The 144,179-nt window shown below is 39.3% G+C and overlaps 2 protein-coding genes and 2 long non-coding RNA genes across 4 annotated transcripts; 3 read left to right on the top strand and 1 right to left on the bottom strand.

Moving 5' to 3' along the window:
• Positions 1 to 32,399: 32,399 nt before the first annotated feature.
• Positions 32,400 to 33,938, bottom strand: LOC119797419 (SCAN domain-containing protein 3-like). The gene has a single exon (XM_038306482.1). It carries the CDS (start codon positions 33,936 to 33,938, stop codon positions 32,400 to 32,402), a length of 1,539 nt encoding a protein of 512 aa, XP_038162410.1.
• Positions 33,939 to 60,566: 26,628 nt separating this feature from the next.
• LOC119797432 lies at positions 60,567 to 95,311 on the top strand. The gene is made up of 3 exons (XR_005282588.1): positions 60,567 to 60,650; positions 90,613 to 90,668; positions 95,246 to 95,311. It is a non-coding gene; the product is annotated as an uncharacterized LOC119797432 (long non-coding RNA).
• A 5,012-nt stretch (positions 95,312 to 100,323) lies between these two features.
• On the top strand, positions 100,324 to 108,962 carry LOC119797418 (uncharacterized protein DDB_G0271670-like). Its single transcript, XM_038306480.1, has 7 exons — positions 100,324 to 100,356; positions 100,452 to 100,554; positions 103,530 to 103,553; positions 103,687 to 103,734; positions 107,542 to 107,656; positions 107,837 to 108,414; positions 108,556 to 108,962. Exons 1-7 carry the CDS (start codon positions 100,324 to 100,326, stop codon positions 108,960 to 108,962), a joined length of 1,308 nt encoding a protein of 435 aa, XP_038162408.1.
• A 2,608-nt stretch (positions 108,963 to 111,570) lies between these two features.
• On the top strand, positions 111,571 to 126,012 carry LOC119797414. The gene is made up of 2 exons (XR_005282585.1): positions 111,571 to 111,719; positions 125,480 to 126,012. It is a non-coding gene; the product is annotated as an uncharacterized LOC119797414 (long non-coding RNA).
• Positions 126,013 to 144,179: the final 18,167 nt, after the last annotated feature.

Raw genomic sequence — 144,179 nt, 5'->3', positions numbered from 1 at the left:
TAGTATCACTACCAGTTTTAGTTTGTGAGGCAGACACCCTGTCTATTTCTAAGAATAGGCTTAAAACATTCCTTTTTGATAAAGCTTGTAGTGAGAGTGGCTAAGTTATTCGTTGGACATTCATGCATGAGCCTCTATTCTGCCTCTCCTGTCTGTGTCTACGAAACATGCACATGCACACTGCAGTGGAACTCAAAGAATGACACACACAGACACACGAACACACACAGGATGGAGGAGGAGACAGGAGCAGAGCGAGAAGAGCAGCCAACTGTCGCTACCACACTGTTGCCTTATTTTCAGAAATTTTGAAACTTGTTGAACTCTCTGATAAAAAGTACGTGTTCAGATTTTTTAAGGCTTATTTGCACAGATAAGATATTTTAGGTATGGAGTAACAGCTCTCCCATGTATAAAAATAAATACATAAATAAATACATGCTCAATAAATAAATAAGCATTCAATTAATTACCCCCCAAAATACAATGAATAAATATGTAGGTAGAAATTAAATTATACAGTGAGACATGAATGTATATATATATATCTCTTAATTAGCTTCTTTATTTTTTCACCTTTTTTGTAAACAGTTTCATTTGTTACTTGAATCGACTGTTTAATTGAGGTCTGAAGAAGTTTTCTCTAAGGTAGACCCTAAAGAAATAAGATGCATTTTGTAGGGTTTTGTTTTCCCTAGAGATGTCCATTGAATGCAAACTCATAGCCATGTCTCGATGTGTAGAACACTACACCCTGCCTTTAATTTGGCTCTAAAAACAGCAGATTGTTTATTTTTTTGTCTACTAGTAAATACTTTAGTTTTTTTTTTATTATGCTGATCATAAAGCAATTTTTACACTGTGTTATGTCATTGGCTGATCTTTAATAAATGTTTTAACCAGTGTATCAGACTCATTTTGAATTGACATTAGGTTAGTACAACGTTAAGTAGCTTCTGATGTAGTTAAGCTACTTTTAACACATTAGTGTAACTTAGCTTGCTATAATTCTTTAGGTGGTAGCTTTTGTGTAGAGAAGATTAATTTATTGTTGAGTAACTAATAGCTTAGCTCACTACACTGGACAAGTAGCTTGCCCAACACTGTCTATAGTTATGCTGTTATAGGCTTAGACTGCTGTAGGACATAGGGACCCCTTTTTCCTCATGCTGCTTCATTCTATCTCTATTCTCCCACTCTGCAGTATTTGTTAGTTCAATCTCTAACATTATTCTCTCTCATAGTAGCTTCATCTGGTCTGCTCCTGTTGGCTGTGATACCATCCTGAGGAGAAATATTAGCTGTGCTGCTGCCATCAACACCTTTGTTTATAGATGTTTGAGCTCGGTTTATTTTTCAATTTAATCCTTTTTCTCTGAATGTGACTGTCTGGATGTGCTCTAACATGGGAGCTGGCTGGTGTGTTTCCTGTAAGGGGCCACATTTTACAGTTGCCTTTTGTGTTTCTGCTTCTTTCTGTATCTCTGCTTTGGTCTCCTTGAACCCCAGTTGAGCCGGGTTCTGCTGGAGGTTTCTTGCTGTTTAAAAGGGGGTTTTCATCTCCACTGTCGCTACATGCATGCTCAGTGCTAAGGCTTGTATAGTCAACAAGTCAATGCAATCATCTGATTTTCCTTGGAAAGTTTTGGACCAATCTGTCCAAGTTACCTGTATAAATAAATGTAATTAAATTTAATAAATCTTTTATAATTGCAGCTTTTCTATGTGTTTCTCTCCAGGTTGAACTTTTTTTTGGGGTGGGGTGGGGGGGGGGGGGGGGGGGGGGGGGGTTGGGGTAAACATGGAGGTAGTGAGGGGTGGACAACAAAAAGAAGAACATTTATAAATTAAATGCAGTACACAAGACTTTTTGCTTTTTTAATATTTAACAGAAATTCACAGGTTTAAAATATACCTTTAAACATAAACTAATCAAGAGAAATCCTTGTTGACAAACAAAAGCACTTTATTTACACTTCAAAAATAGATATTGGCAATAACTGCTGGCCGGTAGAGCAAGCTAGGGCTCTACTCTAACAAAGATAACATAATTAACTTGGAATTAGCAGAATTTATTTAACATGATGATCTGAAGGGGCTTTGATTTTCTCAATTGTTCCAATGAATTTGATTCAAATATTTTGTTCTGGAAAATGTTGTTGTCGGAAATGTTTATCTCTCTTTTATTATATATTAATTTATCCTATTTACTCACTATAAAAGTTTTCACTCAGTCTGTTTCTCTCTCAAGGCCACACAATTCTCTGCAGGATGGTGTCTGTAGACCAGACATAGCTTCTTCCCATAATGAACTAGATTCTTTCTCAAGGTTTATTAATAGCATGTTACTGTTAACCAAAGTGTCTGTAATTTGTTTTGACTTTGATTACTTTTACAGTGTTCTAAGTAAGGGGGGACGAACCTTGCTCTAGCAGAACAGAGCAGAAAGCTGTGCCATAAGGGCTTCATGATGACTGTTCTCTCTTTGCATAGATATAAATAAATGTGCCGACTGAGTGAAATCCATCCATCTCCGTTTATTTAACTAGGATGAATTGTTGAATACTTTTTTCCCACGACAATTTGGCGTTGTCAAAGCAGGATTCTCCCTGACTGATTTTTTCTTAGGACAGCGATTGTCAGAAGTGTCAGGTTCCACCTGGAGGAAGCAGTCTTCCAGCCTCAATACCCCGTTAGAAGGTTAAGGGAGTGAGGACTTCTGGCATCGAGGTCCCTCGAGGTCACAAGTGGATCAAAACGAAACCATTTTTTGAGACGGTGAGATTAATCTTTTGTCGACACAGTTTAAATTAAATTTAAAAAACTAAATTACAAAACAACAGGTTGTTTACAGATTTAAAGACAATTAGAAATCAAATACTAGAAAATTTGTTCAAACAAAGTCCTCTTCCTCTCCATAAAATAATCAAATAAATAAATGTAATCTAACAAAAACTAAATAAAAATCTAACTAAACTAAAGATGAATCATTTCAAAAGCATTACCATTAGTATAATACTAAAGAATATACATACAAAATAAAAGCTAACTTTTCTTTTTGGGGAGCAGAAAGGCAATTCAGGTTTTGTTCCACATGTGAACCAAAAGACCTCGCATAGGAACGTGAGGCTCTCTCTAAGCACTGAGAGGAAGGTTGTAGGTGCCACCAAAAGGTACTTAATTTTACTGAGACGTCGGTAATTTAGAGTGGGATCCCCCCAGTTATCCAGGTCGGCACCAGAGGAATGGTGTGTATCGGGCAGAGCTAAATTGCATATCGGGCAGAGTTAAAGTACCTGTAGATAATGGGAAAGGTTTTGCAGTTCTAGGGCACTAGAACAAAGGCAAGGTTTCAGGGAATTGTCAACTGCCCAAGAAGAATTTTTTTTATTTAATGTTGCAATAGAAAAATGTTGAAGATAAAATAAACCAATATGATGAGAAGTTAGAGGCTAAAAAGAAGGTAAGGTAAGAAGATTTACAGATAAAAAAACAAACAAAAAAAAGCTAAAAAAAAAAAAAACTGTTTGAAATGATGGATGGATGAGAGGAGATTTCAAAGAAACTCTTAAATCCAGAGAGAAATGGGTTAAAATAAGAAGTCTAAAAGGCAGTGTTTAAACCTGATACTAAACATATTTACAATGTATTACATATTAAACATACACTATACTAAGTAATAATAATGAATTTTTATTTTAATGGTGCTTTTAAAGAAACAAAACTCTAGAATTTTTAGAGAAAATTAATAACTCATAGCTAAAAAAAAAAACTATTAAATTATTACAGAAAAAAGTAAGTAGGGCATTAAATTAAATTAAAAGTTTAAAACTGAAAAAAACTTGTAAAATGGAGGAATTCACCTAAAATTAAATTACAAAAAAACCCAAAAGTATGTTGAGAAAAAGTCAAAAGTATGTTGATGAGAAAAGTAAAGATATGGTGACGAGAAAAGTATGTGACGAGAGGGAAAGGTGACTTAAAGTGATTGAAGGATGAAGTGACGAGATGACATTCCTTTCCTGAAAAGGCTTCTTCTATTATATGGTAAAGATGAACAACTTTATATTATTATTTTTATTATTATTATTCATTTGACACATTGAAACTCTTCCTTAAACTAACCATTGTTTTTTGTTTACCCCCTGCCATTTAAACATGGACTCCCTGAACGGAGCCACTCGTTGTGGAATTCAGAAGACCTGGAGGAGTGTGTGTGTGTGTGTGCAAGAACCATGAGGACAGAGACACTGGGGAACTTTTTTTTTTTTTGCGGGAAAACAAGAAGAAGGTGCACCAAGAATAAGGCTTCCCTTTTCTAAGGTGCCAAAAATATTTTTAATTAATGAATTATCTGTTGCTGTTTTTTTTGGACTTAGGTGGGGGAGCTCCAGGACTGAAAGCTCCTGTTGGTAGCAATCAGTAAAGGGTAAAGTGATCGATTATATATTTTCTTTTCTTTTCTTTTAAAAGTATTTAGATTCTTTTCTGCATCTTGCAATGAAGAGAATGCTTGCTGACAGACTGACTTTCTTGACATGACTTTATCTATGGGAAAATGTCCAATGAGAGTGATAATATACGGCCTGGTTGGCTTTCACAAAAAGAAGATTGTTTTAGAGTCAGTATAATCATTTCTGATCAGATTAAAACCAACCTTAAATATCTAAACCAAAAATTATATTTTTAGAAGAAAAAACTCAGCAGCAACTACCTTTTCCTATGTCGGCTTCAGGACTGGAAAAAAAATTGTTTATTATCAGGCCTGTGGTTGTTTAAAAACAGGAAGGGTCTTGTTTTGTTCATTTCCTGCTGTCACCGTGTTCCATAATGTTATGGACGGACCTGGAGATGAAAACTTAGGCAAATCCAGAGAGAGAAAAGGGTCCAAACATGGTCTGACACAGTAGTAGTAAAATGTGCACAGGTCTTAGTCACAAACAAAATTTTCTATTTCCACAGCAAACACTCGGAGAGATTAGCTTCATCTCTTCATGATTTTGTGGTATGTTGCTTTGTCCCTGTGCCATGAATGTCTGAGGTTCTGACTAAGACAGAGAAAAGGTGATTGTTGCTCTGACTTATGAAAATATAAACAAAATAGCACCTTATAGAAGAAAAAGAATGAATAATATAATCCAATAGGATAATATCTAAAGTTATGTGTCATTTTAATCTGAATTAGATTTCACTAAATGAAAAACTAAGGGAAATTGATTTTCCTTTCCTCCAAAAAATTATATTAATACACATGTATATCACATAAAACATATTAACAATGAAATCAGCAATTTTCATCCCTTAAATGTTAAAAATAAATTTTGTCCAACAGATGTATGGGATCTAGTTTTGAAAATCCAACTAAAATATATAAAAGCTATGAGTTTATTAACTAAAATTATAAATAATTAATTTCTGAAATATTTGAATCAAAGTGGCATATTTTCCTGAGAGAGTGAAATAATATTAATAATAATTTTTTGGCACATTTAGAACAATTATGTTTAAAAGAGAATGAAACCTAAAACCTGCTTAATGGATTTAAATCTAGGATGATAAAAATAAAAAATAAAAACATCCTAAGTTTCAGAATTAGGACTGAAATAGCACCTGACATAAAGTTATCCCAGGTTTGTTGGGATCTGGAGTTGTTCCACCTTTCCCCAGCAGAGTGCGCCGTGAGTTCTCTGGACTGGAGCTCACCAGCACACCTGGAGCTCGTCAGCCCATTAGAGGACCCTCTACTTAAGCAGATGCCAGACCTTTCTTCGACGCCGCAGTGTTAGCTAAGTTTGGTTAGCGAACCTGAGCCTCCTTGACTTTGAATTTTGTCCCCTTGAGAAAACTTAATTCTAACCAGCCTTTGTCTTGTCGCTCCTAGGAAAACCTGTCTCTCGTGTGAAGCTCCGGGAGAGCTTAACCTGAATCTGCCTGCCTGCCCTAGAGAGCCAAACCTGAAGATCTCACTTTGGAATCCACCAGCTGCTCTCGGAAGGAGAGCTAACCCCTCAATCCAAGGTCTGATCCAACAGTCAGAAGTTAGACGCTGCACCTGCTGAGCACTCTGTCAAACCAACAGTCTCTGGACCCAACCGGTTCCCCCCCTCTGAGAAGAAAACCTGAAACTCTCCGAGGTATAGATCTGCAATAATCTGAAAACTAAACAACGCTTCCTATCCACCTGGTTAACCAAACTGTCATCTCTGCAGACGCCTTAGAATCCAGCCCGGACCTGTTTCCTGAATGCAGTCTTATTTTGTGCAAACATTTAATAAACTCTGTTAAACTTTTCATCTGTCTCCTGGTAGTGTTCTGCATGTGGGTTTGATTCAGAACCAATCATGACAAGGTTGGCTTACAGCAGAATAGTAACTGGTTTGCTGTTTATTGAATAGACTGATAAGCGTCCATTTTACCGTTGACCCAGTTACAGGAGGTTCAGTAAAGATGGGCAGGCTAAGGGTTCCTTTCCAGTGAGAGAAAAGGGCCTGACACACACACACTTGGAGGTTTGCATGCAATAAATACAATGTTCAATCATTTATGTTATGGCCATTTGTTTGTGTTTTGTTTGTCTTATCTGTTTGTCTTATATGTTGTCAGTAGTTGTGGATCCACTCTAACTATTGTATGCTGTCCATTTGTGAAATGATCATTTAGTTATTTTTGTCTTGGTAAAATAGAAAAATAGAAATGAGTGAATAATTAAGGTTAAACTGTAAAATAAGGACAGTTCTAGTTTCTGTGGCTCATTCTTCCCCCTAAACTGTTTTCAAAATAAAGCAGGAGTTAAATGTGTTAAAGTTAATGCACAGCTGTTTAAATTAGGAATATAGGGGATTGATATAAGGTTCAAGTATCACAACAAGTAAAGTTTAACGAAACAGATTAAAAAAAAAATTAAATCAAAGGAACAGATTTTGCTTGTTTAATAATAATTGGGCATTTCTTCAAATAATCAAGGACTTGTGTCATTATTTAAATGCTTAATGCTAAAGTTTAATTTGTTAACCTTAATTCTTTAAGATTTAGATTAAACTTTAAGGGTAAATAAATCTATATGTGTGTAGCACAAATAACTTGTATAAAAATAAATTAGGCTGATTAAATTTGCCTTAAATTATTTACAATTCATTAAGAAATAAATGTATCTTAAGCTGATCTGGAATAAATATGCAAATTTATTGAACATAAGTATTGGTTAATAATTATACGGTGTTCAAATTCCTCAATTGGAAATAATGATAATAATAATAATATTATTTAATAATAATAATGATTATAGTTACAGAGGATATAGATAACAGGATTTAATTCCTACATGAAGATGAATGGTGGAGGCTTTAAAATGATCTATCCTCAATGAATCCATAGCTCAGATATATCTGGAGGTTAAATGGACTTAAACATTATTGTTTTTCTTTAACAGAACATATTTTATTTGTTCTGTGGAAGAAAAGGGTGGAAAGAAGATAAAACAAGAGAAAAACAGCAAAGCTAAACTCATAAGGATCTATATAGATCCTGTTTATTTTTCCATCAATTATCAACCCAAATTTCATGTGGAATTTGGGTTGGTAATTGAGAGCAAAAAAAATAAAACAGCCTAAATAAAATACTAAAATATGACTAAACCAGTAAAGTAAATAAATAAGGGAATAAAATGGCCTTATAAAGGAAAATGATCTATTAAGGTAATTCTTAGCAGCAGAGGACAGAAACAACTGCCAGACTGCTGGATGAAGTTTGAACACCTCAGCCTGACTGTCTAATGTGCGTTTGGGAAAACCAGCTTTGTTGATGTTTGTTGATGGTTCAGCTTCTTGCACCCCTGGTTTGGTGTTTCTTCATCTCATGAAACTCTTGTTTCTGGTTCTTTGATTTTGCTTTGCCTTGGAAACATCGTTCTTGAAATCAGATAGAAATCCCATTTTCTTCTTCCACACACATCATGTCTGGTGGAAGCAACAGAAAAGGCTGTGCTGCAGCGTCTCCCCTTGTTTACATTGCTGCATTCCACTGACACACACACAGTCCTCTGCTGAGGAGAAGTTTGTTTGGACTTCTGGAGGTGCAGAAGTGATAAAGGGTACCGAACACTAAGGAAGTACAATTTACTGGGTAAGTTTGAAATTATGGAATAATTCAATGATTTGTGACAAAGTTCAAATTTTATTCTAAAGTTCTTTTCTATTGTTTGTGAAAGGGTAAGATAACATCTGATCTGTCCTTCTCTCAGCTCCTTTAATTCAGCATGTTGGTAACTTTGACACCCAGTTTTCCTCCACATGAGCTCATGAAGGGTCGACCCTTTCCTGGACCACAGAACGGAGCAGACCACTGAACTCTGGCCAGACTAGGACTGACAGGTGACACATTAAAATGACCTATAAGACATTTTTTTCCCCCTTAGTCAGAGACGGCTTTACAGACGGACCAAGGAGCCTGGAGACCCTGATGGAGGACCTTCTCAGCCATCCTTCCATCCTTCAGCACAAGGAGGATACGCTCAAAGTCATCAAAAGAAAGTGATCAGAGCTCATCTGAGCTCCTCAGGAGGGAGCAGAAAAAGCTTCAACAAAACAAATCAGAATAAAAGGACCAGAATAATCCCCTCTGATTGGTTAATTAACACCTCAGTAGTCCACCTGATGTGTTGAGAACCAGCTGCTCTGCAGACCACCCTTTGAACCACGTTCAAAATGTCGCCTGTATAAGGGACCAACATCAACAGAAAGATGAAGACGCCCACCTAAAGATGTCTGAGTTCAGCTTTGGCTTTTTGATTATTTAATTATACGACATGAATAAGAAGGGAAATGTGTTGTAATGTTTTGTATTTTAATCAAAGATTAACATTTTTAGTAAGTTTTTGATATTACTTTTCTTAAAGCTACAGTGTGTAATAATTACAGGGATATACAGTCAGAAATGTAATATATTATACATAACTATGTTATTTTATCATCATCTACAAGCTCAGCCTCTTAACCTTAATATTTGCGTTGCCTTAGAATTCGTTATTTATAATTACATAGGAGCGGGTCTCGCAGCCATGGAGGCAGACATCTTTGCGCTACGGCAGCGCAGAGCCAACAAACTAGTGATTGCGAGATCGCCAAAATGTCACAACGATGTAGAAAAAATAACGGGTATATTTATTATCTTAAGTCTACATGAAATCTGTACCCTACACAGACTAATGAAATACTTTCTGTAAAATTATCTATGTAAACAAACCACATCACTTGAGAAGGTAGGTGATGCGGACGTCGTGGAAGACATTTTGTCCCGTAACGCTCGCCGTACTGTTGGGGGGGAGAAGCGGTGGGGGGGAGATGTTCATGTTGCTGCAGTCTGCAGTCTGACCGCTAGATGTCGCTAAAAGTTACACACTGTAGCTTTAATAAAAAAAAAGTGTTAGATGACCACCTGATGGCTGATGGTCAGTATTGGCAGAGATTCCTGGATTAGAACTAACTCTGATGATCGGGTCATCTCAGCTACCATTGGGAAAGAGGAGCGCTGAGATTAAATCCTCCAACTTTTCAATGTGTGCTTTGACTGACCCTGATTCTGAAGAGCTGAACTCGTCATCTGCGTGAAAAATCTTTGTGTTATGATTTTAACATTTTGCATAGACCTTGATCCTTTTTTTACTTTTAATGAAGCTCAGATTAATAATTTGACTTGCACTTTGTAGAGATGAAGGAGTCGATTCAGAATCAGAATCAGAAATACTTTAATAATCCCAGAGGGAAATTACCTTTGTTACACGCTCCAGTTACAGTTTTACATATATATAAACATCCAACTACACAATATAATAAAGATAAAAAATAAGAATAAAAAGAGATAAAATATATACACATATATACACATATAGCTATACAATATTAGTTTTGTAGTTTTTTTTTTACTTTTTTTACATTTATTCACAATTTTAGTTTTTTAGTTTTTAGCTTTCTTTACATTTATTTACAATTACAATTACAATCACATTATTCACAAATTTTCAATTTTTTTATATATCGATTACACAAGGATAATATCCTTTTATAATCCAAAGGGTGGACCCCGGGACCTTGACGTTATCAGCACCATTTTTCCATTGTTGTAAGTAAGGGGGAAATTGTCATGGGAAAAAAGTATTCAACTATTCATCCTAGTTAAATAAACGGAGATTGATGGATTTCACTCAGTCGGCACATTTATTCATATCTTTGCAAAGAGAGAACAGTCATCATGAAGCCCTTATGGCACAGCATTCTGCTCTGTTCTGCTAGAGCAAGGTTCGTCCCCCCTTACTTAGAAAACTGCAAAAGTAATCAAAGTCAAAACAAATTACAGACACTTTGGTTAACAGTAACATGCTATGAATAAACCTTGAGAAAGAATCTAGTTCATTATGGGAAGAAGCTATGCCTGGTCTACAGACACCATCCTGCAGAGAATTGTGTGGCCTTGAGAGAGAAACAGACTGAGTCAAAACGTTTATAGTGAGTATGATCCTACTGCCACTAAAATCTGATTGTTTGCAGGTTCAAATTGGTTTTTCTGCATATAAAAAAGGGAAAAAGCCATCAACATTTAGGCAAAATCCCACAAAGACACTCAGTCTTGCAACTGTGAATTAAAGGCACCAGAAAGAGGTAAAACTTATGTCTGTCCCAATTTACTAAGAAAAAGAAAAACAATAAATCCAGACATGGTACCGAGGTGTTTAGACAATGACATTTTCTAGCTTTATTTACTAAATAAAGCCAAACCACACTTTAAATTTTATCTGTCATTGAACAAAATACCACCACAGCAAAGAGTGTAGCTCCTCTCAACATGCATCAAGCTGCTGCACTTTTCAGAGGCACGACTGGAGCAGCAGCTATGCATAACACCTTCAAACATGGACAAGCCAGGCTTGCTTTGGAGTCTCTTCTCTAAAAGGGAAAAGTGGTTTCCTCACTTCCAGGCCAGTGAAAATCAAACATTTGTGATCTTGAGGTACAAGAATTCACGCTCCCTCAAGCTCAATCTGACTAAGTTCACTGGTGATGTGAGCGTGTCATACACAGATCTTAAGAGGAAGCTAACACGGAAAGGTTCCAGCCTCCAGAGCTCAGTCCATGTGACCCTTCTGTTTGGGATGTGCCATCTGGTCCATGTTCCCTGAGTTGCCAGCTCCACAGCCTTAGCCCTCCGTTTCTCCTCCTCCTGGCGATGAACTTCCACTTGTACCATCTCCCGCTTCTGCTGGACGCTTGCCTTCCTCCACTGTGTGAAGTGAGATGTTCCCAGTCCTTGTCGACCCATGCAGACACCTACCAATGATGTCTCTCAACTCCAGGGAGCTCTCAGCTTGTCTGACTGCAGTGTCGGCTGCCCACTTATGGCCTGCTCGTGCTGTGACTCCTGCGTTGCTTACTTGCTCATCCTTTGAGTCTCTGATCATCATTGCCACCATGCACTTTGCCACTTTGAACTCCTCCACCACAGAGGAAAATGGAAGTTGGAGCTGTCCCGATCTAATGAAGAGCCCAACTGAAGTGAAGCTGGGAGGGATACCAAGCCATCGCCTCAGATGTTTATTCACTCTCCTCTCCATTCCCTCCACTGCAGTCACTGGGATTTGATAGACTGTCAACAGCCACATAAGTCTTGGAAGGAGCCCATGCTAGTATATCCAGGACTGGAACTTGCCAGGTAAGCCTGACTTGTCAATCCTTCTTAGCAACTCGTCCACCTGATTTGCAGTGTCAGAGATGTTGTTTCTGTCACTGAGGGTGTTTTCGTACTACTTCCCCAGGCATTTAATGGGGTTCTCCCTTAGGAATCTGCTCGCCTTGGACATGCAGTTTGAAAGCCTCTGTTAGTCTTCCCCGCCTTATCAACATGCTCCTTGACTTCCTGGGCTTAAAAGCCATTCTCGCCTATGATGCTATAGCCCCGAGAGTCTTCAGGATCCACCTTGCCTGCACATGCGTTGTGGTTGTTATGTTGAGGTCATCCATGAATCCTCTCAGTGGGGGTTGTCTGCTCCCTGCTGCTGTAACTGGTCCCTTGGCCTCTGCTGCTGTAATCAGAAGGTTAATCCCCATGATGAATAAAATGGGGGATACTTGTTACAATGCCCTTCTCCAATAGCTGCCATGCGGTGGTGAACTTGGCAGTCTGGAACCGCAGCTTGAATGACCCCAGGTAACTGTTAATCATCTGCCTGATCTTGTCGGGGATGTGGTACTGCTCCATAGCCTTGTTGATGAGGGAATGGGGCATGGACCCATATGCATTTGCAGGTTCCAGCCAAACAACTGTTAGGTTGTGGATCTGGACCTTCTGGATCGAGGTGTTGATGTATCAATTTGCTGTCATGTAGTTAGTTATTCTTCTCACCTAGACTGAGAAAAAGATCTTGGCTTATACACTCAGCAGAGAGATTGTGCGGAACTGACTGATCTCAGAAGAGTCCTTCTCCTTTGGCACAAAGCAGCTCTCTGACACTCTCAAGGTAGTTGGTATGTTGCCCTTTGCCCAGATTGTCTGGAGGAGCTTTCAAAGTCTGCGTAGCAGAAGTGGACACTTCTTGTACACTTTGTAAGGCACCCCACTTGGTCCAGGGGCTGATGCTTTCCTTGCCCTTTTCACCACCTCCTCCACTTCCTTCCAGTTTGGTTCTCTGGTCACCAAAGGTTCTGGGGGGGGTGGCAAAGCCGTTGCCTGGAGGTCTCAAGTACTGTGGGGTGACTCCTGACTGGGGTTCTCCTGCATCTGACGTGGTGTTGCCACCCTGCGCTGCAACAAAATTGCCTCATTTCAACACTTGGTCTTGGCTTGATGGGTCTTTAGCCCTCTGGTGTTCTTGTATATCCTGCCACATTGGCATCTCACTTTTGGTGCCGTCCCTGTCGGTGTGGTTTGGGTGAGCCTTCTCATTAGCCGTGTATCAGTCCTGGTCTGTACCGATGTGTCCACCCTTGCGAGTCTTTCATCCTCCCCCCCTCTCAGGAGACTCTGGGGGTATTGCTCATTGTGGTCATTCGTAGCTTGATTTGGTGCCCTCTTGTGAGTGCTGTACATAAAGTTGCTAGCCTCATGCACCCATGCCAGGCTTTCCTGAGGGTCAGCTGTCTATCCAGTGTCACTGATCTTCCTCCGTTGCCATCCAGCCTTTCCTGGATTGCACTGGTTGCCCAGAATTTACTTATTGAATACATCATGTGATGCTATACATACAGCCACTCCCTAATGTGACTGTGGGTGGCTTTTGGCCTGGAGTAATGTCATCAGACAAATACAGTGAATACAGTGCCTTGCAGGGGTATCTGACCCCCTTGAAATATTTGACCTTTGGTCACATTCCAGGCGTCAATGATAAATATATAAAATTGCAATTTGCTTTGAGAGCTTAATGACACAGTCATGAATTGACTTTTAAGCAAATATTTTAACTGAAGAGTGGGATGCTACATTAATTGGCCCCTTTACTTTCAGTGTGTCATACTCTCTCCAGAAGTTCAGTGAATATCTCTGAATGATCCAATGTTGATGTAGAAGTAGAAACCACTTTTGTGTAATCAAGTGTGCTGCTCTGTGATAGTCTTAGAGGTCTGTCTCTCTGTCTGTCTGTCTGTCTGTCTGTCTGTCTGTCTGTCTGTCTACTCATATCCCTGTTTTTTCTTTCTTTATTGATTTTCATGTTCTATATTTCTTGCATATTCAGCATTTTTGCCATTCAGGTTTAATCATAAGTTTTTCCAGGATGCTTACTATTGCCAGATGTTTTTTTAGCTTATGTTCTGGTCTATTAGCCATGCCATGGTATATAGGAATGGATCTGGGAGTTTTCCCCTGTTGTTCATCCCCTGTTAATTATTATTCCTCAGCAGGAGAGCGACACAGTTACAGTTTGATCTTTTTGCTTTCTGTCTCCATGTCTGGTTTTTGTTCTTCAACTTCATCATTATGTCTGGATGTCAAGAGGGAAATTTTAGACTATTGTTGTTTTTAGCTTTTAAAAGTGTGTTTTTTGGCAACAATTTCCTATCATCCTATGAGGTAGCATGATAGGAAACAGTTTCTGGTCGAGTGAACACTGGCACGACTTGCCAGATCTTTTTTTAGCTTATGTTCTGGTCTATTAGCTATGACACGGTGCACAGGAATGGATCTGGGATTTTCCCCCTGGTGTTCATCCCCTGTTAATTATTTGTCCTAAATAGGAGAACAACACAGTTACAGTTTGGTCTGCTTGCTTTCTGTCTCCATGTCTGGTTTTTGTTCTCCAACTTCATCATTATGTTTGAATGCCAAGAGGGAAATTGTAGGCTGTTGTTTTTAGCTTTTAAAAGTGTGTTTTATGGTAAGAATTTCCTACCATCCTATGAGGTAGGGTGATAGGAAAAAGCTTCTGGTCGAGTGAACACTGGCACGACTTGCTGCCAGGATAGGAGGTAGTCTGATGATAGGAGAAATACACATACAGATTACCTCCTTATATGCAGATTATTATGAGGGGATACGTTTCTCCCTTTTCTCTCTTTTCAGCAAACAAAACATGTTATTATCTTGTTGGCATCATAGTATGAAAAGTTTTACAGGAATTACTGTGTGAATTAACTATACTATACTATACTCTATCATACTATGCTATGCTCTATTATACTATACCATACTACAATCTATTATACTCTACTATACTATACTACACTACACTATACTACCCTATTTTCACGACTATAAGGCACATATTAACATCTTTTTTTTCCCTCAAAATGTGCGGCGCGCCCTTTGGTGCGGTGCGCCCTATGTGTGTTGTTACTGTGGACTTTTGAGACCACCATGCACCATGCAGAACTCCTCATCTCCTCATTGAGGAGATGATGAAAGTGTGGCTGAGGGAGGTGAATGTAAGGAGACCAGGTGGTTTTTTTCCACTCATCACCATCTCTGTTAATCTGTGATTCCATCTCACAGCTGATGTGAAAAACATGGTGAAACAAATGAACGCTGTGCTTATTGCGGGAGGTCTGACAAAGGAACTTCAACCGCTCGACATCGGTGTGAACCGGACGCAGCAGGGGCAGCAGGGGCAGCAGGCGCAGCGAGTTTACATGCAAAGTCAATAGTTGATGCGCGTATAGGCGCAGCAAAAGGTCCCGCAGCGAGTTTTGAGCAGCAGGCGCAGCACGTCGGGAGCTTTTAAGCATCTGACGCGCTTGACGCGCCGCCAACGCGCTGCTGCTGCTCGAGATGGAAAAATTGAATTTTTACTGCTGGACAGCAAATATAGCTGCAAGGCAAAGAAAGGATAGGATAGCTCCGCCCAACGCGCGTCAGACACACTTTTGCACCGCGTAGGCAGAGCAGCAAAGCTGCTTCAGCCGCGCGTCAGAACTAACTGGTACAAGCAGCAAAAATGAAGCAGTAGGATAATAAAAGCGAACATTTTCTGCCAGCAGAATAATTCCACGAAAAGTGGATGGCAGCTCTGCTAGCACTGTTGTTCGAGCTTTCGCAAAAGCCGTCATCCTTTCCGAGGAGCCGCCCGGCACGGACTCTGACAGCGAAGAAGGGGAGATTGGCATGTCTGATTTAGCGCAGCTGTTTAATTCAGAAACGGAGGATGATGACTTTGATGGGTTTGATTAATACTTTGTAATAAATACATGAATAAAACACAATCATACTCAGTTTTGCTCCCGCTCTATTTTTCTACCTGAAAACTTAATTCAACAGCAGCGTCTGGGCAGGGTCGCCTCCGGGTTCACCGCGGCGGCTGGTAGGTGTTTTTTATCTAAATAATCTAAAGGATTATAAAAGGATAATAGGATAATAAAAGCGAACATATTCTGTCGGCAGGTTTCAGGATTTTAAAGGAATAGTACACCCAAAACATGATTAGCCTTCATTTTCTACTCACCCCCATGCTGAACAACACTCTGGAGTACTTTTTTGATATCTCAAATGCATCTGGAGATCTGGGAGGCTTCTTGCTGTCTGCTGACATTCAAATAATGGAGGTCTATGGTGCCCGAGGCAGAAAGGTCCATAAAAGTCCACAAAAAACTTGTCAATATTCCTCCATACTGCTCGTCCAATGTATTCCAAGTGTCCTGAGTGGGTAGCGTCCATAATTTACTCGAAAAGAAGTCATTTAGAATGTTTTTAGAGCATAAGCGTGTTCACGAGTCTACGGAAACCGCGGCAGACCAAACCAGACGAAAGTGCGCATGCAGCATCTGCTCTGCCGATAATGCAAGCGTAGAAGAAGAAATGTGCTGTTTACCTGTGCAAAGAAAGAAACAATGAAAGAAAAATGTCTGAGGACTTCAGTGTTGAGGAAGAGCATGAGTTCTTTGCCGAGCTGAATGCGCACTTTCGTCTGGTTTGGTCTGCCGGCTTCCGTAGACTCGTGAACACGCTTTTAGGAAATCCTATACACTACTGTATAGGTGATAAAACAGTGATAAAACTATAAGGAAATTAAGGCATTAATTCTCTTTTAGGAAGTACATTATTAACATTTAACACAGGACTCAGAGTAGAGCAGCTGCTCCTCCTCATCGAGAGGAGCCAGTTGAGGTGGCTCATGCATCTGGTTAGGAGGCCTCCTTCGACGTCTCCTTGGTGCGGTGTTCCAACCTGGGAGGGAGACCCAGGACACGCTGGATGGATGGATGGATGGATGGATGGATGGATGGATGGATGGATGGATGGATGGATCTGGGCACTTAGGATCACAGATTCAACGGTGTTGAGGTGAGAGTTTGGTTATAAAGGAACGGTTAAATGTCTTCTAAAGGTAACTTGAATGTTTGATTTTGAGTTAACAAAAGCTGTTTTTTGGGACTACTTATCCTAGAAAATCTAAGCTTCCTCTTAATTGATACTTTAAGGCTGGACAATTGTAGGTCTTTACTATCAGGAAATCCACAAACAGTAGTTAAAAGTCTTCAACTGATCCAAAATGCTGCAGCTAGAGTTCTGATGAAAATTAAGAAGAGAGATAATATCTCTCCTATCGTGGCTTCTCTTCATTGGCTTCCTGTTAAATTCATAATAGAATGACATAATAGAATTGACTGTATGATCTGGTTGAACTGTAAAGTGCCTTGAGATGACATGTGTTTTGAATTTGGCGCTATATAAATAAACTGAATTGAAATAAACTGAATTGAATATAAAATCCTCCTTCACACATATAAAGCCTTAAATGGCCAAGCTCCGTCTTATATCAGAGATATGATTGTTCCTTATGTTATTAACAGAGAACTTCGCTTTCAATCTGCAAGTTTACTAGTGGTTCCTAGAATTTCTAAAAATAGAATGAGAGGCAGATCTTTTAGTTATCAGGCTCCTCTCCTGTGGAACCAACTACCAAAAGTTATTTTATTTTTAAACTGAAATAATGTAATCACTCATTCGTTCAAAAAAAAAAAAAAAAGCCAAAAAAAAAAAAACATCTTTAAAAATATGGGAAAAAGAAAAGGGGAACTCCACAGAAAATATTGGGCTTTCCAATGAAACTCCCATAACCAAAAGTGAAAACTTTTGTTTTAGAAAAAATCTAATCTTCTGTACTGAAAGGCCACTTGAAGTAAAGGAAAAAGTGATTGTAATATGAAACATAAGAGCAAAAATCAAAAAAGTTACAGATTGTTTGAACAGATTCTCTTTGATCTAACATGATGTCGAATGTCTGACTGTTAGTTAAATCTGACAGCCATAAGTATAAAATAAGTAATCAAAATGGAAAAAATAACTATTATTATACCATCAATTTACCTACAAAGAAGGACACCACAGTCAATATTTTGGAAGAGCCATCATAGAGCCTTGATTTTAGTAAGGGATGAATGGTAAATGCCAAATGGCCTGTAATTATATAGTGCCTTTTTAAAGTCAAGCGCTACCTTTGTTTTCCCGTTCACATTCCATCTCTCTGCCTGCTCAGACGCATCTCTCCCTTCCTCCTTGTTTGCTTACATTTTTCTTACATTTGACCTTCTTATCTCTTAGACAAATAGACAAGACTGTTTTCCATTAAAGGATTCTCTAGGTGGACGACTTTTAAATTTTTTTTAAACACACCGCAGAGAAGGACATGTCAGCGCAAAATTCATCCCTGCCCTTTTAGACAAACTTCTACAGAGGATGGCTGTCTTGAAAATAATTTTAATAACTTAACTTTATTGATCGCACATTTGAGAAATTTACCTGTGCATTCAACCCATCCCTTTGGGGAGCACTGGGTTACCATTGTACAGCGCCCGGGGAGCAATTGGGGGTTAATGGTTTTGCCCAGGAACCGACAGTGGAGGTAGTGGGACAGGGCACTTGCAACCTTGTCAGAGCACAAGCGCACTGCTCTAACCCACTAGGCCAACACCCCCCACTGAAAATGAAGATGAACTAACTGGAAGTCAATGTGGAAGTGAATGCTGATCATGGAAATGATATGACCCTGCCAGTGCCGACCCTGCAGATATCTATAAACACATAGATAACCTCACCAGTGGTTTTAAACAGTAACCTGCCAGATCAACTAATAACCAACGGAACCGAGAAACAAGATGGTGCTTATAATCCCAATAAACAGACTGGCAAGTCCCGCTGGAAAAAACTTGTAGCAAAGCCAAACAATAAATAATCCAATCGAGATCTCAAAAACCATCTGACAGGATGTACAACACAGTTCTTAAGTTCTTGGAATTGGAATAAAAACTGAATGAATGAAGAATAAAGACAGACCAAATGGCCGATGAGGTCGCTGAAGTAATGGGCAAATACAAGTCGGTGTCCATTCCTAAAATGCCAATAGACAGGCATGAAATCCCAACAGAAGTGTCTCTCCTCCAAATGGACCTCCACAAGCCCTCCATGGCAAAAACTCGTTTCCAGCCCAACACTACAGCTGAATCTTTGCATTCAACATGATAATTTTTTTTAAAATCATTATTATTATCATTAATTTTTTATTTTATTTATTTATAATTTTTTTATTTCTTTTTATTTTTATTTTGTGGATGGACAGGATGGGGGGAGGGTGGTGGTGTCGGCCCTGTGCCCGGCTGGTTGGTGGGTCCTGCTGCCGGTTCCTGGCCCCCAGGCTATGATGGTGAGACTGGTGGGGCCCCCCTCTCCAGAGGGGCTCTCGGGGAACGGGGGTGCCTATTGGAGTCAGCAGGGGAGCTGGCTCCCTGGGAGTGCAGTAAGCACCTCAGTCCTTTGCTCCCCATCCCCGTAATCCTCCCTCTGCCTGCTCCATCACACTGCCACACATGTAGGTTTTTGGGGAGGGGGTGGTTACTGGAGGGCCCCACCTTCTGATGATGTCCCCCACCCCAATTTTATTCTGCATTTTAGACACTTCCATCTACATCATTTTCACAACACACATCTATGTAGGGTATTTTCTCGGGGGTGGGGGTCAAGGCCACCTTGGGGGGGCTTATTTTATGGGCCTTACCACGGTCGGCCTCTTCCATCCCCTCTCGCATCTAGACATTGAGGGTTCAGGGTTGTTGAAGGGGGGGTGCGCTGGCACCGTCTATCTCCCGGAGGGGGGGTGGACTGTGCCGGACACCCCCTCTTGGTACTCCCAGTTTTAATTACATCTGAGAGCAACACACAACAACACCACATTTTAGCAGGCGCAGGGAGGATCAGGGTCTTCTCACACCCTTGTTCTCCGGCTGCCGCCCGGAGTTTGGGACCTGGAGGAAGAGTGAGCCACCTGGTCTGTGCTTTTGGCCAGCTGCGGGGCCTAGGTGGCCTTCACCTCTGCCACCTCTGTCACCTCTGCTCTCCCCAAAGAAGGTTGGAAGGAGGGGCATGAAGTGCCTAGTTGAAGTAGGGTTTGTTTTTTTTTGGGGGGGGCGGTTCTGGTTGGGTGGCCCTGGTCCCGGGGGGGGGCTCTTGCGGGGGTGGTCCGGTCAGTGTGCGGGGTGGGGGGCCGGGCTCGAAGCAGGAATGAGATGGGTTGGTGTGGCGGTGTGTGGCGGTGCCGCCGCTCCCCTCCCCCCATCCGGATTTCACTTATTGGGTCATCCGATAGTCCCGAGACCAACCACCGGTGCCGCTGGGTCTTTGGTCCTGGTATTATTAGATGTGAGTGTTATGTGTGAATGTGTGTCCGCGTTTTTATTTTATTTATAGATTTTTTTAAATTATTATTATTGATTTATTGATTTTTTTTTTTTCTCTGTGGTGCAAGTGGGGGCACTAGGGAGGGAAGGCATGATTGAGATTGTGTGTTTTTTTTTGTTTTTTTTCTCTCTCTCCCAGGTTGGGGTCTCAACTGCACCCTCTCCCAAATACATCTCAAGTCTCCGGTAAGTGCGGAGCCCATTCCCCCCGTCCTGCTCTCTGTTAGCAGAGTCTCTTACACAGCTCTTCACGTAGCGTGACCAATGTTCACTCACGGGCACACTAATTTATTTATACACAGGTGTAGGCCATTGATTATCTTGTCACGTCATAACATTGTCAATACCACAAATTCAGCCTTATACACCCAAAACTTAACATTCTTCATAAGACATTCTGTACAGTCATTTCACACTTTACCAAAAAGAAAACCATTAAACATAGACAATTTTGATTTGGTAGCTGGTTTGGTCATTACATCAGCAACCATCTGATCTGTTGGACAGTACTCCAGGGTAATCATGCCTGAATTTAACATGGACCTCACAAAATGGTATTTAATGTCCACATGTTTGCATCTTTGTCTCTGGACAGGGTTTTTAGCTAATGCTATAGCTCCCTGGTTGTCCTCATAGATTTTGCATCTGTATTCTCGACCATCAAATGATTTTAAGAGCTGCTGCAAGTAGATGCACTCTTGTGTGGTTGCAGCCAAAGCCACATACTCAGCCTCACAAGCTGACAAAGCTACAGTGGGCTGTCTCTTTGATTTCCATGAGACTGGTGGACCATCTTTGAATAGACTGATGCAATAACCTGATGTACTTCTTCGGTGACTCACATCAGCTGCCCAATTTGCATCACTGTATGCATATATGATAGCATCATCTGTGTACTTCTGGAAGCTGAGTACTTTGCTTTCAGTCCCTTTTAAGTACCTTAGAGTGTGTTTAACAGTAGTCCACTGCTCAGTAGTTGGTGTTGTAAAATACTGTGACAATTTACTGACTACAAAACACAAGTCTGGTCTTGTACAGATAGCTAGATAGATCAGACTACCAACAATTTCTCTGTATCCTTTCACATCCTCCAATGTTTCAGCATCCTCACTGTAATCTAGTCTCTGTTCACACGGTGTAGACCTAGCTTTACAGTTTTGCATGTCAAACCTCTCCAGTATTGTTGACAAATATGTGCATTGAGACATTTTAACACAGTCTTTGGTTTGTTAAAAATCAATTCCTAAGAAATGAGTTAAAGGTCCAAGGTCTTTCATTCTAAAGTGAGAGCTTAGCATATTTTTTACATTTTTCATAATCAGGTCATCATTTGTTGCAATAATCAAATCATCAACCCAAATATTATGTGCATTTCCTGATCATCTGTAATTTTACTGTACACACAATGATCAGCTGGATTTTGCACAAACTCATTCTCACATAGACAGTCATGCAACATTTTGTTCCAGTTGCGTCCTGATTGTTTAAGGCCATACAGGGATTTCTCCAATTTACAAACCAGTCTGTCATTTCCTTTAGCTTTAACTTCATAACCCGGTGGCTGTTCCATGTAGATCTCAAATTCAATCGGTGCATGCAAATAGGCCGTTTTAACATCCATCTGGTGGACAATGAGATCCTCCTGTGCTGCTTTTTGTGCCAACACTCGGATACTGGTCATGTTAGCAGTAGGAGAAAAAGTCTCCTCATAGTTCACACCCTGTGTCTGACTGTATCCTTTGGCTACAAATCTGGCCTTGTATTTGTCAGATCCTTCATTGTTCTTTTTCATTGCATAGACCCACTTGCCCCCCACTACTTCTTTACCCTGTGGGAGTGTGGTCAAGGTGTATGTCTTATTGTCCTTTAATGAACGCATTTCTTATCCATAGCACTGACCCACTCTTTTGCATTTGGTGAGTTTACAGCAGCATCATAAGTTTGAGGTACATTACACAAAAGTCTGTAACAATAGTCAATATCTTTCTCATCATTCTCAAACGTACAAACATAATCACTCAAATATGCATGCCTCTTCTTTTCTCTTACAGGGTATCGCCTTTGGTCAGGTAGGTTTTCCTCCTGTTTTGGTTCACTACTTTGCTCTGATGTGGTCTCTCCCTCTTGTACAGTAACCTGTGAGCTACTAGGAGTCTTGACAGTCTGTCTGTTTATCACAAAATCATCCTCATCAACATCCAGCATCTCAGTATTTGCTCCATTTATAAACTTAACAAGTCTGTGCTTCAGAACTTTTCTGGTGCTGGGATAATAAATCAAATAGGCAGGGCTGTTCTTATCATAACCCACAAAAATTCCTTTCTCACATTTCGTGTCCAATTTTCCTTTTTGTTGATGCCTATATGTGTAACACGGCTGTCCAAACTGTTGCATCCTGGAAACATTGGGCTGCCTGCCTGTTAACGTATAGTAAGGAGCCTATTTCGTGCCCTTATTGTAGCACCTATTCCTCACTACAGCTGCTGTCTGGACTGCATACGTCCACAACGTCTTTGGTAGCCCACTCTGGATGAGCATACACCTGGCCATATCAAATAGAGTTCTCCAGTTCCTCTCAGCTGTACCATTTTGATGTGGAGAGTATGGTGTTGAGGTCTCATGCCTAATACCATTACGTCTCAATAATGCTTGGAACTCTTTGCAGGTGTATTCTGTGCCATTATCAGATCTCATGCATTTAACTTGTCAATATGGTGCCATATCTGCTAGAAACTTTTCAGTAGCTTGCACTGTGTCACTTTTATATTTCAGAAAGTAAACAAACACTGCACTAGAATAGTCATCTGTAAAGGATAGTGCATATTTATGACCCTCTAAGGACATAGGATCAATGGGACGGGCTAAATCTGTGTGCACCATCTCTAGTGGTGCTTTAGCCTTGCTGTCTGCCCCCCTGTTTCTAGTTTGTGTAAATTTCCCTTGAGTGCAAACTTCACACACTGGTACAGAACTATTCTAATTTTTTATCTCCATGCCTTTCAAAACATTTTTTAGTTTCTTGACGTCTGCATAATTACAATGACCTAGGATTTCATGCCAGGTCTGCAGATCATGGTCATCGCTGTCACTTTCTGACGTATGCAGATAATAAAGCTTGTTGTGCACATGTATGGGGAATACAGTACCGTCTTTGTGTAGAAGAACATTCTTCTTCTCTCTCAGTGTCACTGTGGCTCCATATGAGGTTGCAGCTTTGACAGAGAAGATGTCCTGGGGGTGTGAAGGAATGTGCAGGGCTCCTCTCAGCGTAGTCTTGAGGCCCTGCCCCCTGCTGTCGACCAGCCACACCTCAGCATCCCCTCTGTTCTTGGCCACTCCTTTGCTCCTGGCACGCACTGCCAGCTCCATGCAGTGCGTGCCGGCCCGGAAATTGGAGTCAAAGCTTTTGAACTTCGAGATGTCAGTAATAATATGTGACGTTGCGCCTGCATCCACCATCAGACCTCTTCTCCTGACGTCTGGCACCTGCAGCTCTGCGTCCCTGATCTGGAAGGCATACTCTTTGCTCTCCGCTTCAGACAGTCCCTGTGCGGTGTCCCGCTGCTTCTTCCTTCGCCTGCAGGTAGCATTGGTGTGCGTGCTGCTTTTACATTGGTTACACCACTGTTTGCGCTGACAGGCCCTGGCGATGTGGCCTCTGGTGCCGCACTTAAAGCATACAATGTCCACAGTGTCACTGTCCTGCGCACTTTCTTGCGCACATCTTGTCCCAAATTGCACGCGTACTTTCATCACGTTATCTTCAGACGTAGATGCACGCATGTTCTTAATATCCTCGAAACTTCTAAGCTTTGTTTTAAATTCGGCAAAAGTCATTGAGTCCTCGCTCTGAGACACATGGATCGTAAAAGGCTTAAAAGTTTCTGGTAGCCCATTCAGTACCATCGCTACGAGCAATCCATCACTGAGCGTCTCACCTGCGCTCCTCAAAGCGTTGATCGCAGTCTCTGCCCTTATCACGTATTCAGTGACGTTCTCCATAGGTAATTTTTGTAGTGATGTGAGTTCAGTGTACAAGTTTATCACTCTGGGCTTTCCTTTTCCTGCGTAATATCCACGGAGGATCCTCAGTGCCGCTCGCCCATCATCTGCCGCCTCACACATCACCAGCGACAGGCTCTTATCATCCAGAAATTGGATGAGTTCGGCGTAGGCCTCCGCGTTCTTCTCATTACCACTTTCATCGTCTGTGCCAGGTGCGATCAGGTTAGTGTCCTTCAGCGCTTGCAGACGGAGGTGGCCCAAAAACTTAGTCTCCCACAGCTCGTATCCTTTTTCGTCTCCATCAAACACGAGCCTGCCCCAGCGACTTGGTGCTGCGTCCTTCTCTCTTTTTGACATGTTTAAACAAACTCAGGTGCACGCATGTTACATCGTGAAATTCACCTGTCACACCACTTAAAAGTGTGTCAAATGCTCTGGGCCCATAACCTGTTAGCAGAGTCTCTTACACAGCTCTTCAAGTAGCCATTAAAGACACACTCAGTCTGAAGTTCCTTTTTGTGTGACCAATGTTCACTCACGGGCACACTCATTTATTTATACACAGGTGTAGGCCATTGATTATCTTGTCACGTGAGCATGTAAGTGTGACGTCATGTTTACCATAGAAACAATTAACTATAAACAATAATTAGAGCACAGCTCAACACTCTCCCTCCGCTGGCTGGCGTCGGGGCTCGCTGGTGCACTGGTGGGGCTCGGGGTCTGGGGGTGGATGCCCGGGTGGCTGCTGGCTCATTCCTGGCGGCCTCTCTGCTGGCCCTGGCCGGCCGGCGCCTTGCTGGGGCTCCTTTCTGGGGGTCGGGCGCCCCTGGGGCCTCGGATCCCTGAGGCCCGGGACTGGATTCACTTCGAGGTGGGGCTGGGTGTTGTTTGGGGATTTTCGGTGCTGGTGCCGGTGCCTTCGCTTCAATGCCGGTTCCTGGGCGATGATTTTTCCGATGCCGGTCTTGTGGTATCGGTTCGGGGGGGAGGGGAGCTGCACGGCATGGTGAGGTGCTGCTTGCCGTTCTTTTTTTGGGGGGGGATTGGCATTTTTGTTTTCTCGGGGGCGGGCGGCGCCATTGGGGGGGGGTCCTGCTGGCGGCGCGCCGCTGGTGTGTGGGGGTCTGGGCGGATCCGGCGGGGGTGGCTGATGTGGATGGGCTGGCTGCGCTGATTGGGTTTTCAGGTGGGTTTTCCCACTTGGAGGCATGGTGGAGCTGCTTTGTTCCCGCTGATCACGGCGGGTGTGGCTGTGGGGCGGGTGGGGGGTGGAGTGGCTCCGGCCAGTGCGGGTCGAGGGGCCAGGGCGGCAGAGGTGCCTTTCTGCACTATTTACATTGCAGTGTCCATATAAACTGTAAAACTCCCTGCATAATTATAATAAAGCAATTCATATGCATGAAACAAGTGGAGCAATATGGCAATTGCTTTACTGCTACACTTGTGAAAGTAAAATCTGTTGGGCTCTTTTTGGCATCAAGACAATTATTCTTATTGCTACATTGCCAGACAGGACACTGTTAAAAAAACAAACAAAAAAACATGATAATTCCACATGCAAAAAAATAGGAGAAATCAATGTCAATTCAATTGGATTCCAGTAGTAACTTTATCAGAACTGATTCTCTTCAGGAAAAATTGTGGCCTCAAGGGGAAGATAAAGATGGATGTAAAACCTCAGTTTTAATAAATAGCAATACAAAGAGAGCAAAAATGATAAACAGCAGTAAACCCTTCAATTCAATTCAGTTTATTTATATTGTGCCAATTCACAACACATGTAATCTCAAGGCACTTTACAGTTTTCTATCTAAGGAAAACCAGTTGATTGTATGGATTCATTGACTCAAAGGCAATCCCTCACACTAAGCATGCTTGTAGCGGCAATGGAGAGGAAAAACTACCTCTTAACAGGAAGAAACCTCCAGCAGAACCAGGCTCAGTGTGAGCGGCCATCTGCTGAGGCCGACTAGGGTTCAAGGAGACAGAAGCAGAGATACAAAAGCAGCTGTAAAAGGCGGCCCGTCCACGAAACACACAGCCAGGCAGACGAGCTCTGAGCCAGCTCCCATGTCAGAGGATGAAGAGAGCACCTTGGCAGGCACCTTGGTTAGAGACTTAGCATTTATCAGTATGTGGATGTGCCATGGATTTCTACAACTGAATGAAAACAAAACTAAGTTAATAATCTTCAGACCAAAGGAGGAGAGATTAAGAGTTCGCTGACAGCTTCAGCTACTACAGCTAGAAACCACTGATTATGGCCAAAATCCTAGTGTCATAATGGACTAAGACCTGAACCTCCAGAGGCACCTAAAGGCAGTTAGTAAGTCAGCCTTTTATCACCTGAAGAACATCTCCAGGATTAAAGGATTAATGTCCAAATAGGGTGTAGAAAAACTCATTGATACATTTATCTTTATTAGAATTGATCACTGCAACAGTGTCTTCAGAGGTTTCCCTACAAAGTCCATCAGACAGCTGCAGCTGATCCAAAATCTTGCTGCATGTGTTCTCACTAGAACAAAGAAAGTAGAACGCACGGTTCTGAAGTCATTCTACTCCCTGTAGCTCAGAGAATAGACTTTAAAATCCTTCTGTTATTAAATAAATCACTGAGTGGATCAACACCTAAATACATAACAGATTTGTTGTCAGTGTTTTAACCACCCAGATCACTTATGTCTTCTAGTTCCAGTCCACTCTGCACACCCAGAATTAGAACCAAACAAGGAGCAGCACATGCTGCACTGATCTGGAACCCTGAGTTCTTTTAAGTCAAAGTTAAAAAACGATTTTTTTAGATAAAGCGGAATACTCTATTTCTGCATATTATAAAATTTGTGTGCAAATTTCTGGTGTAAATTAAAATAAAATGAGATAACATAGGGTACAGTACATCTTGGAGGAATAACCTGAGGCAAGACAGGAGACTTGACCAAAGCACTTTACAGTACATTCAGTCATTCACACACAGATGGTAGCCATCTACATTGTAGCCACAGCTGCCTTGGGGCTCACGGACAGAAGCCAGGCTGCCATATACTGGCCTCACCATCAGTAGACAATGCAGGTAAAGTGTTTTTTCCAAAGACACAACAACACTGAAAGCTGGTGGCGGGGCTTGAACCGTCAACCCTTCTATTTCAGGGCAAAATCCTACACCCCCCTTCACTGTCACCCGAGACAACAGGAAAAAAAAGGGGAACTCTATTAATACTTTTACTGGTTCTTTGACCTTGATTGGGTCATGGGGGCAGTCTAGAAATATGAAAGTCAATACCATCTAACATGGACCATCAAGTAAAGAGTGATCATCGAGCAGCTCCTTCTAAGCACTCAAGCAAATTTAAAGGGAACTGTATCTAATAATATACAGACAAAGAGGATTACACTATATTTATTCATATCATTTTTTTTGCAGAACAAGTGTTTTGCTTCTGTTTCTGGGAGTTTCACGGGAAGGCCTAATGAGAACAGACACTTCATTAAGTTCCCCTTTTAAAAAAAATATATATATCCCTCTTTTTGGTAATTGCAGTTCTTTAAAATAATATTATAAATCATTATGATACACAAGGGGAAAGGAGGCAGGCAATAACTGTTTTTTGTGCCTCCATTTAATTTAGATGTTGAGAACCAAGTGAGGGATGTTTGGATTCATGGGAATAGAGATCCCAACACACAACCCCCCCCCCCCCCGCTCCAAGGTGTCCTGGTATTCCCAAATGAACATATGGTCACCCTACTGTTGGGTAGCTTTAGAGTAGCGAAGCTTCAGTTAATGTAGAATAATTTGTACCTTAATTCTTTCCATTTTCTAAGTAGGTGCCCAATACTGGAGTTGGAATAATACTGATGACATAATGTGATAATATAAGACGCAATGGGATGCTAATCTTACTGTGGAAGGAGATGGGAAAGTCCAGGCAGCAGTCTAGGTGCTGCTTCTGTCTCCTTGAACCCCAGTCGACCTCGGCAGATGGCCGCTCACACTGATCCTAGGTCTGCTGGAGGTTTCTTCCTGTTTAAAGGGGAGTATCCTGTTGCTACAAGCATACTTGGTGTGAGGGATTGCCTTCGAGTCAATGAGTCGATGCACTCAACTGGTTTTAAATTTGACTGTATGATCTGGTTGAATTGTCTCTGTTAAGTGCCTTGATGACATGTGTTTTGATTTGCTGCTAATTAAATAAACTGAACCGAACTGATTTGACTAGGAGGCCACAATAGGAGAAAAAGTAAGAGCTATTTACTACAAGAATACAAAACAGTTGTTGCATGAGGCCCTATGAGATCAAATCTAATGAAATAACTTGATATTTAACAAAATCTAGTTCTCCCACCTGTATAAGTCTCAGCTAGCTTTTAAAGCTAAACTATCATAACAAAAATACACAACATGCCTTAAGAAAGCAGTTTTGCTTGTGATGAATGGTTTGTCTCATCTAACCATACCCACTTTGCGTTAGAAATAGTGATAGTATTTATTACTTTCTTTTTTTCCCTGCAAGAAAATATCTGTTTTTATGTACTCATTAGATTTCACATCACTTGTTTTACTCATATTTTGCGTTTCCCATAAAAAAGACCCATTTCCTAATTTCATTGTAAGATGTTTTCTGAGGAGTCCAGCCAACATTTAGTTTCTGAAGAAGAGGATGGGATAACTAGATTATCTTTTTTTTTTTTATCTAAAATTAGATGTTGCATAACTGTCAGCTGCTGCCTTGAAGAAGCTCAGGTTTCCATGTCATATAAGTATTACATGGAAACCTGAGCTTCTTCACTCCAAAAGTTTGAAACCAAGGCAGCAGAATGTGATTTAAGAATGTAAGCATTCTTAAATCACAGGAAAAAAAACAGTGGTTTATAGTGTTTTGAGAATAAAATACCATGCAAGTAGTTATTGCCTAGGATTGGTTCTGTGATGTTGTAACTCAAGTCACAGCTGTGTCTGTTTACTTTTTTTTCAAAAAGGTCAGTAGGCCTACAATAAAAAGAAAAACACACAACGCTGTAGCAGTTGACTGTTTAGCCTCCACTGATGCATCGTAAAGATTTCCAGCTCCAGTGAGACACATTTTTTATTTGGCCTTCCAGGAAAAAAACAAACACCAAAAAACAAAAAAAAAAAAAAACAACTGTTGACAAAGCACAGCTACTGTCTATGTGAGCTACTTTTACAGTTTATATAGTACTTTATAATCATATAATGTTAAGAAGTTTCCACTTTAGTGATCTACCCTGAGATGTACTTAACTTTAGATGAGGTTAAATAGGTTTACTAATCAGCTGGACTCTTTTCTTGAGAACCCAGCCAAAGGTGTTCCTAGGAAGGCTAAGGAGTGTGATTCCCAAGAAATGAAAAAAACCCTAGTTCTTCCTATGAAGGGGAATCGCCACCCTGGGACTGTTCCCTATGCTGCATGATATTAAAAGAAATGTCAGTCCAGTAGACCACAGTTCAAAAGACTAATCACCTCCACAACCCCTGGGGGTTCATGGAGGTACTGCATGGGGGTCGTGAAAGTTTTGGTTGATTAGACTTTTTTTTTTAAACCACCTGCAATTTTTCCTCCAATTGAAATGTCTTTAAATAAACATTAACATGAATTCAACACACTGTAGTAAACAGATAAATGGAGGCAGAAGATGTCTTTCAGTCATCAATGCACACATTCTGCGACACACAGGAGCTCTTTCAAGCTGGGCACCGTTTCATTTACAACACCTGCCTCATCAACATGGAATCAGAATCAGAAATACTTTAATAATCCCACGGAGAAATTACTTTGGTTACATGACTCTATCTGTAATAGAGTGACTGTAGGACCAGTTTGACATAACACAATTTCATTCAATATAAATAATTAGGGGGTCCCCGCTCCATCTCACCATCAGTTTGGGGGTCCTTGGCTTGGGAAACGTTGAAGACCCCTGGGGTAGATCTTAACCACCTCCAAAGCCTTGCCATCATGGAGTTATTTGACACCATCCACTCCCAAGCATTCATTTTCTGATTCTACTGCTATATACCATTTACCAACTGTACCATTTTCACTTTGCCTATTCAATGCATTCCAAAGCTCACTATTACTACATCTGAAACAATTAATTACTTTATAGAAAATTAGACATGTAGTATTTCCTGTGTTCTGTGCTGCATGAACTACTGTTAGGATTTTTGTTTTTATCAGCATTGGTAACAAAACATATTTTAATAAATGGTGTATAAATGTACATTGTAGAAATGAAAAAAATCTAATCTGATTTAACTGGGAGCATTGTTTTTCTTACAGGGTGGACATGTAGCTACACATTGATGGTCGATGTTGTACTTAAAAAAATGATAGTAAATAATTGGGATGTTGCATACAAAGGAAATATTTGCATGTGTGAGATTAAATATATATCAGGTGAATTATGACCAGAGAATTTTTATTAGGTGATTTTTTTGCAGCTGATTTTTAAATAATAAAAAAATACATACAAAATTTGCATCACATAAAAAATCAGTATATTGAATTCAAACAAAAAAAATCTGTGTTTTAAAAAAAAGCTCATTCCAATTAGACTATTTTACTTCCATAGACATTTCAAGGATATTCATAACAATCTATAACAAAAATTGTCAATTTAATTCAGTTTATTTATATATCGCCATATAACAACGCATGTCATCTTAAGGCAATTTACAGTTCACCAGATCATAGTCAGATAGTTTCAAATTTTTCTATTTTCTATTTTTATTTCTATTTCTATTTCTCAGCAATCCCTCACACCAAGGAGTTAAATAGTAAATATAAACGATTATATGAATGGACCATAGATTATGAAGGGTTTACAAAATGCTTAAACAAGCAAATTACACTTCATAAAAATCTAATATAGATATTAGGTAAACAATATCATCAAAAAGGACAATATGGATGATGTAGTTAACAGTTTTGGTATTTTGCGTTACACCAGATCTGGCTAAAAATCCACTTTACAAATCAATGCTCAATGTTCCTCACAGCAGGGGAAGACAAGAACATAAAGATATTGTAAATAATTGTAAATATAGAATCTTTAAGTTGACACAATGGAGAGCTGTTTCAGAGTTGGCAGGATTTGTTCTCTGTTAAGGATAAACACAGATGCATTTTTTGTTAAGATTTAGTCCAGTAAATATGCCAAAAGATAAAATACACATGTATTATGAATACATTATGTATATTTTTTATTCTCCGGTAATACAACCGATATATAAAGACATATTGATGCTGAGAAATGCTTCTGTACATCAGGACTTTTTACTGCAACACTATATCCTGTAAAAGTTACATTAGTTTATTGTTTGCAAAGACTTCCTGATTTTTATATATATATTAACAAAAAATATTTTTAGTGTTTGGCTCTCTGGAAGTCCAGTTAATTCATACAAATGTGCTTAAATGGGTCCTGTCACGTACTGAGAAACAATAAAACCAAATGTTCATGTTGAAAAAGAAATATACTCCATGCGGTTGTCCTGATCGTGTTTACTTAGCCCTTTTTTGAGCCTAAAAAATGTTTTGCACTTGGCGTAATGAATTGACATAGACATTGTTGTACACTCACACCATCAGCTGGCAGTGCATTATTACACTGTCATCAACTTAACAGCTACGGCAGCTTTAACTCTTGCTTCAGTGAACAACAGCGCTAATGTTCTAAGCCAGTGGTTCTCAAACTTTTTTCAGTGATGTACCCCCTTAAAAATATATTTTTAGTCAAGTACCCCCTTACACAGGCAAAACATTTTTGGAAGAAAAAAGAGGTACAGTGCTGTAAAATCACTGTCTTATTTATTAAAGCCAAACAACTGATCCATACTCCAACCATTGCATGTAAAAAAAAAAGAAAAACAGAAGACGGTGACCACCAGGAAGGCATAAAACCAGTCAAAACTGAAATATGCTGCTAATGCTGCTAATTTATAATGGTCTCTGTAATGGTACAAAACTGAATATTTATATAAATAACTAAAATGTGTTCACAGAAATAAATCTATAACTTAATTATAAATAAATTATATTTTGTTTACAAAATAAATTAACTTAAATAAAGATTTGCTTACAAAAAAATAAAGGTTACATCTTTTAGGATAAAAAAAAAAGAAGATTGCACTTTAATCACTTTGCATTGAACATTTGATTTGATTTGAACAGTATGTAACAGGCAGTGATTTATGAACAGGAAAAAAAAATTACTCAATATATTTTAATGAGAAATATGGGCTTGCACCTCACTGAGGATCTTTGTCATTCTTATTGGCAGGGAGGCAACTGCAGTGATCAAGCTCTTCTCCAGGCACAGTCTGTTTCTTTGCTTTGTTTTGATCAGCATCATTGCAGAGAAGGAGGCCTCACATAAATATGTGGATGCAAAGGGTAGCAGCTGCTCCAAAGCTTTCTGTCCCAGCTCAGGGTGCTCCTGCCTCACACACACCCAAAACTGTGTGAGCGTGGATGCACCAAACTTCATCTGCAGGCCACGGTCAGATGCTACTTCCATTAGTTTTTCCTGATGACTGACAGGAAGCTTGCTTCTGTTTGCTTCAGACAAGAGAAATGGATTTCTCACCCAATCCAGCTGTGCAGATTTCTCATCCATGTCAGCAAAGTAGGAGTGAAAACCACTGATCAAGTTAGCCAAATGTCCCACTATAACTAACTTCACCGGAGCTGTCGCCACATCCTCACTGCAAAGAAAAGCATCCAGCTGAGGAAAGCAGGTGAAATCCTCCTGATCACATGCCCTTTTCCACATCTCTGCTTTCTTCAGGAAACCACCCACCTTGTCATACAGGTTCAGGATGCTGGTGCCCTTGCCCTGCAAGGACATATTCAGTTCATTCAGTTTCCTGAATATATCTGCCAGATAGCAAAGCTTTGCAAGCCAGTCCGTGTTCTGAAACAAGGTGGCGTGGGGAGATCCGTGCTTTGTCAGGAAGGTGTGCACCTCAGCTCGCAACTCAAAAAGCCTGTTCAGTACTTTTCCACGAGACAGCCAGCGCACTTCAGTATGCAGGAGCAGTTCAGTGTGTTCAGCTCCCGTATTTTCACAGAGGCTGCGGAACAAACGTTTGTTAATTGGCCTTGACTTGATGAAGTTTATAACTTTAATGCTGTCGTTCAAAACATCGTGAAACACAGGGCTCATTTTCTTGGACGCTAGCGCTTCCCTGTGTATCACACAGTGCGTCCACTTGATGAGGGGATTTTCTTTTTTAATCCGCGCTACGAGCCCTTTCGCGCTGCCCGTCATTGATGCAGCCGCATCTGTGCAGACGCTGCTGCAGGATTTCCAGCTGATAGCGTTTTCAGTGAAAAACATGTTAACGACATTAAAAATGTCCTCTCCGGTTGTTCGCCCCTCCATTTCTTTGCAGAATAGGATGTGTTCACAGATGTCGTCTGTGTCAATGTATCTTACAAATGCAACAAGTTGCGCATTTCCACTCACATCTGTGGATTCATCCATCTGCAGTGAAAATGAGTCGCCAAGTTTCTCCACAACTTGTTCGACAATGTCTGTGCCCATGTGATCTATTCTGCGGCAAACTGTGTCATTAGACAGAGGCACAGTTTTTAAGGTATCCGCTGATTTTTTGTCTAGCATAGTTTCGGCCAATACAACAGCAGCGGGGAGCAGTAGGTCTTCCGCTATGGTGAACGGTTTTTTGGCTTTAGCAACAAGCAAAGACACCGCGTAAGAAGCCTCCAGGGCTTTGCCTGATGTAGTGGAGGCTTTTCGCATTGTGGCTTGGGATGACTTGAACTCAGAAAGTTTCCTCCTGAAGAACTCCGGTGGCTTACCAACGTGACATCCATGTTTTGTTGTGAGATGCCGCTGGAGGTGCGCTGGCTTCATGCTAGCGTTGGCTAATTTCTCCCCGCAAAAAAAACACAGTGCCTGGGGGGGTTCAGAGATCGTGGACGTAAATCCCATTAAAGCATACTTCTCCATGTACGTTCTGTACTTCGTTGGCTCTGGTTTTGCCTTCTTTTTAACTTCATCTGCACTTTCAGCAGCGTTGCTGCTACGCTTTAGCCACGTCTCCATAGTTAGAGCGTAACCATGTTAACGACAGGTCGTTGACAAGTGCGCTGGGTCCGTGGGTCAAACTAACTTGGTGGGGGGTCCGTTTTATTTTAAAGGATATTGAAACTAAATACTGAATATAAAATGCAGTGCATGAACACACATTTATATTCTATCGAACTTTTTACAGAATAATTTCTCCCAAGACTTATTATGAGGAGCCTACTGATTTTTAAAATATATTTTGAAAAGCTTCACGTACAACCTGCAGTACCTCCACGTACCCCCAGGGGTACGCGTACCCCCATTTGAGAATCACTGTTCTAAGCGCTGCTCATTTCTGATACTGCTTCCTGCTTTGAGTTTACCGATCTCTGTATGTATCTGCTGGGGAAATAGCTTGTTAATCAATATGCTGATGAAGGTTCTCAGTCATCCAGGTCATAGTCATTCCGTAAAAATTCAAAAAAATTCAAAAATTTTTTTTTGAATTTTAGAATTATCACTCTAACAATTACCAGCAGAAAAATATGGTCTTTCAAAAAAGTCTATAGAAAAACTAGTATTACGCAAATGTAGAGAATGGCTGAATCTTCCCATTAGAGAACCCAAAACATATGAAGGTGTGTACATTTGTATGTGCTACACACAGTGCACTTGTAGCAATAATGTATTTTTGTATTTTCTGTGAGTTGGTCCGTGCCTATGGGAGAGAAACATATCCACTGGACTTGGTTTTCAAGATTTGAAGACGTTTCGCCACCTCTCCAGGAAGCTTTCTCAATTCAAATGTCTGGATCCGCAGTGAGTTTGAGTCTTATATGGACAAGGCCTTGTATTGCTTGGAAACATGCAATTGTTAATCAATGTGCAATATTATATCAGTCTTGTTAAGATATATATGAAAAACACTTAAGCTTAATGCAATTCAGTTTCAATTAAATTCAGTTTATTGATATAGCACCAATTCACATCACATTTCATCTTAAGGCACATCCAGTCACATTCAGTCAAATTGAAGTTTTCTATCCAAGGAATTCCAGTTGATTGCATCTACTCATTGACTTGATGCAATCCCTTACACTAAGCATGTTTGTAGTGACACTGGAGAAAAAAAAATTCCCCTTTAAATAAAAGAAACCTACAGCAGAAACAAACTCACTGTGAGCGACCATCTGATGAGGCCGACTGGTGTTCAAGGAATCACAAGCAGAGACACTAAAGGTAACTGTAACAGGCGGCCCCATCCAGGAAACACACAGAGCCAGGCAGACAAGCCCCGAACCAGCTCCCATGTCAGAGGATGAAGAGAGCACATCCAATTAGTCACAGTCAGAGAAACAGGAGTACACTGAAAAACAGGCCAATATCTATAAATACAGGTGTTGATGACAGCAGCACAGCTGATATTTCTCTCCAGGATGGAGTCACAGCCAAACAGGAACAGACCAGATGAAGCTACTATGAGAAAAAGCAGAGAGAGCATTGCGGTAGACTTCATTCAGATGCCTTACCTTTGTGTTGTGGGGTAAACCTGTGGTGTAAAACTTGAAGTTAGATACCTTTCTGTGTAAGTTGATAAGTATGTTTAGTTTGTTTAAACTTAGAGAGAAAGGGGAAATTATCATGTCTTAGGGAGGAAGCATTTATTTCCAGAGACAGGTGGAGTTTCCTGACAAAAAAACAAACAGTTGGAGGATCTCTGCAAAAATCCTCTGTGGACAGGCAACTATTTTAGTACATACTGATAGGAAACATGAGGAAAAGAGGTAGCTAAGAGAGATCCATTATGGTATCTGTAACTGTTTTCCATAGATTACTTCCCCCCTTTGTTTCCCAAATTTAATTCCTAACATTTTAGCCCCTAGCTGCTGCACAATTACCTTTTTCGAACATAAAGAACACTACTGTAGGTAGAAAAGGAAGTGTGGACTGCTGTCCCAAATCTAGACAGCCTAAGCCCTTCCAGATGTCATTACTGTTAGATTCAAAATATTGTGAGTACATATTTCATATAGGACAAAAATGAATCCGAAGCCAAAAGGATTTTGTAACAGCTTTTCCTGCAGGAAATGAGAAAGTTCTTTTATTCACAGAGCAGAAACAGATGGGTGGGTTTTCGGACCCTAGAATGACCAACTGGCTGAGAGGCAGGTAATAAAAGTTTAGGACCCTGTAAATGCCTTCTGGCTGAAGGCAAGTCTAAAATAAACCTCCTGATTGAATCACAGGACAGAATGTAGCATCTTATTTCTTTCAATGTTTCATATGCCCACACAATAATTTTATAATTATCACTCTAACAATTACTAGCAGAAAAATATGGTCTTTCAAAAAAGTCTATAGAAAAACTAGTATTACGCAAATGTAGAGAATGGATGAATCTTCCCATTAGAGAACCCAAAACATATGAAGGTGTGTACATTTGTATGTGCTACACACAGTGCACTTGTAGCAATAATGTATTTTTGTATTTTCTGTGAGTTGGTCCGTGCCTATGGGAGAGAAACGATTGTTGGAATCCATATGGCTCCTTAGTCCCACATAAGAAGGTTGGAAAATCTTAACAGCAGAAGAAAAGAGATAAAAGCAACTGTGATAAGAAAAATAAAGGCCCCATTTTTACCTTCTTCCAAACTGCTCTCAGTTTTTTGACAGATCTCATCATGTTGAGCATGGTGAGCCTAAGAGACATGCATCAATCAATATTTTCAAAGTGCATATTGAAGCTGCTGCTGATGAACTACCACTTAGCTCCATCCTGTTCAAGATTTTACACAGAAGGTTCACTTATCTGGGTGTTGTTGTTAACTCGAGAATGTAGGGTTCTTTCCTACTGGGCCGTACCAAGCTTGATTTGGAACGATGGTTTGGGTTCCCTCTATCTCTGGAGGGTCTCATTAACGCCATTAAAATGAACAAATTAACTAATTTTTTATACCTGTTCCAGTCTACTCCACTCTACATCAAAATACTCCACTCTACAGCCTTCTTCTCTTCACTGGATCAACTTACACTCACCGGTCACTTTATTAGGTACACCTGTTCAACTGCTCGTTAACACTTAATTTCTAAGCAGCCAATCACATGGCGGCCACTCAGTGCATTTAGGCATGTAGACATGGTCAAGACAATCTCCTGCAGTTCAAACCGAGCATCAGTATGGGGAAGAAAGGTGATTTGAGTGACTTTGAACGTGGCATGATTGTTGGTGCCAGAAGGGCTGGTCTGAGTATTTCAGAAACTGCTGATCTACTGGGATTTTCACGCACAACCATCTCTAGGGTTTACAAAGAATGGTCCGAAAAAGAAAAAAACATCCAGTGAGCGGCAGTTCTGTGGGCGGAAATGCCTTGTTGATGCCAGAGGTCAGAGGAGAATGGCCAGACTGGTTCGAGCTGATAGAAGGGCAACAGTGACTCAAATAACCACCCGTTACAACCAAGGTGGGCAGAAGAGCATCTCTGAACGCACAGTACGTCGAACTTTGAGGCAGACGGGCTACAGCAGCAGAAGACCACACCGGGTGCCGCTCCTTTCAGCTAAGAACAGGAAACTGAGGCTACAATTTGCACAAGCTCATCGAAATTGGACAATAGAAGATTGGAAAAACGTTGCCTGGTCTGATGAGTCTCGATTTCTGCTGCGAAGTTCGGATGGTAGGGTCAGAATTTGGCGTCTACAACATGAAAGCATGGATCCATCCTGCCTTGTATCAACGGTTCAGGCTGGTGGTGGTGGTGTCATGGTGTGGGGAATATTTTCTTGGCACTCTTTGGGCCCCTTGGTACCAATTGAGCATCGTTGCAACGCCACAGCCTACCTGAGTATTGTTGCTGACCACGTCCATCCCTTTATGACCACAATGTACCCAACTTCTGATGGCTACTTTCAGCAGGATAAAGCGCCATGTCATAAAGCTGGAATCATCTCAGACTGGTTTCTTGAACATGACAATGAGTTCACTTTACTCAAATGGCCTCCACAGTCACCAGATCTCAATCCAATAGAGCATCTTTGGGATGTGGTGGAACGGGAGATTCGCATCATGGATGTGCAGCCGACAAATCTGCGGCAACTGTGTGATGCCATCATGTCAATATGGACCAAACTCCCTGAGGAATGCTTCCAGCACCTTGTTGAATCTATGCCACAAATAATTGAGGCAGTTCTGAAGGCAAAAGGGGGTCCAACCCGTTACTAGCATGGGGTACCTAATAAAGTGGCCAGTGAGTGTATCTCATCCATTATCTGGAAAGGGAAAACAGCTCGGATACGCAAGGCTATACTCCAAAAACCGTGTGTAGCTGGTGGGATGGCCTAACCAAATTTCCAACAATACTACTGGTCCTGTAATGTAAGAGCATTATCCTTTTGGCAGACCAAAGTTAGAGATACAGACACATCGTGCTGGCTTGCACTAGAGATGTCCTCACTATCTCAAGCATCTCTACACTCTTTGCTCTGCTCATCACTTCCTATGGCCCACTCAGTTTCTAAATTTACTACCAACCCAGTTATATGTGATTCAGTCAGGATTTGGAAACAATTTAGACAAGCTTTGAAATTTAAAGACCCACCTTAAGCTTCTCCAATCTCAAAAAAACACAGCCTTTCCCCCATCTATCTCTGACAGTGACTTTGAGACTTGGAGACTAAAGGTTATATGCACCCTGGAAGACCTTTATATAGAGGGTACAGTTGCTTCGTTCAATCAGCTATCTGAGAAATGTAACCTGCCAAAAACAAATTTTTTTAGGTATTTACAGGTTCGAGATTTCACTCGCTCTAAATTCACTCAACTTCCAGCTCTTCCGTCCAAAAATGTGTTAGATAACATCCTTGATTTTAACCCTATGACGAAGGGCTAGATTACTAAACGTCTTCATTACTCTAAAGAGAAATTGGCTAAAATTTAACCTGAACTAGACTCAGCTTGTGATAGATGTAAACAGGAAGCTGCTAGTCTCTATCATACGTTCTGGGCCTGCCCAAAGCTCACCCACTTCTGGAAAAGTCTATATTTGATGCTCTAGCCACTATCCTTCAACATCCACCAGAACCTTCTCTTCTGAGTGCAATCTTTGGTGTTGTTCCAGCTGGTGCACATCTGCATACCACTCAGACAAATGTGGTGGTCTAGACTACCGTACTAGGAAAGAGGTTAATAGTGTTTAACTGGAAGCAGGCCTCCCCTCCTACTATGCTCATTGGATTAAAGAGGTTATGCAGTCATTAAAACTAGAAAAGATTAGATACACGATGAGGGGATCTATATCCAAATTTTATTCAACTTTGGAACCATTTATACATTTTGTGGAGAAATTAGATGCTCAATTGATTAGTTGTTGATATACAGTACATTAAAGTTGTATATCATTTTTTTTATTTATTTAATGTTATTATTATTTTGCAACTTCCTCTTATTCTACTCCATATTTACTCTGGGTTATGTCCCTCTCCTGATGATAATAACAGTACCTATTACAGAATCTGTATTACACATGTGTACACTCAAAATAAAATAAACTCTTCTTAAAAAAAGGAAAGTTTCTCACTTATAATTAGGAACTTTTTCAAAGTTTCACTTCTAGACTTTTTAAAATTTCAATTAATAATGTGTCTTTTTTTGCTAGCAAGGATGATGAACAAAATTCACTGCATTCCACAAGAGTTATTTAACTTTTTCGAAACAGAGTAAATGCATTAAAGATGAGATTTGTTGACTAAGTTTGGATATAGCAAACCTTTTCTGTCATGGTTAATCAGCTGTTTCTGCTGGCAGAACACTTAATGCCTGCTTTAGAATCGCGCTCATCATTTGACGTCTCAGGATGGCATGTACCATTGTTTCTACTAGGTGACAAGATAAATTAAGATCAAATTTATTGGATGGAGATATATCATATATATAATTTTCTTTTTTCAACATTTTAAAAGTTCCCCTTAAAGTTTTCCAGAAATTTAGATGGAAAGACAGATTTTTTAGTATATTTGATATTTATATTTTATTTTTGAGTAAAGTAGTCTGAATGGGGCCCTGCTTTGGAAAACCAGAATAAAAAAGGGTGAAAAAACTTTAGCCTTAAGAACCAGGATCTTAGCTCGGTTCCAAATTTTTTAATGATTCATCATTTACTGATGTAGGAGAAAAGTTGCAAATGTAATCAGCATTCCGTAAAAATTCAAGAAAGGGCTTAAATGACAAAGAGATCAGGTTATTTAATGTGATTGTAAATTACCCAAAACACAAACTCCTACAGAGTAGAGGAGCGTGTGGAAAATATTACATATCAATATAGAGTCCATCCTTTGAGAGAAAGAGGTAATAAATCATCTAAAAAAATAACGACACCTGCTGCTTTGAGCAGGTACAATGCTGTTAATAGTTTCAAATAACAATTTGGGGTTATTTCTACTCCAATTAGGGAGATCAATAACAGATGATGACCTTTTACACTACAATAATAAATGATTGTCTTAGTGTAAGAATTGAGATATTGATAGTATTCACAGCCAGACCACACTTCTCCCATCAGTGCTTTTCTTAATGACAACAACGTCTAAGTTCATAGGCTGGTTAACCATAGTTTGAAAAGGAAGAGAAGTGGGAAGTTTTAGAAGGTGGCCAGATCATTTAAGATCAAAAGACATGAACTACATGTTCTTTAAGTTTTTTTTTTTTCAATAGAGGGAGGTTAAATCTTTGCCACAACAAAATATTTTAATAAACTAATGAAAAACTGCAAAGAAAGTTTTTAGTTTTCAAATGTATGCTGTTGAAGATTCTCAGTCATCCAGACCATCATCATTCCAAAAAAAGAAAATTAAAAACAATCCACCGGACTCCGTTTCCAAATTTGAAGATGTTTTTCTTCTCATCCAGGAAGCAAAAAGCTTGAAGAAGCTTCCTGGATGGGAAGCAAAACGCCTTCAAACTTGGAAACAAAGTCCTGTGGATTGTTTTTTATTTTCCTTTTTTTGGAGTTTCAAATGTACAACAAACATTATATAACCCCATGGTCACTAAAAACATATTTTATACCCAAGTCATTGAGAGAGAGAGAGAGAGAGAGAGAGAGAGAGAGAGATTTTGATTTTAAAAACTCATTTATTCACTCAATGGTGATCCAAAAATTATTCAACACAGCTTCAAATTAACACATCCATAAATGAAAGTTCAGAATTAATTACATTAAACAAAACACCTTCATAGTCCCAAATATTATGAAAAGTATTTAGTTCATCCATTTTTAGATAATATTTAAATTCTAACATAACTCTTGCCCTAACCATACTCTTAAAGAGCATTACACAATCCATATTCTGTCCATTATTAATTTTAAATTTTCTACTCAAATAAATTGCAAACTTTGCTTGACCCAGAAAAAAATGTAACAATCGTCCAATTTTCTTCTTTCCTTTGCCATATAAAAACCCAAAAATAAAACGCTGCTCTGTGAAATTTTCTCCAAATCTCTTCCAAATATCTCTTAGAAAAGCAAATAAATCCAATAATCTAAAGCACTGTACAAAACAATGAAAAATGGTTTCTCTCATTAAACAAAAGGGACATTTATCTGAAACACCAGGATTAATAATAGAAACAAAAGCATTAACTGCAATAATACCATGCAAGATTCTCCATTGTAAATCACCAACATTTTTAGTCAATGGTGGTTTATAAAGTAACCCCCATGCAGGTTTCACCTCAAGTCCAACTTTAAAAAAATCTCTCCAAGGAGTATCTTTTTTTTCTTTTAGCTTTATTTTGTTCAAAGCCTTAACACATTTCGTATATATCACCTTTCCCCTCACTGAATCAAAAAGTTTCCATTCATTTTTTTCTTTCTCTAAAAAAAGTCCAGGACATTCAAAATCTTTCAATTGTGCCTTAAAACACAATTTAAAGAAAGGATCTGCTTTATCTGGTGTTAGACGTCCATCAAACCATTCCTTTATGAGTCTTTTGTCTTCTTCTAATAACATTTGCTTAAACATTGTCAGCATCATGCCTACAGTTCTTAAAGAGTGAATCTCCAATTTTCGGGCCAATGAAACAACATCATCCATTTCAGGTCCAACAAGTTCAAGGAAATGTTTCAGTGTGACCACCCCTTTTTCCATCAACAGCTCAGAAATCATCACCATGTTGTCCCAGGCTGAGCCCAAACGAGATCCCTTGAGGACAGGTTCCAATAGTAACCAGTTTAAAGATGTGGAAGCTCCAACTCTCTTCGTTTCCATGAGGTTCCAAGATTTTAACACACTTACATAAAAAGATGGCAAACACTTTACATTATATTTTGAATTATCAACAATAAACAAAATTTTTCCAAAACCTAAATTACCAACTTTTGAAAAAAAAACATTCTGTGACTTGTTTCCATAAAACATTTTGATCACCATACAAGAAACTCTGTATAAACTGTAATCTGAAGGCTGCTTTTCTACTCTCTAAATGAACTAAACCTTGTCCTCCTTCTTCCTTTTGTAAATACAAAACACTCTGAGGGACCCAATGTAATCTGTCCCAAAAGAAATCTAAAATGATAGCCTGTAGTTTTACTAAAAGCCCTGGTGGGGGCTCCAAAACAGATAACCGATGCCACAAAGTTGAAGCAACAAGATTATTAATAATTAGAGTACGACCCCTGTAAGACAATCGTGGCAACAGCCAGTGCCATTTCTTTAACCTACCTTCCATCAGTTCGATAAAACCTTCCCAATTTTTCCTTACCTCTATTTGATCTCCCAAGTAAACACCCAAATATTTAAAACCATTTTTCAACCACTTTAATTCACCAGGTAATTTAGGTTCTTGTTTTTTCCACTTACCAACTAGCAAAGCTTTACTCTTGCTCCAGTTAACTTTGGATGAAGAAATTTTGGCAAACCGCTCAATAATTTTAGTTAAAGTGGAAACATCTGATTCTTCTGTAATAGCCACAATAATATCATCCGCATATGCAGAAAGATGAAAGGGTAAGGAAACTTTATTCAACTTTACCCCTTGCAACCTTTTCCTGATTTGACATAACAAAGGTTCTATACTCAACGAATACAACATTCCTGACATTGCACAACCTTGACGAACACCTCGCTTAACATGAAAAGGTGCACTTAAACCACCATTGACTTTCAATACACTTTCAATGTCACAATAGAGTGTTTTGATCATGGCAATTAAACTAGAGGAGAAACCAAAAGCTTTCAAACTGTTCCATAAATATTGGTGCTCCACTCGATCAAAAGCCTTTTCTTGGTCAATAGAAATTAGACCAAAGTTCAAACCCAATAAATTAGAGAGATCCAAATAGTCTCGAATTAAAGTTATATTATCTCTGATTGATCTGCCAGGGATGCAGTAGGACTGATCGACAAGTATCACTTGATCAATCACTTTTCTCAGTCTGGACGCCAACACTTTTGAGAAGATCTTGTAGTCAGTACACAACAGACTGACAGGTCTCCAGTTCCTTATTTCATACAGATCACCCTTCTTGGGGAGAAGAGTGAGCACAGCTCTGCGACAGCTAAGGGGTAACATTCCCCTTGCCACACTACTATTGAGGACTTCCAGCAGATCTTCAGCCAGCACAGGCCAACACGATTTATAAAACTCCACAGGCAAACCATCTATTCCTGGAGCTTTGCCATTCTCCATGCTCATCAGCGCCTCCTGCAGTTCTTCCAACGTCAGAGCATGCTCCAAAAAGGCATTGTCTTGATCTGACACCTTTGGCAGATCGCTAAGAAACTCTTCTGTCATCACAGAGTCTTCTCTAAGCTCATTGGCATATTACATTGAGAAAAAGTCAACAGCCCTTTTCCGCAGTTCAGTGGGATCAGTCAACTCTTTTCCATCTTCTGAACGAATACAATGAATAAGACGATTTTGTCCATTTTTCTTCTCCAAACTGAAGAAGAATTTTGAAGGAGCATCCATTTCAGAGATATTTTGAAAACGTGAACGTACTAGAGCTCCCTGCGCTCTGAGCCCAAGCAGATCAGCCAAAGCAGATTTTTTCCTTTTGAGAGCCTTAAAATGGCCTCGACTTCCTGTGGACTCGCAAAAACTCTGAAGATCCACAATTTCATTCTCTAATTCTTCAATAGATCTTACCAGTTCTCTTGTGACATTGTAAGTATATTGATTACAAAACTGCTGAATTTTAATTTTACCAATATCCCACCACTGCTGTACAGACGTAAACTGACATTTCATAAGTCTCCACTGCTTCCAAAAAAAAGAAAATCCTTTTTTAAAACAACCATCGTTTAACAAAACAGTATTGAAATGCCAATATGCACTTTTAGGTCTTAAATTATTAATAAACACATTCCCTATAATCATACAATGATCAGAAAACCCGACTGGACATAAAGTACATGATTTAAATATTTGTAAATGGTGCCCAAAACAATAGAACCTATCTAATCTAGCCAAAGTAATATAATTATCTTTACAGTGAGTCCAGGAATATTGCCTTATCTTTCCATTTTTAAACCGCCACACATCAGCTAAATCAAATGTTTCAATAATACGTTTCAATTTTTTCCTTGACTGTAGATGTGGCTCCAAATGATTCCTATCTAAATTATCTACTGTACAGTTAAAATCACCTCCTAAAATTAAATAATCTGTTGGCACACAATTTAAAAGTGTATCTGCTAACTTTTCTAAAAACACACAACGTTCAGTCGGATTCACAGGAGCATACACATTCAGTAAAATAAACTTTATATTTTCATACTTAACAGTAACTTTTAACAATCTTCCTTTAACAATGTTTTCAGTCTCAATAGAAACTGGAAGAAAGTTCCTCGAAAAAAGAATAGCTACTCCAGCACTTCGCGAAGTATTATGACTCAGAACAAGATTTCCATCCCATTCTTTCTTCCAATCAACCTCATTATCAACATCACTATGAGTTTCTTGAGCAAAAGCTATATCAATACATTTAGATTTTAAAAGTTCATAATACACAGCCCTTTTTTTCACATCCTTTGCACCATTAAGGTTTAAAGAAGAGATTTTAAATCTGCTCATATTCACACAAGAACAAAACAAAAGGAAAGAAACCACACTAACTTTCATGTAAATCACAAAAGTTGAGCTCTGACCTTTTGCACCAGTTTTCGAAGTCTATACACTTCAGTGTCTCTTAACCCATCAGAATTCCTTTGTCTCATTAACCATTTAGCAGAGTCAACAAACAATTTTCTATTTGGAAAGAAATCATCTACGACCACATCCCGTTTTCCTTTTGTTACTTCCAAAAACCTTCTAATCTGCTCTAGACTGTAGCCATTAGTATTCTGTCCATCAGGAATAGAGGAATCAGATTCTCTATCACTATCAGAATCAGATAAAGCCTCAGAGTCACTTTCCTTCCCACTCTTTTCTTTCAACTGAGTCTTTTTGGGTTTTACCCCTTTAGTTTCTCTAGATTTTCTTTTAGTGTTTGGTACTTTAAAAACACTTTCATCATCCCTGATCAGATTCCTTTCACTATGAACTAAGTCATCAACATCCATCTCTTCTTGTGTAGTTGTTTGACTCTTTTTACTCTCTTCAGGAGAAGTAATGACTTCCTCAATGTCACGTTCTGAAACATTAGACTGGTTTTGGTCTCCTGTTGAAACTCCCTCCCCAGGGTTGATTTCTTGATCTCCTTCCCCAGCTGCGCTCACTGTCGCTCCAATCACAGCATCTGCTGATGTCCCTGGCTCTGGATTTTCATTAACCTGAACAGTCTCTTTTTGAACTTTTCCAGGGCAATTACGAACCGAATGGCCCTCCTGGTTACATCCAAAACATTTCATAGTTTCCGTTGTTGCAAAAATAGTATAAAAAAAGCCGTCAACTTTAAATTTCATCACTATGCTCAGTTCCTCGATATCATTCTTGAGAATCATAAACACTTGTCTTCGAAATGAAACAACGTGTTTCAGCTTCGCTGATTTGCATCCCGACGGGAGCATTTTCATTGCCGACACGATCTGACCGTGACGTGATAGTTCCTTCAGCAATACATCATCACTGATGAAAGGTGGCAAGTTAGACAGGATGATCTTTTTAGCAGGGTTCATTAAAGGGAAAACAGTAGTATGTGTGTTTCTCAAAACAATTCCCCTCTCAACTACGCTGTTCACCTTGTCAATCGAGTCCAAAAACATAACCACTGCATTATTCATCCTAGACGCTGCCTTCACACTTTCACACCCAACAAGTTCCCCAACAGCCAAACCACACTCCTCAACCGAAAAATCCACGCCAACTGGTATTTTAATACCATGTCGGCGTGAAAGGCTCCTAAAGCCTGCTGTGTCGCAACTTTTTCCGGCCATCGCACCAAGCTAAAAGCTTGATGTGGCCGAAAAAAGACACTTTTGAAACACCAGTGAAACAGTGAAACCAGCTCGTGTTAAAGTGTGAAACAAGTGAATCACCACTGTAAAAAGTGTAAATCAAACCTTAAGAAAACCTCCCACTCGTTCTCCTTCGACTCCACACTTGCAGCAGACGCTCACACATGCGCACTCAGAGAGAGAGAGAGAGAGAGAGAGAGAGAGAGAGAGAGAGAGAGAGAGAGAGAGAGAGAGAGAGAGCATAAGTAGAAGCCAAAGTGCTTTCAGCCTGTAAGTAAAATGTAAATCTTATATCAAATTATCAGCAGTTGGAAGTAATTAGTTACATTTACTCAGTTAAATTTACTTAAGTAACAATGTGAAGAAAAAAAATACTTTTAGGAGTAGGTTTACTTTGCTGTATTTCTTCGTTTTACTTAAGTAATATTCTTGAGTAATTTGAACTATTCCCAAATCCGATAAACATACATTAAACAGTAGGTATTAACTGTGGAAGTCCATTAACCTGTCCTAAAATAAATACATTTCTCTTTGTAATGATTGGTTTTCTGTTGAAAAAAAATGGTAAAAAGTACTTCTTAAGCATAAACTTGTTCTTTTATATTCATTAATTTATTTGCATTTTTTTATGTATCTGAGTCTTAACTTAGTCTACTTAATATAGCCATTCAATTCCAGATGATACAACTGCCACCCATATGTGGATATAAACAGCAACACTGCTGAAAGTGTGGACATTCAGAGTTGGCTGAACATTTTCCCACATTTGACAGCAAGGATTTGAAAGGTTATACTTTTGTGGATGTTGGAACAAGTCTCACTTTCACTCCTTTTTCAAAAGATGTCTGGTTTTGCTCTTAAGCAGTTTTGAATGGCAAGCAGAGAAGACTAAGACTAAGAAAAAGGATTTGTGTTCTGTAGAACATGTGGAAAGCATATGTTCCCAGTCCACTAAAATGAAACAGCCCTATATAGTTAAATTCCAGCATGGCAATAGATTTCAGATGTTTTTTTTCTCAGATGTTTAATTTCTTAAAAAGTATGGCTGCTCTTAGCTGCATGAAATTGAAGACCTATTAAAATGCCTTTAAAGTGATCTAGATTGTATGAAACACAGGGATGATGTTATCTAGCTGTGCTTGAGAGACCTTGGTCTCTTTTTTAGGGATATTTCTTAAATGAAATAAACACAAATGAGAAATGGATATGATGAGTGAGTTGTTTAAGTTTAATGAACTGCAAATCTGAGAAGATTTACTATTGTGGCTTTGGTAGCTTAGCGAAAAGAAGCAATTGAATCTACTAAGAGAAACTATCAAGGTCTCTGTATAATTATGTTTAACACCAGAAGAAACAAAGTAAAATGCTGAAAACTGTCAATCACTGTCAGAAGATAGAAAATGTATGAGGGTAGACAGCCTATCCTATTGGTGAGGTTTAAAGGAAACATACAGTAATGCTGAATTTCATCTGGTTTTGAACTTTATGTGAATTTAAGACATAGTAAGCTTTTGAAAAAGCAAACTAAGCCATGTCTATTCTTTAACCCTTTAAAACCAGGTGTATAATATTTAATGCATTAAACCACTACATTATTAGTGTGATGTTTTTGTTCTCTATAAAGCTGAAAATCTAGACGAATGTGTAGTGAACAGTAGAGCCGATTCAATTCCGTTTATTTACATAGCGTCAATTCTCAACATGTCATCTCAAGGCACTTACAGTTCAGCAGATCATGCAGTCAGATTGATTCAAAGTTTTCTATCTAAGGAAAACCAGTTAAATGCATCGACTCATTGGCTCAAAGGTGATCCCTCACACTAAGCATGCTTGTAGCGACAACGTAGAGGAAAAACTTGTTTTTAACAGGAAGAAACCTCCAGCAGAACCAGGCTCAGTGTGAGCGGCCATCTGCTGAGGCCTTAAAAGAGAGAGAAGCAGAGATTCAAAAGGCAACTTTAATAGGCGGCCCCATCCAGGAAACACACAGCCAGGCAGACAAGCTCTGAGCCTACAGCTTTAACTGGGGTGTTGTCTTACTTTTTGTTGATTAGCTTGTTTTATGTTATATTTTGGGACCTCATCTTTAGTAAAAGAAAACCATCGCAGCCTTATTTTTATTAACCTGGGCACAAACCAAATAGTTATCATCTACTGTAATAACAGTCTACATGCAACATTTTCCCACTTCATATATAAACGGTAAAATTGGGGAACATTTCCAGGGACTGGTGGTCCAAAACAGGCACTGTATGTGGACCGTACTGAACAGATACATGGGAGCGGTCCAAGCTTAAAGTCGTAGGTGTCATGATTGGTTACTGAGTAAACCCAACATGCAGAACACAAACGGAGGCTGATGAAAAGTTTAACAAGGTTTATTGTTATACAAGCACATGAATATTGCAACTGGAACTGGTTCAGACCTGGGGGCAGGTTCACTGGAGTCTGCAGGGATGATAGTTCAGTTAGCGCAGGGACTGATGAGTTATGAGACTTTGAGTTTGCTGAAGAATGCCTTGAAGGTTTCTCTTTGAGAGAGGTTACTGTTGGATCCAGAGACTGTTTGTTCAGCAGAGTCCAATAACTGCTTCAGCGTCTTACTTCTGACTTTGAGGGCAGACCTTGATTTGGGTTTCCAGCTCTTAACCAAGAGCTGCAGGGGAATCCAGAGAAGAGTCTTCAGGTTTGGCTCATGAGTGCAGGCTCGGCAGGTTAAGCTCATCCAGAGGACGAGCTCACAAAGGACTGGTGACAACTGGTTTTATCTGGGAGACATGGAACGTGGGGTGTATGCGGAGACTCGGAGGAAGGTGCAGGCTCGAGGAATGTCCCGAGTGGAAAGCCATACCTCCTGACCGATGGCGTACTCTGGGGCAGGACGTCTCTTGGCGTCCGCAAAGCGCTTGGTGGTCACAGAAGATCGATTGAGAGGGGCGATGGTGTCCTTCCAGACACGTTGACAGCGGCGGATGTGGTGATTGACAGATGGAACCGAAATCTCTCTCTCGTCTGCTGGAAAAAGAGGGGGTTGATATCCGAGACTGACCTGGAATGGTGATTGACCGGTGGAAGCAGACTTGAGGGAGTTGTGGGCATATTCGATCCATGTGAGGTATTGACTCCAATCAGTGGGGTTGTTGGAGGTCAGACAGCGGAGAGTCGATTCGAGCTGTTGGTTCATTCTCTCTGTCTGACCGTTGGACTGAGGATGATAACCAGAAGTAATTCAGAGCTGCACAGAAGGCCTTCCAGACTTGGGAGATGAACTGTGGTCCGCGGTCAGAGAGAATTTCCTGGGGAATACCATGGAGTCGGAAAACATGTTTCACTAGGAACACACGGTTTGAAAGGCCGTGGGAAGTTTCCTGAGGGGAATCAGATGACATGACTTCGAAAATCGATCAACGATGGTAAAAATAGTAGACATACCTCTGGAGATTGGGAGACCAGTAACAAAATCTATGGCGATGTGAAACCAGGGACGAGTTGGAACAGGAAGAGGATGCAACAGGCCGGAAGGCGGTTGATGTGAGGTCTTGTTTCTGGCACATATGGAGCAGGCCAAAACGTACTCCTTCACATAGGACACCTTCACATAGTAACGTAGGCCACCAGAAACGTCAGAAATCAAGGCGATGGTTCGGCTCACCCCCGGGTGAGCGGAGAACTTGGCTGTGTGCATCCATTGAATCAGGCGGGATCTGACAGATGAAGGGACATAGGTTCTGTTAGGAGGGCCGTTACCTGGGTCAGGTTCAGAAGCCAGGGCAGAGTTTATGAGATCGGAGATCTCCCAGGAAACCACTCCAACAGTACAGGAAGCAGGAAGAACGGGTTCAGGCGTCTCGGATTGGTCAACAGAGTATAGACGAGAGAGAGAATCGGGTTTGATGTTCTTGGATCCGGGTCTGTAAGAAATAATGAGGTTGAACCGGGAGAAAAACAGAGACCACCTTGACTAACGAGGGTTAGCTTGTTTGGTGGACTGGATGTAAGCTAGGTTTTTGTGATCCGTCCAAACTAAGACTGGGTGTTCAGCTCCCTCGAGCCAGTGTCTCCACTCCTCCAATGCGAGTTTGATGGCCAGGAGTTCTCGGTCTCCAACGTCGTAGTTTTGTTATGTCGGGGAGAGTCTACGGGAGAAAAATGCACAGGGGTGAATTCTTTGATCAGAGTCGAGTTGTTGGGATAACACGGCACCAACACCAGAGTCAGAGGCGTCCACCTCGAGGATGAATTGCTTGGCAGGATCAGGCTGGATTAACACGGGAGCTCTGGAAAATAAAGTCTTTAGTTTATCGAAGGCAACTTGAGCTTCGGGGGTCCACTGGAAGGTCTTTTTGACTGATGTTAGAGTTGTGAGAGGTAGAGCTGTCTGACTATAATTCCTGATAAATCGACGGTAGAAGTTGGCAAAACCCAGGAATCTCTGCAGCTGTTTACGGTTCTCAGGTATCGGCCAATCCAAAACAGCTTTTATCTTTTCTTCAGATGGCTTAACCTGCCCGCCCTCGAGCACAAACCCTAAAAAGGTGACTGAAGGTTGATGAAACTCGCATTTTTCAGCCTTTACAAAAAGTTTGTTCTCCAACAATCTTTGCAGGACCAGGCGGACATGCTTTTTATGCTCGGAAAGGTTCTTAGAATAGATCAGAATGTCGTCGATGTAAACAAACACGAAGATATTCAAAAAGTCTCTGAGGACACCGTTGACGAGGGCTTGGAAACATGCAGGAGCGTTAGTGAGACCAAAAGGCATGACCAGATATTCAAACTGGCCCAAAGGGGTTTTAAAGGCTGTCTTCCACTCGTCACCTTCTCTAATCCTGAGAAGGTGATATGCATTTCTTAAGTTGAGCGTGGTGAAGACAGTTGCTCCTTGTACTGGTTCAAAGGCTGATGCTAGTAACGGAAGTGGGTATTTGTTTTTAACAGTTATTTGGTTAAGGCCTCTGTAGTCTATACAAGGTCTTAGGGAACCATCCTTTTTGCCCACAAAAAAGAAACCAGCACCCAACGGAGAGGAAGATGGGCGGATTATTCCAGCAGCTAGGGACTCATTTATATATTTCTCCATGGTTTCTCGTTCTGGTTTGGAAATATTGTAAAGTCTACTGCTGGGTAGGGGAGCTCCTGGTAATAGCTCGATCGCACAGTCATATGGTCTGTGAGGTGGAAGGGACGTAGCACTGACCTTACTGAAGACGGGAGCCTGATCATGGTACTCGGACGGGACAGAAGTAAGATCAGGAGAGTCCATCTCCCCCCTCCCTCTAGGAGACCTTACAGCAGGAGCTGCAGAACGAAGGCATGTTTCATGACAAGAGGCTGACCACGACTCAATGTGACGTTCAGCCCAGTTTATATGGGGATTATGTCATTCCAGCCACTCAAAACCAAGTACCAAGGGAGAACATGTAGAAGGAAGAACAAAAAATGTCAGAGTTTCACGATGATTACCTGAGATCAAAAGCTCCAGAGGTTGCGTTTGATGGGTAACCTGATGAACATAGGCGGATCTACTGGGGTGGCATAGGGTGGCAAATGCCACCCTAAATGACAGCCTTGCCACCCCTGCTGCCACCCCAGTTGGCGGTAGGGGTGGCGAGGCTTATAAATTATGGATCATTTGAGAATTACGACCGCTAATTTACAATGTCGGACTGCAGTGAATGCAGCACGAGATGACGCGAGAGCGACTGAGACTGATTGTTTTGAAAACCGAATGGGGCAAAGCGAGGGAGCCAGGGATCATGGGGAGAGGAGAAACAGGATGAAACAGGTAAAAATTGATTAACTATCTATCGAGAAATGAAATCATAATGAAAGCACAATGTTGCTAGCATAGCTGCAATGCTGATTTTGAGATGATAAAAATCAGGTTGCAGAACGTTATTTCTCTATCTATGATGTTAGTTAGGCCTGACGTCTCAGGCTCAGAAAGACATATTTGCGGTCAACTATGACAGAAAAGAGACGATCAAGTTTGGTTTTACTCAAATCAAAACGCACAAAGGCATTGGATCTAAATAAATTTGTGAAGCGTTTTGCTGAGCAACATGGAAATCACTGCATTCAGCTGTTATAGTCATATTAACTTTATGTTATGCTCTCTGGTGAGCCTTTACAGAGCTGTTACATTTTTGTTTTGGCACCTGAGAAAATCTGATATTTCCTTTAATAAAACCAAAAGTGTTAAAAGTTAAAAACGTGATACTGGTGTGAATCCTGCTTAATATGAAGCAGTGTTGTTGTTTCTTTTTTTGTATACATAATATGAAACTATCCACAAATGACCTGTATGAACCTACTCACAAGCAAAATGTATTTTTATGTATGTTTTATGTTGCTTCTTTTCAGATTTGTGGAGATTTTGATGTAACATACAGAACCCGCATTTTTGTTGATTTGTTGATACAGCAGTATGGAGGACCAACTCTGCCATATTTAAAAATAAATACAGAAATAAATAAATGCTTAATAAATAAATAAGCATACAATTAATTGCCACCAAAAATACAAACAACAAATAAATGTAAGTAGAAATTAAATTATACAGCTAGTCATAAAGGTATATAACTCTTTTAATTGGCTTCTTTATTTGTTTGCCTTTTTAATATTTACCTTATTTATTTTTTTGTCATTTATTATCTTCAACTTCATTTTTTAATTACTTATTTTTTTAAGTATTTATTTATGTGCATGTTATAATATTTTTGTCTGTTTTATTCTTCCTTTGTATTTTTTTACCCTAGTTATTTCTTTGCCGCTATTTCTTTCTGCCTGCCATTATAATATAATTTCTAATTACATTTATTTGTTGATTGTATTTTTGGTGGCAATTAATTGTATGCTTATTTATTTATTGAACATTTATTTATTTCTGTATTTATTTTAAAATATGGCGGAGTTGGTCCTTTATATACAGCTCTATCTACAGCATATTTACATGCATGAAATGTCCCTTTCATGTTGCCTTAACTGCTGTATGTCAAGTTACTGAGGAACAAATGGGGTAAATCTGTGTTCAGAGTAAACATTACATAGATGTCCAGTACCTTGTTCGGGTGCCTTGACCCATTTATTTCTACTGTGTAGTAATGCTCACTTTAGTACAGCTCAGTCCATAGATCTCTGATGGGGAACTTTTTCTTTCTATAGTTTCTTCTTGTGCAAATGCTGCAAAGCTGCCTCTCTGACAGTCAATCTCACACATCTGCGACTCAGCACCTGTGTCTTACCTTAATACCTTTCCTGTCATAAGGCCCCTCTAGAAGTAGTGTTATCATTCTTCTATCTCCTATTAAGTGAGATCACATTGTACGATGTATTATTAATATGAACTTTTTCACATGAAACACTAGTACTGTACATACTATTCTCACCAAACTGTGATAACTGTGATTAAATTCAGTGTAAACAAATGCCATATGTTGCCACCCCTAAAAAATTCCTGCCCCCCTCTTGCCACCCCATAAATATTTTTCTAGATCCGCCCCTGCTGATGAAGTCTCTTCCCATCAAAAACTGAGAAACTGAGTGGCTTGGTTAAAGGGACAGTTTCGATCTGAAGCTGCAGAACCATGTTAGACTAGCTGGTTCATCGAGAGTTACAAGTTCATCCATGATATTGTCATTCAAAGCCTGGAAATAAGCACTTTTGAGAGCACATTGGTTCCATCCGGAAGCTGCGGCTTTGACCCGGAAGTTAATGGAAAAATCCGCTACAGAGGATTTTCCCTGTCTTAGATTCAACAGAGCTCGAGAGTCAATTGTTTGATCAGAGTCCTGATTAAACACCTGGGAAAATTCAGAAACAAATTCGAAGAAAGTACATCTGAAGCTGTCCTCGGAGGCAAACCTTGCCTCCGCCCACTCTAGGGCTCCTCCGGTTAGTTGGGATAAAATAAAAGTTATTTTATTTCTTATCAGTTGGAAAACTGCCAGGAGAATTCTCAAAAATCAGACGACATTGGAACAAAAAACCTTTACAGTCTTTCAGATTACCTGAAAACTTTTCAGGGAGACTAGGGCGGAACTCAGGAGATGACGTCACTGCTGGTGACCCTGGAGGCGGAAGTGGATCTGGAACTTGACGCGTCGTCGACGTGGCATTAGCACTGCCCATGTTGCTAGCATAGTATTGGAGCACTTGGTTTTGGTAATTAACCATGGCATGTAACTCACGGAGGGTTTGAGTTTGTCCTTGGATCTGAGCGTTTTGCTCTTCTAGCCTCCGACGGAGGTGGTCTGCTGGGCTTAGTGTTTGGCCGCAGTGTTCTGTCATGATTGGTTACTGAGTAAACCCACATTGCAGTACACAAACGGAGGCTGATGAAAAGTTTAACAAGGTTTATTGTTATACAAGCACATGAATATTGCAACTGGAACTGGTTCAGGCCTGGGGGCAGGTTCACTGGAGTCTGCAGGGATGATAGCTCAGTTAGCGCAGGGACTGATGAGTTATGAGACTTTGAGTTTGCTGAAGAATACCTTGAAGGAGTCCGGGTTTCTCTTTGAGAGAGGTTACTGTTGGATCCAGATACTGTTTGTTCAGCAGAGTCCAATAACTGCTTCAGCGTCTTACTTCTGACTTTGAGGGCAGACCTTGATTCATGGGCGTAGGTTTGCATAGGGACCATAGGGACATGTCCCATTGGCGGCCGGCCCATAGGGGGCGCTGGGGCACCGCCCTCCCTGATAAGAAGAGAGAAATGTAAAATATATTTTTAGAAATTAACTCATAAATGTCAGTTTTACTCTCTAGAGTGTTTACATATAAGCAAAACAAATTATATAAACTACATTTCCCTATCTACTGTCATTAATTTGTGGATTTCCACAGACAGACTCCTACCGTCTCTGTTCTGGGGGCGCTGATCAGACAGACCCACATTTGCAGAGAATCTGTCAATCATGTACTATTGCTAGGTGAATTTAATGGCCAATCAGCGTCTCAGAACTTTATGGTCTTGGGGCGCTGAAAATACTGCACTTTAACAGGCTTCTGAACCCAAGCGCAGGTGCAGACAATTAGAGGGAAGATGGCGAATGTAACGAACGAGATGCAGCTTCCACCAAATTTGGTGAGATCCTTATTTATCTACCCGTTTGCCAGAAGAACATCCCTGTTGTAGGATATGAAAATTTCATGTCATGGTTATTGTGACTGTGACGAATCCACATCCTCTAACTTTGCGCGCCACACACACATTCCTGTTATACTGTGTTTGTGAGGACCAATCCGCTCGCGCTGAGCCAAGTAGCTCCATTAACTTAAAACACACAAGCTGTCCTGGTTACCTGCTGGCATATTGAGGGTGCACACTTAATATTTCAGCGGGGTTAGCCGTGTGTTTGTGTGTGGGGGGGGGGTGTACGTGTTTATGCTATGGGGACTTGTCATCTTCAGTCTGGCTGCGTCTTTGCTGGGTTCAAACCCAGTTTGGTGTAATTGAATAAGTCAATGAATCTGTGTAAAATAATTAAGTTGTAAAAACTATTTGTTTTTGTACATCAATTGTTTGTGGATGTAATATATGGACTAAACTGATTTATGAGAAGAAATCAGAAATAAGAGAGCCTGAGGTGAGGGGCTTAAACTATTTAATGAGGGCTGTGGGAAGAAAAGCGGCAATTTTTGTTTTCTGTTTCTTTGTTACATTGCTGGTAACTGGAGGGAGGCTGAGGCCCAGAGTATCTTGTATGTTTAGTTTCTTTCGCACCCTGTTTTGAGTTTTTGAGCACAATAAATCACCAACACCTGTAACCCGGCTGAGCCTGGATTCTTGGAGGCCAAAGAACCCCGTCACAGTGACCCAAATCATCACTGTTACTGTTATTATATAGTAAATTAAATCATTACTGTTAAATTGTATGTATTGTCCAACTGTTTATTTGAATTCTTATTCCGGATTAGTTGGAGACATACACTAGGCTATATCAGCCCCACCAAAAATATTTTTCACCAGCCGCCACTGACATGTCCCTACCAAAATTTTGAACCGACCTAATTGTCCCTACCAATAATTGGATGTGAGCAACATGTTTATAATTTACAGCAGTAGTTGTTGCAGCAGTAGCTTCTTTTCCTCTCGCAGCTCCTCTGCCTGGTCTCTCCTGTCCCTTTCACGCAGCAGCGCATGGAACTGTGCTGCGCTGTTTAACTCCACTCTCATTGGTTGTTCTGCCTTAGGTTCCGCCTTCTCTCTCTCTGATTGGCTGTTTTCTAGTCCTGGTGTGCTTGGAGCACAAAATTGAAAATTGATTCACACCAGAATGCTGCGGTTACTACAATAAATATTAGGCTACAAAACTAGTCCCAATTAAAAATAATGAATATCATGTACACTAAAAAACAAAAACCTTTTTTTTCTTTTATAAAGCGAAATATTCTGAGTCAGCCAGGAGTTCTGAAGACACAAAATGGGCAAATAAAGGCTGTAAGCCATCAACATTTCTAATTCTTATCCACAGCCAACTAAAAAAGAAAAAGTGAGTGTTTCCTTTTTACCAATATTTAGTTGCTATTACTGGTTTCATTTTTTTATGACTCTTTGAGAAAGTTCAGGTATAATTATTAGCAGGTGTTATTTATCTTATAGAGTACAACAACAAGAAATGGGGCCTAAACATCTGCTGTTTTTCGTTTAAAAAGCATAATTAGGGTTCCACATAATAATAGTTCTATTTTATTGGCTATTTATACTTCTAGAAATAGGATAAAGACAAGAACAAACAAAGGAAGAATATAAACATTGATTTTATCTTACATAGATTTCCACACAGTCTATAAGTAAATTAGTACAAACATTAATGTCTGGTAAAAATGCTTGAATCTGGCTGTTTATTTTGGATAATGTTAAATTACAGATAAGATAGTGTTATATTGTCTTTTATAATTGTTAAAAATTATTTTATATTTGAATACACTTAGGCTCATTCTTAGTTTTGTGTTTGTAGATGATGCCTCTAAAAAAGAAAATACAGTAAGGAGCTATTTAAACAGTCAGACAGTAAGCAATATAGGACAATGATAAAAGGTTGTGTTACATTTAATCCTTTACTATTAAAAACACAGTTATACATTATATGATTATAGGAAACACAGATATCCAGTAATAATGATGCAGGGCAGCTTGTAGGTGAAGCAGCTGGCCCTTCAGTGCTTCAGGTGATGTCTAAATAAACCAGGTGAAACTAAAATATTTCCACATGGATGTAGAATATTGACAGACAAAACAGTTTTTTTAATCTTATATAATATATATATATTGTATTTTTACAATTTTTGTATAATTACTGATCTAAGTGGATTGCTCTGTAGGGGAAAGGGACATTTTACATTTATATCTTGTTTTATAGTCTCCATTCTCCAGTTAATGATTAATCACATACTAAATTAGTTGACGATTATTGAAATAATCAATTAATACGATTAATTTTTTCAGCCTTAGATAAAATAGATTAAATGGGCTATACAGAGTAACTACAGCCCAGATGTTCAACTTTTATAGTGAAGTTAATATTTTAATGAATGTATTATTTTGCTTGATACAGAGAGCATAGTAGGTAAATATAAGAGTGGGGTTTAACTCTGCACAATTGTATATCTTCAAAAGAAAATACTGTATTTACCTTCTCTATTAGTCATGCAAATGAAACCATTTACAAAGTGGAAAACAGTCCTAATTCCACATTCATCAGAGCCTGTGATACTTCAAACATTGATAAACAGCATCTAATGAGTGTAGTGCTTATACAATTTTTATTAATGTAGCCAAAATGATGCTTTTCTCTTTTAACAATGAATTCGTCTTATCAGTACGGATGCTCACATCGAGCATAAAAAAGGGCATGCATATTGCATAGCACCAATGACACCAGACCAATAGTGTCCCCACCAAAGTTCAAATCAAACCTACGCCCTTGCCTTGATTTGGGTTTCCAGCTCTTAACCAAGAGCTGCAAGGGAATCCAGAGAAGAGTCTTCAGGTTTGGCTCATGAGGGCAGGCTCGGCAGGTTAAGCTCATCCAGAGCTTCACAAAGAGACAGGATTCCTGTGAGGCAAAAACAAGGAAGAGTTAGAATCTTATCTCAACTAGAGATAGCAAAGATTCTCAGGTTTACTAGGCTCAGGTTGCTAACCAAACTAGATCAACACTGCGGCGTTGAGGCAAGGTCTGAAGGTAGGTTATATACTGGAGGATCATCTGATGATGAGATGCGCCACAGGTGTGTTGGGGGCTCAGCTCAGGAGGACCCACGGAGCACTCTGCTGGAGGAAGGTGGTACAGCTCCAGATCCCAACAGTAGGGAAATTTTAAATCATTCTGGCTTAAACAAGTATTTGAATGTTCTCTTTATCAGACCACGTTGTCCCAGAAGTTAAACAATATTTAATAGATATAAATCTATTTCAACAAAAAAATCCTGAAGAAGGTGAGAAGTCTTAAAATCTCCTCCTCTTGCAGATTTTAAGACTTCTCACCTTCTTCCAGTCTGAGGTTTTGTAGCCTCCACACCACACAGTGAGACAGCTGGTGAGAACGCTCTCCATGGTGCTTCTGTATAAAGTGGTGAGGATGGGTGGGGGCAGGTGGGCTCCACCCCTCCTGTTTTTTAGCATAAACTATAAAAACTTAAAGAAATTATTTTCAGAGTTCCATCAATCTTTCAGTTTTCCACAGTGGTGTCAAAAGTACACACATTTCTTACTTAAGTACAAGTATAGATACTGCAGCTTAATAACACTCTGATAAAAGTATCAACTTGACCTCTTTACTCAAGTAAAAGTGAAAAAGTATGTGCACCTAAACCTACTTAAAATATAAAAGTATAAAGTAACCTTTAAAAAAAACCTGCCAGATGCCACTATATGAATGGAAAGCTAATTTTTTGGACTATATCTAAAAATTCTTTGAGATAGGGCCAAGGATGAGGGAGGTCTTGCTGGTCCCAATATGCTCTTACCTGTGTTTCATTTCAACATCTTTTTCTGAATTTGATGGCGCAAATGACGTGAAATAAATATTTATAAACATTAAACTGAAGCCAAAACTAACGAGTAATGTTTGTTTTAAAAATGTCAGGAATAGAAAGAACAGAAACTTGTCTGAAAATGTAATGAGAAGAAGTCAGAAGTAGGGAAGAAAAATAAGTAACTGAGTAAAGTATAGATGCCTAATAAGTGTACTTAAGTACAGTAACAAAGTATTTTTACTTTGTTACTTGACACCTCTGGTTTTCAATTACTTTGGCACCTTTCTTGAAATGTATTATTTCTGTTTCATTCATTTTATTCACCAACATGACCTGTTGCAGTCTTATGAATATTCTTTTAGGTATTTTCCAAACCCTTTCTTAAATCAGGAAGACTCTTTATCTATAGTGACTTTTTTTTCCCAGGCTGCCCATAAAGAAAATCCTGTAAGGAGTGGCATGAATCCCCTTTGACCTCTAATAATAAAACTGACGTGCATTATGTTATCATCCAGAATGGATATTTCCACCTGATTAGATTTTCCTCACTTACAGCTATTTTTTAGGAACTTTTCTCCCCTGTCTCCACTGTGTAATGCTCTTTAGATTGTGTCATTTCCTGTTGTCTGGGTGAAGCTGCCTCATCTGAAGGTTTTCAGCCTTTGAAACAGGAGGAGACCTTAATTGCGAAAGTGAAAGTAAATATGTCACTTTCTATGGGGGAGGAGATCTGCGTCAGTGCGGTGCAGAAGCATTTTAAGGAGCTCTGCTGCACGGTGGGCTCCGGACACTTTATGCTAACCTTTTCTGAAGCATGAATAACCTGTTGAGAAACTCAGCAATCGCCTGTTGTCTTTGTTTTTTGGACAAGCTTATGTCAGATGAAAAGAAAAGCTCGCTTGCAATACTCATTTTGTGAATAAGAACAATCGTTTACGTGGACATAGCCGGACAGTAGAAACTGATTTTTTTTTTTTTTTTTTTTTTTTTTTGGAAAACATCAGAGAAAGTCTGCGTGGAAACACTTTGGATCTGCGGACATTTTGGACTCGTTCAATGAGAACCAGGTAGCTAATTGCGCATGCCCTGCAAACAGAAACTTTCATTAATAATTATGTTTTTGAGTGCTTATAAACAGCCTCGTTGATCATCTTATTTACTCACTTTATTTTTTTATAATTTTGCCAAAAGTAGATACACAGATCAATCAAAATACATAAATAAATTAATCAATTAATCAATCAATAAATAAGGATACCTTCTGTTTTTTGGTTGCATTTTATTGTGCGTTTAACAATAAAAAAACATTAATTTAGAATTTAGATTTTAGTTTGTTAAACAAATTTTTAATTTCTATAACCTGTACAGATTCGAGCAAAGTTTAAACAAGAACAATAAAGGATGATTTCCCATATTTTTTCCAAAATATTTCCCAGATTTTGGCCAATCGCTCATATTGGAAAGCAAATCTAAATTAATGGTCCTGAGTTTCACCTTTTTGGTCTGCCATATAACCCACCTGCATGGACGGAGTCATTAATAATAATATCATTAAAAATCTTATTTAAAGAACCTTTGGTACGGAAGAGGATTAGGGCCACTGGAAAAAAAAAAGTTAATTGATTTTTACTTTTTATTTCAGTTTAACATGGGGAAAAGTCAGAATTCTGACTTTAATCTCAGAATTCTGACTTTAATCTCAGAATTCTGACAGATAACAAACATGTTAGCATCAAGCCATAGCCATGTCTGTTTTTGAGACTAGCTCTCTTGTTTTAATGACCTTCTGCTCCTCCATTAATGAGGGGACCCCTCGGGCGTAAAAAGTTGCCTAATTCCGTCATTTTTCACCAATGTGTCACTGGCCCTCTCAAACAACTCTCATCTTTGTCCCACATCTCTTCCTTCATGGTGCCCATCTACATTAAGATCCAAAATTCTGAGATTAAAGTCAGAATTCTGAGAAAAAAGTCAGAATTCTGAGATTAAAGTCAGAATTCTGAGAAAAAAGTCAGAATTAGGGCCACTGAAACAAACAAAAAAAATTAACTGATTTTTACATTTTCTTTCAGTTTAATATGGGGAAAAAACTCAGAGTTCTGACAAAAAAGTCAGAATTCTGAGGCTCTAAAACATAATATAAATGTAAAATGGGCCTTTCCCCGACAGAACAACCCACCTAGATCTGTAATTATACCAAAATTGTAAAAAAAATAAAATAAAATGTAAACATTTTGCATATTAGATTAAAAAAAATGATTTTTGTCTGCCAATATTCTCCATCCAGAACTCATCAAGAGGAAATATTTTATTTTCACCTGGTTTAATGTCATTAATAATCTTCGTTAAAGAACCTTTGGCTATCCAATTAATCGATTAATCAAAAAAAATTAACGACGGACTAATCAATTTTCCAAAATAATTGTTAGTTGCTGCCCTAATTTTATCGTAACATTGGAAACTCATTTCTTACTAAATACATGTGAAGTGGAGATAATAGCCAACCAAACAAACATTTTAATCAGGCAAACTAATTTAAAATCCATGTGGCATCATTTGTGAGCTCCAAAAGAGATCACAGAACCCAATTACTCATACTGAAAAAAACAACCCAAAAAACCCCCTTACCTGAAGCCCTGAAGGTTCGGACACTTCTTTCTCTACCTGTGCTGCAACATCACTCCTTATTGTTTGAGTTCCCTAAATCCAGCCATATCAAATACAAATTGATATTTTTATTGTATATGGATAAAAAAAGTTGCTCCTTATTTTGTAATTAAAATCATCACCTGAAGCACTGAAGGGCAGCTGCTTCACCTACAAGCTGCCCTGCATCCTTATAACTGAATATCTGTGTTTCCTATAATAATATGACGTATAAGTGTGTTATTAATATAAAAGGATTAAATGAAACACAACCTTTTATATCATCCTACATTGCTTACTGACTGACTGTTAATGTAGCTCCTTATGTATATTTTCTTTTTTAGTGGCATCATCTCTAAAGCGCAACACTAACAATGAGCCTAAGTTTATTCAAATATAAAATCATTTTTAACGATGATAAAAGATAATATAACACTGTCTTATTTTTAATGTAATGATATCCGAAATAAACAGCCAGATTCAAGCATTATTTACCAGACAATGTTTGCACTAGTTTACTTATAGACTGTGTGGAAATCTATGTGAGATAAAATCAATGTTAATAGTGTTCCTCTGTTTGTTCTTGTCTTTATCCTTTTTCTAGAAGTAGAAATAGTCAATTAAATATTACTATTATTATCTGGAACCCTAAATATGCTACTTAAACAAAAAATAGCAAATGTTTATGCGCCGTCTCTTGTTGTTATACTCATAATTATACCTGAACTTCCTCAAAGAGTCATCAAAAAATTAAAACAGTAACAGCAACTAAATGTTGCTATTACTCCGCCTGTGCCCACGTGCTCTAATTTGAGATTATTGACATTTTCGTTTGCCATCCAGTGTTTTCATTGAAATCTGATGATCCATAAAACAAGATGCAAGTTTTTGTATTTCAGTTACTTGCAGTAGGCACAAATCATAACATGACAGCAAACGTGAGTTCTCCTCAACTGCGTATTTTATGCTGAACTGAAAAAAAGAGCAGAGTTATGTTTTTATTATTTTTTAATAAAATCAAATAAAGTATATCTATTGAATGACAGTTTGTTTGAGCATTTCTAGCAGGTGTTCACATCTGAAAGACATTTTTTTATAAAATAAGATATCTTTTGTAATTCCTTAAATTATTTAAAGTTAGAGTGATAGATTAAAGAAAATGACTGGAAAAAATGAAGCTGATTCCACAGACGTGGAATAAAAAAGAAAAGGAGTGTTTTTAAACTTATATAAACATACTGTTAAAGTGGACCTGGTCTCGTAAAAGCTCATTTCATATGAATGAAGGTTTAAAGTATTATTACATTGCTAGGGTTGCAGTAACATAGAAGATCAGTTGTCAGAAGTGTTTGCTCATTAAAGTCACTGCTTCTTAAAAGGCTCAATGAAGATTAGGCTCATATTTTCAATTTAAACCTCCCATGTGAATGGCCTGTGTTTATTTCCTCAGAATGTATGTGTTTCTCAGTCTGGAAGCTAAGCTCTGTTCCTGCTTATCCTTCACTTTCTTTCACACCCTTTAAATCCCAGCGGTGGTTTCTCTGCATCTGTCATAATATACGAGTTGAATCCTAACCTTGGTTTGAAGAGAACCCGGCTTGTTTGAAGTGTTTCCATAATTAAGTAAGTGTTCGGTTTATCCAAGCTCTTTCTGCTCATTCATGTGAACCTAATCTAGTTTTTCTTCTTTTTGTTGTTAAACGAGAACGGTCCATAGTTTCCACGAACACCAACCTGTTTAATTAATAATCTGCTTTAAGTCGTCATTCCAACATGGTTTTTAAAATAATTCAGTGTCGATCCAGCGTATGATCTTTATACATTACAATGTTGGACAATGTATTTGACTTTTTTTGCTCTTTTTGCATTTAACTTTTTTTTTTTACTCAGAAAACATGGCATGTATTGCAGAAGAGGAACAGAATGTGTTGGTGACAGAGTCAAACAAAAATATAAAAAGAGAAAAAAAAGAGAAAAAATGAAAAACCTAGGTAAAATGGCTATTACTACCTACTACTTATTGCATTATGGATTCGGATAGTACCGTTGAAGCTACGGGAGCAAACATTAGTGCTACAAACTTTTGCTTTCTTTAACATTTTTGGAATATAAGCACGAAATAGTATTGATTACGGACGAATCATGTGATGAATGTCACATGACATGGACAGCTAGCTTTGATTTTTGAAACAACAAACAACTGAGGAAGAAGGAAAATAAACAAATATTTTAGTAATCAATTAACCTATCAATTGCTTTATCTACTAATCAATTAATTTGAACAATTAACCTATCAATTACTTTATCTACTAATCACTTGATCTAAACAATTAACCTATCAATTATTTTCTTTAATAATCAATTAATATAAATAGGGCTGCAACAACGAATCGATAAAATCGATAAAAATCTACTTTTAAAAGCGTTGGCAACGAATTTCATCATCGCGCGAATTGTGTCGCGCGATTAATGCGTCATACGCCACCGTCGTCATCACATCCACTTGGCTGAAACAGGGGAAGAAAAAAAAAATACGGCCGCGCTGCAGGTGCAGTGTTGCCAACTCAGCGACTTTGTTGCTATATTTTGCGACTTTTCAGACCCCTCCAGCGACTAATTTTCAAAAAAGCGACTAGCGACAAATCTGGCGACTTTTTACGGTGTCACTGGCGGCTTTTGGAGACTCTTACGTGAAAGCATGTATCGTTCCTACTCTGCCGTGGGGCGCCTCCCCCACACCAACCGCGTTTTCCGTCTCCCGCAGGAGTCCCTCTCAGCGCTGCAGTCAGAGCCGCAGGATGTTTACCCTCAGCGTCCAGACTGTAAATGAAGCGCGCATGCGCCGGGATTGACGGCGCAAATTGATCACAATAATTAAAGTAGCCTGCGCTTTGTAAAGTGAAAAAAGTCGTAACATGCAGCTTTTGTAAAAACAAATGAACATGGCACGGAAGCACCACTGTTATGATGCAGCACCTGAAAAGAAAACACGTTGGAGCCTTCAATGGCAGTGAAGAGAGCTGATCAGCAGGGTGAGCGACCATGTTTGTTTGGTTTTAAAGTTGGGAAACGTAACGTTAGTTTCTCAAGTAGCTCATCTGATGCTTTCCTTACCGTCTTAGTAGGTTACAGACAGGGATAAGGTTGGCTAATTATTTTACTTTTAATTTCATTTGAATTAGCTTAAGCAGCGTTTATATTTTCTTTATAAATAAATTAACTTGCAAATTATGAAGGCAAGGCTTTTAAAGTTTAAATCTTCTGGTAAAAAAAAATTTATGGAAGTAAAGCAGAATAAAATCCAGCAAGATCAGTAATATGTCAAATAATTATCTGCCACATTCCCATGTAAATATCTGTCTTTGGAGGATGTGTTTTTTAGCACACCTAGTTCTCTCATTTTTATTCCAAATACAATTTATAATTTGAATCACAGGGCTATTTTTATCTCTATGGTTCAGTATTTTCTCAAGTAGCAACTTTAACTGCTATACTTTCCTGTCTTAAAAGGCAGAACTCTTCTAGTCTAAAAAAAACTCATTTGTTGAAATAGGGGGACCTATTGTTTGAGCCCCTTAGGAGCTTTTAAAAACAAAAATGTCTTTTTTTGCGCTTTATGAAACAAAGTACCCTATATTTTGTGGATGTACAGCTACATTTCTCATGTAAGTTTGCGTAGTTTTAACACAAACATTTATTTTTCATATTGCATCAGTACAGTTAATGAGCAACCTGTACTTGTGTGCTTGTTTGTTCTGTGTAAAATGTTTATTTTCGAATAAAGAGGTTAATATAAAAAATATTTTTTGTCCGATTCATCGATTAATCGAAAAATAATAGGCCGATTCATCGATTTTTTTAATAATCGTTAGTTGCAGCCCTAAATATAAAGAATTAACCTATCAATTGCTTTATCTACTAATCAATTGATGATGAAATGAAAAGAAATGAAAAGAGTTTTGATGTCTTCACTCATAAAGAAAGGAAACTTTCTGTAAGATGATTGAGTGAAGGGTCATAGGGTCATCAGCGACAAACTAAGTAAACATTAGCAGGGATGTCTCCTTCCTATTTATAATAGGCATTGTATTTCTGTTCTAAACTCAGAGCTAATTTTTAAAGCTCTTTAGTCATGCTAAAGACAAGACCTCTGATTCATTGCCTTGGTTCACATAAACAGCATTAAGAGAAAGTGTGCAACCAGCTGCAGTTAAAGCTGCAGTCTGTAACATTGAGAAGAGAGCAGACTTCGACTGAAAATTTGAAGAAAAACAGGTTTCACGTCACTCCCCCACCCTCTCTGCTTCACTCATGCCCCACCTCCAAGCTCCACCCCTCTCACAGCATCTGCGCGGCTACCGCATGCGACCAGAAGGGGGGTGGGGGGTGGGGGGGGTGCGTGATTCAGCGTGTGTGAGCTGTGATTGACACTCCATCAGACGCTCCTCTGGCTGTGATTGGTTGTTTTGACTCGTCCCGAATTATTCTTTCCAGATTGAAATACAGGCAGTAGGCGGGACCAATTGAAGCAGTTTTTTTCACAGGTTACATATCACATGTACTGCTGTCTGGGCAAAGGGACAGTTTTAGCCAATATGACAAAAAAGTGATTTTTAAAAACTTACAGACTTCAGCTTTAAACAACACAACCCCATCATGACTGAGACCTCATGATATAAATTCCATAAACAAAGACTCTTTCTCTGATAGATACAAGCTGGCTTCCTGTTAAATTTGCAGGATGCAATGATTTACAGAGAATTTGGTAAAACAATAACTCTTAGTTTTTTTTTTTGGGTTAAGTGATGCATGAGGTCTAGAAAGACCAGTCTTTAACTACTATCACTGCATCGCTGTCAGAGGCTGCCTCAGTGTCCTCTAAGCCAATAACAGCTGCTTGCTGCAACAGTCATTTCTGCATGGGAACAACAGCTGCAACATGTTCAATCAGATCCACTATTAGGAAGTCAGAATTCTGCCAAAAGTGCACACAAGCAATAAATACTAATAGTGACAGTTTTATTTAAAAACATACACATGTAAACTACCTCCTACTCTTATTTTATAAATGTTAAGTGTTTAATATCAGGATCCCCAAGTATATCACAACCATGAGTTCATGCGCCTTCTTTGCAGTGTTGTTTTTGACCTCCATCTTAGATTTAGTCTTAGTTTTAGTCTTTAGGACGAAAACTATTATTAGTTTTAGTCACATTTTAGTCATTAGTATATGGGATAATTTAAGTCGGTTTTAGCCGACTAAAATTCAACAAGGTTTTAATCTATTTTGCACTTCATAAAACAGTTAACCTTAAAGGAATAGTACACCCAAAACATGATTAGCCTTCATTTTCTACTCACCCCCATGCTGAACAACACTCTGGAGTACTTTTTTGATATCTCAAATGCATCTGGAGATCTGGGAGGCTTCTTGCTGTCTGCTGACATTCAAATAATGGAGGTCCATAGCGCCCGAGGCAGAAAGGTCCATAGAAGTCCACAAAAAACGTGTCAATATTCCTCCATACTGCTCGTCCAATGTATTCAAAGTGTCCTGAGTGGGTAGCGTCCATAATTTACTCGAAACGAAGTCATTTAGAATGTTTTTAGAGCATAAACAGTAGTGTATAGGATTTCCTAAAAGCGCGTTCACGAGTCTACGGAAACTAAAGGAAGTTAGAGTTTTAAGGAATTAAATGTCTTTGAGAAGTTCAGACTATTTTATCCAGATAGAACTTGGATAGCCAGCTAATATGTAGCATGTAAAATTTCTTCACTAAAAGTGATAATGACAACACAGTCTGTGGTTACAGGTAGGTTATGTCACTGACTGAGTCATGTAGTTTTCTTTGATTTTTATTTTTAATATTTATTTTATTTTTTTATATTTCTAAAATTACTATACTGGAGCAGTTTTAAACTAACTGCCATAGATTTGCACAGATTCTGTCATGGGCAGCGGGTATTATTTTGTTTAGCCTATACAATGTTGGAAGTATATTGCATCGTCTGAAATTAAGAAAAATATTAGGGCTGAAACCATTAATCATATTAATCGTGGTATTTTTCCTTACTGAATATTATTTCTGTAAGAAAAAAAATGTAAAGTGTCATTGATGCTATATTATTATCACAATACAGATATATTTTGAAGCTAATTATGTAATTAACTGAGAATATTTTGCCAATTTAAAAAAAACTTCTTTGTATAAAATTCTTTAAAATGCCATAAAAAGAAGAAAATGCGTTTTACCATCAATGGTAGAAAAGGAGCTAATTAAAGTAAAACCCTTATATTTCCTTTCTTAGATGTTTATCTAAGAATATTTTTTTATAGTTTTACATTTTTCTATTGATTTGATATAAATCTTTTCACTTGACTAAGTACTTTCAAAAAAATATATATTATATTTAGAAATATAATATACTTGTTCCTTTTATAGACTTGCTATTCTGTAAGTACTTTGATACCATCATGATAAACTATGTACTGCTTTATTTTATTTTTTTTGCTGTCATTTTTTTTATTGACAGCATTTAATTAGAACATTTAGTAAATTCAAAAAGAATGATTTTATCCTGATTTCAAATTCAGGTTATTATTTTAACTTATAATGTGGAAATATATTTTATTTTGAAAAACCTAAAATTTAGGGTTTACAAAAGAAATTCAAATAGTGTCACATTTTGAGTGAAATGTGTTATGAAGGTTCATAACACTTTCTGGATATTTTAAAACTGTTATTATTTTTTATGTTTTACAGTGCCCCATGTAGGGCAGAATGCATATGTGAAGGCTAGGAAGTGCTAAGGGCTGCAGGCGGAGGGGAAACTTGCTGCGCTAGACTGATTGTATTTTTCATCCTTGAAGCCATATGCTTGGGTAGATTTTTTCTTCAGTCGCCAAACTTGTAATTGTTTTTTCATACTAAATATGAAACCTGCAAAACAATAAGTTAGATGTTCAGAAATTTGCATGGTGTGCAAAAGATTCTACCACATCATTCATTCTGCTGGTTGTTGCTTTCATCCCAATATGGTGGACTGGGATTTTACTAAGAGAGTCACAGTCTTTTATTTACCTTATAGGACCTGTAAATTTACCTTTGAGTCTTTTGCATGTGTATGTAAAGTGAAAAATCTGCCTTTTGTCTCGGCAAAATCACTGCCTCGCTCTGGCTTGCATCGCTCCTCTACTTTGGAATAACAATGTTAATCATTTGCTCAAATGATGAGAAATTCAATTCTGGTGTGAATACACCTTATGGAATGTACAGAGCTTCCTTTTCTCATTGGATTATAACATCTTTGCATTTTAAATAGAGATGCACTCATTTGATAACTGGATCTGATATCAGTGATTTAGTATCAGATATCAGCGATCCAATCCAGTGAACTTTACTTGAAACTATCATTTCTTTTGCTGCTTATTTTTTAATAAATCATATAAATCAGTTTAATCAATAATAATAAGGAATAATTCAGATGCAAATTCTTAAATGTAGGACGTCTAAAATCTGCCCGACAAATTAAATGTTTGCAAAGCAAACACCAGTTTGGAACACTAGATCTTTTTTTTTTTTCTTTTTTTTTTTTTACACACAGGTGCTCAAAATTCAGAAATCTCCCTTTAAAGATGTTTTCCTGCCATAACTGGTCAATTCATATATAGTTACTGTGGTGGTTCGTCCAGTAAGACACAAGGACAAAGGCATATAAAAAAGTATTTTCTATTTATTTTCCAAAAATAATCTTCACAAAAAAAATGACTTACATCAAATCTCAAAAAAACATGACAAAATGTGCCCAAGTGAAATCAACTAAGGCATACCTAACTCAGGATAACAAACCAAAAAACTGAGCTCACACAATGAACCCACAGGGGAATTTATACACAAAGGCTAGCCTACACAAACAAGGAGGGGTGGGAGATGAGACAAAGACAAACAATGCTTAAACATAAATAACTAATTCAAACTAACACCTTTTGACTACAACACAACTATCAAAAGAAAACAACATAACACCAAAAATGCTTTAACAGTTATGCCATAAGTGGAGAGAGAGAAGCAGACTCTAACATCCAGTCCCCTGCTTCCAGCAGCCTGATGGTACGTCCCACTTCCTGGTTTGCCTTTCAACCAGTCCTCTCCACTCAGGCTGCGTCTCAATTCGCAGGCTGCGTACTTCCGAGGACGCAGCCTACCTAGCCTCCGGAGGACCCAGACTCGGTAGGCTGCTCCGGAGGATACTCAGCCGTTGGTAAATGGGACGGTCTAGCGTTTGGAGCACTTCCTGGTTGCGACACGACGTCATCACGTTTACCCCAAACACAGCGCGAAACAAAATCCGACAGCTCGAGAAATACGGAAAGAAACAACAAAAAAATAGATATGGAAATTTTTATTTTTTTTTATTTACTTGTTATTGGAGGAGGAGAGTCGCTTTGACGGCTTCGGCGGCAGCAAAACCGGCGACGGATTTTTCTCAGGCTGGCAGAGCGCAGTGGAGAGGTAAGATCTACCTGCTATTATTCTAACCCCACAGGGGCCTGCTAATGATCAGAATATACCAGCTATTAAATAAACGCTTGTCAGCAGATTGATGAATATGTTTAAATATCAAGTTTTATATTTATTTGTAAGTTTGTGATTTATTTGTTTGTAACTTTAGTAATTTGAATTGAATACTTAAATGTGTACAAACCCTGTAAATAACTGACTTAAATCACTACTTTCACCATTACTAATGTTGTGTTGAGAAGCCAAACTGTTGAGAAATAAATAATTTTTGTCTAAATTGTTATCCCCTTACTGCCTGGTTTTATTTGCAATTTTATATATATATATATATATATATATATATATATATATATATATATATATATATATATAAAATTGCAAATAAAACCAATTACTTACATTATCCAGTAAGTAATATATATATATATATATATATATATAAACATAATACAGGAAAAAAAAATCAAAATATAAAAACGAAAAAACTAAGTTAAATAGTGGATCTAGATGAAGTAAAATTTAATTTCTAATAAATCATGTAATAAAGATAAGGAAAAAAAAAGATAGATGACTGAATAAAAATAAATATTTTTTTCTTTTTTTTTCTACAGGTCATAACAGCCCCAGAGGATGAAGAGCAGGACGACATGCCAGAGGATGAGGAGAACGTGTAGGAGGCAGTCAGTGGTGCTCACTGGAGGGACCATCTGTCTGCTGAGGTGTCTGCCCCTGGAGGAGGGTCTACCCGACCACCGTTACATTTAGATGGCAAGTAGAATTACATTTTAGCTGTTCTCATTTCAGGGTTATAAAAACAGTTTTAGTAAAGTCTTCTTGAACATTTTTAGTAACATGGCAGCCATCGATTGGATCAGCAGTGGAGAGAGGCAACCCCCACCCACCAGATGATGTCCCACTCGCAGTCAGAAGACTCCAAACTCATCTGTGTGGCATCCCATCCAGTCCAGCACCACCAGGGAATCCTGCTCAGTCACAATTATATATATATATGTTCTCTAGTAATATTTACTGTATATCTTTTGTAAATAGTTGTAGTAGTTAATTTTAAAATCTAATGTCAATAGTTAAAAATGTTTAATAGTTTATTGTAAATACTTGCTTCTCTAAAAATAAACTGATGTCACTGAGAAGTTGTTCTAAGTTTACTTAAATTACAAAGAAGTGATGAAACAGATCATGTAAAAAGGTTAAAAGACTTTAAGAACACACCGACAGCAATAACTTTTATAAACAATTTAATAATTTAATTTAACCATAACAGCAACACAGAACTTCAACTTGTTAAAAAAAAACACCAAAAAAATAATAACATCTGTCCACCATCCTCTCCAATAAATGAAATAATCTGTCCATCCTTTCCGGCCTCCCTCTGCCATCTGATATCCTCCCTGATTAAATCCACCAACTCGTCACTCCTTCTTCTCTTCCTCCTTTCCCTCCTCTCTCATCCTCATTCTCTTCCTCATCTTCACCCTGATGCTGCTCAGCCTCTGCAGTATCTAGCCCTGGTGTTTCCTCAGGGATGGAGGCAATTAGGACAGGTGGGGCAACAGAGGGCCTCTGTCCTAATACCTCATCCATGAGGAAAAACCAGGGCCAGGTGGCAGCAGTAGGATTCCCACTGACCCCCTGCCCTGTCCAAGAATCTTTGCATTCCAATAGTAGAGGAAAACAATGTCTGTCAACAGATGCTATTTTCTGTAGTGTTTCATTTAAAGCTAGAAAAAAGGAATGTTTCATGATTTGGATGGATTAATGAAATTCTACAGAAAAAGACTGGAATGGTAACCTGGAGATTACTTTTTCAAGCTTACTCAAAGTGTAAATTAACATGAATATAATAAATGAAAGATGTAATTTCCCTACACACATACATACATATATATATATATATATATATATGTGTGTGTGTGTGTGTGTTTCAATACATTATCCAAACCTGAACATACTTTGTATTTTTTTTTTTAAGTTGTCCCACACAAGGATCACTTCTATCACAAATATGAGATTTACAAAAAGTGTCATTAAAGCATCATTTGATGTGATCAAAAGATTATATTTGTACGTTGGTGTTTGAACAGGACTTCTTTTAACTTGTGTGACTTTTACATAGAAATGCAACATGTAGATGGAATTCTGCCTCAACTCTTCCCTCCATCCGACTGCAGCAGTATTTTTGGCCCCGATGATGAAGTGGTCATTTTATCCACTCCTCTGTCTGCTCCCTGGAACAAAATGACATGTAAAGAATATTTCTGTTAAGTCAACAGGCAAAATGACTGTTCTGTATAATTACGCCTGTATTGTTCTTCAAGCGAATTATACTTTAAACCTTATTATACTGTACTGTAAATAAACTATACATTATTGAGTATTAAAACAAAACGTTTGCAGTATTAACAGCCCAGTACAGCTGGACTAATGTTATTTCTTCAGCTGCATTAAGCTTTAACAGCTCTAATACTTTGTAATAAACTGTATGAGAATAAATAGATCAGATTTGTGAGGGCTACGGCTATCAGTACAGTAAGATGTAGGTTAAAATAAAAAATAATGACATTTGTATGAAGGCTTTTAATTGTTGATGAGCATCACATATCAACAGGTTAGCTCTAAGCTTTAGCTTTAGCTGCTCCTACACATCCCGGTGGCTCTGTTACCGTCATGTATTTTAATAGATGTTCATAAAAAAAAAAAACTACTTACATTTAAAGGTGTTCTCCGCACTACTGTCGGCGCTGCTGCTGCTTTCGGTTGTCCGTAATTTGAAGAAAATCCGACTTTCTTCTTCTTCTTTTTCTTCAACTAAAAAAAAAAAAAAAGCGCGCAAAGCACCTCGGGAAATCTAGCGGGAGGCGAGGCCACTAAGGACGGTAGCGATGCATCCTCAGAATTCGGGGAAAAGGAGGACGCATTTTGAGGCTGCATTTTAAGCGTCCTCAGAATTTTTGCCAAATGGGACGGCCTCCGCGCAGCGTTGTGACGTCACCGGCCTCAAAATGCGTACTACCAAGTACGCAGCCTGCGAATTGAGACGCACCCTCAGGCTCTGTTCGAAAACCTAGGATGCATCCTTAGAAGACCGGATTCGAAGGCCAATTACGTCATAGCGCGGCGCCGAGGTCTGGTCGGATTCCAAGAGTCCTCGTTATGCGGCCTTAAAATGCGTCCTTCTTTTTGCCCGATTTGAAGGACGGATCTGATGTATCCTCGGTGTTCTTGGATATCCCAGGATTCATTGCGAGACCAAGCAAGCTGTGATCAGAGTAAAGGTTACTTGGCGCCGAACAGTGGTGAAAATTGGAAGTTCAGTTTAATATAATACAAGTCATTTAATAGTTCCGTCTGAGATTAATAAAAAATAGTTGTTTTAATGGTTATAGAGGCAGATATGTGGCGGTAGTGTTTGGTTCATCTAAAGGTTTTAATCTGTTACTGTGTAAATACACTATATTGCCAAAAGTATTTGCTCACCCATCCAAATTATTGGAATCAGGTGTTCCAATCACTTCCATGGCCACAGGTGTATAAATTCAAGCACCTAGGCATGCAGACTGTTTTTACAAACATTTGTGAAAGAATGGGTCGCTCTCAGGAGCTCAGTGAATTCCAGCGTGGAACTGTGATAGGATGCCACCTGTGCAACAAATCCAGTCGTGAAATTTCCTCGCTCCTAAATATTCCACAGTCAACTGTCAGCTGTATTATAAGAAAATGGAAGTGTTTGGGAACGACAGCAACTCAGCCACGAAGTGGTAGGCCACGTAAACTGACGGAGCGGGGTCAGCGGATGCTGACGCGCATAGTGCGAAGAGGTCGCCAACTTTCTGCAGAGTCAATCACTACAGACCTCCAAACTTCATGTAGCTCAAGAACAGTGCGCAGAGAGCTTCATGGAATGGGTTTCCATGGGCGAGCAGCTGCATCCAAGCCATACATCACCAAGTGCAATGCAAAGCGTCGGATGCGGTGGTGTAAAGCACGCCGCCACTGGACTCTAGAGCAGTGGAGACGCGTTCTCTGGAGTGACGAATCGCGCTTCTCCATCTGGCAATCTGATGGACGGGTCTGGGTTTGGCGGTTGCCAGGAGAACGGTACTTGTCTGACTGCATTGTGCCAAGTGTAAAGTTTGGTGGAGGGGGGATTATGGTGTGGGGTTGTTTTTCAGGAGCTGGGCTTGGCCCCTTAGTTCCAGTGAAAGGAACTCTGAATGCTTCAGCATACCAAGACATTTTGGACAATTCCATGCTCCCAACTTTGTGGGAACAGTTTGGAGCTGGCCCCTTCCTCTTCCAACATGACTGTGCACCAGTGCACAAAGCAAGGTCCATAAAGACATGGATGACAGAGTCTGGTGTGGATGAACTTGACTGGCCTGCACAGAGTCCTGACCTCAACCCGATAGAACACCTTTGGGATGAATTAGAGCGGAGACTGAGAGCCAGGCCTTCTCGTCCAACATCAGTGTGCGACCTCACAAATGCGCTTCTGGAAGAATGGTCAAAAATTCCCATAAACACACTCCTAAACCTTGTGGACAGCCTTCCCAGAAGAGTTGAAGCTGTTCTAGCTGCAAAGGGTGGACCGACGTCATATTGAACCCTATGGATTAGGAACGGGATGTCACTTAAGCTCATATGTGAGTCAAGGCAGGTGAGCAAATACTTTTGGCAATATAGTGTAGGTTTGGCTGGAATTTAAGGACAGATTCTAATAGATCTGCAGTGTGGGGACTATAAATCTGATAGGATTTTTATCTTTTTATTGCTGTTTTGCACAATATGCTTAACTAAGTATTTTTTGTTGTTGAATATTAGAGATTTTGCAGATATGTTTTTTATAAATACATTGTTTAGATTTACTTATATCTTTCTACCCCTTTTATAGAATAGAATAGAAAATCCCTTTATTGTCCCACACTGGGGAAATTTACAGCAGCAGAAAGATTATTGAAAATGGTCACACAAATGAGGACCTTAGAAAAATGTATAAGAATAACATAATAGGGAAGAGTTAAAATATAAACAATACAATACTGTAAAGTGTTTTAACAATATAAAACTGGGGAATTAATAACCAATATGCAGCTATGGACATTTTTACAGTAATGGATATTCGAAAATAGCAGCGACATCAGAGATGTGAAGAATGACAGCAGCAGGTTATTTAACTGACTAAGGTTTCTATCATTACATTTGATTTTATTTGTTCCTGCTCCCGGCTGTTGGAACATTTATTCCATTCTGGATTCTTGTGAGTGTAGTCTTTGTTCACTTCACAATGAAGAAGAAATAAACAGTTTTGAAAACTTCTGTATTCATTCTTTTCCTGCTTTGTGTGTCACTGTGTTCGGTTGCTAAGCAACAGAGATTACGGCGGTAAAACCCGCCGAAGGGTGGACCTGGTCGAATTCACAGCCTAAAACTCTTCCGGTCACCTTATTTTCAAGGACTTCGAAGGATCCAGTCTAGGTAGACCGCGTCCTTGGAGGACCCGTCCTAGGTTTCCGAACAGAGCCTCAGAAAGGCCTTCAACTCAAAGAAAAGTAGTTAATTCAATTCAAATAAACAAAAGGTGTTTACTAAATGTGTGCACCCATAATAGTAAACAACCTAATGCCAAAAAAAACACACCACAAAAGTGAAAATAAAAATGTACTGTGCGAGGACCTTTAAATAAATAAATACTAACACTGAAGAATAGATGGAAGAACCTCCACAGTTACCCTCGTTCGCTGGAAACATTAGGAAGCAGATAGTAAATAGTATTCTGTTTATCTGCGCTATCTATGCTTCATAGTCATTTTGTAAGGCTAAATCTAGTTTTCACTAATATTAATGCCTAGCTATCTTTCCTCATAGACTGATACATGATACTGAGAACAGGCTGCACCCTTTGCACTCTTTGTTATTGTTTTGTTTTCATGTTTTGGTTCTTGCTACTCTTGTCAGTGACTCCTTGTATGTTATATTATATGAAAAGCTGCAACAACAAAAAAAAAAAAGAAAAAGAAACCAAGTGGTCCTTTTTCAGTGTATTCAAGAAGATGTTGTGCCAATAAGAAAAACTCAGACCTTAGGAATCTTTGGTAAGATTAGAAAGCAAGTTGATACCTCAGTTAACTTAGAGCTCCACCCACAGCTTTGACTTCTTAAAGCACTGAAGTGTTTCACCCCCTGGAGTTATAAAGTAGAGCCAGGATGCCTATATGCTTGAGCTCTTCTCTGCAAAAAGAAGCACCTTTTAGGATTAGAGTCTCTTTCATTTCTCACGGTGAGCATGTATTTAACTTTAATCATGCAGTAAACTTATAGCCTATTGTGTAATAATTAATTGATTATATTTAAAATGCTGTCATGGGAAAACGTTGAGATGAACAGATTAATGTAACCAAGCCTTTCAGCCTCAGGCACTTTCTCATGCACCATAAGCCTTGTCTTTAAAACTGACATTTTAATTCCTACAGTTGCACAATTACTGTTTGGCCTCATAGAAAAAAAAAAGGGTGTTTATAGAGTTGAATTGTTGAGGCCTCGGCACGTGTTTTGAGAAACATGACAAACATGTTTAAGAACATGAAATACCAGATGGCGTGTGTATATGACCTTTCTTCATCATTTGTTAAAATGTTTTAAAGTTGTAGGGAAGTCATATTTAAATGTCAAATCATTCTGTCTTAAACAGAAGCTCACGAAGTGCACTGGGAATAATCATTCCCAGTGCACTTCGAAACTGCACTGGGAATGCACTTTCGAAGACTGTGTCTTAGGCCCCGTCCACACAAAGCCAAACCCTGGCCTAAACGCACAAATTTTTCACCAAACCAGCCTCTCATCCACACGAAGCCGGCGTTTCGGGGGTCTGTAAACGATCTTTTTTTTATTCAGCCTTCAGAGTGGGAAGATTTTGAAACGCTGTTTCGCGTTTCCATCTTTAAGCTCTAACCGCATTTTTTTTTTTTTACACGCATGCGTCATAGCGTCGCCTCTAAACATGCATGCGCGACACAGTATCACAACAACAATGGCGCCGTACTGTGTTGAATGGTTGCTGCTCACGCTACTCACCCTGCTGTCGGGCTTACAGCAGAATCTTCTTCTGGGATATCTCCAGGAAGAACAGAGCAATATAGACAACATAGTTCATCATCTCAATTTGACTGAACCATGGAAATGGACCCGCAGGGCAACCAGGCGAAGGTTTTGGGTGAGGCCTGGCAGAACCAGTAGCTGGTGGGACAACTTTGTTAATGGTGTTGTTCTGGACGATGAATGGAAGGCAAACTTTCGCATGTCACGACAATCTGTTGCCACGCTCACCGATGAAATACGCCCATACATTTCGTACAACAGTGTGTACTACTCCCTTCAGAGGACAGCACAAACAGGCTGTAACCAGAGTAGAAAAAGAAGTGGGAGGCCGCGTTGCACAACTGAGCAAGAAGATAAGTACATTAGAGTCTTTAGTTTGAGAAACAGATACCTCACAGGTCCCCAACTGGCATCTTCATTAAATAATACCCACAAAACACCACTTTCAACAGTGAAGAGGTGGCGGCGGGATTCTGGGCTTCAGGGCAGAGTGGCAAAGAAAAAGCCATATCTGAGACTGGCCAATAAAAGCCAGTCCCCAAGTTTCTTCATGGGCCCTTGGCTGTTCCTCTAGAATTCCTTTTTTAACATCAATCTTTGTGTCAGGATTTGTGGCCAGTAAGATCTAAAGATAAGTGACATCTCCTGGTTAGACCCTGTCATTCAATGAAAGGGTGGAGTCAGGGTAAAAAAGAAAATGCACGCCCAGTGATGGAAGTTAGAGGGGATTTTGCTGGGACTCTTAGGGAAGGGGCTGCCATTCGGCGTTTGACTGGGAAGGGCCATTTTGAATGGCTGCTACTGTAGATATGTTCTACTTTTATGTTTTCTTGCAGAAATTCCTAAAACTTAAGGCTGTAATTTAAATCAAAAGCACAACAATTTTTTAGTTTCTCAAAACAAAAGAATGATTGTGTTTATCCAAATTCTAATTTTGCCTCCAACAATTTTCAAGATCCCTTGTGGGACAAAACTACAAAGGATTTCTGTGTCAATTAAGCATTTTAGTATTTCTCCTTCATCTTATCTTCACTTTAAATTGAAGGACATCTTTTTCACTTAAAATCTGAATACATTAAATACATTTAATTCAGTTTATTATTTAAATAAGTCAAGCTAAAAAGACCATTTCAATCAAACCAATTATAGTCTTTCAAAACTGTTCATTCCTGAAATATTTTATATACACTACTCAAAAAAATTAATAAAGGAAAAACTCAAATAACACATCTTAGATCGCAAGAGTGAAATATTCCCTTGAAAACTTTGTTTTGACTACAAAATCACAGAAAAATCGTCAATGGAAGTAAAATATATTAATCAATGGAGGCCTGGATTTGGAGTCACACACATAAAGTGTAAAAATATACTACAGGCTCATCACACTTTGATGTATTGTCCTTTAAACAGGTCAAAATGAGGCACAGCATTGGGTGCGGTCTCCATGTGCAGACACATGGATGCCTGTCTTTATCTTGGATATAAAGACAGGAAATAGATCAGCTTTCTGCATGTTCTCACTCATATTTTGAACTTTTATCTTCACACTCAACTCTAGTTTTACCATTGAATCTTTGTCAAGTTCAGTTAGGCAGTCTGGCATGGAAGTTTTATAATTTTAATTTTACTCCAAATAACAGTTTGGTGTATAGAGTGTATAAATCTTGTCTTGTCTAGAGGGTGTATTTCTAAATATATTTTATCCAAGTTTTTCCAATTCTTTAAAAATCTCAAGAGCATTTTACAGTTTGTAAATAAGGCCCCGTCCACACGAAGTCTAAACGAACACGAAACGCTAATATTTTCCAAAACGTTTGTCGTAAAGACGGAGACGTAAAATAAATGTCATCGTCCACACGAATGCATGAAAACACTGCAAAATGTATGCCAGGCCCGTAAGTGGCGCTGTGGTGCCAAAGCAAAAATAAGCGACGAAATGTTGGGCATGCGCACTAATATTTATACATGGTTGCCCTGCGGGTCCATTTTCGTGGTTCAGTCAAATTCAGGTGCTGAACTATGTCGTCAATATTGCTCTGTTCTTCCTGGAGATATTCCAGAAGAAGAAGATTCTGTTGTAAGCCCGACAGCAGGGTGAGTAGCATGAGCAACAACCATTCAACACAGTAGCCTACGGCGCCATTGTTGTTGTGATACTGTGTCGCGCATGCGTGTTTAGAGGCGACGCTATGACGCATGCGTGTAAAAAAAAAAATGCGGTTAGAGCTTAAAGATGGAAACGCGAAAACAGCGTTTCAAAATCTTCCCACTCTGAAGGCTGAATAAAAAAAAGATCGTTTACAGACTCCTTGTATGTTATATTATATGAAAAGCTGCAACAACAAAAAAAAAAAAGAAAAAGAAACCAAGTGGTCCTTTTTCAGTGTATTCAAGAAGATGTTGTGCCAATAAGAAAAACTCAGACCTTAGGAATCTTTGGTAAGATTAGAAAGCAAGTTGATACCTCAGTTAACTTAGAGCTCCACCCACAGCTTTGACTTCTTAAAGCACTGAAGTGTTTCACCCCCTGGAGTTATAAAGTAGAGCCAGGATGCCTATATGCTTGAGCTCTTCTCTGCAAAAAGAAGCACCTTTTAGGATTAGAGTCTCTTTCATTTCTCACGGTGAGCATGTATTTACCTTTAATCATGCAGTAAACTTATAGCCTATTGTGTAATAATTAATTGATTATATTTAAAATGCTGTCATGGGAAAACGTTGAGATGAACAGATTAATGTAACCAAGCCTTTCAGCCTCAGGCACTTTCTCATGCACCATAAGCCTTGTCTTTAAAACTGACATTTTAATTCCTACAGTTGCACAATTACTGTTTGGCCTCATAGAAAAAAAAAAGGGTGTTTATAGAGTTGAATTGTTGAGGCCTCGGCACGTGTTTTGAGAAACATGACAAACATGTTTAAGAACATGAAATACCAGATGGCGTGTGTATATGACCTTTCTTCATCATTTGTTAAAATGTTTTAAAGTTGTAGGGAAGTCATATTTAAATGTCAAATCATTCTGTCTTAAACAGAAGCTCACGAAGTGCACTGGGAATAATCATTCCCAGTGCACTTCGAAACTGCACTGGGAATGCACTTTCGAAGACTGTGTCTTAGGCCCCGTCCACACAAAGCCAAACCCTGGCCTAAACGCACAAATTTTTCACCAAACCAGCCTCTCATCCACACGAAGCCGGCGTTTCGGGGGTCTGTAAACGATCTTTTTTTTATTCAGCCTTCAGAGTGGGAAGATTTTGAAACGCTGTTTCGCGTTTCCATCTTTAAGCTCTAACCGCATTTTTTTTTTTTACACGCATGCGTCATAGCGTCGCCTCTAAACATGCATGCGCGACACAGTATCACAACAACAATGGCGCCGTACTGTGTTGAATGGTTGCTGCTCACGCTACTCACCCTGCTGTCGGGCTTACAGCAGAATCTTCTTCTGGGATATCTCCAGGAAGAACAGAGCAATATAGACAACATAGTTCATCATCTCAATTTGACTGAACCATGGAAATGGACCCGCAGGGCAACCAGGCGAAGGTTTTGGGTGAGGCCTGGCAGAACCAGTAGCTGGTGGGACAACTTTGTTAATGGTGTTGTTCTGGACGATGAATGGAAGGCAAACTTTCGCATGTCACGACAATCTGTTGCCACGCTCACCGATGAAATACGCCCATACATTTCGTACAACAGTGTGTACTACTCCCTTCAGAGGACAGCACAAACAGGCTGTAACCAGAGTAGAAAAAGAAGTGGGAGGCCGCGTTGCACAACTGAGCAAGAAGATAAGTACATTAGAGTCTTTAGTTTGAGAAACAGATACCTCACAGGTCCCCAACTGGCATCTTCATTAAATAATACCCACAAAACACCACTTTCAACAGTGAAGAGGTGGCGGCGGGATTCTGGGCTTCAGGGCAGAGTGGCAAAGAAAAAGCCATATCTGAGACTGGCCAATAAAAGCCAGTCCCCAAGTTTCTTCATGGGCCCTTGGCTGTTCCTCTAGAATTCCTTTTTTAACATCAATCTTTGTGTCATGATTTGTGGCCAGTAAGATCTAAAGATAAGTGACATCTCCTGGTTAGACCCTGTCATTCAATGAAAGGGTGGAGTCAGGGTAAAAAAGAAAATGCACGCCCAGTGATGGAAGTTAGAGGGGATTTTGCTGGGACTCTTAGGGAAGGGGCTGCCATTCGGCGTTTGACTGGGAAGGGCCATTTTGAATGGCTGCTACTGTAGATATGTTCTACTTTTATGTTTTCTTGCAGAAATTCCTAAAACTTAAGGCTGTAATTTAAATCAAAAGCACAACAATTTTTTAGTTTCTCAAAACAAAAGAATGATTGTGTTTATCCAAATTCTAATTTTGCCTCCAACAATTTTCAAGATCCCTTGTGGGACAAAACTACAAAGGATTTCTGTGTCAATTAAGCATTTTAGTATTTCTCCTTCATCTTATCTTCACTTTAAATTGAAGGACATCTTTTTCACTTAAAATCTGAATACATTAAATACATTTAATTCAGTTTATTATTTAAATAAGTCAAGCTAAAAAGACCATTTCAATCAAACCAATTATAGTCTTTCAAAACTGTTCATTCCTGAAATATTTTATATACACTACTCAAAAAAATTAATAAAGGAAAAACTCAAATAACACATCTTAGATCGCAAGAGTGAAATATTCTCTTGAAAACTTTGTTTTGACTACAAAATCACAGAAAAATCGTCAATGGAAGTAAAATATATTAATCAATGGAGGCCTGGATTTGGAGTCACACACATAAAGTGTAAAAATATACTACAGGCTCATCACACTTTGATGTATTGTCCTTTAAACAGGTCAAAATGAGGCACAGCATTGGGTGCGGTCTCCATGTGCAGACACATGGATGCCTGTCTTTATCTTGGATATAAAGACAGGAAATAGATCAGCTTTCTGCATGTTCTCACTCATATTTTGAACTTTTATCTTCACACTCAACTCTAGTTTTACCATTGAATCTTTGTCAAGTTCAGTTAGGCAGTCTGGCATGGAAGTTTTATAATTTCAATTTTAATTTTACTCCAAATAACAGTTTGGTGTATAGAGTGTATAAATCTTGTCTTGTCTAGAGGGTGTATTTCTAAATATATTTTATCCAAGTTTTTCCAATTCTTTAAAAATCTCAAGAGCATTTTACAGTTTGTAAATAAGGCCCCGTCCACACGAAGTCTAAACGAACACGAAACGCTAATATTTTCCAAAACGTTTGTCGTAAAGACGGAGACGTAAAATAAATGTCATCGTCCACACGAATGCATGAAAACACTGCAAAATGTATGCCAGGCCCGTAAGTGGCGCTGTGGTGCCAAAGCAAAAATAGGCGACGAAATGTTGGGCATGCGCACTAATATTTATACATGGTTGCCCTGCGGGTCCATTTTCGTGGTTCAGTCAAATTCAGGTGCTGAACTATGTCGTCAATATTGCTCTGTTCTTCCTGGAGATATTCCAGAAGAAGAAGATTCTGTTGTAAGCCCGACAGCAGGGTGAGTAGCATGAGCAACAACCATTCAACACAGTACAGCGCCATTGTTGTTGTGATACTGTGTCGCGCATGCGTGTTTAGAGGCGACGCTATGACGCATGCGTGTAAAAAAAAAAATGCGGTTAGAGCTTAAAGATGGAAACGCGAAAACGGCGTTTCAAAATCTTCCCACTCTGAAGGCTGAATAAAAAAAAGATCGTTTACAGACCCCCGAAACGCCGTTTTCGTATGGATGAGAGGTTGGTTTGGTGAAAAAATTGTGCGTTTAGGCCAGGGTTCGGCTTCGTGTGGACGGGGCCTAAGTCTTAACACCAGAAAACCCACAGATACAAGAATTTTCATCAGCCTCCAATCCCCCCGCAGTACTTGTCAACTCATGAATCCCTTTTCAGATGTAAATGCCCCATTTGCACTGTGGCTGGAGAACCATTTCACCCCCTTCAGTTTCGGTCTCAGCTAAAGTCTCTCTTTTTGAGACTGTTTTTCCTGAGAGCAGGAGGGGGGGGGGGGGGGGGGGGGGGGGAATCATATTTGTAATTAAATATAACTAGGTCTACATCATCAGTGTCGCCAACAGCGCAATGATTTCAGCTCAGCGTTCAGACGATAACTGATCTGTACAATAAAAATAGCTGCATGACCTGGAACGCTGTAGAAAGCAACAATATTTATACAGAAATGACCATTATTTATTTGGGGGGAAATATAACTCAAGCGATCTCTCCTGTCTCTATCTCCTTGCTTGCAGCCAAGACAGCATCGTGAAACTGCAGTAAAGTTGGCAATATATGCACAGATTCGCCTTTTCTGGATTAATAACTGGTCTGTGAATTATTTATTCTAAAAAACAGACACATATCCACAACCAGAGTAAGCCATACAGTGAGCTACAACCATAGTTTCCTAAAAGCTAGTCTCCTATCTCGCTGGGAGAATTACAGTGGACTCTATGGGGAGCTCACTGCTCCAAAAATGTGCAAGAGGAGCAAGCTCTGCAAGTTGCAAAATAATCAGAGAGGAGTATTCAAAAGCGTCACCAAGGAGAGGTGGATTATTATCACATGTATTGGATTAAAAAATAATACTTTTCTGAGGAATTTTCCAAAGCCTAAATGACAAATGGCACCTCTATTCTATTGTTAGAATAAGTATAAAATGAGCAATAATTACACTATAGATCACTGTACTGCCTCCAAACTTGTAGGATACATAGATAACCTAATGTGGATCATACTACAACTCTTACTTTGGGGAAATATGCTAAACTATATATATTTTTAGAATTTTCATTGTTATTATAAGCATATAAAAACCAATAATTACTTATGACTTTGACAGATTTATTTAGTCATTTTGTATACACAGTGTAAACAAAAAGAAATTTCGTTTAGAACAGCTCTAGACAATTTCATATTTTAAAGTGCAGCCTTGAAAACAGTAATAAATACATAAAAAAAAAGATTTATATAAACATATGACTGTATATTTACAGTTCTAAAATTCTTTTTTTTTCTTACTTTGGAAAGACAGGCCAAACTGTATTTTTGGAGATTTATTCATTGTTATTATAAGCACATAATAGCCAATAATTACACTATAGATCATTGTAGTGCCACAAAACTTTTAGCACACATAGATAACCTCATCTAGTTCAGACTACAACTCTTGCTTTGGGAAAATGTGCTAAACTCTATTTTTTAGATTTTTTCATTGTTACTATAAGCAGGCCAGGTGTGCAATCTCTGCAACAGGAACCACAGCACTGAGCGATGTGTGCACTGCACAAAGTATACCTGTCACAAATGCAGGAAGGACTCACCTTGGGTTTGTAAAAACTGCTAAATGGGACAATTGTAGCTTCATATGTAGTGCTTTTCCTTGGGTGAAATGAATGTTACTCCAACACTGAAATCATACTGTTTGTCATTCTCTAAGCTGAAATGTTGAATGACATGAAAAGACGAGAACAGATAAAATACGATTATTCTCTAAGTTGTTCTTTCTTTCACATAGTGAGCTTTGTAACAATATAAATCAGTCTGCTGGTAAATGGACAATATAAATAGGCTCTGCCTTGCCTTGTTGGAAAAGCATGATTATGACCTGTTCTCAGCTCAGGAACTAGGACCCGTATGATATCTGGTTGTTCAATAGATTTGTCTAAATACATGATTTAGATATGACTTATCAAGATATTCCTGCACAAAGGTCTGTTGTTGCAGGGGAAGGTAATGAAAAGTGTTTAGAGCATTCTCTTGTTCTGATGCCAGTTTGTTTCAGGCTTATCCAGTTTCATGTAGAAGGACTGGTTATATTACAGATTATTTGCATTACAATAGAGACACTTAACAAGGTAGAGTGAATACACAAACTTGAAGAGGGGAGGGGGGCTTGCAGGAAAACTGAAATTCTCCTGGACATCTAGTGTTAAATGATTCATAATCTTAAATTATTCATCTATGTTTTTTGTAATATGTTTATATTAACAGTTTTGGAAAATTCTTTATGTTTAATTGTCCTTTATTAAATTTGCAACTTAACCTGTTTGGCCGCAGAAAGGATTTTATTACAAGTTCCATATTATGCTACATTTGAAAATAATTTTTTTTAACGACATAATGTTTTTGCCATATGTGCAGGGAAATTCTCAAATTAGGCAATCTTTACCACAAATCCCCTAATTATGTCCTCCTCTGGATGAGTCCTCCTGAAGGCCACACTCCCACAACCCTCAGCAGTAACAACCAGTGACAGTTCTTTAAAATAGCGTAGGAGCACAGAACAATGCAGAAGATGAAAACCGCAGCTTGACCGATGGGCTGCTACAGACCACCCCGGCAGCTTATATCAGAAGATAAATGCTTTTCAAACACAACATTTTGAACCCACATTAGCTAAGATGTTATTAAAGGAAATCAATAGAAATTAATGTGTTTTTTTTTTTTTTGTACATCCTATACAGGCTCTAGAACACTTACCGTATTACTGTAAAAAAATATTTATTATTTGAATTTTGCATAATATGAAACAGGGATAATAATTGTTATATTTTATCTATTCTGATAATTGTTAGTGTTGATTTATGCCATTGAGTGGGTGTCTTTTTCTTCTTAAGACGCTCTATGGCTCACTAATGGTTCACTATAACATTTGTTTACTTTAAGAGCTTCCTTTGTTAAACCATAAGCCAAGGCATCGTTATTTATAAGCACTTTAAAATGCTTACAAAATGTGCACCATACATTATAGACACATAAAATAAGACAACTAGGGTAAAAAAATGTCATGATGTTACAAAGTTCTGACCCAAAAATGCAGAAAACCGAATAGAGAGAAGAGGGAAAAGGTTTAGCGGGTTTTATTGAAGAAGTTAACAAGGGGAGAAGTGTTGCTCTGAACACTGCTCAACCGGAACTGCAAAGTGAGGGGAAGACACAGCGGTTAGTTAAGGCTCAGTGGGGAATTAGACCTGTGAAACTTTGAGAAGAAGTTTTGGTTGCCGACTCACGTTTCCAGTGAAGTTGTTGTATCCTTGACTCCTGTCTGTGTGCTGAGGTTCCAGTGTTTGTATGATTCGGTGGAGGTTAGAAACAGGTTTTACGCAGAATGCGGTTAATAGATGGAGAACGGAGAAAATGACTGCCACCCAGATTTCCTGCAGTACTTGAACGGATCGTTGTGGAAAATAATCCCTTTCTCAGTGAAAGCTCAAACGATCTTTTGGGGAAAGTGGATCCAAACCTCCTGTTTGAATCCCAGCTCAGTTTGAAGCTCAGTTTATCCTTCCAGGGTGTGAAGGTCCGAGAGATCCAGTTAGCAGGACAACTTCCTGCTGAGAGGCAAAGACAAAAACAAAGTTAAACTCAGGTTGACAAAAACTCAGTTTGACTCAGCAAAACTCAGCTTGGCTAGAGTACCCAAAACTGGCAAACACTCTGGCATCGAGGTAGTGGCAGTCAGCAGCTTAAGAACACTCCATTTAACGAGGAAACCATCCGCAGGTGTGTGAGGAGGCGGACCAGAACCAGGCGCCTCCTGGTGGATGAAGGGAGATAAACACAGAAAACACAGACACTAAACAGGAGTCCTGACAACAACAAAAAAATATAAGGACCCTATAATTAAAAGTATTATAGTATATAGTATAGTATATAGTATAAATATTATTATAGCCTGGGAGGTCTTTTTTTTATCAGACTACCACACTGCGAGCTACTTTTGGACCAGATTGTCCCCCCCCCCCAAGATGAAAAAGATACGCTTCATCAGACTTTTAATTCATACAAAGAAACTGATCTAATAAAGGCTCATCTGGAAAAATATAGTTTTTTATGTCTTATCTTTAAATCCTTTGCAGTTGGAACCGATTAGCTGTTGAGCATTTTTTTAATGTTTTCAGGCTTTTATGCCGTCTTAAAATCTTGATGCACAGATATAAAACTGTTACATGGGTACCAGGAGAAAAAAATTCAACTGACTTATAACATGGCATTTATGTATTTTTATGTACGTTTTGTAATAACCAAACAACACAATCTTTTTCTCAGTTCTCTCTTGTGGTTGGAAAAATTTGATTTCTCTTATTTCATATATTGATTTGTGCTGTTTACTCACTATAAAAGTTCTTCACTCAGTCAGTTTTGCCTGCAAGGCCACACAATGCCTGAGTAAGGGGTGTTTGTTGACAAGACATACTTATTCCCATAACAAGCCAGATTCTTCCTGAAGGTCTAATGTTTAACCAAAGTGTCTGTGATTTGTTTGTCTCTAACTACTTGCCAAGGAGAAATAAATGAGGTCCATATCAGAACAGGGCTGATTACCCTGCTATAAGGGACGCAAAATAAAGTGCAAAATGAGTGAAATCCATCTATCTCTGTTTATTTAACTGGAGTAAATAGTTTAATACTTTTTTTTTCCAAATACACTCTTCTGCAACAAAATATATCAAGTTTGACACTAATATTAACCTAGATCCAGTTTCAAGGCTTTATGTTTCTCCTGACATCTACAGCTGGAGTTACTCCTTTTATGCAATAATATATCCTGTAGATTATAAATAAACTATTACCGTATTTTCACGACTATAAGGCGCACATAAACGTCTTTTTTTTCCCTAAAAATGTGCGGTGCGCCCTTTGGTGCGGTGCGCCCTATGTGTGTTGTAACTGCGACTTTTGAGACCACCTCATTGAGGAGATGATGAAAGAGTGGCTGAGGGAGGTGAATGTAAGGAGACCAGGTGGTTTTTTTCCACTCATCACCATCGCTGTTAATCTGTGACTCCATGCGTGCCCATCTCACAGCTGATGAGAAAAACATGGTGAAACAAATGAATGCTGTGTTCGCTGCGCATTTTGAGCAGCAGGCGCAGCGCGTCGGGAAAGTTTAAGCATCTGACGCGCCACAAATGCACTGCTGCTCGAGATGGAAAAATGTAAGTTTTGCTGCTGGAAGCGCCGCATCAACCAATCAGAGAAGCTGATCTGGGAGCTGACAGTGAGACAGACACATCGCTCTGATGACATATGATATTAAGGCAAATGAAAAGGGCTGGATGGATGAGGAGATGATGAAAGCGTGGCTGAGGTAGGTGTATGTGAGGAGACCAGGTGGTTTTTTCCACGCATCACCATCGCTGTTAATCTGTGACTCCATGCGTGCCCATCTCACAGCTGATGTGAAAAACATGGTGAATCAAATGAACGCTGTGCTCGCTGTTATCCGGGAGGTCTGACAAAGGAACTTCAACTGCTCGCATCGGTGTGAACCGGCCGTTCAAAGTAAGGCTGCGAGCGGCGTGGGAGCGATGGATGACAGACTGAGACCACAGTTTCACGAAAAGTGGAAGGCAGGGCCGGGCAAGTTACGCCACCGTTTGCGGATGGATTGTAGATGCTTGGGCTAACGTGTCTGCTGGCTCTGTTGTTCGAGCTTTCGCAAAAGCCGGCATTATTTCTGAGGAGCCGCCCGGCACGGAAAGTGACTCCGACAGCGAAGAAGGGGAAATTGGCATGTCTGATTTAGCGCAGCTGTTTAATTCAGAAACAGAGGATGATGACTTTGATGGGTTTGATTAATACTTTGTAATAAATACTTGAATAAAGCACAATCATACTCAGTTTTGCTCCCGCTCTATTTTTCTACCTGAAAACTTAATTCAACAGCAGCCTCTGGGCCGGTCTCCTCCTCTTCACCGCGGTGGCTGGCAGGTGTTTTTCATCTAAATAATCTAAATCTTGCAGCTATATTTGCTGTGATCAGTGGGAATAAAGTAGATTTAATATGTTTTTAAGTGAGAAAGTCCACCTGGAAACTTCATAATTGCAGTCAGTTCATCCAGATTATCATCCTGCCTATACTATTTCTGTCGGAGGCGCTCAGACCCCCAGCGGTGCGCCTACAGTAGTAGTAAATCCCTTCAACAGCAGCCTCTGGGCCGGGTCGCCTCCGGGTTCACCGCGGCGGCTGGCAGGTGTTTTTCATCTAAATAATCTAAACTGCAGGCCCCAGGATACCGGTAATAAAAGCGAACATATACCGTCGGCAGGTTTCAGGATTTTAAGTTAATTTAGGAGTGATCACAGCACTCTGTCATCTGCGATGTGTCTGTCTCACGGCCAGCTCCCAGGTTTGATTAATACTTTGTAATAAATACATGAATAAAGCACAGTCATACTCAGTTTTGCTCCCGCTCTATTTTTAAATACGCAGTAGAGGTATTTAAAAGTGGTAGAGGACATGTACCTGTATATAAAAAAAACGCGCCCTATAGTCCGGTGTGCCTTATGTGTGTGTTAAATACAGAAATGGCACACATAACTGAGACTGCGCCTTTTAGTACCTAGTAGCCTTATGGTCGTGAAAATACGGTAACTAGAAATGGAGAAGTAGATAACATTTTAACTTCTTAAAATCTGAGGTAAAATCAATTTGGTGTTCTTAGTTGAATAACTATAACTCTAATCTGCTCAATTACCAGGATTTATTGACTTAGGCTAGGCTATCAGCAGAGCTATTAATTATCAATCAAAGAACTACTTATCTCTGTTACTTCAACTGTCACCAAGGGGGGATCTGGCCTGAGTGATAAACCATTCGTTGTATGAAGCACAAACAACTGCAAGTTAAAACAATTAGTTTGGTCTTATTTGTGGCAATATTTCCCTACATTCCACTATGTGACAGTTTCTTTTTGTCCTTCACAGGGTAATCCTGGCTTGTCTTTAAAAGCATGGAATCGGTCGGATACCTGTTTCCACTTGTAAGTATTGTTGAATCACAGTGTTTATTAACCTTATCTTCAGAGGACTTCAGATTTGCATAGTTTAACTCAATACTACATCGTTGTTACCATATAACTAGTATTGCTTTTAATTGTAGAGATGTGCATTATAAAACCAATAGAGGGATTACAAGGATTATAAAGTCAGATAAGGAAGTGATTTTACATTCCCCTAGAAACATCCCTTTTTCCTAATTTTCCTTTACCTCAATAAGCTTTGTGCTTGTTTTTTTAGGTAGAAATTTTTATTTTTATTCTGAGACCAAGACTGCTCCAAGTCTGGGGCACAAGCCTGGAAGCTGTTCAAATTGATTAAAGGATGTTTAGCTAAATTGCTTCACATAATATGTGTTTCTATTTCTAATATTTTTTCAACTGTCTCTTTTTAATACAAAGTATTTCATTTTTATTTATTAATTTCAGGCAATTACATGCATTGAAACATACAAGTGAATGCCAGTTGATCAATTTAAACTTATAAATCCTATCGTAAACAAAATTAAAAAAAACAATTAAAGTAATCTTTGTAATCAGAGTCTAGTATCAAGTTAATTAAACTTCTGGGATACTGATTTGGTCAGGTAAGTAGCAGAGGGGGTTGTTAATTAGTTTCAGCTGCTTTGGTGTTAATGAAATTAACAACAGGTGCACTAGAGGGGCAACAATGAGATGACCATCAAAACAGGAATGGTTTTACAGGTGAAGGCCACCGACATTTTTCCCCCTCCTCATCTTTTCTGACTGCTTTTCACCAGTTTTGCATTTGGCTAGGGTCACTGTCACTACTGTTAGCATGAGGCGCTACCTGGACCCTACAGAGGTTGCACAGGCAGTCCAACTCCTCCAGGATGGCACATCAATACGTGCCATTGCCAGAAGGTTTTCTGTGTCTCCTGACACAATCTCAAGAGCATGGAGGAGATTCCAGGAGACAGGCAGTTACTCTAGGAGAGCTGGACAGGGCCGTAGAAGGTCTACAACCCATCAGCAGGACCGGTATCTGCTCCTTTTTGCAAGGAGGAGCAGGAGGAGCACTGCCAGAGCCCTAGAAATTACTGAATACCATTCTGAGTTGCTGCAATGAAATTTCCGCAAAATGGACTAGCTTGCCTCATAATTTTTTAACTGTAATTTCTGGGATGTCTTTGAATTCAGCCCTTTGTGGGTTGATAATGAGGGTGATGATTCATCTCCATCAAAAGATGTGGCATCCTTTTGTTCCTAACACATCACCCAGTCCATATCAGTATAAATAAACAGCATGATTTTTTCCCTATATGATGTGTTTTCAAAGTGTTCCTTTAATTTTTCTAAGGAGTGTATATATATTTCCAGCTACTTAGAAATTAAAACGCAAGATTGAAGGAGCAAAAGCAGTTTAAAGTAAAATAAATAAAAAATAATAATAATGTTTTCGGTACTGAGAACAAATAAGCAAAGAGCAGTTAAATACATAGTATCTTTTTGTTTTCTAGCATACCAGCAATGATAAAAATAAAAAAAATAGTAATAGTTTACACAATATCAACAATAGTAGAGAGACATAGAAACAATGGTGATGGACAAATACCAGCAATGGTCATAAAAACTACAAGCGCACATTAATATACACTAATATACATTTAAGACCCTCTCGGAACAAGCTGTGACCAGATAAACCGTTTGAACAGGATTTTAAATCTGTGAATATTTTTGCATTTTTTATGTAACTTAAGCTGTACCAGAGTTTCACTCCGCATACAGACACTCAAAAACCTTTCTGAGTTGTTGAAGGATAATAGAAGTATAATATTTGACAAGATCAAATATTTTTGAATGACTGACAAGAACTTTGACTGAAAGAGTTTGTGAGTAAAACCTGAATACCAAACCTTGTGAATTCTGTACTGTAACTATAGGATTAGTAATGTTTATGTCTATGTTTCCCTACATTTCCACACAATATGTGAGATATGGAAGAATCAAGGTACAGTATAGGGTAAAAAGTCCATCCAACTTATGGGTTGATTTTATTCAAAACTGAAAGGCCTTTGGATATTTTGGTTTTTGTGTGTCTTATGTGAGGCCATTAAAATGTATTATCAATTACTTTCTGTAAAAATTCAAAAAATATCCACTGGACTTGGTTTCCAAGATTTGAAGACGTTTCGCCACCTCTCCAGGAAGCTTTCTAAATTCAAATATATATGTATATATATATATATATATATATATATATATATATATATATATATATATATATATATATATATATATATATATATATATATATATATAGGGCCAATTCACAACACATGTCATCTCAAGGCACTTTACAGTTCACCAGATCATACAGTCAAATTGCTTAAAAGTTTTCTACCTAAGGAAAACCAATTGATTATACCTACTCATTGATTTGAAGGCAGTCCCTCACACTAAGCATGCTTGTAGCGACGGTGGAGAGAAACACTTCCTTTTAACAGGAAGAAACTTCCAGCAGAACCAGGCTCAATGTGAGCGTCCATCTGCTGAGGCAGACTTCTGTTCAGGCCAACGGGAGTTCAATTATATATAATATATACCATTGCTTATTAGGGGTGTAAATAATAATCGTTTTGTATCGATGCATCGATCCAAAAGCCTACGATCCGATGCATCGACACGTCCGCAAGATAATCGATTCATGTTTTTTTTTTCCCTCCGGTCTATTTTTTATCCATTTGCTCCTGGGCGTAATTCTCCTCCCGTGCTGCGGTGCCGCTAAACCTATTTTGCCCTCCTACCTCGCTTCCTGGTTATACTCCTGCAGCAGTGTGTTGCAGCAAGCTTCACACAGACATTTTTAAATTATGCTCAGTATTGAAGCGTGGTCTGAGCTACACACTGTGGGTCTAGATACGGCCGAGGCGGTGAGGAAGTGGGGGCGAGTTTAGTCCGACGACGGAGGGACATGAGGGCCAAAAAGAGCGGAGATTCAGCTGGAAAAAGGGTCCCAGCGTTCTCGCACACCTCGCTCTTCTAGCGGGTCAAACTTCATGAGTTGTTTTCCGCAATTTCGGTCATAAAAACAAAACAAGCCGGCCTCCTGTCTGCTGCACTGTTTGCGGTCAGCTACAATCTGGGAGAGGAGCAGCGGAGCGTCTCTCAAGGGGGCGGTGACGTCGACACTCTGGAGCCTTCTTCTTCTTCTTCTTCTTTTTTTTTTTAATGGCGGTTGGCAAACAACTTATAGGTGCATTACCGCCACCTTCCAGAATGGAGTATGGACCAGACAAACTATTATATTCTCCCTAAAATACCCGTTCTTCTTAGAAAATTAAAAATACTCCCAAAAACTGCATCCCCAGATTACCTTTGAAATAATTCCCTTATATCTAGTTTATTTTTATTCCTGTCTAACTCTCTACGCAACATCTCTCTTTCCTGAGTATATTTATTACATTCTAAAAAAATATGTTGGACAGTTTCTCTGGAGCCGAGGTATTGCATTGAACTCATTACACTGATATTGTGCAGCATTTTTGCAGTATTTTTTGATGCAACTTTTCTACTTCTGTTATTTGCTGTTGTTTCTAAAGAAAATGCATAATGCTATCACAGCTTTCATTGATTTATTTCAAACTTGAAACTTTGTTTAGCCTGTAAGGTGTAAAAAAAAAAAAAAAATAATTAAAAAAAAATTTAACCGATTAATCAATTAATCGAATCGAATCGTGGTGTATTCTTGAGTATCGAAAATAATCGAATCGTTGGGTCAGGAAATCGATACTGAATCGAATCGCCATGATGGATGTGATTTACACCTCTATTGCTTATATATTTTCTGTACATGTGCAAAATTTTTGCATCCTGAAACGGTTATAAAAGTAGGATAGATACCTGTTGAAGTCGATGATACTGGCCTGTAGAAGGCTAACAAAAGAAGCCAAACGACTCCCGTTCCAAAGAGGTGGACCCCTTCGTCCATTTCAATTTGCATTTCATAACAAGGTTTTGATGGGCTACTGCATAAAGCCTGGAACTCAACGCTACTCCTGACATTTTGAATTGAAAAAGCTTACTGGATGGGGAGCGAAACGTCTTAAAACTTGGAAACAAAGTCCAGTGGATTGTTTTTGACTTTCTTTTTTTTGAGGAACCTGTAAAATATTCTTTACAGGGAACTAGCTGAGCAAAGACACTCTAACCAACCTATTGACGGACATTATGTACAATGTTTTGAGACTGAAAACAGGGCAATATTGAAAACAATAAAAGAATTGACTCTATTCACCCCACTCAATAGAAAGACGTTTAGGGCAATCCATTTTGCACTTGCCTGTTTCAGTCTACATGCAAAACCATTTTCTTTATTCCATTTTGTTTTTCTTTCCGTTTTCTTTTTGGATTGAAATACAGAATATATAGAGTTTAACAAAAGAAAAGACAGCTCCTTAATCCATAGGTCCTTCTCATACTACAGAAAGTAGCACTGACATTTATTTCATTATTGTCTGGCTGTTATTGTCAAATAAAATACACAATTATTAAGAAATAATGATGATGAAAATAACACAACTTTTTTACATTATTCCTAGATTATTTTGAGCCTCATTAACCCGTCAGAGCAAGGCTTGTTTGACTACTTCAAACTGGAGGATTGGGTATGTAAATATCACTTTCTTTTCTTTGCCAGGAATCTATATAAAAAACTTCTCTCTGTTATATATTGTGTAAGGATTTTATCTTTCCAATAAAGGAAAGATAAAATTCTTTTATTGGAAAAAGATAAAAAAGGAAATTGCATGGCAGCTTTTTGTACTTAGCATTATCTGTGCAACATTCTGATCCCATATCGATATCAGATATCGGTCGGATGTATCGAACTGCATTAATAAACTCTGATATTAGCATTCTGATAGAAACACTCCACTTCTATTTAAAGTTAATGTAACCCACTGGTCAATAATACATGGCTGAGTAGTTATCTTACCATCAATCCATTTCCATCCATTTTCTCCTGCTTAGTCCTAGTCAAGGTCGAGGTGGAGCTACTGCCAACTGTATCTCCAGCAGTCTATGGGCAAGAGGCAGTCAGTCCCAGGGCAACACAGAGACACACAACCATGCACACACACAATCACATCAAAGTTCAGCTTAGAGACTGTGGGTGGAAGCCAGAGTACCCGGAGAGAACCCACGAATGCAAGAGAACAACACGCAAACTAAATGCAGAAAGAACCAAAGGCCAGGAATCGAACCTGGAACCTTACTGCAAGGCAACAGAGTTCTACCCACTGCCTCACCGACCGTGCAGCCGAGTTCTCTTACCTGTTTCGTCCATTTACAGTTTATTTCTGTTTGAGTGCTAAATCTACATGCAGTGAACCCCTGTTCCCCAAAACGGGTAGAAAGCATCAGCTCAGTCCACCAATCAGAAATATTTTCCATTAGACAACATAGTATCATAAAAAACCAACATTACATTTGCTCTGTTTCTTAGGATGGAATCAGTCCCATTTTCAAATTGCTAAATGTTCAGCATTCTACAAAAAAGTTCTTTCAACCTGATCTTGCAAAAATTAAATGTATTTAGGGGCTTAATGTTCAGTGCAGGATCGGTGAGTAATTTATGTTCTATGCCACATTTAGTTTGCTTTAGGTTTTGGTGCATTTAAACAGAGGATGTTTGGAGGAGGTCTGAAAGTTGCTTTCATTAATATTTTTATTTGCAAGTCTTTCACATAATGGAGCTGTCTTTTAGTGACTTTTCACTTGATTTAGTCGGGTTTCCCCGCTATAACCTGCCGTTAATAGTTAGCTTCCTTTACAAGTTAATAAATTCCTGAATCTAATTCCTGTCAGGCAAATTCTTTGTCCTCCTCTCAAAGTCCACAAAATGCCAGCATCTGTTCATCTTGAAAATATAAATCTTCTACAATTAAATATTTGGTTTTTAACACTTCTCAGCATTTCTTTTATAAAATATAACTCACAGCTATAATTTCACAGTAATAATAGTTTCAGTTTTCTGTAGTAGATGCTTGTTTGTACAAGCCTTGTAAAGCATCACTGCTGTCCTCAGCGTATTCAACTTTTAACCTTGCGTTACTCAGTCACAAACATCGTGTGAACAATGGTAGCACTATGATCTGTTGTTTCGGTCTAGTTAATACAGTAATTGCCTAAAACAAACTTTTGCCATTAGTAATGTTCTCCAAAATGTGCACACAAAGCCCTAAGGCGGGCATAAAGTGAATGTCATTTTATATCATTGTACTCAGCTAGAGCTGAAACTGCATGACTAAACCACAGGGTTTACAGCTTCATAGCTCATGATGTTCTTACACTGTACGGCCCGATGCTCTGATGCAATCTTACTGCTCACACTGTATGGCCAAAAACCACATGTTGGAATCAGCTCCGATGGATTGCACTGGTCAGACTCCGGAGGAAGAAGAACAACTCCTTTGTTTGCGGAGTGCATGTGGTTCTGCTAAATCGGCCCGTAGATGTTCTTAGCTCTATTTATATTCAATTCAATTCAGTTTATTTATATAGCGCCAAATTCACAACACATGTCATCTCAAGGCACTTTACAGTTCAACCAGATCATACAATCCAATTGATACAAAGTTTTCTATCTAAAGAAAACCAGTTGATGCATCTACTCATTGACTCAAATACAATCCCTCACACTAAGCATGCTTGTAGCGACAGTGGAGAGGAAAAACTCCCTTTTAACAGGAAGAAACCTCCAGCAGAACCAGGCTCAGTGTGAGCGGCCATCTGCCGAGGCCGACTGGGGTTCAAGGAGACAGAAGCAGAGACACAAAAAGCAGCTGTAAAAGGCTGTAAACTTTTACTGGCTGTAAACTGTATTTCAGTAGGATTTGCCCCCGAACACCTTACGACAGCCGACTAATTTCCAACATGTCTGATTTTTCTCCCGACCTTACGATTCCTGATCGGGAGGTGGTCATGAGAGACTAATTGCCCTTTGTTACCCCCTGTTTACTACACTACGCAGGATGCACGAAAAGGCTGAAACTCGGGCAAAAACTCATATAGCGTATGCCCGCCTTTATTACTGTCTCTAGAGATTGGATTTCCTGAAAAGTAGCTGATCAAAGGTGGTTTACTGTTTCAGAATGGTTCCAACCTCAAAGTGACAGAATTTGACATAAACAGATCAACGTGTGCCACTAGCCCAGAGAAGGAGCATACACTGGTATGTGATACATTGGAGGCCTCATGTTATTGAATCAGAGCACAAATGCGCATGGAGAGGAGTTTACACCCATGTTTAAAATAAAACTGCTCATATTAGTATTTTTACATGTGTGTTGTTCAGCAAAATGTCTGACTTTATAGTTTAGGACATAAAAAAGGTCATAAATAAAACAGCTCTGTTCCAACTCTCATTTAATAGCTGTGGTTACAGAAAAGCTGCATTGTGGTTAATGGTACGTTCACACTGAATGAAATTTGAGCAAAGCAAAAGCAGCCAGTTTACATGCAAGTCTACGGTTGAGGAATCAAGGCACAGCCAAAGGTACCGCAGCGTTAACCTGACTCCGCCAGATGGATTTGCTCCGCATATCCATCTGGAAACCTTCCATTGAAGTAATTTTGGGAAGGGGCGAAAATACTGGTTAGCTGATTGGCCTATGTTGGTGATAGACGGGCCAAATAAACCAATCAGATCAACGAAGTATATGACGTACTAACAGAGTGATGACGAAGAGGAGCCAATTGATAGATCAAACTCTTGCCGAAACCAGTCGGGAGAAGAGCAAAAACATTTTTCCTCTGAGAAAAGCCTCCAGAGCAGTGTTTTGCTCTTCTTTCAGTGAAGAAATACTGTGTAATTCCGATAAAACTTGCTCGTGTCCACGCTGACGCTAGTTTCATCGGCTGAAGACAGCTCTGCAGATGCAATAACAGCTTGCATGTAGCGTTTTCCCCCCAAAAAACCTCCTTGATCAGCTTTTCTGATTGGTTGATCTTAAATTTTCTTAACTCCAGCATCGAACGCTCGGCTGCTCCGACACCAGATCGCTCAAATGCGCCGCTGGAGCTCTCAACGCTGTCCCCCATAGACTTTGGATGTATATTGGACGCGTTGACATCGTTATTAAAAAATCTAACTGGAAAAAGGGCACAATTTTCTTCTAATATCCATCAATGCAAGGATGTTTCTTTTTCATCAGACTGATGTTGCTATAAGCAGAGAAGAACTTAGTTTTTTTTTCCTAATCTCTAATGTGGACTCTGCCCTTTTCTCTGAACTCTTTATTTTCAAAGATCATAGATTAGGAAAAATATGTTCCTTTTGTTATTCGAAAGGGGAAATTAACATTCACAAAATCAATGATACAATCAGTGTATAAAAGATAAACATTTTTCAGTCTATACGTGAAATGCACTTCCCAATAGAATTTTTCCACTTAATCTCTATCATCTATAGCAGTGTTTCCCACCCTTTTTCGCCTTGTTTATGCCTTTGGGCATTTTGTCTAACCATGAGTCACCCTCTCATTTAAAATTATTAAAAATACTAGATTATAAAATAAAAACTATTTCACTTCATCTTTTAATTTGAGCATTTAGTTTTAAGGCACTTTATGATTTCCATCTAAAAAAATAAATAAATAAAAATGTCTGGAAGATAGAGAGGAACTGAAAGAAATACCAAATAAAATCATATTATAAACCTGGACTTATAAAACTGGAGCTCCTCTAAGTAACTCCCTCATGATCACATTTAAACTTGATGGGAACAAAATACAGGACAAAAATAATTAGTTTGACTTTGTTTTCATCAAGAGACCTGAGCTGCTTTGATGAGCTCCATAGATCATTGTGAAAAAAAGCAGATCCCAGGCTGTTCTCTACATCCAGTCTGTTCTTCTGCTTTGATTTGATGTGCTTGAAAGCTGAATGTGAACTCATATATATAAGAAAACGTACTTTTTGGTTGACAAAAACTTGTTTAGATTTCCAATTTGGTCCTCACAAAGTAAAACAGATCCCAGCTCTATTTTATTTTACTATATAAGAAAGAAAATATTTTTATGTATCATTTGCAATGCACTTGCAGACCACTAGTGGTACGTGTACCCCCAATTGGAAATTATTGATCTACAGTAATGCAACAGTACAGACTGACTACAAAACTTGTATCCTTCTTTGAAAATGTTATTTGAAGCCTTCAGGGACTTGACCTCAGAAGATTTCTGGGAAATTATGTTTGGTTTAAGCAATCCTTTATTATTCTATGGAAAAAAAATATTGAACTTGGTCAATGTATTTGTTAACGTAGTAGTGCTCAGAGTTTTGTCTTGTTATTTATTTTTATTTTTGCTATGGTTATTTTTATGATGTATCTGTAAAATTTAAGACAATATTGAATGTCAAAATGTTTTCTTTTTTTTTTTCTTTAAGTTGAAGAAATACGAAAGCATGACCTCAAACGTGACCTTAAGAAGTACCAAAGATTACAAGGTAAATCACTAATTTAATAAAACAGAGAAATGCAAAAAAAAAAAAAAGAAAATTTGAATGAGTTGCATATTAACATGCATGTTTATATTTATCTTCCTTTCTGCAGAATGTCACATTATGCACTTTGTGGAATGAGGCCAAAGACAAAAGTTGTGATGATGGTGATTTAATGTCTTGCATCTATGACAAATGTCCTCACAGTGTAAGTTACACTTAAGATTTTTCAGTAGGGCTTTTTAATGTCTTGCCCTGTGTTTCAACAGTTTGTTATATAATGATGCCTTTATTTGTTTTCAGACATATCTGAAGGAAATATGTAAAACTGAGCTGAATACCACGATCTATGTGTACCACTTTCGGTGCTTGTTGGCTGAAGTACTCAATGTAACCAATCAAACAGGTAAGAAAAAAATATGACTAACCTGCAAAGACATTAAGACTGATAAAAACAGATATTTTTATATATTCATGTGACGGCTGCATCACAGACTTTTAAAATTAAAAACTATATAATCTTTACCCCAGACTGCTACTGTTATGCCTAAAATGAGAGGTATTTGTGGTAGATTTTGGTTTGTACAAGGAGTCAGAATCTAGGCCTGAAGCTTTCAGATAATTATGTGCATTAACACACCTGAATCAAATATTTAGCCTAGTTCCTTTGCTGAATTTTGGAAAATCTGACTCTATTTGAATACCTGAAATCAATCAGCAGAATTAAGCCAAAGCGGAACTGTATCCGCAATTGCCGATATAACTAATCCAGAGAGAGCTGATAGTTGGAGCTAGAGGATGCAGTATGCTTCCTAGTGCTAATGCAATAAACATGGGGGACCTTCTGATTATTGCAGATTTTGGTTTCTGTTAGATATAATAAATATTAGATATTTCTTTAGACCAGGGGTCTAAAGAAACGTTTTTCAGGCCAACAGTGCCCTGTTAAAAGAGCTCCTGTGTGTCGCTGAATGTGTGCATTGATGACTGAAAGACATCTTCTGCTTCCACTTATCTGTTTACTACAGTGTGCTGAATTCGTGTTATTGTGGTTTTAAAGATATTTCAATTAGTGGAAAAAATTGCAGGGGGGAATATAAAAAAGTGTAATCAACCAAAATTTTCGTGACCCCATGAAGTCCCTCCGCGGACCCCCTGTTGAAGACCTCTGCTTTGGACCATAATGGTATCGAATCAAAATTCAGTGCTGCAATCTTTCATTAGAATATATTGATTCAAAATATGGAAATAATTATAAATGTAAAAAAAATAATTTATAGACAAACATCTGTTGCAATGTCTTATTTTACATACAGTATCAGTTAAACCCCCAGCAGCTAGATGGCAGTGTACCACACAAGAGCCTATTATTCAGCAGCTCAATACCAGCTGCAGCAGGGAAACAAGACCTTGTGAGTCTTATTTAAGAGGAAAGAGATGGGAGTTCATCCTTTTAGGGTGAACAGATCTGTCCTGGTCTAGACAAGGTTTTCCTAACTAACTTAAAGAGCATTTAGGCCAACCATTTTACCGACAGTTGAAGAAACGTGGAAAATGTTGAATAAACCTCGGACCTAAAGGAGTCTGGCTTCTGTTCCTAACATTCAATATTACTAAACATCCCCCTTAACTTTATCGCGATATACCAGGGTAAATCCTATCGTGATACCACGTGCTAGTTCCTCCTACGCATGCTCAGGTTCTTGCTGGAGATTAGAGACTGACATGGGAGTGGATTTTCACTCCTGTCCCGTCCCACTCCCACAGAAAAAAATTGTGTCCCGTCCCGATCCCGGGCCAGAGTAGAAATCTAAATCCTGTCCCGTCCCACTCCTGGTGAAATTACTCCCACTCCCATCCCGCTCCCATTCAGAATGACTCCCGATCCTGCACCACTCCCATTCTTGTTGTCTTCATTAAGATTTCTGCCAATACATTGAATCTGAATTTCTATGAAGGGTCAGTTAAGTTCCTGTTTCTAACTGTAGTAGCTGTTGGTCCCTCCATTGTTGTTTTTGAGCGCGGGTGAAAAACTCAGAGCGGAAGCAAATGTTGGTTTTTGGGTCGTGTAGTTCTTTTGACTCGCATTATAGTGTAGGCTTCAAGGAAAAAACTACAAAATGGCGGCGCCAGTACTGGATTTTTTTTTTCTACTTTATTTAATTTTTTGGCATCGATCCTAGTTTTTTTTAGTTACTATTAGTTTGCTCCCGCTCCCGTCTGCTCCCGTTAATGTTTAATCCTGTACCGTCCCGATCACGTGATCGTTACTAATACTGACTCCCATCCCACGGGAATCCCATGGGAATCCCGTGACCCGTGGGATTCCCAAAAAAATGTCAGTCTCTACTGGAGATCTCACTGGGCGCACCATTTTCTATCCAGCGGCCATGCCTGAGAAAAATGTGTTTTGACAAGATTGGCGGAGACAACCCTCTTCTGTAAGCCTCCTCCTGATTGGGCCTTGCCGAAATGATCACACGGGAAGTAGTGTAAGGAAGCCTTTGACTGACTGGTTGTGAATTCCAGTTATCCCACATACTGTTTCGCCACCAGCCGTCGTCTTCACTTATGGATGACGAGTCAGTCAAAGGCTTCCTGACACTAATTCCTATGCAATCTTGACTGTAAGGCCGAATCTGGAGGAGGCTTACAGAAGAGGTTTTTCTCCTCCCAAACAGGAACTAGCGTGCGGAGAGCAATTTTCTTCTCTCAAAGTGTCAGTTTCTCGCTCATGTTTGATTTTGTTATACAGTGGTAGATAGATCATGCACAGAAGTAGTTTAAAATACATGCGAGTATGTATATTCTGTCCGTGGGCGTTTTGAAATAGATGTGACGCCATATGGGAGGACTCTGTTTGCCATTCATGCAGCTTTTCCCCAGAGGCCAATTTTATAGATGGCTCATGAGAGATTCTAAACTGGATTCCATCTTTTCCCTTTTGCTGCAACAAGTTAGAAGGCTTTTAATTTCCTAAATGTAATGAGGCTTTTTTTATATTTTGCATTTGGATGTGTTGTGATTTTGTTAAATGTATCATTGGTATAAAAATGAGGAATTTAGCAGCTTTTTTTGGAATAATGAAGTGCTAAAGTTATATATGTTTGTACAATTTTGGAAGAAAACAAATTTAACATAACAGTGATTATGTTTCCAAAACACTAAAGTACAGAATATCCCCCAACAGTCTGACAGGACATGAGATGCAGCTACAAAGTAAAACACATCCGCCTATATATGCTAATTACACAGGGAAAGAGTCTGTTTTGGAGTTAATCTCTTATTATTATCCTATTAATTGCTTAATGGGATAAGAAATTAAATAATTTTATTGTAATCGCTTGAAAAATCCCTAATATTCATATTTCTGACTTTCAGAGGTTTTAGGATGTCAGAACTTCGGTGAGTTGTATTTGTGTATCTCATTACATATATTCAATATGTAGATGTATGTATTAGTATTTTAGTACTGCATCATTTTCTTTTATTTGAATATTGGACACAATAATATAACTCATTTTATTGTATCTTTTAGGTGATGAAATTAATAAGGTGATAAAGCTATGGAACGATTTGCCACTTGGTAAGTTTTAGGTTGTTGATTCATCTCAGTGTTTTATGTTGTGTATTTAAGAGAACAAAATGTTACCTATATCTGCACGTAAAAACATGAAATTTAAAACCTCTTCATTCAAAGTAACATGAATATTTTATAATCCATATCTCCCCACTTTTAGAAATATTTTTTAACATTTTGGTATAGCTCATATCAAATAAGCCTTCTTTACTTGGGCCTTACTTATTCCATCTAGTGTTTTTAAGCAATTCTAGAGTTGTGTTTTTTATGACATAAACTGTATATTACACCTAATTTGTCCAATGACTTTTGCACTTTTCCACCTTGTGGTAATTTTCTTCCTATGCTTTATGTTCCCCTAGTATGTGTTGAGGTAAACATGATGAATGGCGACCCCACAAACCTGTTTATTATGGTTTTAAGCCACACATCATACACTGGATGAGCTTCACTGCCTGTGCAACTTGTATGGGTTGTAGAGTCCTTCTCATGCTACCATCAGGGTGAAAGCACCATCAATATTCAAAAGTAACTCAAACATCAACAACAATGCATAGGTGCTTAGAAGTGGCCACCTGCAGGGCCACTGCGTAATTGAGTCTGTCTTCCTTATTGCTAATCATTTCCATCTGCTGTCTATTCCATTTGCAACACAGCATGTAAAATTGATTGTCAATCAGTGTTGCTTCCTAAGTGGACAGTTTTTAGTAAAGTGTGATTTGACTCAAGTACAATTTGTTGTTTACATGTTAACTTTTTTTGTGAGCAATGTATTATAAAAGTAACTACAGACCTATTTACAAACTTTGCTTACACCTCAGACTAGAGTTTAGGTGCTGATTGTTTAGATATTTCTACAGCTCAATAGAAGTCCATCTTTGGTCAATGCTGTTGGATGGCATAAGCATAAGGCACATTTGTATTACATGTCCATCCATCCATCCATCCATCCATCCATCCATCCATCCATCCATCCATCCATCCATCCATCTTCTTCAGCTTATCCGCGGTCGGGTCAAGGGGGTAGCGGGTTCAGTAGGGAGGCCCAGAGGTCCCTCTCCCCAGCCACTTGGGCCAGGTCCTCCAAGGGCGCTAAATCCTAAGGCGTTCCCAGGCCAGAAATATAGTCCCTCCAGTGTGTCCTGGGTCTCGCCCTTGGCCTCCTCATGGTGGGACATGTCTGGAAAACTTCAATAGGGAGAAGTCCAGGAGGCATCCTAACCAGATGCCCGAGCCACCTCAACTGGCTTCTCTCGATGCAGAGGAGCAGCGGCTCTACTCTGAGTCCTCCCCAGATGACTGAGCTCTTCACCCTATCTCACACACTACGGAGAAAACTAATTTCAGCCACTTGCATCCGGGACCGCGTGCTTACGATCATAGATAAGGGTGGGAATGTAGATTGACACGTAAATCGATAGCTTTGCTTTCTGGCTCAGCTTTAATTTCACTACAAAAGTGCACGCTTCACAGCAGACGCCGCACCAATGTGCCTTTCGATCTCCTGCTCCATATTCCCTTCAGATGTGAAAAAGACCCCAAGACACTTGAACTCCTCCACGAGGGGCAGTGCATCCTCCCCAACTTGGAGAAGGCACTCTACCCTTTTCCGGCTCAAGACCATGGTTTTTGGAGGCACTGATCGTCATCCCAGCCACTTCACACTCGGCTGTGAACCACTCCAGTGAGAGCTGTAGATCACAATCTGATGAAGCCAATAGAACCACATCATCTACAAATAACAGAGACACAATCCTAAGGCCACCAATACAGATCCCCTCAACACCTTGGCTGTGGCTAGAAAGGACTCTGGTGGAATGCTCATAGAGTTTATGGACTGACCCGGTGCCCATTTACAGAGGAATTTTGGAGACCCCTCCAGTAGAAAGAAGAATCCGAGAGGGAGTGATTATGTTGATAGAGGAACCCAGGAGGGAGCTCGGGAGACCTTTCCAGTTGGCTGATGCACCCAAACTGAAACCCCAAGAACAGCACTTGGAAAACTGGAACCCATAAATGAGCTGTTAGGAACGGCACTGTGGAGACTAGAGTCCTTTCCGAATACTAAGGAAGGTCTCTTCTACTCAGAGCAGATTTTGGTTCCCAGACATCACAGGTCTGGCCCTTACTGTTTGATGAGGTCAAAGACAACCTTTGGTGTTTTAGCTTAGCTTCAGGAAATGGAGGCTCTTCACCATTTTGGCAAAATCAGATGATGCTGTTCTTATAAGAAGCCATTTTGAAATTCAACAGACATAACTGGATGGACATATGCCTGTTTTTTTCTTTTTCTGGAGGAGCCACGACTGAGTAGTGAGTGCTGTACATGCCCATACTTTTCAGTTGGCTGAAATTTTGTTGAGATATTTAATGGGGGGTTTTCATTAGTTTGTCACTTATAATTATTAAAATTAAAAGAAATAAACACAAACTATATCAGTGTGTGGGGAATGAATAAATATACAGTTGCAGCCATTCAAAATGGCCCTTCCCTGTCAAACTCCAGCTGAATGGCAGCCTACTCCCCTGCGACTCCCAGCAAAATCCCATCTAACTTCTAGCCACTGGCCTTCCACTGGGCATGCATTTTTTAAATCTGACTCCACCCTTTCTCTGAATTACAGGGTCTGACCAGGATCTTAATTAGATCTTAATGTCCACGAATCATGACAGAAAGAATATTTGGGTACAAAGATTGATGTTTAAAAAGGAATTGTAGGGGACATGCCAAGGAACATTCAAGGGCCAATGAAGGAAAGTGGGGAAGTTTTAAATGGCTACTAATGTAAAACACAAGTTTCACTTTATGAATGTAATTACTGAAATGAATAAACATTTTTATGATATTATTATATGTGAGTTATAATTATTTACAAGCACCAGTATATATTGTATAATTTTTAATGATGGGGCTGGAAAACTACTAATGCTACATTCACACCTAAAGCAGCAAAGGCATCAGGAGCAGCTAGTTTACATGCAAAGTCAATGGTTGACGCACATTAGGGCACAGCAAAAGGTCAGCAGCAGGAGCAGCGCGTCTGAGCAGTTGTGACCTTCTGAGAATCTGACGCACAGGACGTGCTGCAAAGCAGCTGCTGGAGATGGAAAAAATTAACTTTTGCCGCTTAACGCCTAAATTAACTTAAAATGCCGAAATCTGCCGGCAAAATATGTTCGCTTTTATTATTCTGGTGCCTGCAGTTTGGATTACATACATGAAAAATGCCTTCCAGCCGCCGCCGCAAACAGGGCCAGAGGCTGCTATTGAATGGGATTCCTACTGACAGCGCGCCACCGGTATGTGGGGGTCTAAGTGGCTTAGACAGCGAAATAATATTTGAAGGTAGGATGGTAATCTGGATGAACTGACTGCACAGATAAAGTTTTCAGGTGGACTTTCTCACTGAAAACATATTAAGACTACTTTTTACCCACTGGCCACAGCAAATATAGCTGCTTTTGTTACAGGCAAAGAAAGGATAGGGTAGCTCTGCCCAACGCGCATCAGACCCACTTTTCCACATCAGACCCACTTTTCCACCGCGAAGCCGGAGCAGCAAAGATGCTTCAGCCACTTGTCAGAACTAAACTTGTTCAAGCATCAAAAATTAAGCAGCACACGCGTTTTTGCTGCTCTTGTTGCTTGCAGTGTAAACATAGCATAAGGCTTTGTTAAAGCTTTGATGTGAACTGTATCAACCAGTCCTGACCAGTCTTTATGTGCTTTATTGTACCTTTACTTTAAGACGGTTTATGTCAATGTCTGTGGATCCAGTAATCAGGAACTTACTGAAATCTTTGTGATTTTAGATCCAACAACTCCAGAAACAGCAGTGTCTTCAACAACTCCAACAAAGTCTACACCAGGTACATCAACAGAATTTTCACCGACTACTTGGACAACACCTTCATCGACTACGACAACATCTCCATCAACTAAATCGACAAAATCTTCAATAACATCTCCATCAACTAAATCGACAAAATCTTCAATACCATCTCCATCATCTAAATCGACAAATTCTTCAATAACATCTCCATCAACTAAATCAACAAAATCTTCAATACCATCTCCATCGACTAAATCGACAAAAAATTCAATAACATCTCCATCAACTAAACCGACAAAATCTTCAATAACATCTTCATCCACCAAATCGACAACATCTTCATCAAGTAAATCGACAAAATCTTCAGCGACTGTGATAACATCTCCTTCAACTAAATCGGCAAAATCTTCAACATCTTTATTAACTTATTTGACAAAATCTCCAACAACAAAATCTCCATCAGCTATATGGGAAAAATCTTCCACGACTATCACAACATCTCCATCAACTAAACCGACAAAATCTTCAATAACATCTTCATCCACCAAATCGACAACATCTTCATCAAATAAATCAACTAAATCGACAAAATCTTCAATAACATCTCCATCAACTAAACCGACAAAATCTTCAATAACATCTCCTTCAACTAAATCGACAAAATCTTCAATACCATCTCCATCAACTAAATCGACAAAATCTTCAATAACATCTCCATCAACTAAACCGACAAAATCTTCAATAACATCTCCATCAACTAAATCGACAAAATCTTCAATACCATCTCCATCAACTAAACCGACAAAATCTTCAATAACATCTTCATCCACCAAATCGACAACATCTTCATCAAATAAATCAACTAAATCGACAAAATCTTCAATAACATCTCCATCAACTAAATCGACAAAATCTTCAATAACATCTCCATCAACTAAACCGACAAAATCTTCAATAACATCTTCATCCACCAAATCGACAACATCTTCATCAGCTAAATCGACAAAATCTTCACCGACTGTGATAACATCTCCTTCAACTAAATCGGCAAAATCTTCAACATCTTTATTAACTTATTTGACAAAATCTCCAACAACAAAATCTCCATCAGCTATATGGGAAAAATCTTCCACGACTATCACAACATCTTCATCAGTTAAATCAACAAAATCTTCAACATCTTCATCAACTAAAGTAACAAAATCTTCTACATCTGCATCAGCTAATTTGAAAAAATCTTCAACTGCGTCTCCATCAACAAAATCCTCAACAGCTACAACACCTTTAGCAACTACGGCAGGACCAAAACAAGGGGCAGGATCAATTCAAACAGAAACTAAAAAAGCCACTTGTTTAGCTTGCCCTGGAATTTCTTGTGGTAAGATAATGCACTTTATATGATAGCTTCCCACATAGAAATTATGAAGTAATGGTTTGTAAGCATTACAAACTCTGCTTACATCAATGTCTTCCATCAATGTTGGTTTCACTAATAACTAGAAGCTTTATCAAAAAGGAAAGTTTAAAGACTACCCTTAAAAGTAGACAGGGTGTCTGCCTCATGGACTAAAACTGGTTGGTTCCACAGGAGAGGTGCCTGATAACTAAAAGATCTGCCTCCCATTCTACTTTTAGAAATTCTAGGAACCACCAGTAAACCTGCAGATTGAGAGCGAAGTGCTCTGTTAGGAACATAAGGAACAATCAGATCTCTGATATAAGATGGAGCTTGGCCATTTAAGGCTTTCTATTCTGGATTTAACAGGAAGCCAATGAAGAGAAGCTAGAATAGGAGAGATATGATCTCTCTTTTTAATTTTCATCAGAACTCTGGCTGCAGCATTTTGGATCAGCTGAAGGCTTTTAACTACAGTTTGTGGACTTCCTGATAGTAAAGAATTACAATAGTCCAACCTTGAAGTAACAAATGAATGGACTAGTTTCTCAGCATCACCCTTGGACAGGATATTTCTAATTTTTGCAATATTCCGCAGATGAAAGAAGGAAATTCTAGAAACCTCTTTGATATGGGATTTAAATGACAGGTCCTGAACAAAAACAACACCAAGATTTTTTACTTTATTATCTGAAACCAGTTTAATCCCATCCAAATGAAGCGACTGGCTAATCAGCTTATTTTTCAAAGACTTTGGTCCAAAGACTATAACTTCTGTTTTGTCTGCATTCAGAAGGAGAAAGTTAAGAGTCATTCAGGTTTTTATGTCTTCAAGACATGCCTGTAATCTATGTAATGGGTTAGTTTCATCTGGCTTTATAGACAGATATAGCTGGGTATCATCAGCACGACAGTGAAAATTTATCTCATACTGTCTAATAATTCTACCAATTGGGAGCATATCCCATAAAAGAATCCTATAAAATTATTACTGCTAAGAGCAGTTGGGATGAAAGGTTCAACAGAGCTATGGCTCTGGGTGAGTTTGGCAACTGTGTTAAAAAGAAATCTAGGATTATTCTTATTCTCCTCTATTAATGAGTAGAAGTATGCTGCTCTTGCTTTACAAAGTGTCCTCTTATACAGCATTTAACTATTTTTCTTGACCAGGTAGGATTCCCATAGGCCTGTAGAGCTCCATGTTCTCTCCAGTTTTCTAGCATTTTGCTTTAGAGTGCACAGCTCTGCATCAAACCAAGGAGCCAGCTTTCTATTTTTAAAGTTTTTCATTTTCAAAGGGGCTGCGTTGTCTAAAGCAGTATGTAGTGAACTAGCAACCCCATCAATAAAATCATCAACCTGTGAAGGGGAACAAGCTAAACTTTTGCACTCTGCCGCACTGCTCAACGACACAAGGAGAGAAATAGAAACAGATTCTTTAAAATTTTTAATTGCACTATCCGATGTACTAAAGTGAAACTTTCCTTTTTTTTGAGGGGGGGGGGGGACTCTTTTAAAGTAATCCTGAAGGTCATTAAGAAGATTACTTATAAAAAACATTTATCACGCTTAGCTGCAAAATATTTGTTTTGAAATATAATCTAATGTTAGGGAAAATATATCATACAATATTATTTTCTCTGCTTATTAAAAATGATTATTACAATAATTACAAATAATTTTGTATAATGTTCACACGCACATACTTCAGTTTGAAATCTAAAAATGTTATGTTAATCTTATTAGGTTAAAACTTTTAAATATATTTGTCATCCTTTTTTGTTTTAAAAATCCTAGGGCCTAGAAGTAACCTCTGGTTTAAATAAAATCTTTCTGAAAATACAGGATCAAAATCCTCTCTCTCCATTTTGGTGACTTATTCTAAAACATAATAATGTCGGTTTTTACAGAAAACATGGAGTGATTTTTGTTCCACTATTGTTATATGCAAATACCACATTTAGTTTTTTATCTGATGTTATAAATTATACTTTACAGATTTATATTGTCTTCATTTTAAGCCCCATAGCAAAACTTGCTCATGATGCTCACATTGATCACACAAGTAGGTTGCAAGTGTCCATGCAATCCAAAAGATTCACGTGTTTGCTCCTCAGTCCAGGAAAAAAAAAGATGGTTTCCAAAATTCATTTGAAAAGAATTTAATTCTTGAAATTAGATCTAGAAAAAATTCATTTAGGAAAAATATTTAAAAATGTTAAATCATCAATCAAAAATCATCATCATAAAATGTAATCATATATTAAAAACTAAAATATGAAAAATACATTTTAAAAAACAGCAAAGTAACTCAGCATTTTAGTTTGATTTAACTTTTTTCAAAGTTAGATTTTTTCTTTTACAAAATGTTTTTTTTTGCCTGTTGTTATTAATGTAAAAAAAAAAATACTTAATAAAAACGGAAATGGTTGGTGATGTTCTGTAAATTTATAGTTTGTGGTTTGCCTAATAATATAAAAACATTTCTTTCACAGAAACAAGTAATCCAGAATCGAGGACTGAAGAAAAAACAACATGTACGTTTTTTTTTTTTTTTTTTTTTGTTAGATTTTAAATGTTTTGGTACATTTCATTTGTAAATATTGGTTGATATGTAACCTGATTCATTCATGTTAAGTTGTCTGGTCTTTCCAAACCCAGGGAACTCCATCATGGCCTGTTTTTTGGTGATTTCTGTCTTTGGAAATGTCATACAGGCAGTACACTCTTACCTACAGAGGAGACGATACGAGAGTAGGCCGGTAAGCCTGACCAGTTATTATTGAGTAAATAACTATTATCTTTTATATTTTACTTTTGATTAGTTACACAATAATCACTTTGCTTATCAATTAGATAAGTAAGTACAATACTCTTGACTGAAAAATGTAAATGTAAAAAAAAAAAAAATCTTTTGTGTGTGTTTTTTTTTATGCATATTTATTTGGTATTCAGCATCAAAGGAGATTGAAAGATTCTTTTTATTTAGTTTAATAACTCATGAGTGAACACTGTAATCCACTAGGCCAACACTCCATGGTTAATATTTATTTTCCCAATTCTCCACACATGCCATCTCATGGCACTTTACAAACTTCTTTTAATCAAATCATAGAAACAAATTGATTAAAGTTTTCCGTCTACAGAAACCTGGCTGATTGCATTGAGACATTGTCTTTGGAGAATTTGCTCCAACATATAGAGACAGTTGATAATTGCCTGTTGACAGAAGCTAAAAATAACTTGTGTGGCATTCCTTCGGCAAAATGTAATACCAGGTACCAATCTTGTATTTAAAAACAGTCCACCTGTAATTGACCGATTAGTGGCAGGTTTAAACAGCTACTCTGCTTTACTTTGTTGTCTTTTTCAATCTATTTCAATCATGCTGTCAGAAACAAATATGGTTTGCAAATCTTTTTGTATTTCAGTCCAATCCTTGATAATTTTAGATCTCAAGCTGCTTTTCACCACATCAGGTACTTTTTGCTTGCTGTAACCGCATGCTCTTCTGTTCTTTTATTGTAGTCTAACACATTGCTGGATTTTGCTTACTGAGGACTAAAAGAGCCTAAAAAGTAGCTACGTGAAGCTTTTTGGTGGAAAAGGTCAGTGTCCTTGATTTTTAGTACTTGTGGAATGATATGTTTTCCTTGGCCTGTTTGTGAGATAAAATGTTAAAGTCTGCCTTTCGTCTCTTCCTGAATAGGAGTGATTACTTAGAAGCTTTGCTGAAATGAAAGGAAAGAAAGGAGGGTTGAAAGGGAGTTCTCTTGGGGAATGTTAATTAGGGTTCAACAGCCGACGATCCGATTCATCATTCGTCTGCAAGAGAATCGATTCATGTTTTTTTTTTCCTCCGGTCTATTTTCATCCATTTGCTCCTGGGCGTAATTCTCCCTCCCGTGCTGCAGTGGCGCTAAACCTATTTTGCCCTCCTACCGTGCTTCCTGGTTATACTCTTACAGCAGTGTGTTGCAGTGAGCTTGACACAGACATTTTTTAATTAAGCTCAATATTGAAGGATGGTCTGTGTTACACACTGTGGGTCTAGATACGGCCGAGGCGTCGAGAAAGTGGGGGCGAGTGGGGGCGGAGATCCAGGTGGAAAAAGGGTCCCAGTGTTCTCGCGCACCTCGCTCTTCTAGCGAAACGAACCAGGAAAAAAAATGCCTCTGCACTCAATTGGATAGACCTACAACCAATAAGAGCAACGGAGTGCGTGACGTATGTTAAGCGACGCATAGTTGTTGTCAACAAATATCAAAGCTTGCAGTTGCACGCCTAGAATAAGAAGATGAGCCTTGATCATGTTTCTCTGTTCCTCTTTTAAAATTAATTTGCTGTCGATATCTTCTAGAACAGACCTAATAACAGAATCTACTCACCTCAACTCTCCAGCGGCAGCCATTGTTGTTGTCACCCAAGCGCGCTTTGGTCACGTGGTTGATTATGTTACTGTTGATCATCTGTCCATCATCGTATAAAGCCCGCCCTGACAATTTGATTGTGCTAGCATACTCGCGCTACTGTTGAGCAATGCCAGACCGAACTTCCCGACCTCAAACGTTGTGGGCGGGGCTAAGTTCGGAATGGCACCCAGGCTAGTGATTTACACCCCTAATGTTAATATGTGTGTGTGTATGTGGAATTTTCTTATATGCAGGGGTAGGATGCTACAGCCTCAGTGTCATGATGGGTTCACTGGTGTGACCCAATAATGCAGAACACCACTGAGACAGAAACTGGAGTAAAAGGTTTAACAGAGTTTATTGTCATAAGCACAGAGAGTTTGACTGGTTCAGGCCTGGGAAACTGGTTCACCGGAGTCTGCGTGAGAGACAGTTCAGTTAGCGTTGCGCATAGGAGTTTGACTCTTGACAGTTTCAGATTTTTACCTTGAGGGTTATTGGTTAAAGCCTTGAGAGGGAAACTGTTGGGCCCGGAGATAGTTTGTTCAGCAGAGTCCGTAAGCTGCTTCAGCGTCTTACTTCTTAAGAGTGAGCAGACCTTGACTTTGAGTTTCCAGCTCTTGGTCCAGAGCTGCATGGAAGTTCAGAGAGAGGCTTCAGGTTTGGCTCAGAGGGCAGGCTCGGCAGGTTAAGCTCTTCCTGAGCTTCACAGGAGAAAAACAGGTTTCTTGGAAGACAGAGAAAAAAGTTAGAATCCAGTCTGGATTCAAAAGTCAACAAAGGTTCTCAGAGATACTAGGCGTAGGTGCTAACCAACTGGATCAACGCTGCCGCGTTGAGGCAAGGTCTGAAGACAGCTTAAGTACTGTGGATCCTCTGATGATGGAATGGGCTGCAGCTGTGCAGGAGGCTCAGCTCAGGAGGATCCACGGCGGACTCTGCTGGAGGAAGGTGGTACTTCTCCAGGTCCCAACAGTACCCCCCCCTCAACGACCGCCCCTTGGCGGTCCGGCGATCCTCTGGGCCGTAGCCCTCCCAGTCGATGAGGTACTGCCAGCCGTGACCTCGCCGACGGGAGTCCACGATTCGACGGACGGTGAAGGCAGGATGACCATCGACTTCCAGGGCGGGTGGAGGGGAGTCGGATGGTGGGCACAGAGGACTTGAGACTACTGGTTTGACTTGAGAAACGTAGAAAGTAGGATGAATACGAAGAGACTGAGGCAGTTGAAGGCGTACGGCTGAAGGGTTGATGACCTGGGAAATCTTATACGGGCCTATGAACTTTGGAGAGAGTTTACAAGACATTCCCTTGAGGGGAATGTCTCAAGTTGATAGCCATACCTCTTGACCCACGGAGTACTCGGGGGCGGGGCATCTCTTGGAGTCGGCAAAACGCTTGGTAGTCTCGGAAGATCGATTGAGGGTCGTGATGGTTTCTCTCCACATGCGTTGGCAGCGTCTGATGTGCTGGTTGACTGACTGGACCGAAATCTCTCTCTCGTCTGCGGGAAAAAGTGGAGGTTGGTAACCGAGACTGACCTGAAATGGTGATTGGCCGGTGGAAGTAGATTTGAGGGAATTATGAGCATATTCAATCCAAGTTAGGTATTGGCTCCAGTCGGTGGGGTTGTTTGACGTCAGGCAACGGAGGGTTGACTCTAGCTGTTGGTTCATCCTCTCTGTTTGGCCGTTGGACTGTGGGTGATAACCGGATGTTAGAGAGTACTTACAGTCGAGAGCGGAACAGAATGCCTTCCACATGAACTGGGGGCCACGGTCAGAGAGGATCTCCTGGGGAATGCCATGTAGACGGAAAACGTGTTTCACCAGAAGCTGAGCGGTTTGGAAAGCCGTGGGAAGTTTCCTGAGAGGGATGAGATGACAAGATTTCGAGAATCGGTCAACAATGGTGAGGATTGTGGACATACCTCGGGAGACAGGGAGACCAGTGACGAAGTCGATAGCTATATGGGTCCATGGACGCGAGGGAACCGGAAGAGGCTGTAGCAGGCCTGAGGGCGGCTGGTGTGAGGCTTTATTTCTTGCACAGGTGGAACAGGCCAACACATACTCCTTGACATCTCTGTGAAGAGTTGGCCACCAGAAGCGTCTTGAAATCAAGGCGACGGTTCTACTGACCCCCGGATGGGCGGAAAACTTGGCTGCGTGCATCCATTGAAATAGGCGAGACCTGACAGAAGATGGTACATAAGTTCGGTTAGCTGGACCGTTACCTGGGTCAGGTTCAGTAGCCAGAGCGGTGTTAATTAGATCGGTGATCTCCCAGGTAACCACTCCAACAGCACATGATGCGGGAAGGACAGGTTCAGGCGTCTCGGGTTGATCGACGGAGTAAAGACGAGAGAGAGAATCGGGTTTGACATTCTTGGATCCGGGTCTGTAGGAGATAATGAGATTGAATCGTGAGAAGAAAATGGACCACCTAGATTGACGGGGATTGGCTTGTTTAGCTGACTGGATGTAAGCAAGGTTCTTGTGATCTGTCCAAACTAGAACCGGGTGCTCAGCTCCTTCCAGCCAGTGTCTCCATTCCTCCAGCGCCAATTTGATGGCCAGCAGCTCACGGTCCCCAACATCGTAGTTTTGCTCTGTGGAGGAAAGTCTTCGAGAGAAAAAGGCACAAGGATGAATCTTTTGATCAGTGTCGAGTCTCTGAGATAAGACAGCTCCTACACCAGAATCGGAAGCGTCCACTTTGAGGATAAATTGTTTGGATGGGTCAGGCTGGATTAACACGGGTGCTCTGGAAAACAATGATTTCAGTTTCTCAAATGCGGTTTGTGCCTCAGGGGTCCATTGAAACGTTCGTTTGACTGAGGTTAATGAGGTAAGAGGAAGAGCTGTCTGGCTATAGTTCCTGATGAATCGGCGATAAAAATTGGCGAAACCCAAGAATCTCGGTTTTCAGGGACTGGCCATTCCAAAACAGCCTTTATTTTGTCCTCTGAAGGCTTAACCTGCCCGCCCTCTAGCACAAACCCCAAAAAGGTGACTGAAGGCTGATGAAACTCACATTTTTCAGCTTTGACGAACAGCTTGTTCTCCAGCAGTCTTTGCAACACTAGGCGGACATGCTTCTTATGTTCAGAAGGGTTCTTTGAATAAAGAGTATGTCATCAATGTAGACGAACACGAACACATTTAAAAAGTCTCTGAGAACATCATTCACAAGGGCTTGAAAATAGGCAGGGGCATTTGTTAAACCAAAGAGCATGACTAAGTATTCGAACTGACCCAAGGGGGTTTTGAAAGCTTTTTTCCACTCATCACCATCACGGATTCTAAGAAGATGGTAAGCGTTCCTCAAGTCTAGTTTGGTGAAAACAGTTGCCCCTTGTACAGGTTCAAAAGCTGAGGCGAGTAGAGGAAGAGGGTACTTGTTTTTAATTGTTATTTGGTTCAAACCTCTGTAATCGATACATGGTCTTAAGGAACCGTCCTTCTTGCCAACGAAAAAGAAACCAGCACCCAACGGAGAAGATGATGGGCGAATTATCCCAGCAGCTAAAGACTCGTTAATGTATCTTTCCATGGTCTCTCGTTTTGGTTTGGAAATATTGTATAGTCTGCTGCTGGGTAGAGGTGCTCCAGGTAACAGCTCGATCGCACAGTCATATGGTCTGTGTGGTGGAAGGGACGTAGCACTGACCTTACTGAAGACAGGAGCCAAATCATGGTACTCAGAAGGGACAGAAGAAAGGTCAGGAGAGTCCATCTCCCCCCCACCTCTAGGAGGCCCCACCACGGGGGCAGCCAATCGGAGGCATGTTTCGTGACATAACGTAGACCATGATTCCACATGCCGATCAGTCCAGTTAATATGTGGATTATGTTTCTCCAACCATTCAAATCCAAGCACCAGGGGAGAGCATGCGGAGGGAAAAACAAAAAATTTTATGGTTTCACAATGGATACCTGAGAGTAGTAGCTCGAGAGGTTGAGTTTGATGGGTAACCTGGTGGAGTTTTTCCCATCAATGGCAGAGACACTAAGAGGCTGGGTAAGGGAAATAGTTTCAATCTGAAGTTGTTGAACAAGGTTTGAATCAATTAAGTTACGTTCACAGCCTGAATCGATGAAGGCAGAAAAAGAGAGGCTTTGATTAGAACAAAACAAAGTGGCAGGGAGCATCAGTCGAGGAGATTTCTTTGAGTTAGCATGGCCCACCAGACTCCTCAGAACCTCTGGCGGGCCCAGGCTTTTGATTTAGCTGGACAAGAAGCGATGAAGTGACCACTCTCACCACAGTAGATGCATAGTTTACTCAAAAAACGTCTTTGTCTTTCCTCTGGAGTGAGCCTGGTGTGTCCCACCTGCATGGGTTCGGCATCCATATCTCCGGAATGAGAGGCCTGAACAGGCAGAGGGAGAGACTGGGCTTTAGGTCTCGGTTTAGGCAACTCCTCTGTGGGAGACGAAAATACAGTCACATTATTTGACGCAGGGAAAGAGGAAAATGATGCCAGACTTCTTGACTTGGAGCTGTTTCTAGCTCGGATTCTATTGTCCAATTTAATCGTCAGACGGATTAATTCTTCAAGAGTGGCTGGTTCGTCGAGGGTTGCTAGTTCATCCTTAATGCTTTCGTTCAAAGCCATAAAATAAGCCCCCTTCAGAGCGCTTTGGTTCCATCCGGAAGCTGCCGCCTTAACCCGAAAGTTGATGGAGAACTCCGCCACCGAGGAATTTCCCTGTTTAATGTTGAAAAGAGCACGGGAGTCAATGGTTTGATCTGTTTCTTGATTAAATACCTGAGAAAATTCAGAAATAAACTCTGAATAACGGCAATCGAGGCTTTCATCGGAGGCAAACCTTGCCTAAGCCCACTCCAAGGCTCTTCCTGTTAATTGGGAAAGAATAAAAGTTATCTTCTTATAGTCCGTGGAAAAACTGCCAGGCGAGTTCTGAAAGATTAAACGGCACTGAAACAAAAATCCCTTGCAGTCTTTCATATTACCAGAGAATCTTTCTGGTAGACTTGGTCGGAACTCTGATGACGTCACTGCAGGTGACCTCGGAAGTGGAGCTGGACCCGGAAATGGTTGCGCTGCCGGTGTGGCATTAGCATTGCTCAAAAAATTAGCGTAACTCTGAAGCATATGATTGTGAGTATCAACCAAGCGATATAACTCACGGAGGGTTTGAGTTTGTCCTTGGATTTGGGCATCCTGCTCCTCCAAGCGACGGCGGAGGTGATCTGCTGGGCCTTGTGTTTGGCTGCAGTGTTCTGTCATGATGGGTTCACTGGTGTGACCCAATAATGCAGAACACCACTGAGACGGAAACTGGAGTAAAAGGTTTAACAGAGTTTATTGTCACAAGCACAGAGAGAATGACTGGTTCTGGTTCAGGCCTGGGAAACTGGTTCACCGGAGTCTGCGTGAGAGACAGTTCAGTTAGCGTTGAGCATAGGAGTTTGATTCTTGACAGTTTCAGATTTGTACCTTGAGGGTTCTTGGTTAAAGCCTTGAGAGGGAAACTGTTGGGTGCGGAGATGGTTTGTTCAGCAGAGTCCGTAAGCTGCTTCAGCGTCTTACTTCTTAAGAGTGAGCAGACCTTGACTTTGAGTTTCCAGCTCTTGGTCCAGAGCTGCGTGGAAGTTCAGAGAGAGGCTTCAGGTTTGGCTCAGAGGGCAGGCTCGGCAGGTTAAGCTCTTCCTGAGCTTCACAGGAGAAAAACTGGTTTCCTGGAAGACAGAGACAAAAGTTAGAATCCAGTCTGGATTCAAAAGTCAACAAAGGTTCTCAGAGATACTAGGCTCAGGTGCTAACCAACTGGATCAACACTGCAGCGTTGAGGCAAGGTCTGAAGACAGCTTAAATACTGTGGATCCTCTAATGATGGAATGAGCTCCAGCTGTGCAGGAGGCTCGACTCAGGAGGATCCACGGCGGACTCTGCTGGAGGAAGGTGGTACTTCTCCAGCTCCCAACACTCAGAGTCACACTGAGAGCTGTATTCAGCTGTTTCGTGTCGCTCTCCTCTGCAGAGTAAAATAAAACCTTTTCTTCCTTGCATATCAAATCTGTGCTCATTTCTACTCCACATGCTTTTACAGGGAACCTCCTAAAGCTGTCTGATCCTTTAGAGAAGATTAGTCTACCCAGCTTAGTTGTATGAGGTGTGTTCTGATGTGTTGTCTGACAAGCAGACTGCTCTGATCTACCGCTGTGGTGCCTCAGCTCCAGATGGGGCCACGGCAGGCCCCACTCATCCTGGTTATGGTCCTCTCTCTTCCTATGTTCTGTGTCCCTTCTGCTGCTGTCTAAGCCCAGAATTCTATCTCCTCTTCCCTCTTTTGTCTTGCTGATTTGTCCTCCCGTTTTGCGGATTCTGACCCAAATTTGGTGGCCTTCTTAATGACTGGCCAGTTGCCGATCACGGCCAATCACTTGAAAATAAATAGAATGAAAACCGCAGGTGAATATGATAAATATGCCTATGATAAGTGACGTGCTAATACTTTTAGAAAATAAATTGTTAAAGCTTAACTGTCACGTCTCATCCACAGAACGAATGTGATGCTTCAAATATACAGACCCATGCCGCCATCATATAACTACTATCCTCTTCATCTTCAATAACAAAAGTTCTGTTTAAAAGTAAATTAGCAAAAGAACATTTATATTCTACGTTAAATCAGCTGTCAGGAAACAGGTGTTGGCTGTGGGCTTACTTCTTAATTTTATGATTCAAAGGCAGGACTGTTTTGTACCTCCTGCTGCTCGTCTTCCATACAAACCAGCTAAGTCTGGGATGGCTGGTTTACGATATTGTTTTTGTTACTATTATCTTACCTCTTGAGGGCTTAGCTCATTATCAATTCAATTCAATTCAGTTTATTTATATAGCGCCAAATTCACAACACATGTCATCTCAAGGCACTTTACAGTTCAACCAGATCATACAGTCAAATTGATACAAAGTTTTCTATCTAAGGAAAACCAGTTGATTGCATTGACTCATTGACTCAAATACAATCCCTCACACTAAGCATGCTTGTAGCGACAGTGGAGAGGAAAAACTCCCTTTTAACAGGAAGAAACCTCCAGCAGAACCAGGCTCAGTGTGAGCGGCCATCTGCCGAGGCCGACTGGGGTTCAAGGAGACAGAAGCAGAGATACAAAAAGCAGCTGTAAAAGGCGGCCCCGTCCAGGAAACACACAGCCAGGCAGACAGCTCCAAGGCAGCTCCCATGCCAGAGGATGAAGAGAGCACATCCACTCAGTCACGGTCAGAGAAACAGGACCACACTGGAAAACAGGCCGATCTCCAACATCTATTAACAAGGGTGTTGATAGAAGCAACACAGCTGATGTTTCTTTCCAGGATGACGTCACAGCCAAACAGGAACAGACGAGGCAAAGCTACTCTGAGGAAAAGCAGAGAGAGCAGAAGGTTAGAGATTGAACTAACAGATTCTGCAGAATAGGAGAACAGAGAGAGAATGAAGCAGAATGATGAAATGGGGGTCCCTATGTCCTCCAAAAGTCTAAGCCTATAGCAGCATAACTATAGAGATAGCTCAGGATAACCTGAGCCACCCTAACTATAAGCTTTATCAAAAAGGAAAGTTTTAAGCCTAGCCTTAAAAGTAGACAGGGTGTCTGCCTCACGGACTAAAACTGGTAGTTGGTTCCACAGGAGAGGAGCCTGATAACTAAAAGATCTGCCTCCCATTCTACTTTTAGAAATTCTAGGAACCATTAGTAAACCTGCAGATTGAGAGCGAAGTGCTCTGTTAGGAACATAAGGAACAATCAGATCTCTGATATAAGATGGAGCTTGGCCATTTAAGGCTTTATATGTGAGAAGGAGGATTTTAAATTCTATTCTTGATTTAACAGGAAGCCAATGAAGAGAAGCCAGGATAGGAGAGATATGATCTCTCTTTTTAATTTTCATTAGAACTCTGGCTGCAGCATTTTGGATCAGCTGAAGGCTTTTAACTACAGTTTGTGGACTTCCTGATAGTAAAGAATTACAATAGTCCAGCCTTGAAGTAACAAATGCATGGACTAGTTTCTCAGCATCACCCCTGGACAGGATATTTCTAATTTTTGTAATGTTCCTCAGATGAAAGAAGGAAATTCTAGAAACATCTTTGATATGGGATTTAAATGACAGGTCCTGATCAAAAATAACACCAAGATTTTTTACTTTATTATCTGAAATCAGTTTAATCCCATCCAAATGAAGTGACTGGCTAATCAGTTTCTTTTTCAGAGACTCTGGTCCAAAGACTATAACTTCTGTTTTGTCTGCATTCAGGAGCAGAAAGTTAAGAGTCATCCAGGTTTTTATGTCTTCAAGACATGCCTGTAATCTATGTAATGGGTTAGTTTCATCTGGATTTATAGACAGATATAGCTGGGTATCATCAGCGTAACAGTGGAAATTAATCCCATGCTGTCTAATAACTCTACCAATTGGGAGCATGTATAAAGTAAAGAGAATTGGTCCTAGCACTGATCCCTGTGGTACTCCACAGGTAACCTTTGAGCGTGTTGAAGATCTATCATTAACATGAACAAACTGAATTCGATCAGATAGATAAGATTTAAACCAGTCTAGTGCTGTTCCTTTAATTCCAACAAAATATTAAAGTCTTTCTAAAAGAATATTATGGTCAACTGTATCAAATGCAGCTGTATCAACTGTATCAATTATCAGTGTGTAGAATGGAGCCTCCCGTGCGGCTCAATATACTGTTACCTTGTGAACACTTGAATAGACAAATAAAGAAGAGGATAGTATGTGAGGAGTTAGATTTAGTTGTTTTTTTAACCATTGCACTGCTTTAAGAGCATGTTTTTGCAGTAAATGTGAACATCTGGATATATTTAATGCTAAACAAGCATGTTTGACCAGATGGGGGAAAAGTCCTTTTTTTTATTGATCTTCTGGCTTAATTTTTTTTCTGTGTTGGTCTCTGCATGTTCCCTTGTATTTGTGCAGTTCTTTATCGTATTTGAACGTTTTCAAGCATGCTATTGCATTTCACAAACTTCAACATAGTTCATAGAAATGTGAAAGAGCCAGAAAACTTTTTAAATAATTGTGGAATTTGTATGGGCCATTAAAACTGAATTTAAATTGCTCAGAATTAACATTTAAGGTTGTAATCAGATATATTGGTTTGAAAGGTAATTTCACTTAATGGAAACTGTATTCAAAAATGTGAAGTTTAAGACTTAAACAATTTGCTTCAAAACGGTATTTATTGCATTCAAAACTTAGTTTGACAAGTCTTTACTTTCAGTTATTTGTTCAATACATCTGTGTCCTGAAAGAAAACCAGAGTAATCAAACACAGATTCATATCATGTGAATTAACTAGCAGCAAAACTGGTTTGTATTCATTTTTTGCATTCATAAGGAGCCTCATATAAACAATATCCCTGCATGCCACTGTCTATACAAGCAGATCGAGGTTGTTGATCCAATAATTTATTTGTCAGTTGCTGCTACTGTAGAGTGACACTGGGAACGAGTTTGCCAAGACTATTACAGTGTGCAGGCATGGGGATAAACCTGTCTCTACCTGATCCGTCCCAGAAGCACGATCCGTTTCGCTTCTGCATGCGCATCCAGATATACCTCCAGGTCGTCCTAGATTTTATTTAGTTAAAAATACCTAAATGAGATTTTCCCTCCCCAATAATAGTAAACATACTAAAATACATGTTAATAAAATAGAGAGTAAATGCATTTAAATCCTTTATGTTTTATCAGTCGTCTCTGCCCATCTGCACCGGAAATTAGATCCTACGCTACTTCCGGTGGCTAACTTTTTCAGCTTTGGATTTAAACATAAATCTAATCTTTTTGAGTTTTATTATTTCGTTTCATTTCGTTTTAACCTCATCCTCTGAAGAAAGAAGCAACTAAAATGCAGATAAACGGTGATAAATGGTTTAATCATATTTTGCCGGACTGCTCTGAGCAGTGTGATGATGATGTCAGAGAAGCAGTTTAAGGAAAAATTGTCTCACAAAGTCATAGACATTTTTTACAGATGTGTATTAGCATTATTTAGTGAGTTAATGATAGAAATAGGTTGTTTTAGTACCATAATTACATTATTTATGGACACCTGGATGTATATCTTTGTGCATGCGTAGGACGGATCGTGCTTCCGGGACGGATCGGGTAGTGTCAAAAACTGACAATACAAGATCTGTGGCACACCATGCTAATCTGGTGTCTTAAAGGAATAGTACACCCAAAACATGATTAGCCTTCATTTTCTACTCACCCCCATGCTGAACAACTTTCTGGAGTACTTTTTTGATATCTCAAATGCATCTGGAGATCTGGGAGGCTTCTTGCTGTCTGCTGACATTCAAATAATGGAGGTGCCCAGCGCCCGAGACAGAAAGGTCCATAAAAGTCCACAAAAAACGTGTCAATATTCCTCCATACTGCTCGTCCAATGTATTCCAAGTGTCCTGAGCGGGTAGCATCCAGAATTTACTCGAAATGAAGTCATTTAGAATGTTTTTAGAGCATAAACAGTAGTATATAGGATTTCCTGAAAGCGCGTTCATGAGCCTACGGAAACCGCGGCAGACCAAACTAGATGAAAGTGCGCATTCAGCTCGGCAAAGAACTCATGCTCTTCCTCAACACTGAAGTCCTCAGACATTTTTCTTTCATTGTTTCTTTCTTTGCACAGGTAAACAGCACATTTTTTCTTCTACGCTTGCATTATTGGCAGAGCAGACGCTGAATGCGCACTTTCATCTGGTTTGGTCTGCCGGCTTCCGTAGCATCGTGAACGCGCAGGTGCGCGCTTTCAGGAAATCCTATACACTACTGTTTATGCTCTAAAAACATTCTAAATGACTTTGTTTCGAGTAAATTCTGGATGCTACCCACTCAGGACACTTAGAATACATTGGACGAGCAGTATGGAGGAATATTGACACGTTTTTTGTGGACTTTTATGGACCTTTCTGCCTCGGGCACCATAGACCTCCATTATTTGAATGTCAGCAGACAGCAAGAAGCCTCCCAGATCTCCAGATGCATTTGAGATATCAAAAAAGTACTCCAGAGTGTTGTTCAGCATGGGGGTGAGTAGAAAATGAAGGCTAATCATGTTTTGGGTGTACTATTCCTTTAAGCTAATATCAACAAGCAGCAGAACTGCTGACATCTGTAATGCATCTAATAAATTTAATACAAACCTGACTTGATGCAGTGCTTCTGCTAAGCTCCTGTGATCTCCACTTCGCCAGGTTTAAATGCATCTGTCTAGCTTTGCTATATGCAAATTATCAGTCTGTGATTGATTACTCTGGTCTACCTAAAGGACCTGGATTTGTGGCATGAAAATGAATCTGAATTTTAAAATAAAATTTTTATTGTTAAACTGAAAGTGATCTTAGTCAAACCGAATTGTCAATTAAATAAAATACAGTTTCGAATTACATTAATTCAGTTTCAAATTGTTAAATAAAGTGAATTAATAAAGTTATAAAGATTATATAGTAATTATTCATTTTCACATTTCCAATAACAGTTTAAGTGAAATTCATATTTAAACTAATACATCTGGTGTAGAATTTTGCATATACAGATTTACTCTTGCTTGCTTTCACAAGTGGAGCAGTACGGCTATTGCCATAGTGTTCCGCTTGATTTATGCATATAAATATTTTTATTATAATTCATGCAAGGAGTATTACAGATTATATGGAAACTCCAATGTAAGTAGAACAGGAAAGGAAAAGCAAAAAAAGTAGAAAGGATGACAGAAATAGGGGATAAAAAGAAGCAAATGATAAAAGAACCCAACTATTAATGATGAACTGTAAAAATATGAAGTTCAAAGCCATTGTTAGGTTTACAAAGGATTTGCTTCTATAGGTAACAATCTTGAAAACTCTGTACCCCATGGCTTCTGGCACAAATATAGAGGGGTATAGATAATGGATGGAAGGCTGAATCCTTTTCCTTCTGCTTTATAGTTTATACCCAACTTTGTTTTGATTTTGTCTTTTGATAAAGTCTGAACATTCTCTTTCTTATTCCGTTTGTAAATAGTAAATATGCTTTTTTTCTTTTTATCGTTTTCTTCAGAATCCAGTATATATCAACATGAATCCTGTCGTTGAAGCTACAGAAGAACGGCCAGAGCAGTCCCTAAGGCTCTTGGATCTAACTAATCGTTGATGACTAAACTCATGACCTCGCTCTATTCTACCCTTCGCTCACTGGTTTGAGGCTACTTATCTCTCGGATACCATCATTATCTTTAAACTGTTTTTAAAGAAGGGAAAACAAGCCTGACAGAACGTTTTTCCTGAAAAGCCTGAGAAAAGACGGCAAGGAGAATGGCACTGGCCACAAGGTCATGGCTTACAAGCAAGTACGGAAATACTCCAGGATATTTCCCAGCAACAGGGGAAATATCACTCTGTTTTAATGATTGCAACTCCTCCAGAACTAGATTAAGACGTGTGTTTCCTGTGTTAATCCTCTTCCGGTGCTTTAAAAGTTACTCTGAGTCTTGTTTTCTAAAAGTTTCTGGGAGGTCCCAGAAAGACTTGCCAAATACTAAATGTAATGTTTGAGTACCGTCTCCGGTGCACCGAACTGTATTGCATTTACCACACAGCACCTTACTAAAGTATTTATACCTTTTAAACACTTTTCAAGTTTTTTCCAGCATTCTCATATTAGAGCCAAAGAAGTTCAATTCAGTTCAGTTTAGTTGGATTTTATACCTCTGAGCATGCAATTGTGCTTTGGAAATACAAGGATGTTCCTAAATCCGTTTCCATTGGCTGCAACCCAAGCTTAGTCAGATTAGATAGAGAACATCTATACACATTAAATTTTGAGTTTTGCCCTATTCCGGTCTGGACTTTGACTAGGCCATTTAAACGCATATATATGCTTTGATCTAAACCCGTCCCCTGTAGAACCAGCTCTTTGTTTGAGGTAATTGCCCTATTGGAAGATGAACCTTCACTCAAGTCTTTAACAACTTACAAATGTTTGGTCCTTCAGCCACGCACCTGTTAGCTTCGACCATATTCCAGGTTTATGGAAACTGGGATATTAAGATATTGTGTTATAACCTGAACCAGCTTAACATGTCCATTAATCTAACCCTTACCTGGCAGCTATGTTGCTTGGTCTTTGAGATGTTGTGTGTTAAGTAATGTTCTCCTCTAAAGAGGAGTCTTTCATCTGCTTGTCAATTATGCACAGTAATGTGGTAGTGTGTTGCATGAAATCCCACTATATCTTTTCTATGGTTGTAATTTAAAGAGGTATAATACTTTCTGCTTCCTGTAAATGTAAAACCTATGAAATGCCATCCATTCGATATCAGAATGACTTTATCTGGCAAGGTAAAGGTAAGCTGATGTTACGAACCCCAGATTCAGGTGAGACTTAGAGCCGACCGATATATATCTTAGTGTTTTAGATTAATATAAAGAAGTAGCTGATTCATTTCCTCCCTTCTGTTTCTAGCCAAAAACACTCCATTGTAAAAGAATTGAAGAAGCCTCAAGGTCTTTGAAATCATATGTGTGGCAGCATTTTAGAAGAACAAAACTGTGACAAAGGAAGAGATAAGATATAAACACTGTGTGATTATTGCCACCCAAGGAGCATGCATTTAATGCTGTGACATTAAATTCATGCTGTGACTATGGGGGGTGGGGGGAGAGGGGGGGGTCATAGTATTGAATCTAAAATAAAAGGTGCAAATGCAATGTAATTGCCTTGCATATGTTTTGAATAGAACTTACTAATGTATGTATTTATTGTGAATGTGCACTTTCGGCTGAATTCTGACTTCATAAAATATCATCATATAGTTTTCAGTGTACCGTAACTGTTTCTTTCTTTGGTTACATTTTCGCTCACTGTTAAAATTGAGTTTATGAATCACAGTGTTTGATTTTACAATCCCACAAATCATTTATAGTGTCAATGTTAAACTTGGAAGTGGAACAAAAGAATGGATTTTTGACAATCCCCATAAGAAGTGTTGTCAACTTGTATATGTTTAGATCGCTCTAATTCGTAGATGTTTTATTACCCCTCACCAAAAAGAACAAACACTTGTTTTTTGCCAAGTTCTTGTGAGTGTTTACTACGTGTTCAACATATTCTCATTATCAGTTCGTATAAAATCGGACGAAAAGTAATGTACAGTATTTCGCACGTTTTGGACGTTTTTCCAGGAAAATACAGATCAGTGCGCATGCGCAGGCAGACAGACGAAAAAAGCAGATCCGCGGACGGACGTAAAACTGGGAAAAACAGTGTATTAATTACTTCTTCATGTCTCGAACTACGTTGTTTGCTGTTTTGTATCTTAGGGTTAGGGTTAATTGTATGTTAAATTCTATGTTATTGAATGGTGCGTAAGATGTGCATGCACAAGGATATTGAACGTCTAAAATGTGCGAAATTACTGTGCATAACTTTTCGTACGATGTCGTTCGAACTGATAATGAGAATACACTGACGTGTTAAAAGGGTGGGTATAAAATACAGCACCCGATAAGCTTTGAATATTGTGAAAGAAGTTTGTAAATGTGTATATATTTCAACTGAAGGCATAATGGTCAACATATACAGCGTCCATGCAATTTAAAAATAATGTATGTAAAAGAATATATTGCTGTTGTTTCGCATATTAAAATAGCCAGTATGTGTGTCTATTGGTGAATATATGTCCTCTTAAAGTTCTCTGCTGTTTTTTTCACATTTTAAACTAGGATGGAATGCAACTTCTGACATGAGTGGATGTAATGTAATGTGGTTAAATATGTAAGAAATGGTGTATATGTATGTACAGTGTTGCTTTATTTATTGTTTTTCACAAAAAAAAGTATAGTTTAAGTCTATTTTTGCATATGCAATTTCATATACGCAGCTACAGTATTTTTAATGTTTTCCATTTGCCTTGAGGCTTGGAGTGGGATAATAAAGCCTGACTTTATTGTTTTTCTTTTGTAACTCTGAGATTTAAAGATGGGGTTTTGCTCAGTGATCAGGTTATGTCTTCGACCTGCATTTATAGTCTTTAATTAGATTTTTGTGTGATAGACCAACCTAAAGTAATGCCTAATTGTAAAAGTAAGGAAATGCCTGAATTTTTTTTTTTTAGCAAAATAGCTCAAGCTCGATCAAATGGATGGAAACAACATTAATGTTCAAGTTTACTCAATGATACTTAATTAGAACAATAAGTAAGCTTCGTCTATTCTAACACTTGCATTTTTCTCATTAAACAAGATAACCTTCTACCTTATTCAGTCACCACATGGCTCTTTCTTAAGGGTTCTGTCTTAATAATAACTGAACTTTATTGATTTCACATTGGAGAAATCTACCTGTGCGTTTAACCCATCCTCTTGGGGAGCAGTGTGGTGTTAAGGGTCATGCTCAGGGAGCCAAACTGCAGGTTGTGGGGATCATACCAGGTACTTGCAACATTCTCAGAGCACTGCTCTAACCCAGTAGGCCAACACTCCCTTTAAAGAGACAAAAAAAAAGGTTGTTAGGCCTTTACAAAACGACTTGATTTGTAAGACATTTAAATAGATTTAAGATTTAGATATATAGAGGTTGACTGCAATAACTAATGAAATTAACTTTGAAAGTCTTCACTTTTGATCTAATTTATATATTCAACCTGATAACTCACATCCCATCTGAGGGACTTATGTCCACAATATGGACTTACTGCCACAATAAGGTGACTGTCCACCACTATAACAGGCATGCCTAAATTGTTTCATTCAGATCATGGCAACCAATACAGGCTTTAATTGGGAGATGACCAGGCTTTCCTTCAGTTTTTTGAAGAAATTTCAACAGCTATGAAGAAGTCTTTGTCAATTCTTTTGCTAGCACCAAAGCAAACTCTAGTTGGAGCGTCATCGGGAAAGTATATTTAGATGTCAAATCATTCTGGCTAAAACATGTATTTCCTGTCTTAAAATCTGTGGGGTTTTGTTTTTCGTTATCTGAAGCAGGCCAGTTAGTAATACATTAGCCTGTACACCTAAATTCTGCATATTTTATATCAACGGTCATCTGTCAATCACATTATTCCGGTCATAGCATCTTGATTCATATGTCGCAGCTAATATACGCAACGGTTGAAATAAGAATAATTTCCTTTCCCATTGAGTTCCGTCCCAGTGTTCACGTTCCTTCACGGTGTCGTTTCTAAGTCACCAATTTAGTGGTACTTGGTCCCAATGGAATTTCCCATTGGAAACCTACTAGCACTAAGTTGCTAACTGGTTAGCAAGATGCTTCCGACAAACCGGCCACAACCAAACTTGCTTGCAAACCTTCCGCCCCTACGACCCCGCCATCTTGAAAAACGACCAATCACATTCACAACTCCGGACACTTCGGAAATGCAACGGTCCCAATGTCTTTAAGCAGCATGGAGGGCCGACCTCCTGCACACATTCAAAGTCAGATGCTAATCAAAGAGCTAGCCCTTTGTTGTTCTGGATTGTTGGAACCCAAGCTCAGCAAAGAGTTCCAACAATCCAGGAGAACAAAGGAATAGCTAGAGTTGCTCTGGTGAGAGCCAACAGAATTGACAAAGATTCTTGGATAGTTGTCGACACATCTTTTAAAAAATGTCTTGTTGCTTTCCAATTTAAGCCTGTTTGAGGTCATCATTATAACAGTTTGATATGGCAGCTGAGACCCTCCCAATGGTTAAAGAAAAGCAGCTGACTGAAGGTGTGTTTTTGCAGGTGTTTTGAGGGAGTTTGGAGTGGCCAGTTAACAGGTTATGGGCAAAATACTGATACAAACCAAACATTACAGTTTTTTTTTATCCTTCTTTAATTACAGTTACATATCTAATCCCTACATAGGTCTATCACATAAAATCCAATTAAAACACTAAGCAGTTTGTGTTTTTGAATAACTGTTGATTAATGCATGTGTAAAGGATGAGAACTACAGAGAGGCAGCTTATTTGTCCTTAGAAAGTTATGAATGAACTACCAAGTCCATGCTTAACGCTTATAACGTCTGAATGAAGGTGAAGCTTTCATGTACCAGATAAGCTCTATACCAACATCTCTGCAGTGAATATGTGCTACTTGTGCAGTTGTTCATTATACCCAGCTCTTGATCTCATCACCAGAATAAAGTACTGATATATATGGAGGTTTTCATGTTAGAAACCAAATTAGCTAAGATTTGTGTGCAGCAGTATTTGTGTGATCAAATCTCAGTTGGCTTGTTTTGCATTGCCCATATACTGAACATGAAATGTTTAAACAATGTTGGATGTTTGCTCCTTTGAAATACATAAACTCAACAAGCTGACCATGTGTTGCTTTCTGTTTTTTTAATATCTAAGTTTGTTGTTTCTGCAGTGTTACTGGATTTGAGTTACTTAACAATTAGTGTAGCAGCTGAAGCATTTTTTTTACTACAAGTATGTGTTTACATCAGGGTTATATGTAGTGTTTGATCCATGGAGCATCTGTAACGTCTTCACTCTTACTTTTTGCAGATTCCACTGTTTGTTTCTTTCTTAAACCAAAACAGGCAATATGTGAACATATTGCTACACAAATGTAAAAGTTATAATCATTTAATAACATATTATTTAAAGTACACTTCCCTGAGTTTAAGTTAAAAATAAGAATAATAAAACATTCAGACATATTTTCTTGCTGGTTGAACACCAATCACCTCCATGAAAAAAATATATATATTGTGAGGGTGGGCCATACATACATACATACATACATACATACATACATACATACATACATACATACATACATACATACATACATACATACATACATACATACATACATACATACATACATACATACATACATACATACATACATACATACATACATACATACATACATACATACATACATACATACATACATACATACATACATACATACATACATACATACATACATACATACATACATACATACATACATACATGATAGATAGATAGATAGATAGATAGATAGATAGATAGATAGATAGATAGATAGATAGATAGATAGATAGATAGATAGATAGATAGATAGATAGATAGATAGATAGATAGATAGATAGATAGATAGATATAGATAGGCGGATCTACTGGGGTGGCATAGGGTGGCAACCAGATAGATAGACACCAGATAGATAGACACGACAAACAACCATTCAACCATTCACACTCACACCTAAAGAGAATTTAGAGAAGCCAATGAACCTAACAGTCATGTTTTTTGACTGTGGGAGGAAGCCGGAGTACCCGGAGAGAACCCCCGCATGCTCTGGGAGAATATTTAAACTCTATGCCGAAAGAGCCCAGGCCTAGAATTGAACCTAAAACCTTCTTTTCCTTTTTTTCTCCATATGAATTAAATGTCCTTTTAATGATTTATTGCTTTACTCTTAGATTATAGTTAATACCCTTTTTGTTTTGCTGTCTGGAATTTTCCAATTGGGTGTTTATCTACATGGGAGAACGTCAGACCTCTTTATTTTGAGTTTTTCCCACTTTTTAAGTGACACGTTGCTTAAGTTTCAGTCTAACAAAAGAAGCCAAACACCGCTCCTTCCAAATGAGTGGACACATTTGTCTATTCCAATTTGCATTTTTTTCAGAACCAAAACAAGGCTGTGTTGGGCTACTGTATAAAAACCTCAAACTCAGCACTATTCCTGACATTTGAGTTGAAAAAGCTTCCTTTGTTGGGATGCGCAGCAGCTGCCAGTAAGAAATAATAAATAAAGCTGCTGATGTTATAAACTGTAGAAAAAGCTTTCATTTTGCCTCAGGTAATATTTGTTAAATCTATATGCAAGTTCAATCTAGCATATTGCAACTGGATTCTGTCGAGCTTCAGAGCTGTTATTAACATAACAAGTCCCAACATATGAGGCAATGCTAATGATTGTTCTTACTATGGTATGTCACACATTCATCTAAAACTGTTGAACAACCTGGCAAAGCATTTGTTGCATCTAGTAGTTAAGTATCTTTACCTGCCTAATCATGCTGAAAGTCACCGACTTCTGTTTCAGCTTTTATTGGGTGACAGAGTCAGATTGATAATGAAAGTGTGGCTCAAACCGCAGTGTAACAGTAGCAAAGTGGGGAAAAAAAACACTTGAAGTACTGAACATTTACAATGCTCAAAAAGAAGTAAAGGGAATACAAATAACACATCCTAGATCTGAATGAATGAAATATTCTCATTGAATTCTTTTTTCTGTACAAAGTTGAATGTGGTGACAACACAGTCATACAAAAATCATCAATGAAAATCCGATTTATTAAACAATGGAGGCCTGGATTTGGGGTCACACACAATATTGAAGTGGGAAAATTAGATATGCGCAGATGCAAGTTTTTGGCCCTGATACCTGGCTGTGCAGTAGTCCAGCCTTGTTAATTCTGCTTCATTCAGTTTCTCTTCTCCCACTCTGCAGAATCTGCTAGTTCAATCTCTAACGTCATGTTTTTTCTGCTTTTTCTCATAGTGTCATGTTCTTTTTAAGGGATCTGACCCACATGCAGGAAACCACTCAGGCCCCGTCCACACGAAGTCAAAACAAACACGAAAGCTAATATTTTCCAGAACGTTTGTCGTAAAGACGGAGACGTAAAATAAATGTGATCGTCCACACGAATGCATGAAAACGCTGCAAATGTATGCCAGGCCTGTAAGTGGCGCTGTGGTGCCAAAGCAAAAATAGGCGACGAAATGTTGGGCATGCGCACTAATATTTATACATGGTTGCCCTGCTGATCCATTTTCGTGGTTCAGTCAAATTCAGGTGCTGAACTATGTCGTCGATATTGCTCTGTTCTTCCTGGAGATATTCCAGAAGAAGAAGATTCTGTTGTAAGCCCGACAGCAGGGTGAGTAGCATGAGCAGCAACCATTCAACACAGTACGGCGCCATTGTTGTTGTGATACTGTCGCGCATGCGTGTTTAGAGGCGACGCTATGACGCATGCGTGTAAGAAAAAAAAATGCGGTTAGAGCTTAAAGATGGAAACGCGAAAACGGCGTTTCAAAATCTTCCCACTCTGAAGGCTTAATAAAAAAAAGATAGTTTACAGACAGCTGAAACGCCGGCTTCGTATGGATGAGAGGCTGGTTTGGTGAAAAATTTGTGCGTTTAGGTCAGGGTTTGACTTCGTGTGGACGGGGCCTCAGAGAACCAGAGAAAAGGTTTAACAGGTTTATTGAGAGTACGATGCGTTGGATCCAGAGTTACTCAGAACGCTGGTGAACCGAAACTGGAAGTGAGAGGGGAAGTTCAGAGTTTAGTTCAGGTTCTGTTGGAAACTTGGACGACTTGCAAAAGCAACGACTGAAACGGGTCTTTCCCAGAATCCAGTTGGTCTGGGTTATTCCAGAACTTGGTTGACTCATTGAAGGGCGGACAGGATTTACTTAGGTTAGGTTGGTTCCTTGAGGAGCAATGGAGCTGACTGCCACTTAGATTTCCAGGAGAACTTGAACGGTACGTGTGACACCATCCTGGAGAGAAATATCAGCTGTGCTGCTGCCATCAACACCTTTGTTTATAGATGCTGGAGATCGGCCTGTAATCCAGTGTAGTCCTGTTTTTTCTGACTGTGACTGGCTGGATGTGCTCTCTTCATCCTCTGACATGGGAGCTGGCTCGGAGCTCGTCTGCCTGGCTGTGTGTTTCCTGGACGGGGCCGCCTTTTACAGCTGCTTTTTGTATCTCTGCTTCTATCTCCTTGAACCCCAGTCGGCCTCAGCAGATGGCCGCTCACACTGAGCGGCCATCTGCTGTAGCGTACCTACCGTTTCACGCTGCTCACAGTTTTGTGCACTCCATGATCTTTTCAAATCTAAGTTAATGCATTAATTCTTGGTCACAGGCCATAAGCACTACTATCAAGCCTCTTCAGATGATATACAATAGAGCAATAAAAATCTTAGATAAAAAAAACAATCAGATCCCATCACTGTGTGTGAACAATTTAAAAATGCTAAATTTTCAGAACTTTGTGAAATTTGCTCAGTTAAAACTGGTTTACAAATGTTTGCATGATCAGGCCCCTGAGGTTTGGAGTGACTGTGTAGTTCCTCTCAGTGGGCTCAGTCACAAGAGGAGCTCACAGTGGAAACTGTCAAGTACCCAGATGCATAACTTCCTTCGGACAATCAGCTTTCACTGTACAAGGCACCAAAACATGGAATACATTAACTGCAGAACTGAAGGTAGAGTCAAAATGGGTCCTTTTTAAACATAAACTTAAAGACTTTTATTGAGAGGTCAGACATGTGAACATTAATAATCTAACTGACCTGATCGTGTATCTGTGATGTTTTAGTGTGTAATTTGTTCTGTTGTGCCTTGTGTACAGTCACTGTGTTTTGTGTAAAAGCCTTACTGGGGACAGGCATTGAGAATTAGCCTTAGCTAAAATGTTGTAGTGTGTGACATGATTCATGAAACATACTTGTCCCTATCAAATAAACAAATAAATAAAAAAATAAAAAAAGAGCATTCCCATTTATAAGGTGCAGTAGTGACCAGAATGTGAAGAGTGAAGGCGAAAAGGAAACCAGTTTAAAGACATGGTGCAAAATGCATTAGAAAACTGAGATGTGTTCTATTTAAAGGGATTATTAAAAAATCAGCCATGCCAATGGTGGGGGTGTGAAGGTTGCTGATGATTTTACAGGTGCTGGGATGAAATGTCTTTTGTTCTCACCACTCTTCTCACGTTCTTACAGTCTGATGCGCTGCAGCCTACCCACCAGACAGGGAGACAGCTGACAGCTGGTCAGAATCTCTGCACCAGCACATCAACTGATCGATCCACTTCATCTCTGTAGCACCGGTCATTGTCATGTGCCATCAACTCCTGCTGGATTCTCCTTGTGTACCGAACCTGGAACTGACTCCTGACACTGTTTTGGATTTCCCTTTGATACCTCTTTGAATCTAATCTCCTGGCTCTGACTCCTGAACATGTCCTCAAGCTTTGGCTTCACCCTCTGGATAATCCTTCCTTCTTTCCTCTCCTGGGTTCTGATCTCCTGTCTGTCCCCCGACCTCCGGGAATTCAGCGTTTTGGACTCTCTGGGGAGTTTCCACTGCATCTTATTGCCAGCCGACCGCCTACAACCAACCCCCTCCTCTGGGCACAGACTGAACTTTAAGACCAAGTTAACAGTGTTGGGCATGTTACTTTGAAAAAGTAATTAGTTATAGTTACTAGTTACTTCTCCCAAAAAGTAACTGAGTTACTAACTGAGTTACTCCACAATAAAAGTAACTAATTACTAGTAAAAGTAACTATTGCGTTACTTTCTCGCCCCCGTAACCCTCACCACCCATCCCCCACCTTCTCGCCGTGTGTTTCTAAAGCCAGTTGAATAGAGTATCTATCTTTCTATCTATCTTTCTATCTATCTATCTATCTATCTATCTATCTATCTATCTATCTATCTATCTATCTATCTATCTATCTATCTATCTATCTATCTATCTATCTATCTATCTATCTATCTATCTATCTATCTATCTATCTTTCTATCTATCTATCTATCTATCTATCTATCTATCTATCTATCTATCTATCTATCTATCTATCTATCTATCTATCTATCTACCCAGGGGCGGATCTAGAAAATTTTTTTATGGGGTGGCGAGAGGGGGGCAGGAATTTTTGAGGGGTGGCAACATATGGCATTTGTTTACACTGAATTTAATCACAGTTATCACAGTTTGGTGAGAATAGTATGAACAGTAAGTGTTTCATGTGAAGCAGTTCATATTAGAAATACATCGTACAATGAGATCTCACCTAATAGGAGGTAGAAGAATGATAACACTACTTCTAGAGGGGCATTATCACAGGAAAGGTATTAAGGTAAGATACAGGTGCTGAGTTGCAGATGTGTGAGATTGACTGTCAGAGAGGCAGCTTTGCAGCATTTGCACTAGAAGAAACTATAGAAAGAAAAAGTTACCCATCAGAGATCTATGGACTGAGCTGTACGTGAGCATTATTGAATTGAGTTATTGAAATAAATAAACTTTCAGTTATAATTCTAAAAAGAAAAGAACCTGCAATTCTATGTATTTTTATTATATTTGTTGAATCTTTTAGGATAACCTGAGGGACTACATATTAAAACGATGTTTCGGTACTTATTCTAGAATGTTCTGTTATGTGCATTGTCATTTTAAAAAATCCTCTATGTTTGATATTATGCTTGAGTATTTTCTCAAACAAGATAGATAAAATGATAGCTATCCTTGGAACCCGTTTTAAGATCTCTTCTGTCTTCGTCCTCCATAAATCTATTTATGCTCTGTTTTTTTTTTGTTCTTGTTGTTGTTGACTATGTTCTTCATTGGTGGGTAGGAAGGGAAAGAGTCTGTTATAATCAGCTGATTTCTTCTAAAGCAATTTCTGTGGCACATAGCTTTATAAAAAGCACTAATAAGCCCTATTAAGCTAAATGGACCAGAGTTTGTTTCCTCCTCTTGGTTCTGATCTTTTGTGCAGGTCTGATTTAAGCCAAGCAAAATCTGGTCCAGACCAAATAACTGGATCGGGTCTAACTTGCTGAAATGGTCTTGATCCATTTCCTATTGGACTCTGGTGCAGGTTGCTTCAGGAATCATTACAAACTGGCCTCAGTCTCACCCAAATTCAAAAAGCTCAGAGCTTTTGGGCTTAGCAAGCTACTGTTGTATTAAATGTAATACGGAAACTACACTATACCTGATCCACCTTATGTTGCCTAGCAACATCGCTACCAGAAGGTGTTGAATCTTCTTGGGTGGTATAAGGTTGGTAATGAGGACTTTGAAGACAGTAATACTTTAGTTAAATACTGTTTATAAATGTCTGTATTTGATTGTAAAACTGAAATACAAAACTATGAGAAATCTTAAAAAATATTCAAGGACAATTACATTTCAAAGCATATATTTTTATTTGAATAACTTTTTATCTGATCAGTAAAAGAAAACCAAAAATAACCCAAATTGAACAAAGAAGAAAGTTATTGTTTAAAAAACAGCTAATCTATTTTTAAAAATGCATTCCGTGTTCAGCAGTTGGGATTAGAATGTTCGATAACACCTGGCATGTGATGTCACAAAGAGACTGCTGATGACATCACAGACTTTGGAAGGGATCTGAGCATAAACCCACCCAGTGTTCTTATCTGCTCCCGACCTTCATCGAGACAGATCCCTTTTGAGAAGCACGTTCGAATCTTAGCGAAACAAGCCAGACATCGTTCTCAGATATCACACGACTTTTAGGTAGATATTCTGATTGATAGAAAGTTAGCCATGGAGCAAAAACTGTTTGTTTGTGGAAATGAAACCTCTCCAGCTAAACTTTCATGGGAAGACATGGTAGACCTCCCCATCCAGGTCGACTATGATGCCATTATTTTCCCAGTTGAAGAAGACAGCTCTGTCACCAGCGAGCTGCATCTCAGCAAAGCAGAAGATGGTCCAGAGATCCAAGGCGAAGCGGTTTCTTCTGCTACCATTGAGGCTCCCCCCTTAGAACCAAAGACTAAACCCAGTGCGGGTCTTTCTTCTGAGGCACCGTACTCACACCATCATGGTAAGTGTTTTATGGGTCAATACTAGGGTTGTCACGATACTAAACTTTTCAACTCGATACCGATACTAAGTAAAACATTTGTTAAAATGAGAAGGACTTTTTCCCGTTGGAAGGAAGGCTGTAGCGCCCCGGGGGCCTTCTCACCGGTTCTTTTCCTGGGAGCAAGTTATTTACTACTCTTAACTCAAACTGGGTAAAACCATATAAAAAAGGACTATAAAAACAGGAGTAAAAAAGTAACAGAGTTTATTCCAGATCAGGTCGTTACAGGACAGAGAAAAATGCTTAGGTCTTGCACAGCTGTGGTCTCAAAAATCACGTCCGCAAGCGTCCGGCAAAGTTTGAGCCCCGAACAACGTCATCTCCTGCTTCTTATACCTTCTGTGTTGCATCATGTGGATGCTTAGCTGTCCATATCAGAAACTGACACGCCATCCATGTCTTGAACTCCATGCAGCTTGCTTCTATGCTTCAGGGTTACAGATACAGTAGCTCTATCAGACCGGCTCCAAGATGTGCCCATATCCTGTGTATTCTTAAAGACACGAAGGCTGTCCCGATTAGATGACCTCCGTACACACCGTGACATCCACAATGTGAAGGAAGGCCTTCTACTCAGTCTAATCTGACTAACAAAATAACAATGCGCATGATGTATAAAAGAATAAACCTAACAACTTCCCCTGATAAGTTACCGTTTTTACAGGTAACTTAAAAACACAGGAAGCGACACATCATCTATAATTAGTGATGTATCATTAATTAGGGATCAAAAGTATTCACAATCAAAATTTCACAGACCAAATGTTCTCACTCAAGACCACAGTTTCAGCATTTAACTACAATTTGGGTTTCATCTAATTAAAGAAAAGCTGTTTTAGTTTCCTATGCGCACATTATTTTAAGTTGCCTTAGACTTGATAACCTAAGCCGATACTCGATGTCATTTTCGATACCACAAGGATAAAAACAAAGACTCCAAAATTCAACAGAAATTTTCTCATTAATAAACAAAATACAATAAATAGATAAATAAATACAATAAACAACATTTTGAGGTTGTATGCAGCGCACAATATTAAGCAAGCTTGATAAAAAACTTACAAAATTAAAATTAAGTGTTCCTTCCTTGGCTATGCTTTGCACACACATAACAATGACACTAGCCAAACCAGTTAAAAGACAAAAATCATTCTCAGCAGCTGCACCTGTTACAGAAAAAAGTCTGAAACCGAAAAGTGCACAAAATTATTCAAACACACAGTGTTCAGAAAATGCATTTTCCTCTATTCTGCACTTTAGATGAATGACTGTTTAGGTGCCACTGGTGGTGGCACAGTATCGATACTTTTGAAAATGAAAATTGTATCCAGATACAACTTTTCAGTATCGATACGTTTTTGAGTATCGATACTTTTGACAACCCTAGTCAATACAAACATGCAGTTTGGCCACATTTTAATAACCCTGTTCATTATGTGTCTTCCAAACCAGATAAAAACAACAGAAAGCCATGGCACACCGGGACCAACAGAAAGACTGATGTTGACCGCTCCAAGTTCTATCAAAGCAACAGGATGCCACGCCATGCATCAGCGGTTACGATGATCCCTCGCTCGATGTGCATCGAAGAGGCTATCAAACATATCAACAATCTCACTCAGCAGGTTACTGCTCTAAAACAAGAGCTGCACGAGAGGACTTGTGATCTGCATGAGGAGAGAGAACAAAGAATCGAGTTTCAGGTTGACTGCAAAACTCAGATGAAACAAATCGCAGAACTGGAAAAAAGTTTAGAAAGTGAACGTCGCATGAGACTCAAAAGTGAAGAGAAAGAGAAGAAGCAGGAAACATTCACTGTAACCCAGCCTACACGTGCGTCAAAGTTACCACGCATTCCCACAGTTACAGTGTGCGTCAGTGTCCTGCAGGAGCTTGCCTTCCTGAAGAGGCAGGCTGAGAAAAACGCCAGTAGAGAAGGGAGGCTGGCAGAGGCTTTTGTAGAAGAACGAGAGCTGAGGCTCAAATATGAGGAACAGCTGAAGACTAAAACTGAAAATGACTCCAGACTCAAGGAACAGGAGGAACTGATCAAATCTCTGAATTGTCAAGTCTCACAATTGACAACAGAGTTGAAACTTCCTTTGAAAAAAGAACATCATGAAGCTTCCTCACAAACAGAGGAGTCAATGAAAACTGAAGCTTCCAGTCAAAAAGAGGCCCCCATGCAAAACAGGCCCCAAAGAAACAGATATGGTTCCACAGTTAGAGGCCCCCACCATGAAAACAGGAGACAGAATCCAAACGGAGGCTTCAACGCAAACCCATGCGTCTACATAAATGCTGGCCATCATCTGCATACAAGCCACCATCGAGATGTACATGAACCAAGGCCCCCCCACACATGGAACCCACCATCCAAACAGAGGCCTGCAGGCAAACAAAAGATTTCCTCCCTACAGAGGCTATTAGACAAACACAGGCCTCCAGCTTAAAAGTGTTTTCTGGCCTAAATAAAGGCCACAGCTTTTAATATGCACATTAAAAAAAGACACAAAAAAAAAAAGAAAAACAAAATTATCCCCTCCTTGTGTCAATTCATATATATGTGTAAACAAATTATATAAAGAATTGATAGTTTCAGAAAAATATGTTTATTACTTTAATTGAACACAGATGTTTGTTATTTCATTGCTTTGTTTCTACTGTAATTAGCTTTGCAAAGGTTATTCAGTTTTTCAACTGGGGCAGACAAAACATGGTCCAGTAAGTGTTTCCAGTAAGGTGCTGGAAGCATTCCTCAGGGAGTTTGGTCCATATTGACATGATGGCATCACACAGTTGTCGCAGATTTGTCGGCTGCACATCCATGATGCAAATCTCCCGTTCCACCACATCCCAAAGACGCTCTATTGGATTGAGATCTGGTGACTGTGGAGGCCATTTGAGTACAGTGAACTCATTGTCATGTTCAAGAAACCAGTCTGAGATGATTCCAGCTTTATGACATAGCGTATTATCCTGCTGAAAGTAGCCATCAGAAGTTGGGTACATTGTGGCCATAAAGGGATGGACATGGTCAGCAACAATACTCGGGTAGGCTGTGGCATTGCAACGATGCTCAATTGGTACCAAGGGGCCCAAAGAGTGCCAAGAAAATATTCCTCACACCATGACATCACCACCACCAGCCTGAACCGTTGATACAAGGCAGGATGGATCCATGCTTTCATGTTGTAGATGCCAAATTCTGACCCTACCATCCGAATGTCGCAGCAGAAATCGAGACTCATCAGACCAGGCAACGTTTTTCCAATCTTCTATTGTCCAATTTCGATGAGCTTGTGCAAATTGTAGCCTCAGTTTCCTGTTCTTAGCTGAAAGGAGTGGCACCCGGTGTGGTCTTCTGCTGCTGTAGCCCATCTGCCTCAAAGTTCGACGTACTGTGCGTTCAGAGATGCTCTTCTGCCCACCTTGGTTGTAACGGGTGGTTATTTGAGTCACTGTTGCCCTTCTTTCAGCTCGAACCAGTCTGGCCATTCTCCTCTGACCTCTGGCATCAACAAGGCTTTTCCGCCCACAGAACTGCCGCTCACTGGATGTTTTTTCTTTTTCGGACCATTCTCTGTAAACCCTAGAGATGGTTGTGCGTGAAAATCCCAGTAGATCAGCAGTTTGTGAAATACTCAGACCAGCCCTTCTGGCACCAACAATCATGCCACGTTCAAAGTCACTCAAATCACCTTTCTTCCCCATACTGATGCTTGGTTTGAACTGCAGGAGATTGTCTTGACCATGTCTACATGCCTAAATGCACTGAGTTGCCGTCATGTGATTGGCTGCTTAGAAATTAAGTGTTAACGAGCAGTTGGACAGGTGTACCTAATAAAGTGGCCGGTGAGTGTACATCGTACAATGAGATCTCACCTAATAGGGGATAGAAGAATGATAACACTACTTCTAGAGGGGCATTATCAAAGGAAAGGTATTAAGGTAAGACACAGGTGCTGAGTCGCAGATGAGTGAGATTGACTATCAGAGAGGCAGCTTTGCAGCATTTGCACAAGAAGAAACTATAGAAAGAAAAAGTTACCCATCAGAGATCTATGGACTGAGCTGTACTAAAGTGAGCATTACTACACAGTAGAAATAAAAGGGTCAAGGCACCCAAACAAGGTACCAGACATCCATGCAGGGCCGTGCAGAGACCACTAAAGGGGCAGGTGCTCAAAAAAAAAAAGGGCACATCTTATCGCATTTTAGGACAGAATATTAACAAAGTCACATAGCTTTCAGAGTTTAATGAACAATGATAAATTACAAAATTGTGAGACATACAATCAAAGCTAAGGGAAATCTCTACATAGAACATAGAACTATGCATATATAAAATATTTTATTAGTAATTTCTTTCTGCAGGTCTATTTTGTTATAGGAAAGTATTACAATATTCAAACCTGCAATTTAGCCAAAGATGTAAATCAGAGCTGGACCACCAGACATATTTTGTCTTTACAGAATTAAACTGTTAAAAATGCATACAAGGGCACAATGCAACCTTTTAGTGTACTGTAATCTATAAAAAAGAATGTCTGCCTGGTTTGCTGTACTGACAGTGGAGATGGAGACGGTCCATTCAGAAAAGCAGAGCTGCTGCATCAAACTTTAACGTGGAACTGCAGAAAAAAAAAGAACAAAACAAACATTTTATTAATGCATGTCACCATGAGAAAAGCCTACTCTGTTTGTGTCTTAGTGTATTTTGTAAGTACCTATATACATTTTCTTCAATCTTTCCTCTTCGTTTTTTCTTGTCAGTTTCTCTTTTCTTTTTTTCCTCATTGTCTCATCTTTTCTGTGTTGAGTGAAGGTCAATGTCTTATTTATTTCAGTCTCTTGCCTTTCTTTTTCCCCCAAACTAAATCCAAGATTATGATCCAAAAACTTATTTTCCGTCATGGTGATTTAACTGTTTAAAAACAAATTTCCAACTTTTAAGCATTTTTGCTATTTTTGTTCTCTGTTGTTCACAGCAGCAGTTTTCTGTTAGCCATGTCTTTAAAAATGTTAATAACCTCACTGTGAATGATTGGCACATCCTTCTCGATTGCCAACAAAAGAAGGTCTGACAACCGATCCTCCTTGCATAAGCTGCGCAGTTTTGTTTGCACCAGCTTCATACATTATATCTATCATATATCTATCATGGTAGTTCTGGATGAGTTCTCCTTCAAGATACATTTACCTAACGCTAGAATAAATGAAATGTACATCATGCAGCAAAGGAAATTAGAAAATCAGACATATATCCATTATGGAGATGATAGGTTTTTGATGGGCGATGTGCCCCTATTGCATAAGTAATACTGAAGAATGTCCTACCATCATTAACGACACAGGTAAGCTTTATAGTTATCTTGCTTTGCTAGCAAAGTCATTAGCTAGCAGCTAGCTCATAGCACAAGAACAACAGCCTAATGTCTGTATGATAAAAATACTGAATCGATAGATAAGAACAGCTTTTCCTCACCTGGCTGTCTCCTCCCGCTCAGTAGTTCTTCAGAGAAAGGCGCGCCGCGTCCTATACTTTCCTCCGTTTAAACCGCTACTCTTTGCTAAAGAAGAGAAATTATACAACGTTCAAAGTTTTCCATTGTCTGACAAGTAGGAAGCCTACTCCAGTATTTTCACCAAAAATTATGTTTTTTAATTCACAAAAAAAACTGTTCTGTAATCATTACAGAACAGTTTTTTGTGAATTAAAAAACATAATTTTCAATGTAAAAGACTAAAAGCACAGAGCAAACAGTGTTTTAGATCAAACAATACTGCATCATCCATGGGGCTCATTTGGTTTCACTTACATCTCTATTCAGGTTGACATTGGAGAGGCGGTGCAGACTGAAGACATAGCCATCCGTCCGATCATGGTTGATCTTGCTTAGGGCCAAATGAGCAGCGGCCACAGTGTAATGTGGAATATTCGCTACCTTTAGCTCCGCAGTTAGCCGTCTTATCTGACTGTGCGAGAGGCAAGTGCGTTGTCACCGGCAAAAGGTCAAAGGTAACAATGTGACCGGAGGGCTTATTGTATTGTTTTTCTTGCCAACAAAAAAAGATAATAATAATGATTTCAGTACATGTGTCAAAAAA

The sequence above is a fragment of the Cyprinodon tularosa genome, unplaced genomic scaffold (genome assembly GCF_016077235.1).
Source record: "Cyprinodon tularosa strain WSP-4 unplaced genomic scaffold, ASM1607723v1 ctg582, whole genome shotgun sequence".
Lineage (NCBI taxonomy): Eukaryota > Metazoa > Chordata > Actinopteri > Cyprinodontiformes > Cyprinodontidae > Cyprinodon > Cyprinodon tularosa.
This window is presented reverse-complemented; position numbering and strand designations above follow the sequence as displayed.

Coding starts and splice junctions, on each gene's coding strand:
- LOC119797419 (XM_038306482.1), bottom strand. CDS start 33,938: ATGCGAAAAGCCTCCACTACATCAGGCAAAGCCCTGGAGGCTTCTTAC.
- LOC119797418 (XM_038306480.1), top strand. CDS start 100,324: ATGTCTTGCATCTATGACAAATGTCCTCACAGT. Junction 107,657..107,836: donor CCTTCATCGACTACGACAAC/ATCTCCATCAAC, acceptor AAATTCAATAAC/ATCTCCATCAACTAAACCGA. Junction 108,415..108,555: donor ATCGACAACATCTTCATCAA/ATAAATCAACTA, acceptor CATCTTCATCAG/CTAAATCGACAAAATCTTCA.